The 106,465-nt window shown below is 33.0% G+C and overlaps 9 protein-coding genes across 15 annotated transcripts; 5 read left to right on the top strand and 4 right to left on the bottom strand.

Moving 5' to 3' along the window:
* Positions 1 to 6,179: 6,179 nt before the first annotated feature.
* On the bottom strand, positions 6,180 to 9,629 carry LOC114719735 (protein trichome birefringence-like 11). The gene is made up of 4 exons (XM_028905255.1): positions 9,087 to 9,629; positions 7,697 to 8,086; positions 7,438 to 7,596; positions 6,180 to 6,768 (listed from the first exon to the last, which is right to left on the bottom strand). The coding sequence occupies exons 1-4, from the start codon at positions 9,527 to 9,529 to the stop codon at positions 6,360 to 6,362; spliced, it is 1,401 nt and encodes a 466-aa protein (XP_028761088.1). The 5' UTR covers positions 9,530 to 9,629; the 3' UTR covers positions 6,180 to 6,359.
* Positions 9,630 to 17,844: 8,215 nt separating this feature from the next.
* LOC114719724 (nuclear transcription factor Y subunit C-3-like) lies at positions 17,845 to 20,063 on the bottom strand. 5 transcript variants are annotated; one of them, XM_028905237.1, is made up of 3 exons: positions 19,943 to 20,063; positions 19,598 to 19,753; positions 17,845 to 19,043 (listed from the first exon to the last, which is right to left on the bottom strand). In XM_028905237.1, exon 3 carries the CDS (start codon positions 19,023 to 19,025, stop codon positions 18,213 to 18,215), a length of 813 nt encoding a protein of 270 aa, XP_028761070.1. In that variant the 5' UTR covers positions 19,026 to 19,043; positions 19,598 to 19,753; positions 19,943 to 20,063; the 3' UTR covers positions 17,845 to 18,212. The 5 variants fall into 5 exon arrangements, with proteins under 5 accessions (XP_028761070.1, XP_028761073.1, XP_028761072.1 ...); XM_028905240.1 differs by having other exon boundaries at positions 19,629 to 19,753; XM_028905239.1 differs by having other exon boundaries at positions 19,598 to 19,662.
* Positions 20,064 to 26,395: 6,332 nt separating this feature from the next.
* On the bottom strand, positions 26,396 to 29,164 carry LOC114719723 (stem-specific protein TSJT1). Its single transcript, XM_028905236.1, has 5 exons — positions 28,860 to 29,164; positions 27,730 to 27,970; positions 27,227 to 27,347; positions 26,827 to 26,936; positions 26,396 to 26,693 (listed from the first exon to the last, which is right to left on the bottom strand). The coding sequence occupies exons 1-5, from the start codon at positions 29,060 to 29,062 to the stop codon at positions 26,658 to 26,660; spliced, it is 711 nt and encodes a 236-aa protein (XP_028761069.1). The 5' UTR covers positions 29,063 to 29,164; the 3' UTR covers positions 26,396 to 26,657.
* An 11,607-nt stretch (positions 29,165 to 40,771) lies between these two features.
* LOC114719736 (G-type lectin S-receptor-like serine/threonine-protein kinase LECRK3) lies at positions 40,772 to 43,421 on the top strand. Its single transcript, XM_028905256.1, has one exon. The coding sequence runs from the start codon at positions 40,803 to 40,805 to the stop codon at positions 43,182 to 43,184; it is 2,382 nt and encodes a 793-aa protein (XP_028761089.1). The 5' UTR covers positions 40,772 to 40,802; the 3' UTR covers positions 43,185 to 43,421.
* Positions 43,422 to 47,022: 3,601 nt separating this feature from the next.
* LOC114719749 (G-type lectin S-receptor-like serine/threonine-protein kinase LECRK2) lies at positions 47,023 to 83,227 on the top strand. 3 transcript variants are annotated; one of them, XR_003737931.1, is made up of 3 exons: positions 47,023 to 49,458; positions 49,663 to 49,712; positions 50,264 to 50,464. XR_003737931.1 is itself a non-coding variant. In XM_028905279.1 (2 exons), the coding sequence occupies exon 1, from the start codon at positions 47,066 to 47,068 to the stop codon at positions 49,454 to 49,456; it is 2,391 nt and encodes a 796-aa protein (XP_028761112.1). In that variant the 5' UTR covers positions 47,023 to 47,065; the 3' UTR covers positions 49,457 to 49,458; positions 83,178 to 83,227. The 3 variants fall into 3 exon arrangements, 2 of the variants coding, with proteins under 2 accessions (XP_028761112.1, XP_028761111.1); XM_028905279.1 differs by lacking the exons at positions 49,663 to 49,712; positions 50,264 to 50,464 and adding an exon at positions 83,178 to 83,227; XM_028905278.1 differs by lacking the exon at positions 49,663 to 49,712.
* LOC114719732 (G-type lectin S-receptor-like serine/threonine-protein kinase LECRK2) lies at positions 58,732 to 61,624 on the top strand. Its single transcript, XM_028905252.1, has 4 exons — positions 58,732 to 58,742; positions 58,929 to 59,020; positions 59,132 to 59,715; positions 59,869 to 61,624. Exons 1-4 carry the CDS (start codon positions 58,732 to 58,734, stop codon positions 61,456 to 61,458), a joined length of 2,277 nt encoding a protein of 758 aa, XP_028761085.1. The 3' UTR covers positions 61,459 to 61,624.
* LOC114719731 (G-type lectin S-receptor-like serine/threonine-protein kinase LECRK2) lies at positions 75,736 to 78,144 on the top strand. Its single transcript, XM_028905251.1, has one exon. The coding sequence runs from the start codon at positions 75,736 to 75,738 to the stop codon at positions 78,142 to 78,144; it is 2,409 nt and encodes an 802-aa protein (XP_028761084.1).
* An 8,940-nt stretch (positions 83,228 to 92,167) lies between the features above and the next one.
* On the top strand, positions 92,168 to 94,843 carry LOC114719730 (G-type lectin S-receptor-like serine/threonine-protein kinase LECRK2). Its single transcript, XM_028905250.1, has 2 exons — positions 92,168 to 94,613; positions 94,670 to 94,843. Exon 1 carries the CDS (start codon positions 92,168 to 92,170, stop codon positions 94,577 to 94,579), a length of 2,412 nt encoding a protein of 803 aa, XP_028761083.1. The 3' UTR covers positions 94,580 to 94,613; positions 94,670 to 94,843.
* A 1,641-nt stretch (positions 94,844 to 96,484) lies between these two features.
* Positions 96,485 to 98,102, bottom strand: LOC114719747 (gamma conglutin 1-like). Its single transcript, XM_028905276.1, has one exon. The coding sequence runs from the start codon at positions 97,973 to 97,975 to the stop codon at positions 96,758 to 96,760; it is 1,218 nt and encodes a 405-aa protein (XP_028761109.1). The 5' UTR covers positions 97,976 to 98,102; the 3' UTR covers positions 96,485 to 96,757.
* Positions 98,103 to 106,465: the final 8,363 nt, after the last annotated feature.

The following is a 106,465-nucleotide window of genomic DNA, read 5'->3' as shown; positions in this document are numbered from 1 at the left end:
AAACCATAGTTTGGGCAAAAACATTGCCAAACACTAGGAAAAAAAATAGAAACCATGGTTTTAGCCCAAAAACCGTGGTTTGGGGAGAAGCGAAAGTGATCTGTTTTTGGGGAGAAAATTGGAGAGTGTCAAAGTGGGTTTTGTGGAATTCCAACAGATATGTGCTTCTTTTTTTTTTTTTCCCAGACGGATATACCCCTCAATTATTCATTTCTTGGTCCTTTGCTCCTCAAAATCCATTCCTCCTTCGGTCCTCCTAAGACAAACACCTTGCCATCAGTGAAGTGGCCATCGAGTCGCGGTTTGAAGGCGCCGGTGAGAGAATTCTTTGCTCTATAGAAGAAGATCGCCCCTTGGGTTGTCTAATCCATCCATCGTTGGCTTGGGTTTGTCGCTATGAAGCATCCTTCACTGGTGGTTTGGTGAGGTCGTTGTCGGTGGTTCCCTAGCTCAAATCCAACGCTCAAGTAAGGTGTCTCCTCTTGAATAATCAATTCTTTCCTTATGCATTTTCTTCTTCCATTGCATCGAAATCCTGCCTTCAATTTCTTGTTACTCTCTGTTTCGATTGGTTCATGCCTGTTTTGCCAACATGTTGTGCATCGTCTGGTGCTCTTTTTTTTTCCCTTTTATTAGTTCATAGATCTGTTTCCTTCTCAGATTTCGTCCAACCTTAGTTAATTTTCATTTCAGTGCTGGCTTGAGGGGGTGTTTTCTTGGTGCATAGCTGCTTTTGCTTGGTTCATAGTTGTGGTTGATATTTTGCTTCACTAGTGGGTTGATTTTCATTTATGGGTTCATTTGTGTAGCTTGGCTTATTTCCTTCTCAGATTTATGGATTCATTTAATTTTGGTTTGCTTGCTCTGTTGAAATTGACACATCGTGCTACTCTATTCAGTTTCAGGGAATTGAGTTGCTTTCGGAGTTAGAGGACCTGTTTTTATCTCCATGTAGTTTACATTAGTTTTTCCAGATAGACATATTTATAATCCTTGTAATTATTTGTAATCCTGTTTTGAATGAAATTATCAGATGTTGGATTTCTGGTTTTTAAAATTAATTTCTTTTTTTTTTGGTCATGAAAGGAATAGGAACATAGTTTTATTTTATGTTGGGTTTAAAAAAATTAATTACATATTATAAATAAAAAGATAGAGTTTCTTTTTTTTTAAAATAATAATGAAGGAAAGAAAAATGTTAATATGGTATTGATAGCTTATTTGGATAAAATGACACTTGTTATTTTAATTGATTTTGGGTTGATTGAACTTGTGATGACTGAAGAGCTGTAATTGTTTTATAGCATAATGAGTAAGGATAAGGTGAAAGCTTCATGAGATTTAAGAACGATAAAGGTGTTTATTGACTTGTGCATTGAACTAGTGCAATAAGGGGGAAGAAAAGGTACAAGCTTAACAAAGAAAGCTTAGGAAATTTTTGCTGATAAGTTCACTACCAAAACTGGGAGAATCTACACAAAACCTCAATTTAAGAACAAATATGATTCCCTGTAAAAAGAGTGGCAAACATGGGATAGGTTGCTTTGCGAGACAGGTTTGGGATGAGATTGAAAAGAATATTGTTAATTGCAGCTGATGATTGGTGGGAGAAGAAACTAATGGTAATTATTTAACCTTTTGATCTTACATTTTCTCTTCCTGTTAATGTTTTTGGTATATTTATTGTTTTTTTAATATTTTATAATATTATTGGTATCTAATGTACAGGAAGTTTCAAACTACAAAAAATTCAAAGAAAGAGGACTTCAATTTCGGGATGAATTAACTCAACTATTTGGGAATGTGGCTGCAATTGGACCACAAGTATGAGTACCTTCTTCTATGACACTTCCAAGTAAAGGAGCACCTGATGATGATATAGAAGAAGGGTCTGGAGATAGAGATGAAATTTTAGATGTGTCAACTAGTATAAGTAGGAAATTTAACTCAGTGACCTTTAATGAGAATAGTGAAGGTGGTGGGGGCAACACTGGCATTAGGTAGGATAACAGTGGTGGGTGTACAAGTAAGGTAGGGCTCGACCTAGTAGCTCATTGGGGGTCAGAAGGAAGAGTGAAGTCATGAAGAAAAAAGCATTTCCCTCTATAAAAATAGCAGATGCACTTAGTAGGATAGCTGAAGCAAATACTTATGAGGCTTAGCGTGGAAATGAGGTCGTTTCACATGCACAAGCTAGAAAGTTGGAAGAAGCATGTGCGTATGAGACTTAAATTATGAGAGTCCTGTCTCACCTCAAAACAGTTAAGGAAGTTGTCAATGATGCTGATTTCTTTAGACGGTGCACACAACTCTTTATGAAACGGCCGGAGGCACGGGAAGTGTATGCAGCTCTGAAGGATTCAGAAGGAACAACTTCTGCCCATTTTGGAGCATTACACTAAGGATTTACAACTTTTTTATTATATTAAACAATTCCTTATGTGTATCATTTTATGTGACTTATGGATTGTTCTATGAATCAGACAACTCTGTTACTTTCTTAAATGTTTCGTAATTTCTGCGTAAGGATTTTAAACTTTATGTGTATGTGCATATGATAAAACAAAAATGGATGATGAAATTAAACTTTTGGAAGAGTATGCTAAGGGACAAAAAAAAGGGGTTAACGAAGTTGTAGCATTGGTCGGTGCATACACTGCTCTTTACACACCCCGACATACAAGTGCTCATACAGGCAGCTCATGGGTAAGGGACGTTTTAGATGGCAACCCCAATCATTGTTATAATATGTTTAGGATGAAACAGGGTGTGTTCTTAAGTCTGGTCGAAGAATTGCAACAACATGATCTAAAAGAAACTAAAAATATAGGGATATATGAATTAGTTGCAACGTTTTTACATACCATTGGCCACGCACTTAGTAGCAGAATGCAACAAGAAAGACGTCACGTTCAAGGGAGACAATTAGCAGACATTTTCATAATGTCTTAATGGCATGCTGTGGACTTTCATGTCTAATATCAAACCGAAAGATCCAACATTCTGGCATGCTCATACAAAAATACTGTTTGGTAAATACTGGCCTTTTTTTAAACATGCTATTGGAGCACTTGATGGCACACATGTTGACTGTGTTGTTAGTGCAACAGATCAAACTAAATTTATTTCTAGAAAAAGAACAGTGTCGTAAAATGTCATGGCGGTCTATGATTGGGACATGTGTTTTACTTTTGTCTTGACCGGATAGGAAGGTAGCGCACATGATGCTCGGATATTTAATTATGCCTTCACAACTCCTTCAATGAACTTTCCCCATCCACCTGAGGGTTTTTTTTATTTCCTACATTTTATTTATAGTTAGCTTAACAATAGAAACATTATTTACAATTATTTTATTTTTGATATAGGAAAATATTATTTGGTGGATGTTGGATACCCAACACCAAATGGATATCTCGGCCTAGATAGATCGGAGCATTACCATCTGCCTGATTTTTGAAGGACATCTACGCTTGAAAATGAAAATGAGATCTTTAATTATTTCCATTCAGGTTTAAGGAGTACAGTTGAAAGAACTTTCGGAGTTTGGAAAAATAAGTTTGCAATCTTACGAAACATGTCATCCTATGACTATGAAACACAAGTTAAAATCATTTGTGCAACAATGGCTATACATAATTTTATTAAAATGACATCTATTACTGATCTTGGATTCATTCAATTTGACGAAAAAGGTACTTATGCAGAAGAAGATGATAATGGAGTTGGATTTTCACATATACATTCATCAAGTCAATCTTCATCTTACATGGCTCGGGTTCATGACAACATAAGAGACAAACTTGTTAATTACATACAAGGATAGTAGTCATGTCTTATTTATTTCCTTTTATCATAGATTGTAATACGTAGTTAAAAAAAACTATTACAAATGCTCTGTATCGATGCAACATCTTGATTATTACGACACTTTTTATTTATATTCCTTTTATTAATGTTATACATTATATTCTCACGCCAATTATTACTTATTTTAATAATTAATAAATTGTTTTAATACATGTTTATTCAGTTGTATCAAAAAATATCATGCCATTTCATGTTTATAATCTTCACGAAAAATTAATAATCTTCTGTTCACAAAAAATTATTCATCTTCTCCAAAAATATTTTTACTGTTATAGTTTATAAATATATATACAAACACATAGTAACAATTAATTAATTAATTATATTAAAGATCGGAGGTAGTATGTTGTTACAAAAACTAGTCGTGAAAAAATATTATGGGATTTCATGTTTAAAATCTTTAAAGAAAATTAATATTTTTCTATTAGCAAAAAAAATGATCATTTTTCTATAAACATATTTAATCTTATGTTTTATAAATATATACACATATTAATTATTTATTAATTATATTTTTTTATATTATTAATTATGTTGGTAAAAAAATATTATCAACAAAGTTATTTCTTCAAATTCAGATATATTATAAAATTTTTCTTTTATGTAATTATTATATTAATTTATGCCTTTTTTAGTAATTTGTACATATAAAAAGTGCTTCTAATAACAACTATCCAAACACTCTCACTTTATCAAAATCACTTTTTAACAAAATCTATTCTTCCAAGAAACTATCTTTCAAAAGCTATTTTCCAAACTATAATCTGGTTTTATCCAAATATCCTCGTAGTCTTTCTTCCAAACTCGTTACAATGTTACTTTAAAGATGATGGAAAAAGGCTGGGTAGATTCCCCAAACCTTTCAACAGGTTTCTCTCATAATCTTAACAAAGAGCCCAGATTATGATAACTCGTATATGCAATGAAAAATAGTCTATACCTTGTAGGTTGAATAATGATAGTTCTATCTGCTGTCCCAGTTAGATTCTTCCTTTTGAAATGCAATCCATCTCCTCTAAATCATATTCTAATATGGATAAAGAGTACATGTAGTTAATTTTTTATTTACAAAAGACACTTCTTTGAGAGAGCATATTATTTTTTATAAGAGACGCTTTGAAGTGTGGAAATATTTAGATACTTAATACATTTTTTCATATTTATTTTTGATTAGTTATATATCTTTCTCATCTTTTTTCTCACTAATTATCTCTTATCCATTTTTCCACCTATTCTCTCTCCCACCCACATTTTCCATATATAAAGGTGTTCTTGCAAAATAAATTGTATTTTTATACATTTATTGCTTCTAACTAAATTTAATTAACTTTTTTATCAACTCGGCTAATCATATCTCATAAAAAACGAAGAGAGTAGTCAAAAGTATCATAAATTTAAATCATAATTTTAATATAAGCATCTCTTGCCTATTATAATTTTAATATAAGCATATTTCATTGGAAAAACATGAAAATAAATAGTATTCCTCCGGTTCTTAATATAGAACCTAATTGTTTAGTTAATTTTGATTCTAAATATAAGACCTATTTTTCATATTTATCAGTTTTTTCTAAATTACCCATATTGATATTCTATCAATTATAATCAAGTAAAAGAAGGACAGAAGATATTAAAAAAGATGATTATGATGTTTTAAGAAAAACATGTCATATCTCTTATAATTAACTAACTTACCTAATTTTTTTAATCTAATCAAATTAATTAAATAGGTCTTATACTAAGAATCAGAGAATATTAATTTTTTGTATTACAAAAAGTAAACAAAAACACGCTTCCTTCCCATAATATTTTGAAAAATGAGATAATATGTCTCTCTCTCCCCAATATTCTACTCTTACGTCTTCCATCTCCATATTCTTACCCCTCGCAATCGGTGCTTCTCCCTCGATGTTTCTCTCTCTGTTCAATCTTCTATCCTGGATTAGGCCGATGCGATATGTTTTTTTAAAAACTCTGATATGTTTCAATTTTTATCTGCCCCTTTTTCGTAATAAAAAAAAAATCAGATTCTTCTAAATTTTGCGATGGTTTCATCGAGATGACCCTGAGACCTGAGCTCTACTTATCCAGGGTAAAACTTTGAGTTTATGGATTATTCCCAGCATATGATCAAGAGATGTTCAAATTCTGCATCGTGCATTGCTTGTGTTACCCTCTTGGTTCATAAAGAGCTTCTGACAATTAGTCGTGGGCAATTGAGTTCATATCTCTGGTGAAGTAGAATAATCTTTGATGATTAATGATAATAACCAGTCACAGTCTGAATTTTCAATGTACAAGCAAAAACATTTTGACGAGAAAAATATTTTTCCTTTTACCAGTATTTCATCAAAATTGTGTCTAAATGTACGATTTACAAAAAGAATTGATAATTACCCCATCTCTGCTTTCCCACCACTATGCATTCTATCCCAAAATTGATGTGTATAAATAAAAATCTTCCGAGACCTTTGCCTCTGTTTTTAAAATCACTGTTTGCAATTTGAAGGCTCTCTCTGTGAATCATATACCTGTGAATGTTGAGAAGCTTCATGTTTAAGGAAAAGTGCATAGAGCAGCTCATTCCATGCATCAGGAACACCAGGGAGGCACCAATGGCTGCAATCTTGACGTCGACGAGGGGCGGGCCCTACACCATGGCCAAGATAATAGAGAGATGAATGCCCATCTTTTCTCTGGGCTGTCATGTGGGTTATATTCAATACCTTCAGATTCATAATTCCATTTCTCGTAGTGCTTGTGTTTGTAGATGATGATGATAACAAAGCATTGGCTATTCTGAATTGTGACCAGTTATCATTAGGCACCATTGAGGTGGATCCTAACGCTGGCAGTGTTTCAAGATGACAGTTTCCACCTTTCTTCCAATCCCCTCCTCTGCATCATAAATACTGGTATGCTTTAGCTTTTGAAGACTGATATACTGTAAATCTGTCATTTCTTTCAGAAAAAGCATAGTGAAAGATATCATTCTTTCAGGCAGACCAAATCTTCACATTCTACCCAGGGTCTAAGAGAGTGAGAAAAATCTTTGAATCTTAGAGACAAAAAAAGGGGTTGTGCAGCAATTACCGATAGGTTTGGACGTTTGGTAACTACAGAAGTAAACCTGAAATGATTGGGTTATCATAGAAGATATTATGGTATTCAAGACATTTCAATTAGGCATGTCAATAAAAAACGTCCAAAAAAGAAAACATAGGGCATTTTGAATGAGGCGGCATCTACTATTTCTTATAGTGGGCAAATACCGTCTAAGAAGGCATAAAATGTCCGCCCATAATTCAGAAAGGTACGTTCTATTAGAATCCAAAACAGCGTAGTAGCAAAGGAACAATCATGTTTTAGAATTCTTAGTTTAAAATTCTCAAGAGTTCATGAGGATGGAACAATTTTAGTAGTGTGTATAGGACCTAATTTCTCTGTTTTTTCTTTCCACTCAAATCTTATTCTCATCTTTCTTTGAACTTCACCATCAACAACTATAGGAGTTTCAGGCTCATTAGCAAAGTGTTGGAGATATGTCATTTGAACAGTCAAACAAACCTGAAATGTACAGGGGCATAGGTACGGAAGAACACCTGGGTCTTGTTCGGGTTTACTGCTTCTTGTACCCACTTCAACACAGTCTTGATGGACCTCTGAAACGCATCTTCTACTCTCATATCCCACTTAATTTCCGAACCTTGTTGGAAATGACAACCCCTGCAGAAATAAAATACAATGGACAAAACGTGAAGTTCACCAAATGCTGCTATTCTGATTTACTGTTGTCTACTACTTCAAAGCCCAGTATATAAATTACCCTCTGATGGTCTTATCATAATTCCACCAGTGCCCTGTGTTAAGAACCAGAACATCAGCATCTCTCCATCTCCATGAGTTCCAATCCATTGTATCTAATTTTAGTGTTGTCCTAATCATTTCAGGAGCTGCAGCAGGAGGGCGACTCTGCAGAACAAGAAATGGAGCTCTGTAGTATTCTACAGTGCAGTTATAGTCTTTGAATCTGAACACCAAGAACCCTTTGTGCTTTGTGATTGGATTGCCATTCACTTCATAGATTGATTCTTTGTTGGCTACTCCAGAAGACAGCATGCATAACAGTGACTCCCATTGGTTTCTCCCAATTGAATCCCCAGCAAACACTAGCCGTTTGTTTTTCAGTTTTTCCAACATCAATGTTGCATTAAATCTGGTTTTTGGTAAATGTTTCAAGTGAAAAGATAGTTAAAATGCCATGATCTAATTATCATCTTTGACATCATTGACAGGTACATGTTCATTGGCACCAACACAGTACTTATTCTAAATTTCTAATCATACTACTGTACCTGCTAGCATCCTTCTGTCAACAGAATTTTATTCTAGAATTCATACTTCTGAAAGTTCGTGCAGTCACTACTTTCTTTATTTTCTCCTCTTTCTATTAGAGATACACTAACAAGTTTTAAGGGGGGAAAAATGGGAAACATGTATTTTTATCCTTCAGCAAATAAAAAATTTCATCCCCATATGATCAAAGATGTCCAATCAAGGTGCAGCTAATATATATCTCTATATGATATTAAAAAAAAAAATTAATGAGTTGGACTTTTAATGAGTCATAATAAACCGTACTCCATAAACCACCTAAATTAATCATGAAAAATAGAATATCTTAAGAGTCAAGATTGAAGAAAGAAACAAAGGTTTGCTGTGCACAAAAGAAACTGGTAGAAAAATACTGAAAGTGATGTAGAAAGATACATCACAAGATCGACTTACGAATACTAGAATAAGTTGAAACGCAACCAAATTTTATATATATTATCTCATGGCCTCACTAAATGTTCATAATACGACGAATGGTTTATGGCCATTCAACCGTGGGGTCACTTTCAAGATGCCGGAGAAGAATGGGTCAGACAAATCCAAAACCATACACTGTTTCAAATCCCAAAGAGATAAGACAAACTTATAATTTTCCCCATTCAGATTAATAGACTACGACTCGTTCCTCTCATTTTCTCGTTTTCTCAGATTGCTGCCAATGCTGACAGTAAAAGGATAACACTAAACCCATAAGTTGCCGGAAAATAAGTCGGCCGGCGTTTTAAATTTGATTTCATCTTTATGAATCTCTAAACAAACATGATTACACAATACCAATATTATGACAGTAACAAGTTTTGAAATATGATTTTGATAGGTACCTGGGTAAGTTACAGTCTCTGGGTTGCCATCTCCATTTGGTGTAAAACAAATCGGGTCGTCCATTTTCAGAACAGCGGAATCCTTGATCGAGGAAGGTACAGTTATTTGACTGATACAAAGGATAGTTCTCGTCCCAGACCCAGCTTCCAGTAAATAAATCACAATCACCACCTTTTTCTCCAAGAAATTCAACTCTCTGTTCTTGTTCTGACTTATTCATCTGTACCCATGGAAGTCTCCTCTGGGACCGACCCGAAATCCCGAAGCGTCCAGTGAAATCTCCGTAATCCAAACAGAAGAATGAAAGAATAACAAAAGCAGCGACGGCGGAAAAACCCAAAACACCCAGAGACGGTTCGAACGGCCTGAAACGTTTGATCCTCCTGAAAGCTTCGAACACCGGCATGGCTTCAACGTCATGGAAGGAGAAGGTTTTAGACATTTGGGTGAAGAAGAAGATAAAAATTTTCAGAACTGAAGAATTTGGGTATTGTTGTAACCGTTGAAGGTGATCAGAGGAGAAGGAAAGACGGAAGCTTGTGAAGAGACGATAGTGATTCCGGGGTGTGGCATGCAAGCAACACGGCATTCATGGAAGCCCCAGTTGAATTGAAAGCCTTTTTTTTCTTTTGTGGGTTGGCTTACTTTGCTTGGTAGGTCAGCATCATGAATCATTAAATGAAGGAATGAATGAGAAGCTAGAAGAAAGAGGGAGAAGATGGGTGTGAAAGAAGCAAAGAAGCATTCATGGCAGCATTATATGCACACACACACACACACACACATATTTATATATTCGTTCGCATATTTTTTTCATTTGTTGAGTGAGAGAGGGATTCGGGATGCACGGGCAAAAGGCTTTTGTTTTTGTTTTTCTTGTAAAGAAAATATGGTATTGGTCAGCTAATCTGAGTCCTAATATTGTCTTAATCATTTCTCAGTCGAAAGATTTTGATTTTGACTTATTGGTCTGGTCGAAAAAGGGAAAAAAATTTAATTTATAGGAGATTCCGCATTGGAAAAAAAAAACTTGTGAGAGATTTGCAAAAAAAAAAAATACTAATCATATATTGATTTTGATAATATGCTCTTGCATGTTTAAATATCCTCAAAGTATCCATTAAAAAACAGCTATTACCCGAAAGCTTTTATTTTTTTTGTTATTATATGTCTTGAAAGTATAATTTCGTAACAAAATTATTCTAGTGTTAGTAGACATTAAATTTGACTGTTATCAACATAAGTAGGTCAAAAAGAAAAATTTAGTTTGTTAACAACAAAGCAATTTTGGCACTAAATTATGCTTCCAAGACATATAAAACTCAAAAATTTTCTAAGTACTAAATGCTCATTCGTAAATACTTTCAAAATATTTAAAGATCTTAACCCTTTAATTTATATAATTTGAATTTTTAATTTTATTTTAACTTAAAGACATCCAACTCACTTTATTCAATTTAATTATAATTGGTATGTTCATCTTTTTTTAAACGCATTCACTTCATTTCTATCTATGAATTATTATTAAATCCACCAACCAATATTTTACATATAAAATCATCAAATCAGATTAAGTAATCCTTACACGTAAGAACTATTTAATTAGTTTGAGTAGATAAAAAAATTAAAATAAATTTATTAATTATAAAAATGTAACGTAATACATCGTTTTATAAATTATATAAATTTTTTTTTAAAAAATAATATAAGAGATACTCCTCCGGTCCTAATTATAAGACCCATTGACTTATTTGAGGAGATTAAGGAAGTAAGTTAAGTTGGTTATTTATAATAAATAAGTGTTGTCATTCCTAAAATATCCTTGCTAATTAAGTATATTGGCTAAAACTATCATTATTAGAAGGATTATCTTGGAGAAAAATGCATAAATATAAGAAACAAAATGGATTGGGTCTTATAATTAGGACCAAATAAAAAGTTAAATTGGGTCTTATAATAAAGACCGGAGGAGTATATGATTTAAATCAATTTATTTTAAATAATTTTATGAAAGTAAAAGAAGGTGTACGTGTCAGCGATGTGGATGTATAAACGTGGAACAAGACGTGGCACGTGGGGAAGGTGGAGGGAGAGTGGATGGTGAGAGAGTGGGATGAAACGCGTGTTGTGATTGGGACGTGCGTAACCCGGTCGCAAGAAGTGCGTGAGAGAGTTTCTAATGACGATTCCTCCAACGCCCCTCCCGCGCCTACGCCTATTCCTTCGTCTCTCACACCCCTTTCCAACGCGCTCCGCTTCTCTGTTTTTTTAACTTTTTTTAATTTACAAAATATTTAGATAATTTAGGTCTATCAGAATTCAGAACATGCTTCAAACTTCGAGAGTAGTTACAAGGACACTTGCACATCATTTATCAACAAGACTCTTACAATAATAATAAGATTTGAACTCATAAACTTTTAATTTATTTAATCATTAATAATTAGTTTTATTAAATAGAAGTTATGGATTTTCTGGTTAAAAAAAAAAAGAAGTTATGGATCATATATCATAATTTTTTTTAAAAAAATAAACTAGAGTCCCATTCATTGAATACATAGATAATTAATACTCATCTAATCTTATTTATAAGTCATTTTCAACATATTTTATATGGATCAAGAAAAATCTTAAATTTCATTAACTTTCATTTAAAATTTAACAACCTTTGAACTTTATCCCTATTTAATATATATTGCATCTTATTTAAACAAAATCAATACAATAATAAACGAAGGATAAAACTGTACATCCATACAAAAAAATTTCTCAATGCTTTATAAATAGAACCAAAAAAATGTCTTCTCTCTACCATATAAATAGTACTAAAAGAGCATTCATCATGAATGTTAAGTCAATGAAAATGTGGCTCAAAAAAAAGTCACGCAAAAAATTCTATGAAAAGGAATACTACCTCCAGTCTTTAATATAAGACCCTATTTGACTTTTATTTTAGTCTTAAATATAAGATCCCAATCCACTTTATCTCTCATATTTATATATTTTTTTCCAAAGTAGTCTTTCTAACAATGATAGTTCTAGTCAATACACTTGATTAGCAATGATATTTTAAGAAAGACAACACCTATTTAGGACAAATAACTAACTCAACTTATTTTCTTAATCTCCTTAAATTAGTCAACTGGCTTTTATAATTAGGATCAGAGGTAATATGTTATATCACTGGCTTGTTTTTCATCCTAAATGTAAATACTCTATTTTTCACTTTATCTCTTTCTATTTATTATTTTTCTCCTAGTTAATTTAACAAACTCAAACTAATTTTATTATAAGTAACAATATTTGACTTTTTAATTTATCTAAATTTATTGAGTAGCTCTCGTACTAAATACTGGAAAAATTATTATATAAAATGCGGAATCATGCACCATAACGAAATCATCAATGTGAATTATTGATTTATCAGTACGTTACAGTCTTATAGAAAAGTCCCCGGTAAGATTCTTTTAACCCAATTATGTGGTTTATAAAAATAATTAAAATTAGTTTAAAATAATAAATATGTAAAAATTGGACTTTTTTCCTAAGTATGTCATTGTTGAATAAGGGAGCAAAGAAAGAGAGAAATACTAATAATAAGATAAAAGATGAAAGAGAATGCAGAATGAGAGGGGAAAAAAAGAGGGAAAAAATAGAAAATTAATTAAAGAAAAAATTAATAAAAACTCATTTAATATATATACCCCTAAGCAAAATCTTATAAAAATGACCAAACTAATTGAAAATTTGAGATCTTATAAAAAATTGGACCGAGTATTAATTAATAGAAGTTATTATTCTGCATTTTAGCTTCACCAGATAGTATCCGTCACAAACAAGCTAGCTATTTAATGACACATATCCATTGGAAACAGACACAGTAATTATGAGATCTTACTAAATAAGGAATATTTTTTTCCGGCCAATATAAATAAGGAATACTCTATATGGGTTCAAGCATTTTTTTTATTTTTTTTCCTTAATTTTCAGCTCGGCTGAAGAAAACAAAATGAAAAGAAAAAATTATTATAATTTGGGTTTATATAAATTCTATTATGTTAATGTATTAACTAGATTTCTTAGAGCTACGTGGCTGACTTCTTTAAGTAGAACATAATTTATGTAAATTTTAATGCATGAGAAGAAGATTGGGGAGATTAGTGAGCATTGTGTCGGTGGAGGAAGCATCTAAGTAATTAATGATTTGTAAGATGATAGATGCATCAAACCAATAAGAAAGAGTAAAAATAAAGATTGTCGAAGTTATGGAAAAGATAATTAATGAAACCAAAATAGATAGAAAAGTAATTGAATTAAGGAAATTAAAAAATTAATTAGAGATGATTAATATGTATAAAGTGTATTTATTTTTTTAAATATACTTTTATTTATGAAAAGGATGAGTGTCATTATGTGAGAAAGTATAAGTGGAAAAAAAGGAGATAATAGAGAATATGTGAACAAAAATATGAGATAGAATCTATTGAGAGATGGAAAATAAAATATAATTCCCGGTTAAGCTTATGCTAATTAATACAGAAATAATGAAATAAAAATGAAAAAATGACTTAAAGTTTTAGACACATAAAATATAAAGGTTAGTCTTGACTTTGATCCCATTTTATTCTCGATAACTAAAATTCGAAATCAATAATTTTAATATTTGATATTTGACTTTAATTTAGTATGCCTGCAGATTTTTTTTTTTAATTTCTAAAACAATGTTTTTGTTCATAAAATAACATTATCAAGACTAAAAACTACTAGTTCCAAATTTTACATACCAAAATTAAAATAATATCAAATTCGTATATCAACATTTTTGGGAACAATGAAGCATAATTTTTTAATATATCATGTCTCAGAATCTGATCAATGTACAAAGAACCCAGAGAATTGCACTCTGAAAGTCTGAATCCATCACACGGGTCTCACGAATATGAGTAGCTGGATCTCCATGCACCATGGCAAATTCTACGTTATCTATGCATTATTAAGGGGTGTTTGGATAGAAACCAAACCATAATTTTAGAAGTGTTTTTACGGATTACGAAGTAAATATGTGAAGAAGGTTATCTCGTTTTGCAGAAAAGTGTTTCTGAAACCACAGTTTTGAGAATGCCAAACACCCCCTAAATTGGGCCAAGGTGCCAATCCTGTACTATTTTTCTAATATTATTTATAAGTTATTTTTAATATGTTACATACAAATTAAGAAAAAATTTAAACTTTATTAACTTTTATTTAAAATTTAACAGCTTTTTAATATTATTCTTATTTAATTTATATTATACCTCACATAAACAAAGTTAATATAATAATAAATCAAGGATAAAATTACACATCTATACCAAAAAAAATTCACTTAATGCCCTATAAATAGAACCAAAAAATGTCTTATTTCTTTGTTTTATAAATAGGACCAAAGGAGTATTTACAAAATAGTACCAGTATCTGATAGTTTTTTTAGCTTTTATATGCTTTGACAGTTTATTTTCATAGCAAATATACCCTAACTGTTATCTATTGTTAAGTTTGACCGTTAAATTATGCGGTTTGACCCGTGTTTTTAATGTCCACTTAAAGGTAGATAACAATTCATGACAAAAATGCTACGAAATAAAATTTTTGAGGTATATTAAATCCAAAGGAAAATTCTAGGGGTTGGATACTCTTTTGTAGATACTTCTAGGATATTTAAGAACTTTAACCCTTATTAAATTTTAGAAGAAAAAAAAAAGTTTGTCCGGCCTTATAATTTTTTCTGATTTTTAATTATATTTCTATATTTTTACTAGGTTTTTATAGTTTTCTGAGTCATAACTATTAGGGCCCCTATCTCATACTCTGTTAATTAAGACTAATGTAGGTGCTGATCAATAGATATGTAAAATTTCCCAAAATATAAAATAAAAAGGAGTTTTCAAATATAAAATGACGGAATAAAATTAACAAAAAATCAGTTTGAAGGTCCTTACAGATTTATTTAGTTTTGAATCAAATCTCTAAGTTTTTTTTATCAAGTTCTTTAATTTTTTACCATGAGATCAGTTAGTCTCTACCGTTAAATAAGCATTACCAGTGTTAAAAATTTCCATTAATTGAAACCATCTTCTCTTTCCATCTCCTTTCACCATAGTCCCAAAACAGACCAGCTCTCCTCTCTCCTTCATTTATTCCTGGAAATATTCTTCTGCCCCACAATTAAATGCCCCAACTCCCTAACATATTCCCTAAACGGATCCCTATGTGGAAGAGGAAGGGTGCAACAACTCTGATTCACGATGGAGGTATAACCATGGTCAACGCCCAACAATGAGGGGGCCGTTGTTTGAGGATTTCAGGAGCTTGAGAATAGTGCACCTCCTAATGGCGGCGGCTGACGCTTTCAAACAGCTCCGCACATTTGGTTCCACACACATTTGTACATACTTCTTCAACTTTAGCTAATTTCAAACACCCTCCTCAAGTTTACAATGTAAGGTTTGACGATATATAGAAGTAGAGGTGGCATATGAAATTACTCCCTCCATTCCTTATTATAAGAGACAAATAACCGAAGTATGTTGATCAAAAAAACAGTTTAAATTAGTTAAAAACAATTAATGTGTAAAAAGTATAATTTTTTTTTCAAAAATGCCCTCATTAATAAGGAGAGAGAGCATGAGAGAGAACAATTAAATTATTAAAAGAAAGAGAAGTGGGAGGGAGAGAGAGTGTGAGTTGGAGATAATAAATATGGATAAAATAGTAAATCAACACAAAAAAGTAGAGACAACTTGTAAGTGTCTCTTATATATAGGAACATGCCATAAACATCAAATGTCTTTTATAATAAGGAACGGAGGGAGTACTATAATGAGTAATTGCCTTATCATTGAGTTGCAAGAATAATATGACAAGTTAACGGAAAATACAATTAAAATTTTGCAGAAGAGCGTATAAGGCAGTTGTTGTTTATTTGCTTCCATCTATCATCGTCTTCGTTTTGGCAGCATAACCAAATCCAAATGCAGAGTAGTGCCTAGAAACTAATCAAGGCTCTGCTGACAGAAGCAGGAAAGAAAAGATCAATGAGACTGACAGAGTTGAAAAAAGTTCAGAGAAATAAGCAGAGCTGTTGGGGATTGGAAAGGAGGTGAGGCATTTAAATTTTAATGGTGGGGAACAAGAATATCTCCAGTAATACATGAAGGAGAGAGAAAAGCTTTGTCAAACTTGGGGCTATGGTGGAAGGAGATGGAAGGAGAAGAGACAAACGAAATTTTTAACGTTATTAGTGCTTATTTAACAGTAGGGACTAACTAATCTAACTGTAAAAGATTAAAAGATATGATAAAAAGAGAAAAAAGTATAGGGACCTAATTCAAAACTAAGAAAATTGTAAGGATCTCCAAATTAGTTTTCTCTAAAATTAATTTATCATCAAGATAAAAGTAAAAGAGATGTTATGCTTATAATTGTACGTCTCCTTCTGTACATAATCTATAATTCGGCTAATTTTAATTTTAATTTTATTTAGATTCATGCACTAAAATTAATCCAGTTGTATTAAGAGAAAGAGCCATGACATACCAACCTTATAATGCATGAGAGTGGCATCACCTAGTTCTTGGTTTATTGTTTTGATTTTTGATTTTGTTTTATTTATCCTCTATTAAAAAAAAAAAGAGCCATGACATTAATCATTAATATTGTGTCTCTTATAAACTAACAATAAGGCCTATAAATGAGGCATGGAGAAACTATAAGAATCCAATAAAAAAAATACAAAAACCTAATTAAAAATTATGTGAAATTATAAGGATATGTAGATTAATTTTTGCTAAGTTTTACTCAATATTTTATTTTTGAGGTAAGATTATCTTTTTATAAAAAGACAAAAAAAATTAGGAGTTTGAATCTTATAAACATATAAATAATAAAAATTACTCCACCCGATCTTTTTACAATATCCAATAAATGGAATTCTGTGATTAAAAAATTTATTAAGATTAGTTAAAAGTAGTAAACACTTAAAAAAAATATTTTTTTCCTAAATACGCCGCTATTTATATGAGGATAAATGAGAAAGAGAAATATTTGTTAGAAGAAATAATGAGAAAAAATATGAAAGAAAATCATTTCCTTTTTGCCGGGGGTAAAAATCCTCTGTGCACACACGGACACCGACGTATATGAGAAGAGTTTAGAAGTCCTAAGTAAAGGCAATAACTAGATCCATAAAGCGACTTAACAGGGTCCAAAACTTTGGGTTATTAAAAGCGGCCCAACTTCATTCCTGGTATCCCAACGAAACTAGCTATTGTTTTACGCTCTCTTTCATCAAATGTTTAAATTTATTATTATATTAATTCATTTATATAAATATAAAGAAAATATGATCAATAAGAAAGGATTTCATGAGCTTTCGCTTCCCCTGGGCCCCTGCATTGTTTGGGGATAAATCTGAGGATGACATGGCTCTGTTCGACTTCATTGCCCTATTGTGTTTCTGATGTTACGTGCTACCAAATGTGTGTCACCCGGTTACTGATATACAAAGATCAATAATGGGATATACAATAAATAATTTCCCAATGTTTAGCTCAGTGATGGGATATGAATTAATGATGATTCTTAGATATTTCGGATATTTAGTAGTATTAGAACATATCTGGTTTTATTCATTTTTGGAATAATTGCATATTGCTTTTGCCTCTCCCTATTCTGCCCTTCCCCTTCCCCTTCCTGCATCCAATCGATGAACAAGATTAATAAGCAAACTAACGAAGTTACAAACCATAAGTAGATATTAGATGAACTTATTGTCACTTTCCCACCAGCAACAATACACGAGCAATGTTCCAGCTCACTATGAAACTGACTATCCTGACACCAAAAGAAAGGGGGAAAAAAAAGAAGCAAAAAAAGGGTAAAAGAAATACGAAAACGACTCTTGAATCTCAATAAACGCAGTCGGCTCTACATGATCTTGACGTCTAGTGACTTCCTCATTGCTGGTGGCTCTTTCTTTTGACATTTGGGCGACTCCATTAAAAGCAGAACATGCTCTGGTTTCCTGTTGGTCCTCCAACTATCTGCACTTTTGTATACCCAGAAAGTAATGATATTATCTTTTCTCCTCAAGAATCTGAATTGTTGTTTGATGGGGGGTTTTGGTGGTATGGCCAGACTTGTGCAGAGAAAGAAGGGTGTGGTGGCTGACCATAATCAGTTTGATCAACCACAGGCCTGCCCATGATCACTTTTGGAGCACCATATGGAGAATGAGGAGAATGCGGAGGAGGGGGACCCACAACTTGCTGAGGTGGCATGTAGTAGTAAGGAACATTCTCTGCTGCTGCTGGGACTCTAGGAACACCTGGGAGCATTTCATCCTTCAAGTCATCTCTTGGCACAATATCAACCAGAAAATCAAACACATCAGTCTTGGTGATCGCTGCAGCAATATCATTCTTCTGAAGTGTCCTCCTCTTGTTCTCTTCAGCATTGATCCAAGATCTGAGTGTCAGCTCCAGGATGAACATCTCACAGGCCCTGGCAAATATCACTGGAGCCTCAGCTGAAATCATCCTCACATCCTCATCAGCCTTCATGATCTTCTTGATCCGAGCTAAAGGCAGGCTATGATTCTTGAAATCAGCAATCTGCTCAATTTCATGGTATTGATTAGTCCAAAAGTTCTGCAGTTGTTGCCGCAGCTCTTGTTGCTGAAGCTGATGCATGTACTGGTGAGCATATTGTTGCTCTCTCAGGAAGGAAGAAGACGATGCAGGAAGACCTGATGCTGCCTGAGAAGGAGACTGGGACTGAGTCTGAGTCTGAGGAGCAGCCATCATTGGGTTAGGTTGATATTGGTTCATTCCATATGCCCCTTGAGCAGAAACACCAGACATTCCTCCTCCTGCAGCTAGCCCATGCTGGTTCTGATCCATTCTTGTTCAACTTTATATCTGTCATTCAAGTGGGTACACCATGAAACGAAAGGCAAAGCCAAAATTTTACCAGTCCAAACACCAAAACATAATATAATTTGTACTGAGATTATATCACGGTCCACTACAAGATATTCAGTCGGATGGTTCTTGAACTCAATCTTTAGATCTAGCCCTGAGGATGATAAGCTTTACCTTTTATTTCTTGAGGTACAAGTTCAATTAATCAGAGAAGGCTGCCAACATACAGATCATTCGGGTGGATTTATTATATTGAATTCAACAAAGAGCATATCAGTCATCGCGTGAATTATAAGAATGAAACCGAAGAGATTTGGGTTGCCAAAATGTTGCAGACCATTCTGCAGGCAACTTCAGGCTATTTGACGCCTCACAAACTCATTGATAAATCATAGATACATAAAAACCTTAACCGATTTCTCTCAACCAAACCAAGCCATATGCACAAAAGATCGAAAGGACTAAACAAAAAGAAAATAAAATAAAAATCTAATATGTCAATATTGAATTGACAATGGATGCTCTGTGGAATATATTCTCATATATCTTACATGCAGTGTTCTGCGCATAACAAATTCTCACCCAGAAGAGGAACACGATGACAAAGGCCAGCTCTCTGCCAAGATAACAAGATGAACAGTCCCCTTTAATAAGCTTTCCCCGTAAGAACCGGTGACGGCAATAAAGAGAGCCAAAAATTCATCTAACTATGGTCATCGATAACGCGTACACATTAAAAAAAGGAGGCAACATCAGTTAAACTCTGTGAATCAATCAACACTTTCGGATGGTAACAATCAAATCAACAGTAAAACAAGGAGAGGCCATGAAATTCATCGAATCTGATAAACATGCACACTCTAAGAAAGTGAAAACTAGCACAGAGAAGGACATACCTCGTTTCAGCTTCAAATGGTAGAGAGAATTCTGGAACCGAACTTGGCGTTCAATTCCAAAGCAGATAAGGAGGGAGGGGAGAGAGAGAGGCTTGGAGTGAAGGAAGAAGAAGGAAGAGGAGTTAAAGTGATGAGCACAACAAGGAAGCGCGGGTCTGGTTCGTTTTAATGCATTTGCTTTTCGTTGGAGTTTTGCGGTGGGACGATTTTGCCCTCGAAGGAACGAGTTAATGACAATATAACCAGAAGGAGACAAATTAGTGTGGCTAAGCAGGCACTGTTGGAATGGTAGCTTTCTTGACCAAATTGCAAACGAAATTTAATAAGGAAGAGTTCTGTAACTATCCCAAAGGAGGTCCCTATGTGTTTATGAAAGAGAATTATTTTTTTGCCAGAAATTTTAATGATATGTTTTAGAATTTTTCACCTTATCCCACAAAATATATAATTACATGTGAATTATAAAAAAAAATTTAAGAACCTTTGTGTGCTTTTACAAGAGAAACAAAAACATTATACATTACATATGTTCATCTAGAAGTGTTTAGGTGTCACTTCCCGACTATCGCATTTTAAAATTGGATAAGTTTTGATAACAAAATTGGCAAGTTTTTATAACATCTATTTTTAATTCTTTAGTGTGTCGTTGCGTGGGAAACAATAACGTTATACATTACATATGTTTACTTGGAAGTGTTTAAAGTGTCACCTCTCGGCTGTCCCATTTTAAAATTGGATACGTTTTAATGACAAAATTGGCAAGTTTTTATAACAGCTATTTTTAAATCTTTAGTGTGTTGATGCGCGGGAAACAAGAATGTTATACATTACACGTGTTTATCTAAATGTGTTCAAAATGTTCTGTCTCGGCTGTCCCACTCTAAAATTGGATACGTTTTGATGACAAAATTGACAAGTTTTTATAACAGCTATTTTTAAATCTTTAGTGTGTTGATGCGGGGAAACAAGAATGTTATACATTACATATGTTTATCTAAAGGTGTTCAAAGTGTTCTGTCTCGGCTATCTCACTTTAAAATTCGATACGTTTTGATGACAAAATTGACAAGTTTTTATAACAGCTATTTTTAAATCTTTAGTGTGTTGTTACGTGAGAAACAAGAACATTATATATTACACATGTTTATCTAAGGGTATTCAAAGTATCCTATTGCGATTGTCCCATTTTAAAATTGAATACATTTTGATAACAAAATTGACAAGTTTTCACAACTACAATTTTTAAAAACTTTAGCGTATTGTTGCGCGGGAAACAAAAACATTATATATTACATATATTTATCTAGGAATATTTACTTTGTCCTGATCATCCCATTTTAAAATTAGATACGTTTTGATGACAAAATTGACAAGTTTTCGTGACTTGGATTCTCTCCACTACCCTTCCCATCCTCTTCTCCTCCACTACTCTCCTTTTCCCTTCACAACCATTGAATCAAAACTCCAATAGTCCAGATTTAATATTTTATAACATTTTACAAATATTATTATAAAAAATAGATAAATAAATTTAAACTATTAAAATCTAATCTAAGCAGTTCATAGTTACAGACTGTTATTATAGAACAAATTTCTTTCAATTTTTTTTTACGAACTGTTGAGACTAGATTTTAACAGTTTAAATTTATTTATTTTTTTAATAACATTATTTTTATAAAATGTTAAACTTGAACTATTGGAATTTTAATCTAATAGTTGTGAAGGAAAAAAGAAAGTAGTGAAAAGGAAAGAGGATAGAAAGACTAGTGGAGATAATCCCAATCCGTTTTCGTAACTACAATTTGCGCCTTCTCAAATGCGCTCCGGATTATTAATGCACTTTCCAATCATGCCTCGTGACGTGTTAAAAAAAAAAAAAGAATTTCCTTTATAATATTATTATTTGAATAATGAGAACAAAAAGTATTAAACTGGAAGTCTTTATTTTGCTAGCGTATCGGAGACAATAATGTTATAGGATAAATATGTTTATTTGGCATAAAGTGACAGTGTAACTTGATGCTATCTCAAAATTATGTTCTGATAAAAAGATAAGCTGCCAAAATTGCAATTTGTGCCAACTTAAACACATCCGTGTGAACAAAAGGTAAGCATTTCCTTGATATTATTATTGTTTGAATATTTGAGAACAAAAAATATTAAACCAGAAATCTTTAGTTTGCTGTTGGTTGATAAATTGACATTTAGAATTGTTTAAGTTGTCAATAATAGTTATATAATAAATTTGAGCTTCACTACTGTGAAAAAAAATTGATTTTGAGAGTTGTTTGATGTTCAAAGTTATGAACTTGTTTAATTAATACTTTTTTTAATTCCAGTGGGTTTACTGATCGTATATTTTGAAATTAACTTGTGCCTACCAAATTTTAAATCAACCCTTAAAGCGATGTTTCGTTTTGTTCATTGTATACTCTAATAAAATAATTAGCTGCCATTTCTCCTTGTTTCTTTACTTTTTCACCATTTTTTACGTCAAAATACATTTTCCCAACAAAATAGGCTATAGATCAAAAGGGGTATCATTATAAAAATGAGAAAAAAATTAATCTTTCAGTCCTTCAAATTTTAACTCATTTGCAACTCAGTCCCTCAATTATGACTCGTTAACACTCAGTTCTTAAATTTTTAACTCAATTAAAATTCAATCCCTAATCTTTTTATATTTAATAAATAAACTATACATGGCAAAAGAGGTTGATGACTCTGATTTTAAAAAAAAATGCTATTGTGTCTTTTTTTTTTTTTTTAGTGAAGGAATATTTCATTAATGATGAAATCTGTACAAGTGATTGCAAGGGGCCATTACAAAAGAGCTGAGGGTCAGTCTAAGCAAATTGTATTGTAAATATCCTTTGCTCTAGCAGTATGTTCGCTAAGGGTTATCACTACACTCACCAGACGATAAGCTTGAGTGTCTTCATTGCAGAATAACTTGCGATTTCTTGCCCCCCAAAGTTTCCAACATAAAATCCCAAAAAAGGTGCACCACGAAGGGTCTGTGCTTCTGGATCGCAGGTTCATTTTTAACCAAATATCAAAGGGATAATTATAAAAGCAGCTTTGAAGGTGGCTTGGCACTATAAGATTCCAGCAGGAGGTGGCGAGTGTGCAGCATCTTAGGACATGATTGATGTCTTCCGTGACTTTGTTATAGATTTCACGCATCTCGCTGTCAATCATATGTCTTCTAACTCTAGCACTATCAGTGAGCAGTTTATTGCTCATTGCAAGCCATAAAAAAGTTCTCCTGGTCATTTCCAAACAAGGTCCCGATTCGGATTCTCATTATTCCATTTGCTCATCATAATCGACTCGTAGCCTGAGGAGACAGTGTAGTCTTGCTTAGCTGTGAAGTTCCAGACGCATTTGTCTTTTATATCAGCCATGCGTGACACTTGGATTTGTGCAATCTGTTGCAGAATGTCCTGTGGCAGTGAACACTCATTCCATTTCCAGATTCCATTTGCATCAGTGAATTCACTAACTGGCTTGTTGAGCTGATCTTCATGAATTGGGGTGTAGGAAAGATACTTCAAAGGTCCCAAGTCCCCCCACCCAATGTTCCTTCCAAAAACGAGCTTGCTTGCCATCACCTATTTCCTATTTTAGACCCATCTCCAAATCTTCCCATAGGTTCACAATGTTTTTCCAAAGATAAGATCCACTCTTGGTTTTGCTAATGTTTTGCTCCTGATGATTCCATCCATATTTGGCTTTCATAATCCGAACACATAGAAGATCAGGCTGCGAGAATAGTTTGTAAACTGGCTTCAATAAGAAAGCCGAATTTTGGTGTTCAGGATCTTTAATACCGCAGCCACCACATCTTTTCGGCTGGCACATATTTCCCCACTTGATCATATGGACCCCTTTATGCTCCTCATTAGTGCCCCAAATGAAGTTCTTGATGAGTATTTGAATTCTAGCGCAATAGGATTTTGGTAAGTGAGTAGTTTGCATGGCATACATCAGTATTGTGGATAGAACCGACTGTACTAGAGTAATTCATTCTGTCAGTGATATATAGAGTTTTATTTTTCCAGCTTGAGAGTTTACTTTGAATTTTCTTCTCAATATAGTGATAGGTATCCCGTGTTACTCTCTTATAAAGCAAGGGTACTCCAATATATTTACCTAGATCATCTGTTTTCTGAAACCCCAAAGCTGCACAAATTACATTCGTATCGTGGGGAGATACATTCTTTGAGAAGTAAATTCTGGTTTTTAGCTTGACTAACTCTTTGACCAGATGAAGCACAAAATTCATTAAGGATCTTGCTAATGATCTGAAGCTACGAAGCTTTAATTGTGCTGAAGAGGATAAGGTCATCAACAAAAAACAGATGAGAGAGGGGTAGGCCTTGTCTACCCAATCTTATGATTCGCCATCTACCTTCATATTCGTGCTTGCAGATAGCCTGTGTTAGTTGCTCCATACAGAGGACGAAAATGTAAAAGGAGAGTGGATCTCCTTGTTTGATGCCTCTCTATGGAGTAAGAGGATCCAATGGTTTTCTATTCCAAAGTACTTGCATGGAAGAAGTGGTAATGTATTCCATAATTAGATTAATAATTTGATTAGGCAAGTGAGCTTCCTTGAGAGTGTTAGCTATAAAGTCCCATCAGAGTCTATCAAAAGCCTTTTCAAGATCAACTTTGATGGCTTTCAATCTTCCTTTTCATGGCATATATAACGCCCTGAGCTATGATTATGTTGTTCATGAAATTGCGCCCTCGTATAAAACTTGATTGGAATGGTTGGGTTAAAAGAGGCATGACATGCTTGAGTTTGTTTGCTATAATCTTTGTGATGAGCCTATAAAAAGCGGTGCACAAGTTCTTAATTCCTTGACGGTTTAAGGCTGATCCACCTTAGGAGTGAGGGCAATCAACGTGCGATTGAAAAGAGGATTGATCTCACCTCATTCAAAAATAGCTTTCACCTCGTTATAAACAGAACCACCTATTCTTTCTTTGGGACTGAAAGAACAGAGCATGCAACCCATCCACTCCTGGAGATTTTAGGGGCTCCATGTCAAAAAGAGCTTGCTTAGTTTCAGATTTAGTCACTGGACAATTTATGGCAGTAATCATAGAATCTGAAAGTACAGGAAACAAACCTGAATAGTTGAATCCTGTTGAAGGTGTCTGATCAAGTGAGTAGAGATTCTTAAAATAATCTGTTGCCAGGCTTTTTAACAAGTTCTGATCTGAGGTCCAGTTACCCGTATCGTTCTTTAGCATTGAAACTCTGTTTTTACGTCACTAGACTAGCTCTTTAAGGTGATAGTAGTGAGTTTTCCTATCCCCATGATGAATCTATTGACTTCTAGATTTTTGCAACCACAGCAATTCCTCACTAATATAGAAATTCAAATCTCAATTTCTTTTGATGAATTTTGTAGGCAAACTTATATGTTTATCTATTTTTTGTTTGTTCAGACACTTTAGTGTGGGTTGGTTTTGTTTTTAGAAAGTATTTGAATGAAAACCAAATCATGATTTTAAATGTAACTTTAGATTTTACTGTACATGAAATAACTATGTGAAAATAATTTTTTCTCAACTTGTGTGAAAATAATTTTTAAAAACGCTTTTAGGTTGTGTTTGTAGTTTGTACCGTTCTCTTTGTATTGAGCTATTGTGCATTTTACTGTTTTTATGATATATTGGGCCAATATTTTTTATGTATCTTTTTATTTATGTTTAAATAAAATTGTTCTGTTATAAAACAAATAGACGAGGTAATAAAAAATACCTTGAAAAATGTTTGAGTGTTATATGCCTGGAGACTTGAAATTATTGAAATTATCTATTCATAAATCAACTTCTAACCAACCCGAAAAGCAGAGCAATTAAGGTTTGTTCCAAAACAAAACAGAGTCAGCTCAAAGTACGCGAAACTAAAGTGCAAGACTCGATTTGACGCTTCATGTTGTACACAAACATTATGTACAAAAATGTTTCATGATTATTAGTTTGGAATAAACTCTAAACTTCCAAATCAAAATAAATCGGAACAAGGAATTAATGCATCTTATAATACTACTACTTCTGATCCTTAATATAAGAGTTAATTTGACATTAATTTAGTTCTAAATATAAGACTTCAATCCATTTTATCTCTTATATTTATCTATTTCTTTTTTTTTAAATAATCATTGTAGCAGCTGCATATATTAAAAGTTCTATCATATGGTAATTCTAACCAATCCACATTATTAATAAGAATATTTTAAAAAAGATAACATTTATTTATTATAAATAACTAACTTAATAAATTTTCATAATTTACTTAAACCAGTTAAAGACCTCTTAAGGATCGGAGAGAGCATCAATTCCTCTCGGACAACAGAGAAAACCAATCACTTGTAGCCAGCTTAATTGCTGCAGGAATTTCATCGCCAGTATAATGAGACAAAGGAAGGAGTAGAGAATCACAGAGCAGATGCATAATTTATTTTATTAGAGTGAAAAGAGCAGCTGTACAATGATAGGAACAAGGCAAATCCGATCTAAATGAGGAACTTGTTTTTTCTTTTTCTTTTCTTTTTTTTGTCGTCATAATCTAAACAAAGGAACCAAAGGAGAATAATAAAGCCCCTAATATATTAAATACTTGTCCCACTTCTATCACCACAACCTCATTACATTCCACAGGATCATACAGTTCCTCATTTGAAAAATAGATCTTCTATTCTGTAGCTGCAACAACTGCTGACCCTTCCACCTGACGATAATATATTTCATCCCGCCAAGTTATTAATTATGCAAGTAATAATGGGTTACAAGATATTAGCCTATATATATAGAACGTGCTTCTGCAAGCAACTGATCTATTCAAAGTCGTCTAATTTTATTACCTTGAAGGTTGCCCCCCAGATTTCCTCGTCCTTTGCAAGCTCTGCAGTTATCTTGTTCTTAGGATTCTCATAGGATCTCAATCCTCCAATTGCTGTTGAGTAGAAACATCCTGCTCGATATCAAAAACGCGTCAATGACAAGAAGGAAACTCAACAGTTTTGGGCAGGGGGGAAAAAAAAAAAAAAGAACTTGAAGCAATCTCATTCTACAACCCTCAAAGAACAAGACATTTTTCTTCATGGTCCTTTTATTTTTCTCTCGGATCTCTGGTTTCAAAATAATATACCCATATGAGTCTGATCTTCTGAGAATTTATCATATCATCCCATTGGAAGAGTAACTTAACCCTTGGTGACACACCTATAACCAGCATTTTTTTTTTCCAAAAGGGCAACCCACCTTGAGGGAAAGAAGCAAGTGACTTGCCACAGGCACCTTTCAGCAATTCTGCGTCATCGGCAAATGCTACATATCCATCAGCTGTAATTCCCCAATACAGAGGAACCTTACCCAATCGGTCCTACAAAAAATTATAAGCAAATTGTTCTTAGCAACAGTACTCTAAGGCTATATAAGTGGGCCATTGGGGTGGAGCATCAACCAAAATCAATATGTGGAAAGTTATACATAAATGTGTGTATTACTTCAAGACTTTCAATTTGACTCTAAATATAAGATCCCAATCCATTTTGTCTCTCATAATTATCCATTTTTTTAAAATAGTCTTTTTAGTAGTTGCACATATTAAATGTTTGATCAAATTATGATTTTAGCAAATAGTAAGAGTATTTTAAGAAAGACAACACCTAATTATTATAAAAAAACAAACTCAATAAATTTTTTTAATTTATTTAAGTTAGTCAACCAACTCTTATATTAAAGTTGAAGGTAGTACTACTTACGGAAGCCACAAAGAGAGTTGAAGTGGACTTGTCAAAAACGATGAAAGCGAAGCTCCCACTGAGATGGGCTACAACATGATTGGCCGGGTAGGGCGCTCGATCACGTAACGCTTTGTAGGCCTCAATGACCAAAACCGCCTCATTGACAGACTTGCCCAGTCCATATTGTTGCTTTAAGCTGCCCAAGTTGTCCAGAGCTCCTTCAAATAAGCAGAATACCTCGTCCTTCACCGCAAATGACCTGTATTTTTTAACCCACTCTTCAGATCTCCATCATAGTTCTTCCTTTTCAAGTTTTTCTCACAATTAAAGATAATACAGGAAGTTGGTTGCAATAAAGCTCATCTCACACATATAAAGTAAAATCAATTTTTCGCAATTAATCCAAAAGCGGATCAGATCAGTAGCTCTTACACCACATCTTTTGGAAGAAGTTTGTTTGACTTCACAAGAAGCGTGTGAATTGCGATCACAGTCACAGCCGCTTCCAATTTGTGAATTTTAATTGTCATTCATTCATGGGGCGCCACGTGGTCATCATGCAAAAATGCTCCTCACCTCTGTATCATCGCGGAATCATGACCATTGGATCTCCCGCGAATCTTTATGCGTGTCAAAAGGTTACTGGTTAAACCCTAGTTTCCTGATCTATTATTCAATAACCACTGCTTTTACGGTTTTACCCCTTCCCAACCCCCTTTAGTTTTCTTTTTTTTGGGGCACCTATTTCCGGCCTATTCTCCTATTCTATTTACAATATCCGGCGCTTTATTGGACAATTCGTCCAAGCCTGTTTGGTAGCTGAGAAAATTAATCTAAGCCAGAAAATACATATAATACAGTTCAGGAAGATTAATACCACATCATAACGTCACCGATCGCAAGATTTTAAAGTTTATATCTCTTTGTATTCGTCGGAAATTTCTGAATGAATTTCTTTTTCCATATCTGGATGAAAATTCATTTATATTAGTTCGCTTCATTTATAATCCTACTACTTTATTTTATTCTCTTTCTTTCTTTTTGTTATTCGGTCAGCAACAAGCATCAAAAGATTTTCACCTGCCTCAAGCACCCATACTCGGAGAATCAACACAAAATTAGAGAAGGAACAACTGTTAATTAATTACCTGGGCTGCCATGGCGTCTCGTTGCTGTGAGTATAAGCGAGCTGCACGTGATCTCCGATCTGCAGTGAAACCGCGGACGCGTGGGTCTGGACGAAGCGGTTGATCAAAGCGGCCGCCGTGATCTTGGGCGACGGCGTGCGGTTGCCGGCGGTGACGAGCTCGTCCGGCGGCGAGACGATGGAGCTGCTGAAGATTCCCAACATTCTCGAACTGCTCAACCACAATTGAAGCAGAAACTTCCCCTGACGATCCCACCGAGGAGCTCACGCTTTACATAACACTGAACGGGAATGCAATGATAGCCGATGCATTTCCGGACTTTATAGACGGAAGGGACGAGGGTACTTTAGTCATTATGTAGGATAAGCGTAGTTTGGCAATATCTTTAAATCGGCCATGAATTAATTTTTAAGGAAGAATATTTACTTTTTAGGAATGGAAATAAGACGATACAAGATATTCCGAAGTTACATATATATGCACACACAAATAAAATTAATACGTATAGACTACTATTTCCTGTCACTAACGTAAAAACCAGTTGAATAACTTAAATAGATTAAAAAATTAATTAAGATAGTTATTTATAATAATATGTTTTTATTTTTCTTAAAATATCCTTACTAATTAAGTATATTAATTAAAATTACTATTATTATAAGGATTATCTTAAAAAAAATAAATAAATATAAAAAAATAAAATAAATTGTGATCTTATATTAGAATCAAAATAAAAATTAAATAAACTTTTATATAGTAGTATAAACTAATAATTCATGGCATTGACAAAGTGATAACAATAATAATAATTCAAGGGCAAATTAGGCTCCTCCAAGCATATGAATCCACCTGATCTAAAAATGCGAATGAGGAAAGACCGTGTATGGACGGTTAAGTTCTTCTAGTCGACTAGTACTTTTATTTTATTATTATTATCTCCGTTTTCTGTATTAATTTCAACTTTTTAATTCTTGCATAATTATATATACATTCATGATACAAATTATATATATGAGAATCTAAATTGCACATGGCATGTGCCACAAGTACGATGGATTTTGAAAAAAAATATTTATAAAATAAAAAATTAAATATAAGCTTTTAAATTTTTATTTAGAGACGTGTGACAATATTATTATAAGTTTTGATAATAATAATATAGGTTTTGATAACAATTCTCTAAATGGGTCTTTGTCTGCAATTTTTCAAATTTTATGATTTTTTGTGATTTTTTAGCATTAATAGATCTTAATAAATTAACATTTATAAATTTGACTTATAAGTGGCACAATTCAGGCTGTAAATATGAAAAATTGAATTATAAATATTAAATTTTGTTTGAATTTTTCTAACATTAATTAAATAAAATTTAAAGAACCTATCATGTCAATTTTCGTGAATTTTTGGTCCCCAGCCGACCACTGGGCTGAGATCGGGACCCACAATACGTCCCTCGCTTTTGGTTGCGTGCTGTATGAAGTCACCTCCAGCAATTTTACTTTATTTTAAAAAAAAGTTCACAAAAATAATTTGGGTTTTTATTTTATAGTTAAAGCAGATGAGAATTTTCATGAGTTGCACTATTCAAATATTAAAATGTTTTATAGTTTTTCATAAATTTTATATTATATGTAAAATATATTCTTTTGTATATTAATAATTTTAAAATTATATTATATAATTAATAGCTTATAAATAACTATAATAATTAGAGACATGTTTTAATATATATGCGCGCGTGCGTGTAAAGAGGCTCTAAATCTCGAGGCACCCCTCACTGGCTCACCATGTTTTTTGAGTAGGATGGTATCGCTGTTTCAGGATATCCCAACACAACCGGTCAGACTAATCCCAAGTGTACTCACAGGTATCGAGCCCATGACATGATAGGGAAGGCGCCTTGCGTTCCCGTTTGTGACCAGTCGGACCCGACCCTTGCAGCTCACCATGTTTTTACCACCTAAAAGTAATTACAAACTATAGCCTTATAAAAAATATAATCTATCAGCATATTAATTATTTATTTTTATTAACGTACCTCTAACCTCTTGTAATAAAAAGAAGAGATATATTACTAATAATTCACCAATATATATAATATTTAAAATTATAGTACGTTGTATGCGGTATCACAAATGATTAAAACTCTTATTTTAGGCTCCATCTTACATGAAAAATATGTTCTTATCTGTATGATTAATACTAGTATATTGATTAAATGTCACATATGTGATCTCCTACAAAGGAAGACTTAACGGCCAGCCATACGTATAGAGGACGCTAAAAAAGAAATCTCTTTTTATTAGCCAAATCAACGAAAAAGGTTTTTTAAAAAGGAAAAATAAAAAAATAATGTTAAAAAGACAAATAGATTTTAAAAAAAAATTCTCAAGGGTCGGGTGGTATCTGCTGAGAAAACCCCTAGCTATTCTTGCATGGGAGCCTTTTATTTGCTTGCCACGTCAGCAACCCACTTAGCTTCTGGGGATGACATTTTGTCGTATTCTTGTTATTATTTTTACCGTATTTATCGATTCAGATTCGTAAAAGCCAAAACACAAAAAAGAGAAAGAAAACAGGCGGTGGGGAGTCCACGTCAAGTCACAAGATAAATAAATTCAAGTCCAAAATTCAGTTTAATTAATATCTTCTAATAGAAAATAACAAAAAACACGCCACTATGCTTAAGTATCATACATTCTGTTGCTGGCCTAAAAAAGGAAAATCATGCATTCTGTTCAATTATCGGCAGATATTTGTTTAATTCTGCCCAAATATTAATATTATCCCTTCTGCTCTTAAATATAAAAATTAATTTGGAAATTAATTTTGATTCTAAATATAATATATTAATTTTTTATTTCTCATATTTATTATCATCTCGGTTTTTTAACATAAAATTTAGTTTTTAGTTTAAATTTGAATGACAAATTAAATATTATATTATAGACCTTAGTAGTATAAGATATATTAATGATGCTTTAATATAAATAAAATAATATATATAAATTAGAAAATCAGCATATTATTTTTACGAGTTAACTTATCTTTTTTTTTTAATTTGTAAAATTAGTTAACTAGTTTTTATATTTAAAATTAAAAAAATAATATATAAAATCATAAAAAAGGATATATTTGATTGTAGACAAATTTTCAATAGTGGGAGAATAATTAGACTAATAGAGATTTTACCATTAATTGATGTTGCGAGATTTTTTTATTTATTTCATCATTGCATCATATTGACGCCTTGTTTCAAAATCTAAATATTCCGATCCGCACCAGGGTTTTATAGTCCTAATGACACTAACTAATTTTTTAAAGTTTTTTTTTAAAAATTCTGAGTACAGGAATATAATAAATATATCAATTATGCCAAAAAAAAAAATTTGGGCCTACACCACACACAAAAATTCCATCTCCAATAGAGAGTGCCTAAAATAAAATAGACGAAATTCCGTGGGATACTCATGATGCATGGTTCAACAGACAAAATAAAAAATAAAAAACAATAAATGTCTGATGCGTGAATAAATTACTACCATGCCACAAAAGACCAGATCAATGGCAAAACTTATTTGCAAATAAATGTATTATTTTAATTTAAGACTTGTACGTAAATTTCGATTGATTTTATTGCGTCTTTCATCCCAAATAAGTATTAGGCCTTTCAATATATTTAAAAATTTTCAGTTAAAAAAACAACATATATTTTCCGCTGTAGTTAAGTGTAATAATTTTTCGAAAATACTTTTCTAATCACGTGCATTGTAATTGAAACATGATGAGAACTCTCTCACTATATGTAGTTAATAAGAATACTTTGAATAACAAATTAAAAGTTAATATCATCCATAGTTATTGAAGTTTAACTTCATTTTGATTTTTGCATCCGAAATTTAAAATGAGAGGTTTTGGTTACTAAATCCAAAATCAAAATGGGATTAGATTTCATAAATTAAAAATAATATTATCCCAAAAATTAATATTTTAGTAAACAAAGTTGATTTATGCCTTATGCTTAAAATCAAATCTTATCTAACTTATGGAAGATAAGAAGCTAGGCTGCTTTAAATGTATCCTTTGCCTGGTTATCAAGATCATCTACCCTAAAACTCCTATGCAAGAAGCTGATAATCTATGATCAGCTGAAGCATCAACATCTGATCTCATACAGCTAAAATGAGAGGACTTTTCAAATATTATATCTGTTCTTTAATATAAGAGTTAGTTGGCTAGTTTGAGCAGATTAAGAAAATTTATTAAGTTAGTTATTTGAAATAAATATGTGTTGTTTTCCTATAATACCCTTGCTAATAATATGTATTAGTTAGAACTACTATTTGACGGAACCTTTAATATGTACAATTACTATAATGATTACATTGAAGAAAAATTGGATGAATATAAGGAAAAAAATGAATTGTAATATTATTTAAGACCTAATTAGGGTGTGTTTGGGAAGCTGTAATAGTATTTCTTAGAAGCACTTTTCTATAAATTGAGACAAACTCCTCCACATATTTATTTTATATACCGTAAAATCACTTTTAAAATTATGATTTCGTTCTATCCAAACACTCCTAAATGTCAAACAGGTTCTACATGAAGGATCAGAAGTAGTATTTTTTTTCCTGGCACGATTCAAGCTCACTTCAGATTAATTAGGCCAAAATGACGTGCTTTTAGACAAGTTGGTATTAAAAATAAATAAATTCTCGGTTGCTTAATTTTATTTCGATTTGTGTTTCTTGATTTGGTACATATGCGTGCAATCGGATCCAAGAATTTGGCAGAGCGAAGGCTGTTTTCAACATTATGGTTGGTGAAAGACTAAAAGTAAGCCTCCCCCGGATAATACCAAAACTGTCCACTATTTTTAAACCTCACCTCGCTGCTTTTCATTTGTGTATTAATCTTCCTAAGATGCACGATCAGTTTCTTTAATTTTCTCCTTTTTCATTATATTAAGCCCTAACTACTACCGCATTCAATTTTAGTACACATCCTAAAATAACATTCTTTTCATTCTCTTATATAAAAACTAGATAATTAATTTGTATGTATTAAAAAAATTAATTAAAGTAATTATTTTTTTTTATAATTTGAATCTTGATTCATCACGTTGAATCTTGATTCATCACATTGGTAGTTAGGTTAGTTAAATGCGCATACCTCTTTTAAAGTAAATTCAAATATTGGTTCATCACGTTGTAACAAAATAGTTTCTTCCACTGAACCCAACTGTTTTTAGTAATTTAGTTATTTATTAAACATATGGATTGGTTTTTTTTAATTATTATCTTTAATCATTTGCATTAGAACTGTCCTTTGATAAAAACCCTATCCTTTTCTTAACATGTATAATCACTAAAGATTATCTAAATTAGGACGAAAATAAATACTCTAATTAAATCTTATATTTAGAACAAAAAAGAAAAATTCATTTCCTTGTATAAACTATCTTGCCGAAATTTGAAAAGTTCAAATAATATTATAGTTTTAATATATTTTTAAAGTTCAATTTGGGAATTTTTTTAGTAGGAATAAATGTTTCTTATGCTATAAGTCATTATATGGGGTCTTAATCACGTATCCTCAAGACAGGCTATATTAAAATTTTGTTATACCTTTTTTCCACCATGGCTCATCATAATGCAACTTATGGTTTTAACTTTTAAAGACGAGTGAATTAAATTAAAATTTTATAAATTTTGAAACAAAATTAATAACTTGACCACCTCTTTTTCATTTACGTGAGACAGACATATGTGATATGTGCCTTGTGATAAGGATTACAGGAATTAACATCTTTTTTTTTCCCTAAAAAAATAAAGGAATCTAAATTTAAATTAAGCACAATCTCACTATTCGTCTTCAATATTACGGTAATTACCTGCCAATAAACCTTGTGCAAATTTCCTACGTACTGCCTGTAACTCTTGAGAACTTCCAAAATGATTCTATTTTCTTTTTTTTTGGGTAATATTTTTATTTTACAGAATTAAGTGATAAATAAGCATCCAACGTGGAATTTACTCGATAATAGGACAAAAGAATCAATCAAACTTGGAAATCTAAAACTGTGGGCAGACCTTTGAGATCAATCTGTGGGTATTCATAGGCCCAAATATCATATAAATTATACATATAATTAATTTAATTAAAAACAAAAGGAGTCTAATTAATTCGATTTAATTTGTATTGAAGCGAAGACAAATGAACATAAATAAGCATTAAAGAAATGTGATTAAAGCAATAAAAGTACGTACACACACACGCTTATATTTATATGAAGGTGCTTGTGGGTTTCTGAGGTACCGTATATTAATTTGCAGAACTGTTTTAATTATATGATCAGAATCCAACGCAGCCTGAGGATGGGGACAAGAAGCGAACAGATTCTGCGACTTGGATTCCTCAACTAGTTAGAAAGGGAGATTCTTTGGAAGAAGATAAGATAGAAAATTCCTTTTTCTTTATTTGTTTTATAAATGAATGCATTTGTTTTTGTTGTTTCTTTTATTTATTATTTCTAAGAGAGGCATGCAAATTCAAGCTTTCAAGGTCAGGAGGAGGAAAAAAAGGGCCAGCAAGGAAGCAAAATCAAACTCTAAAACCTTGCACAATGTGGCATGATAATATGTTTTGTATCATTACAATTCTATCATATGTCCTCCTGAGAATAATACACACACATGTATGTGCGCGCGCCCACATAAATAACGAAAAAAGGATTCAATCTTTTTTTTTTTTTTTTACAAACAAAAGTTTAGATGAGTTGGGTTTGGGAACTCACTAGGGATAGAACATGTCTCTAGGCTTCGAAAACGCTTACAAAGGTATTGACAGGTTGCTTACCAATAATTAAGGTTCTCATATCGACAACAGGATTTGAACTCATAACTTTATAAGTGATAAGCTGACTCTTCATCAATTGTGCCAATTCTTGCTAGCAAAATGGACTCAATCTTTTTAAATTGTGCAAATTGGGAATTACTCTATATGATTTTTAATATAAAAGCTAAATATTTGATTGACATAGATTAAGAAAATTAGTTATTTGTTAAAAAGATGTATTGATTTTCTATAATACTCTCTTTCATCATTTCTTGGAACTACTCCTTGTTTGAAATTCCCTCACCATGCATAATCAATATGAACAATTTGAAAAAAAAAAACTACAAATTTAAAAGACAATAAATTGAATTAAGACTTTGTATTTAGAATTAAAATAATTTTTTAACTAATTTTTATATTTAGAATCTAATAAAGTATTATATTGGATATGGAGATTGCGAATTATACTACTGTTTCATTAGAAAGGCCACGATAAACTAAACGAAAATGTGTTTACTGTTTGAATATTACTCTTTACCACCGCATTGTCTTTTTTAATCCAACTTCTAGTAATTTAATGATCTATAATTTTTATTTAAAGAGATCTTAATTATAACATCACAATATTGTGAGACTGAATTTCTCAACCTCTCATGGAAAATGTAATTCTTACCAAACTTTATATAATTGATTTGTAACTTTAAAAAATACTACACGTGGTCCTAATTATAAGAGCTAGTTGACTAATTTGAGAAGATTAAAGAAAGAAGTTAAAGTAGTTATTTATAATAAATATGTGTTGTCTTTCCTAAAATATCCTTGCTAATCAAGTATGTTAACTAGAACTATTATTGTTAGAAGAACTACCTTAAAAAAATATATAAATATAAGAAACAAAATGGATTGGGGTCTTATATGTAGAACCAAAATAAAAGAAAAATAAGGTCTTATATTAAGGACTGAAAGTAGTATATTGATAGGTTCATAATTTAAACTTAACTGTAAAATAAAATTTAAAAAATCTGAAATATTATGTTGAATGAAAAGAAAGAAAGAAAGATTATATTAAAATTTGATATTAATTTATCAAAACTGTTGGCAAAAAAATTAATTTATTAAAACAGTCAAAATGTATATTCAAGTCGAGTTTGATAACATTTGAGTCACACCACCCAAACAAAAATTTTAGTTCTACTAATTATTTTATGATCTGCTATGATAATACAATATTATCTTAATACTAATTTTAAAATAAATTGAGAGCTAATATTTCAAAGGATGAAGCTCATGAAAGGACTCTGATTTGTCCGCAATTAATGGATTAAAATTGAACAATAATTGCAAACACATGTGTATATAAATATATATTCATTATTAGTCAAATTTTTTTTTTTTTATCAAAAGAGGTGTAAATGGCGTTTATTTTTTACTATAAGTTATTGTGCATAATATGTTAGGAGGAATACCCAAAAACCTATAATATGTGTGTGAATATATTAATTTAATACGCCGGCAGAAATATTAATTTAATGGGTTTCATGTATCTGTACGGAATTCAAAAATGAATTATATATTAATAATAATGCAATAATATATTGATTTTGTAATAAAAAAATGAGCAAGGGTATGGAATCTTTGGTGGTGTCCAAAGGCATAGGTAGGGAATCTTTGAAAAAGTGAAATAATAATGGAATAAAAAAAGCTGAGCTGACGTGGAAATTATTATTACCGGACAAGCACAGGCGACAGTTCACGCTTCTCTGTGACGCCCACAGTTTAAATTCACAGTTCACAGATCGGAACTAGGCTTAATAATTGTACGAGTATTATATAAATAATTAATAATTTATGAATAAATTTTTAAACGAAAATCCAGCAAATTGCCAAATTGAGTTGCAAACAGTAAAAAATTAGAAAGAGAGACATAAATAATAAAATAATAAAAATATGGCGCCCGGCAATTTATTTTGTTAATAATTGATTGGTAAATAGTAGTAGTTTAACACAGCCTCGTCTATTCATGTTAGAAACATCGAACTCGATTTTTTTTTATTGATTTATCGTTTTTATATTGATAGAATAATTCAAAAAAATAAATTATATGTTTGCATTGATAAGTTTTGGGATTAATTTAATTATATAATTGACAAAAATATAGAAACAACTTGAATTTAATTTGTAAAATTCTATAATTTACTTTAATAATAAGAAATAAACTTTTGAAAAATGTAAAAAAAAAATGTTTTGATAGTACAATGAGCTGGGTTGGGATTTAACTCGGCAGAAGGCAAGCTAATTTTAACTCATCTCATCAACCTGATGAATTAATTCCTATTACCACCTCACTATAGTGGTGGAATGTGATAATTTGGGAGGAGAAAAAGCTGAAAGAGAAATGTGGGGCAGACCAAATTGGAGCATTATAGCCAGCTCACTCCAAGTTGCATGGAACAAAAACATTGGGCTGTTCCTTTCTATTCTGCCCTTTGTTTGGTCAGGGAAAAAAGAAAAGAATCCAGAATATTCTTTTCCATTTTCCCTACTAGATACTCAGTACACTGTATATAATACTAACTCTGATTTTTTAATATAAAAGTTCGTTCAATTTTTATTTTAGTCTTAAATATAAGGCCTCACTTCACTTTGTCTCTTATATTTATTTATTTTTTTTCAAGGCAATCCTTGTAATAATAATAGTTTTAGCCAATATGCTTGATTAATAAAAATATTAGAGGAAAGACAACACTTATTTATTATAAACAACTAATTTAACTAGTTTTTTTAATCTACTCAAATTAGTCAACCAGCTCCTATATTAAGGACCATAGGTAGTAACTTTCATCTTTAATATAAGAGTTAGTTATAAATTAAATTTGGTCTTGAATGTAAGACTTTAATCCATTTTGTCATCAAATTTGTAATTCATTTTCTAATGTATTTTCATTAATCACACATGTCAAGAGGTTTCCATCTAAGGATAATCATGATTAAAAGGGGGTATTGTAGGAAAATCAATTCATGTATGTTACAAATGACTAACTTAGCTAATTTTTTCAATATGCTCAAATCAGATACGTAACTCTTATATTAAGTATCAGATATGATATAAAGCAATATACACTGCAGGACCATTGTATTCTTGTTTGTTTGTGTATTGCGAAAAGCTACCTGGTTCACATGTACTATAGCATGGCGAATGGTATTTGTAAGCTATAAAAAGATCAATATTCAAATTGATATAGGCGTAAATATTAATATGATATATAATATTTCCAATAAATTCTACTATTTTATGTTTACAAGTCTTTATAAAATTTGGCCAAAAACAAAGGCCCTGATAGAATAAATGAATTTACTCATTTCTTTGAGTTTTATAAAATATACAATAGTCCATCTAATTTTAAAATAATAGGCTATGTTTTGATGGAGGGAATGTGGGAGACAAATGAGGAGGAGGGAATATTAAGAAAGAAAAATTTCTAAAATCCCTGCTCTTCCCATGTGGGCCGATTTTCCATATCTTGTGTATTTTTCGTCGTGGGCCAAGCCCAAGTTTCCAAACTGTTCTTGACGTTGTTATTTTCTAATTTGAAGGAAAATAAATATTTGAATAAATTTTTTTTTCTTCTTTTTTCAATAAGTAAACGAGTCAAAATAAATATCACTTGAAAAGGTAAATTTAAAGTGAATTGATATATTAGATTAAAAAAATATTATGGAATGAAAATAAAAGTTTTGATAAAATTAATAAAATATTATAATAAATATAATTTAGAAAGTATAGGATAAAATTTCAAAAGTAAAACACATTTAACCACATGCTAACTGCTTTAGAAGTCTACTTGAGACTAACCTGTTCCCCCTTTTCAAGATCTTAATCAGATTCTTTTTTATTTCAGCCACTCCTATTTCCTATAGGTTTAATTATCTTCAAGCACAACTTTTTTATTATACTGGGTGCAATGCTTAATATAAAAGCTAGTAGGAGATCGAATTTAGTCTTAAATATAAGAACTTAATTTATTTTGTCTTTTTATTTATTTAAACTAATCTTATTGATTGCATATATTAAGAAAGTTTGCATCGAACAGTAGTGTCAACCCCAATAATTAAAGAGGGTATTTTAGAAAAATCAATACATATTTTTTACAAGTAAACTAATTTAACTACTTTCTTTAATCTACTCAAATTAGTAAAGTAGATCTTATATTAATGACTGGAGGTAGTACTTCCTTTGATCTCAAATTTGAGAGCTAAATAACTAATTTGTAGAGATTAAGAAAATTAGTTAAGTAGATTATTTATAAAAATATGTATTGATTTTTCTAAAATATCTTCTTCAACTATTGGCATTAGAAACTACTCATTTAATGAAAACATTTCTTAACATCCATGGATAGAGAGATGGGAAAAAATTTATAAATTTGTGAGAGAAAAGGTGAATAGAAGTTTTGTATTTAAAATTAAAACAAACCCTCCACTAGTTTTTACATTTAAATCCGAAGGAATATAATACTCGTGTTTTAGTGCATATTTTAAGTACAAAAAATTCTCGTAATGAATGGTGGCCATCATTTGAATGGTTGTTAGATGCTGTGCAATTCGTCTTCCAAATGAATGGTTGCCACATATCCATTGTACTTTTCAACACCCTTTGGTTAAAAAGATACAAACACATTATCTTGGAGTCTAGTATATTTTTCAACAATTCCTCAAAGTGCGTGTATGACTTTGGAAGGAAAATTCAAATTTTCTTGACTTCTAGCTCTTTTTTTGGCCAAATCTTGACTTCTAGCTCTGACCTGACAGGTTCTTCGCGCTATATTCTTCGGAAAACCCACAACTTTTGGAAAGCTTGACTCAGCAATATTCGAGATCCTGGCTGGTATTCTTTATAGTTAAGATGAGAAGCACTGCATAATTTTTCCACAAAGCTTATGTGTCACTTCCGAAGAAAAAATACAAATTTTTCTTGGCTCCTGCTTCTAGACCTGACCTGATAGGTTCTTCCAGATGCTGACTGGTATTCTTTATAATTAAGAAGAGAAGCACTACTTGTATATTCATGCTTCATCAAATCAAACGAAGTCCTTTCATCTAATAATGGCTTTTGTGCAGCTATCTCCAATCTTCTTGTCTCTCTTATTTGCCTTGCTTTCACTTTCTGTAGCTGCTCAAACTTCAAGGAATATCATCACTCCAGGTTCATCCCTAACGGCGGGGAAAGATAGATCATCATTCTGCACTTCAACATCTGATGAATTTGCATTTGGGTTCAAACAGATCGAGGAAGATGGATTCCTACTAGCCATCTGGTTCAACAAAATACCAGAAACCACAGTTGTTTGGTCAGCCAATGGACAAAAGCTTGCACCAAAGGGTTCTAAAGTTGAGCTCACCTCAAATGGTTGGTTCCATCTTGTTGATCCCGAAGGTAAGCAAATTTGGAATGCCAACCCTTTAGGTAAAATTGCTTATGCAGCCATGCTTGATTATGGTAACTTTGTGTTATTTGGTCATGACTTTCAAAAATTGTGGCAGAGCTTTGCTCGACCCACTGACACAATTTTACCAGGGCAAGTCTTGAAAGAACCTGCTAAACTTGTTTCACGCTATTTGGAAACCAACTATTCACCTGGAAGATTTCAGTTTAAACTACAGACTGATGGGAATCTTGTGCTTTACACAACCAATTTCCCAAAGGATGAAGTGAATTCTCCTTATTGGAGTACTCAAGTTTTAGATACTGCTCGCTTCTCTTTGAACTTCAACCTATCAGGCTATATATTTTTAAGTGCAGATAATGGAACTATAATTAGCATAATATCGTCAAATGCTCCATCCACACAAGATTTCTATCAAAGAGCTGTTCTTGATTATGATGGAGTCTTTAGGCACTATATATACCCCAAGAGTGATAGTTCTAGCACTGGAAAATGGTCAATTGTGTCTGTCACACCTTTAGATATATGTTTACAAGTTACTGAAAAGACAGGAAGCGGAGCTTGTGGTTGGAACAGTTATTGTACAGTTAATGAGGCGATTAAAAGTTGCCATTGTCCACGTGGTTATAGTTTTATTGATCCAAGGGATGTGATGAAAGGTTGCAAACAGGACTTTGTTTCGCAAAGTTGTGATCAAACTTCTTTAGAAACAGATCTGTTTGATTTCGACGAGATGCCCAGTACGGATTGGCCAGAGTCTGATTATGAACACTTCCAATCAGTGACTGAGGATTGGTGCAGACAAGAGTGTTTAGAAGATTGCTTTTGTTCCTCTATTTTCTTCAGAGACGGAGAATGCTGGAAGAAGAAGAAACCTCTCTCTAATGGAAGAAAGCATAATTCTATTGGAGGGAAAGCTTTGATCAAAATAAGAAAGGATTATTCTCCTTTAAGTCCTGATGATATTGATCAAAAGACTGATCAATCAACATTGATTATAATAGGTTCTACACTTTTAAGCGGTTCAGTTTTCTTGAACTTCTTGTTACTAATAGCAGCTTGTTTGGTTGCATATCGATTTGGCCAAAATAATTCCAAAGTTAATAAAAATGTCCAATTCATATCAAATATGAATCTCAGAAGTTTCAGCTACAAGGAGTTGAAGGAAGCAACACATGGGTTCACAGAAGAACTTGGCCGTGGTGCATTTTCCATTGTCTACAAAGGATTTCTACCTGACATACCAGGGAATCTCATTGCTGTGAAAAAACTACATATGTTCAATGGAAGCGATAAGGAATTTGAAGTAGAAGTAAGCGCCATTGGTCGAACTCATCACAGGAATCTGGTGCAACTACTGGGATTCTGCAATGAAGGAGAGCACAGGCTACTTGTCTATGAATTTATGAGCAGAGGAACTTTAGCTAATTTCCTTTTTGAAGATCAAAGGCCAACTTGGCATCAAAGAATGCAAATTGCAATAGGAATAGCTAAAGGACTTCTGTACTTACATGAAGAGTGCAATACCCGGATCATTCACTGTGATATCAAACCTCAAAATGTCCTGCTTGATGACTTTTACACAGCTAAAATTTCAGATTTTGGGATAGCAAAGCTATTGAAGATTGACCAATCTGTAACTACTACAGCAATAAGAGGAACTAAGGGGTATGTTGCAGCAGAGTGGTTCAAAAACCAGCCAATTACCTTGAAGGTGGATGTTTACAGCTTCGGAGTTTTGTTATTGGAGCTCGTTTGTTGCAGAAAGAACTTTGACATGAATGTTGAAGATGAGTATAAGATGGTACTAATAGATTGGGCATATGATTGCTTTCACTATAGGAGATTGGACCCATTAGTGGAAGATGATGAGGAAGCTCAAATTGACATGAAGAGGGTAGAAGAGTATGTGAAGATCAGCATATGGTGTATTCAAGAGAATCCATCTACAAGACCCACCATGAAGCAAGTTGTGCAAATGCTTGAAGGATTCATGGATGTATCAAATCCTCCTGACCTGCCATCCTTTACAAGTGAATGATAAGCCTTCCACCAAATAAATATCATACACTACCCTGATCCTAAATATAAGATCTATTTTGCAGTTACACTTCAAACTAGATTTTACATTTAGGACCAGATGTAGTATTGTTTAGTGTATCTTATAAGAATCCAAGTTTATTTTGTGGTTCTCGTTTATTTTAAGATTTTGTTGTGACTACATATAATCAAACTTGTTCTTCCACATTACTAGTAGTGGCAGCTGGGGTTGTGACGATCTACAACAGATAGATTTTTTTCACACAAAGATTGTTAGATCATTTCCTAAACAGGGTAATCTCAGAACTTCATAAGAATTAAACCATGTTGTGAGACTGTTTTGTCTTTTACTTATTTATGTGATTGTATCTTTCTCCCTAATTATATCAACCTGCCAACATACTTTTGAAGGGCCTAATTTGAAGGATCAAATATATATATGCGTATATATATTTTTGAATGAAGGAGACGAGCATTCAGTAAAATTTAATCTTGTATTTGCGATTTGTACTTTAAAAAATTTATATTTTGTCCATTAGGCCATTTCCTAGCTCTAACACTATAGGCGGTTGTCCTGCTTTCTAATTTAAATTTAAATTTGTCATATTACTAATTCACGTTTGATATGTCAAGTCCATTCCTAGTTGGTGCCTTGCACAAAACTAGTTTGTGAAGAACAAGCAAATAAATGATCCCTTTGAATCTACTCAAAAAAAAAATGATCCCTTTGAAAACCACCTAGAATCAAATTCTTCTTCCAAGTCCAAATTGGATGATCTGCAAGGCAGTGGTTGCAAACGATTTCAAATAAGAAATACTATTTTTAGTTCTAAATATAAGAGTTAGTTTGTAACATAAGTTACATTACAAACCAACTCTTATATTTTTGACCACAGGTAGTAATTAATTTTAGCTAAGTTCTTTAATTTATGTAAAGTTATTATTAGGTCCTTATAACGCCTATCAGCACAGAACCTCTCCATTACGCAACCTCTCCATTTAGCCTCCATTTAAATAAAACAGTGTCGTTTTACGATTTTTTTTGAAAAACTTTTACAGCTTTTTCCAATCCAACTGAGCGTTTATCGTTTCAGTCTCATGAGCTTTTTATTCCTCCGTGGTCGACTTCTCTTCTTTCCCACATCTCATTGTTGTTAGTGATAATTCCTGATTCTTTTCATCCATGATGCTCTTCTAAGTGTTCACCCATGGTCCTGTTCACCTTCACCCACCATCGCCCAGAGGTACCCTCTTATTTTATTTCTCACCCTTTAAAATGCTCTAATGCCCTCCTTTCCTTCACAAATTACACCCCTCTATGTCTGTTGCTTTATCTACAGTATTCCAAACTACAGTTTTATTTTTCAAAATGGTTGGGCGTTTCACAAATTGAACTGTCTTTGATGTTTCTTGCAACCATAGTAATGCCTGCACAGTTACCGTTGGCTGGTGATCAAAGAGGTGATATCTTATTGCCACAGGAGGCGGTATCTTTTAGTGCTCGCTATATGGCTGACACAAAAGCTGCTAAATAGTAGGGAGTAGAACTACTCCTGGCCATCTAAGAGAATGATTATGTGCTAAATTTTTGTCATGTCTTTGAATTTATTACACAGAACGTGAAAGCAATTTTCACCTCACTGTTTATTATGTTCTGTATGATTAATTTATTAGTGCTCTTCCCCTGCACAGAACATGTGCTAAAATCATTGGTGTTTCATTACTGCTTAAGTGCCCAGTTGGAGAACATAGCGTTTTATTTAAACGGACAAATGACACTGTTTTATCTAAATGGAGGCTAAATGGAGAGGTTGCGTAATGGAAAGATTCTGTCTAAGATACACACGTATTACTTTGATTCTTATTATAAGTCAGTTGTAACTTATTCTTACATGTTAAAGAATACATTAAATTGATAAAAAATTTTAAATTTATCTTTGTGAAAGTTTTCTCTCAGTGCATTTACCAATCATTCTTAATATTTTTTTTTCTTATTTTCTCTCTTTCCAAGTACAATTAAATACGGATAAAATTAAAAACTGATTACTAAATACCCATGATTTATATTTAGGATAAAATTTTTTCTTACAAATAACTTGTGATGTGATATATGCATGCATGTTGGCCCCACATAATAAAATGGTGACTGTCTCATGGTCAGTGTTTGCCAAGTCCTGCCATTAGCCCATTAATGTGAACAATTTCCATTGTTTTGCGTTGAGGAGGGGGCAATTTCCATTGTTTTGCGTTGAGGAGGGGGCAATTTTCCCAGTTTCAAGGGGCAGGAGGGAATTCATGGGATCACATTCAAAGTCAAATTATGCAGTAATATTTAAATTTCCACATTGAGTATGCATCTCAAAAATGAGGAGAAAGTGTTAGTCTTAAATTTGAACCTTCAAAGTAAAGTTATGATAATATTTTATAAATTTATTTGTTTTAATAGGAGAATAATATTGAATAAATCAAGAAAATAGAGAATGACCTCCATTTTTTGATTTCACAATGGAGGGAATATTGATTGGTCATTACTCATTTGGACCGGAAGCAGAGACGAACTTACCAATTGGTACCAGTTGTCCTATGGATAATAAAAACGCGTTTTCTTTCTTCCTGGACGTCTTTGTTTACCTAACAGAGTAAGTGGTCAATATATAAATAATCTCATTTGATTTAATAAAACAAAAAGATTATGATACTCATAAAGAATAATTGGAATCCTTTGAAAGGTAAGCAATCAGAACAGTTCCTTTTACTAATGGGGGAACTGGGGAAGGACCGGATAGAAAACGACGAAAGCACATACTGTAACTCACTAAGTGGTTTTTTTTTTTAAACCTTACGCTTGATTGGCCAATAAAGATCTCCTTTTATTCTTTCAATAATAAGAAATGAGAAAATTTCAAAAAAAAAACCTCTAAAATTTTAAAATTTTAAATCAAGAAGGATTACGAAAACGTGTTGTCATTTTCTTTTTAAATGTTACTAATTATTATTAAAGTGCAATGAACAAGATTGATTTATAATTTTAAAATTTAAAGATTTTTTTTTTGAAATTCTCTCATAAGAAATTAAGTATGTTTTTTGAATTAAATTCACGTTACTAGTGGGATTTAGTCTAATAAAAGGAGCCAGTCATGACATTACGAACTAAAGTTTGAATTTTTATTAAAACAAGTGTCCACATATATGAGATAATGTCCGACAATGCCTTGGGCCTAATAGAAGGATATCTATGTCAATTAAAAAAAAAATCACACCCAACAACAGAGTCCATGCTTTAATAATTTTAACAGTTTTTTTTTTTGGCCAAATCATTTTAACAGCTTTAAATACATTCAAATGCATTTAGGGTATAAGCTAACTAAAGCTCATATCTTATTTAATTAAATAAAAAAATTTACGATACTCGTAATGTATTGCATCTTATAAAAACGCCGAGGTTCTGACTGTGACTAGAACCATATTTTTTTCAAATAAATGATTCATGTGCGCTAGGAAGGAAAAGGGAGTCCGATGTTTAACTAATAAACAGTAGCTACCATTTGAATGGAAGCTATGGATATCCTGGACAATTTACTTAACAAACCAACAATTAAGATCTTTAAAGACTCAGCTAGCCTCCTTTCCAACAGTAGTACTTGAAAAACGAGGGAAGCACGAACTTTTCTAGTCATCGAACGATAAGATTTTTTTCCTCCCAAGTCTAAAAACGATTTAGATAATTAATATGCGGTTGTGAGGAAATACAAACTTTTCTTCACTTGGACTTTTACCTGGGAGGTTCTTCTCCATGGACTTATTTATCTGCTTCACTCTGCATCAAAGCTGACTGGTGCCTATATTAAGAAGAAACACTACTTCTTACTCAAGTTTCATCAAATGGCTTGTGAAAAGCCATACCCAATTTTGCTATCTCTCTTACTTGCTTTGCTTTCGCATTCTGTAGTCTCTCAAGCTTCCAAGAACATATCCTTGGGCAGTTCACTGACTGCAGTTGAAAAAGGCTCCTTCTGGCCTTCACCATCTGGTGATTTTGCATTTGGTTTCCAGAAAATTGAGAAAGATGGGTTCCTACTAGCCATCTGGTTCAACAAAATACCAGAAAAAACTGTTGTCTGGTCGGTCAATGGACAAAATCTTGCTCCAAAGGGTTCCAAAGTTGAGCTCACTTCAGATGGTTCTTTCCAACTCGTTGATCACATTGGTAAGCAAATTTGGAGTGCTAACCCTATAGGATTTGGAGTTTCTTATGCTGCTATGCTTGATACTGGTAACTTTGTGTTGGTTGGTCAAGGATCTCAAAATTGGTGGCAAACTTTTGATCAGCCTACTGACACAATTTTACCAGGACAGGTTTTGCATCAACCTGCTCAACTTGTTTCACACTTTTCGCCGAATAATTATTCAAAGGGGAGATTTATGTTTGCACTACAAGATGATGGGAATTTTGTGCTTTACACAACTGATTTCCCAACTGATTCTGTAAATTCTGCTTATTGGAGTACCCAGGTTTTTGGCAGTGACTTCTCAGTGGTCTTTAACCAATCTGGTTTTCTAGTCGTTCAAAGAAGTAATCAAAGTATAATCCAAACAATATCATCCCTGAAGGACATCTCTGCACAAAATCTTTACCAGAGAGCTGTTCTTGAATATGATGGAGTCTTTCGGCACTATATCTATCCCAAGGGTAGTAACTCCAGTACAAGAAATCTGCCTATGGCCTGGTCAATTCAATCTGTGACGCCTTCAAATATTTGTATGAGAATTAATGGACCAACAGGAGGTGGAGCTTGTGGATTCAACAGCTACTGTAACTTTGATGGTAAGAATAAAAGTTGTCATTGTCCAATTGGTTATAGCATCATTGATCCAAATGATGTGATGAAAGGATGCAAACAAAACTTTGTTCTACAAAGTTGTGATGAAACTTCTTCCGAAGCACACCTTTTTGATTTCATTGAGATGCCTCATATCAATTGGCCAAATTGTGACTACGAACACTTCAAACCAGTAAATGAAGATTGGTGTAGACAAGCTTGTTTAGAGGATTGCCTTTGTGTGGCTGCTTCTTTCAATGATGGGGCATGTTCCAAGAAGAACCTACCTCTCTTTAATGGAAGGTTTGATTCATCATTCCCAGGGAAATCTCTAGTCAAAATAAGAAAAGATAATTCCTCTACTCTGGTTCGTGGAGATATTAATCAAAAGAATGGCAAATCAAAGTTATTTGTTATTGGCTTGATACTTTTAGGCAGTTCAGTGTTCTTGATCTTGCTCTTGGTGGTGGCAGTTTGTGGGGTTTTATATTGGTTTCGCCATACTGATCAAAGGGTTACCAAAACAAGTCGATTTGTGTCAAACGTGAACCTTGTAAGTTTCACTTATGAAGAGTTACTAGAAGGCACAAATGGAGTCTCAGAAGAATTGGGTCATGGTGGATTTTCTGTTGTTTACAAAGGTGTTATGCCAAATCTTCAAAAGAACTTTGTTGCCGTTAAAAAATTAAAAATGGTGGATGAAAGTGAGAAGGAATTTGAAGCAGAAGTGAGTGCAATTGGTCAAACACACCATAGGAATTTGGTAAAACTTTTGGGATTCTGTAATGAAGGAGAGCATAGGCTACTTGTGTATGAGTTCATGAGTAAAGGGACTTTGGCAAACTTTCTTTTTGAAGGCAAAAGACCAACCCGGCATCAAAGGATGCAAATTGCAATAGGTACAGCTAAAGGACTCCTGTACTTGCATGAAGAATGTACCTCTCAAATTATCCATTGTGACATCAAACCTCAAAATGTCTTGATTGATGACTCTTGTACAGCTAAAATTTCAGACTTTGGTCTGGCAAAGCTATTGAAGATTGACCAAACTGTAACTACAACAGCAATTAGGGGAACTAGAGGGTATGTGGCATCTGAGTGGTTCAAACACAAGCCAATTACTACAAAAGTGGATGTTTATAGCTTTGGAGTTTTGTTATTAGAGATCATTTGTTGCAGAAAGAACTTTGATAGGAATGTTGAAGATGAGAATAAGATGGTACTGATAGATTGGGCATGGGATTGCTTTCACTCTGGTAGATTTGACTTGTTAGTGGAAGATGATGAGGAATTGCTTACTGACATGAAGAGGGTAGAGAAGTATGTGCTGATCAGTATTTGGTGCACTCTAGAGGATCCATTACTGAGACCCACCATGAAGCAAGTTGTACTTATGCTTGAAGGATTCATGGATGTGCCAGATCCTGATGTTTTGGAATCTATTGAAAGTTAAAGGTAAGCCTTCAACACCTTGAAAAAAAAAAGGATATCATGTTGATTTTACCATTTTAGGCTAGTTTCATCCGTTTTAAAATCCTTGGGCTCCTTCTATGTTTAGCAATCGTTTAAGTGTTGCTGTTCAATAAGGGGGAAAGCAGAGCTCTTTTATGCGTTTCAATAATGTTTACTACTCACTCTGTTTTCAAATTCAAATTGCAGCTCTTCTTACAGCGCATAGTGGGGCTCTTAATCTACAATTTAGCATTCATGTACTTCCATTTCCAAGAGTCATGTTAATTAATTAATTGTTCTTGGGATATACTTCTTTTATTTCCATATCATGTGCTACGTTGTCTTGCTTTTTATTTAAATTTAAATTTTTCCTATGATAGATTAATGACATTTAAGTTTCGTTTGGATAGGAAGGAAAGAATATATGAATGAAAGATTCTTTAAAAAAAGTAATTTTTTTGAAGAAATTTAATCTATTTGTCCTAATAGTTTTGACTCAATTATAATTGCACAATCTCTAAATTTTAATATAGTGCAATTTAGTCCCTATAATTTTGATTCGATTGTAATTTAATTTTCAAATTTTAACTCAATGTAGCTCAATCTTTATATATTATATATTGTGATATTTGCATCAAATTTGAAAAAAATTAATCTTTAAACTTTAATTTATTACAACTCAATTCCTATAACTTTCTGTTGTAATTTAATTTTTGAATTTTAACTTGATGTATCCCGTTCTTATATATCATACATACACTATGATATGTGTAAAATTAAATTTGAAAAAATAAATAAAATTTTGCAGGTTATATTGTTGGCTCATGCAATGTGTGGCTGTGGCGGATGATGGGTGTTTGTGTTTTGACTTGAATAAGAAGTAAGACGAAGGAGGTTGGAATACTGGGAGAGAGGATCATTGATCGCTGAACCTTTGCAAGCTCGCAATATGATGTTGGTCTTTTTCTTAAAAGGAAGCTCTTATTTTTCTTTTGTTGTGTTTTGGGCTTCTTTTGCTTTCTTCTTCCGTCAAGTTGCTTTTCTTTTTTGTAAATTTAATTTCTTCTTCCATCTTGTTTCTTGGTCGGGGTTTGAATCCATGACTTCTTAGTATATCAAAAGTAATGTGACTACCAAGCCATTTAGTCATATAATGCAAAGAAAGATATATGTAACAAAATAAATGCAAGTGTTCAAGTGTAAATAAACATGTGAAATTTAACAATTTACAAGTACAATTTAGTAATTCACAATAAAAATTCAATGATTTACATGTAATATAATGGAATTTACAACTCCAAATGCAAGTGTTTATGTGTAAATAAACAAGTGAAATTTGAATATTTACAACAAAAATTCATGGATTTATATTCCAAATTCGACGATTTACAAGAAACATAAGAGAATTTACAACTTCAAATATAAGTGTTTGAATGTGAATGAACAAGTGAAATTTAGTAATTTATAACAAAAATTCAACGATTTACAACTCAAATTTAGATATTCATAAGAAACATAAACATTACAAAACTTATAAAAGAATTCACAACTTCAAAAGTTTTGCTAATTATGGTACCGGAGCTTCTATTCAGGGAGGCTTCACTACTTTCGGCCACATTAAGTAAAGACCAGCATTTTTTTATTTTTGCTAATTGAGGCTTGGTCGAATAAAAAAAAAAATGTAACGTTGTATTAGAATTAATTACATATTGCCTATATTTAATTTCTGTTTCTTTATAATGCTAATGATCTCAAGTTAGCTTTTACCCATTTTGTGTTCATCATATACATTGTAATGTAATTATATTATAATTTTTCACAACAAATAAGATATTAAAATATGGTTGGTAATATAAATAAATGTTACGTGGACAACATATTGTTAATAATACAATTCTCCACATACAGTCTTCATTTCTTCTAGCTCCCCACGCACACACGTGTATGTCGAAGCCTTTGATAATTAACTCATAACTTCTATATATTTAACAGATCATAATAAATAAATTCACAAGTTAAAAAGAAATAAATCTAGATATTTGAAGCACAATTTAAATTAATGCACAATGCATCTAAGGAGCATAATGAAATTCACAACACAAATGAAGTCTCCCTGAACATAAGCTCCGGTGCCTTAATTAGCAAAACTTTTGAGATTGTGAATTCTCTTATAAGTTTGGTAATATTTATGTTTCCTGTGAATCTCTAAATTTGAGTTGTAAATCACGGAATTTGCAAATTTCTGAATTTTACTTATTCATTCACAAACATTTACACGAATTCTCTTATGTTTATTGTGAATCACCGAATTTAGGTTATAAATTCATGAATTTTTATTGTAAATCTTTGAATCTCACTTGCTTATTCACACATAAATACTTGTATTTGGGGTTGTGAATTCTATTATTTTACTTGTAAATCGCCGAATTTTTATTATGAATTGCTGAATTTCACTTTTTTGTTTACACTTCAACACTTGTATTTGTTTTGTTACATATATTTTTCTTTGTATCATGTAATTAAATTGTTTAGTTGGCTTGGTGGTCACATTAATTTTGGTGTGCCAAGGGTTCATGGGTTCAAACCCCCCTAGCTACTTAATTTTTTTAAGAAATCCTCCAACCATCGAAGTCTAGTAGCCGGTCACTGGAGCTTTGACCTATAGCATCGGTCACCTGAGCACCAGCAGCTAGAGCTCTGGCTATAGTTAATATTTATTTTTTTTAAAAAAAAGGGGGTAGTATTATAATTTTATCCTTAAATTTTAATTTCATTTTGGTCCAAGAGGGTTGACTGAAGTTTTCAAATATTTTGGGGGTTGACTGATATTAATTGGCTACAGTGGTTTTTAAATGAAATTTTTCCTTAAAAAATATCTAATTAAAAATTTTAAATTTACATCATTTAAATTAGATTTTAAATTGTCCAAATTTTCTCATAACGATAAACGAATGGTGTTCATTCGGTTATGATGAGTATCGAACCAGTACCGTACTTGGGCTACAGGCCCCAACTATATGATCCTTTAGGGTCTTTACCATGTTGGCCTTAATTTAAAAGACAATACTACAGCTTGTATAACCAGTTCTTAAGTCTAAACTCTAAAGTCCATATATTGTTTCAACAACATTTATTAAAAACAGAAAAAGAACAAGTTTCTTTCAAGAACTTTGGAGTAATTTCTCATAAGGCATCTTTTCTCAAAATAAAAAAGAAGATATTTTTCAACTTGAGTTGTTTCAAATTTTCATATCGTGACCCACATTTTCAGTTAGTTTGGAACCTCTTCTCTTCCCTCCTCTTTTTTTTTTTTTTAAAATGTTAGATTGACATATTTCAATAGTTTAGATTTTAGTTTTTTGTAAACTATTTATAAAAAATTTTTAAAAACATTTAGTGCACTTGCAAACCATTAGAATTAAATTTTAATATAGCTTGTAATTTATTATTTATTAGATTTTAATAATAATTTTAAAAAGAGTTAAATCTGAACCTATAAAATGTTAATCTAATGGTTAAAAAAGAAAGAAAAGGAAAGAGGATGAGAAGGAAAGATGAGAGGTTTCAAACCGTATTTTCAGTCCTTTATGACATCAAATATTTGATTTCTTACTAAAAAAAGTCCAAAGGTAACCTCCATCAAATAATGTATTGAATTTATTCTATTTTCTATATATAGGTTTTAGTTATCTTCAAGCTCATTTTGCCAATTACAGCTCATATATATTTGTATTAGATTTTTTTTTTTTAAAAATTGATACTCATAAAGTTGAAAAATCAAAGTCTGTTGTTGGATCTTGTACTACTATCATTTGTCTTACAAATGAATGGTCCTAAATTACTTTCCGACAACGAGTTGATTTTTTCCTCAACGTGTTCCACACTTTCAAAGATGCTTTTAAACAAGAGTATTTGACTTTAGAATGCTCCACATTTTCAGTCTTTATGACATCAAATATTTGTATCAGATTTTTTTTTTCAAAAAGAAATGATCCTCATAAAGTCATAATGTATTGCACCTTTTGAAAAATCAAAGTCTTCGGATAAGTACTACTACCTCCTGTCTTTAATATAAGACTCTGTTTGACTTTTATTTTGGTCCTAAATATAAGACCCCAATCCACTTTGTCTCTCTATTTATGTATTTTTTTCAAGGTAGTCCTTCTAATAATATAGTTCTAACCAATATAGTTGATTAGTAAGGATATTTTAGAAAAGACAACACCTATTTATTACAAATAACTAACTTAACTTCTTTCCTTAATTTTTTCAAATTAGTCAACTGGATCTTATAATTAGGACCGGAGGTAGTATTTGGCTAACAAATGAATGGTCGCTAAATTAATTTCGGACAGCGAGCTGATTTTTTCCTCAACGTGTTACCCACTTTTAAAGATGTTTTTAGGTAAGAGTATTTGACTGTAGAAGAAAATATAAATTTTAATTGGGAGAATTATTAAAAAGTACTGTCAAAAAAGAAATACACTGACTAAAAAATATACGTGTTTTTTTTTAAAGTAATCTTAAAATATACAAAGTAAATATATAATGAGAATTTTATTTCAATTTATGTGAAATCACATTTGTTAAGTACTTTTTGACAAACCAAACACTATCTAAATATCTTGTAATGACAAGTTTTAATATAATAAATAATGACAGCAGTTCAAATTGTTCATTTGTCATTAAATTTTTTTAATATTTAACTATTTATATTCCCTTCCTAGAATCTTGAAACCTCATATTTACTCACGTAATTATTATTATTATTATTATTATTAATACTTGCTATTGTTGTCGGGAACAATGATAATTGTATAGTCACCCAGTAGTCCGTCAGAGTGATGAGTTAAAATAGTGTTTATGTCTTTTATATAAGTAAAAAATTAGTTTATTTATTTATCTATAATTTTTTGAAACTTTATTAGTATTAATTTTTATGTGGGTATTTATTTATAATTTTTTGAGAGATTTTTTTCATAATTTTTCTGGGAAGCTAAGACCTGTTTGGTATGAGGCAGAAGGATTGGTATTGGACTACTGGTAACTTGGCATTGACGTTGTTAATTTAGGGGGGTTTGGAAAACTGTAAAAATACTTTTTAAAAGTACTTTTTCACCCATCGAGACAAATTCTTCTAAATCACTTTTGAAATTATAGTTTCATTTATACCCAGACACCCCTTAGTCTCTCTGTTTTTTTTTGACCTGAATTAATTTAGTCAAGTTTGGCACGAGTGCTTTAGCAGTCTTGGCATTGGAAAACCAGTCCTGGGATTGAACATTTTCAGACCAAATTACCCCTCAGCCCGTCCCTCTCGCTGTGCATTGCTCTCATGAATAAATTGAAGAGTGGGTGAAGGAAGAGATCAAAAAGAGAAACTGTGGGAGATGCTTCGAAGATGGAGGCCATGGATTGGGGGAGAGAGTTGCAAAGGGTCTCTTTCGTCAATCGCACATGTGTCTTCTTTTGGTCAGCGTAGTTGCTGGCTGCAATCACTCTGTAAACAGTGAGCCCGCAACCATAACTCGAGAGTAGCAGTTTAGGAGATATGGGTAATTTAGGTTTTTCATATTTTGAATTTTATTTTCTTTTCTTTTAGTTCATCAATCCCATGAGTAACCCAAAATATACCAGACGATAATTTTTTTTATTTGATTAACTTTTTCGAGGACTAGAGTGTTTGTCGGTATCAACAAGTGTTTTTCAGAATTTGAATTTGTATTCTTTTCCTTATAAGAATGCGATAACTTCTCATATTAATCAACATTCGACATTCAATAGCTTGAATGTAATTTTAAATCTCAATCCCCGTACCAATCTCAATCTGACTCCCATTCCCTTGAAATTCACTCTATCATACCAAAACGTGCCTATAGTCTAAATAAAATAGGAGGATCAATATTAGTTTAGGATAACTGGTGTTCATAAAAGAATAGTTTAAGAACTAAAATGTCCTAAACCCAATTAAAATGAAGTGACTGATGCAAAAATAGCTAACACCCAACATGCTTCTCACAATATAAAATACAAATTTAGTATTTTTGTTATTCTTTTCACTACTGACTAAATTCTAACTTGTGACAGAAGTCATATTTCAATCATGCATTTAGCCTATCATTGTCAAATACATTACTTAGATGAATTAAATAAAAAAAATCAAGATGCTCAATCCATTAATTGCAACTTTTTTTAATAACAATAACTATATGGTGTTTGTTTCGTTGTGAGGAGGATCAAAAGTCTAAACTCTTCATGATCCTTTATGGTTTTTACCATGTTGGCCTTAATGTAAAGGACAATACTGCAGCTAATGCACCCAGTTGGTCTAAAGCCTAAACTCTAAAGTCCATGTAATGTTTCAACAGCATTTATTGAAAGAAGAAAAAGAACAATTTTCCTTCACGAACTTTGGACTTTGGAGTAATTTCTCACAAGGCATCTTTTCTAAAAATTCAAAAAAAGAAGAAGATATTTTTCAACTTGAGTTGTTTCAAATTTTCACATCGTGCTCCACATTTTCAGTCCTTTATAACATCAACTATTTGATTTCTTACTTAAAAAAATTCAAAGGTAACTTCCATCAACTAATGTATTCAATTAATTATATTTTCTGTATACAGGTTTTAATTATCTTCAAGCTCATTTACCAATTATAGCGCATATATATTTGTATAAGATTTTTCTCAAAAAAGTGATCCTTATAAAGTCATAATGTATTGCACCTTTTGAAAAATCAAAGTCTTCGGATCTTGTGCTATTTGGCTAACAAATGAATGGTCGCTAAATTAATTTCCGACAGCGAGTTGATTTTTTTCCTCAACGTGTTCCCCACTTTGGAGATGTTCTTAGGTAAGAGTATTTGACTGTAGAAGAAAATATAAATTTAATTGAAAGAATTACTCTATAATGACTGGAAAATCTTACAATAACTAAAAATGGTTTTGGGAATTGAAACTCATGTTCTTCTCTAGACAAAAATAAGGTAAGGAGCTTCAACGTAATTTTAAATCGCAATTCCACTACCAATCTCAATCCCACTTTCCTCCTTTGAAATTCACTCCATCATACCAAACAATACCTAATGGTCCAAATAATTAATGAATATGTAAAGAAGGATCAACATTAGTTTGGGACAACTGGTGTTCATAGAAGAATAGTTTAAGGACTAGAATGTCCTAAACCCAATTAAAATAAAGTGACTGATGCAAAAATAGTTAATACGCAACATGCTTCTCACAATATAAAATACAAATTTAGTATTTCTGTTCTCCTTTTCACTCCTGACTAAAATTGTAACTTCTGACAGAAATGATGTTTTAATCATGCATTTAGCCTATCAAGTGTCAAATATAGTACTTAAATGAATTAAATATAAAAAAAGATGCTCAATGCATTAATTACATCTTTTTTAAAAAATTATAAGTTACAAATGGTACGTTGCATCTAGCGGAAGGAGTTAGTTCCCACAAAGCAGTAATTCAATGTTTGAATCTCTACTAAAAGAGGTACCCATATTTATTGGGGAGAAGAATGTTTCCACTAACTTCTCTCTCCACTTAATTTCTTCATAATTAGATTAACTTCTAATGATTGAGATTTAAAATTGAGTAAAAATATTATTATAATATTAAATATAATAAAAATTTATCATATTAAACTACTTATATATCAAATTTTAACACTTAGTAGTATAAATTTATTTATTTATTTTTTATTCTTTAATACTTAATATTTTAATAATATCTTTATAAAATAAACCTTAACCATTGAAATTTGATCTAATGATGAAAACATTAAGCAGAGAGGAAATGGAGAGAGGGGTTAGTGGAGTCATTCCTCTCCCCATTTAGTGCCGAAGAGTACTTGAAATATAATTACCTCTAATAGAAAAAAAGAAGAAGAAGAAGTTCATCCAATTAAGCTATCATTTGAAATGTTCCATGACAATTTGTCCAAGAAATAAATGGTTCGTAGACTGCAGCATGCAGATTAATTACTTTTCAACGCAATTTGAAAAATGAAAGATTTTTGAAAAACTCATTGTGCAATCTCACATGAAAAACCTTGAGTCCAAAAAAAAAATCTCACCTATAAAACCTTATCATAATTGGATTACAAGCCCCAGCTATATTATCTTTTATGGTTTTTACCACAGTGGCCTTAATTTAAAGGACAATGCTGCAGTTTGTATCCCCGGTTGGTCTAAAGTCTAAACTCTTAAGTCCATAAATGTGTCAACACATTTATTAAAAAAAAAAAAGAACAAGTTTTCTTCAAGAACTTTGGAGTAATTTCTCATAAGGCATCTTTTCTCAAAATAAAAAAAGATGTCTTTCAACTTGAATTTTTTTTTTTCAAATTTTCATTTCGTGCTCCACACATTTTCAGTCCTTTTATAGAATTTAGTTTGATTTGCAAGCTCTCAATATGATGTTGGTCCTTTTCTTAAAAGGAAGCTCTCATCGCAATTATTTGTCGCTGGACAAGTTTTCTTTCGTTCTGTTTTGAGCTCCTTTTGCTTTCTTCTTCCGTCATGTTCCTGTTGGGTTTTTCTTTTCTTTTCTTTCTTTTTCCCTCCCCAAAGCTTATGCACTGATAGGAGGGTTTGACCTTGTAACTTCATACTTAAAGAAGTCTTCATATGAAAGTTTTTGCATTCAGTTGGGATGGAGCACATTATATTGTGTGGTCATTAAATAGTTGAGTATGGAATGCTGATCTTAATTTAGATCATTTAGATCAATTTTCAATAGTTTATTATTTTTCTTTATGTTTTGAATTTTTTTTATTTTCATAGATATAAAATTTAAAGTAAAAAATTCTATAATTGTTACCTCTTTAAAAAAATTACCAACCACAGACTAAAAATTTTAAATTTAAATTGTTTAAATCAGATTTTAAATGGTTCATATTTTATCATAACAATAAATATATGGTGCTTAGAGGATCAAAAGTCTAAACTCTACATGATCCTTTATGATTTTTACCATGTTGGCCTAAAATTTTTAATTACATAGGATCTTGAGGGAACTAAAATTTCAGACGGAATTAGCCACGGAAAATATTTTGTCGGTAATTTCCGTGGCAAATCCGTGGCAAATTCCATCGGAATATTTGCGACGGAATTTCTCACGAAATTTGCCACGGAAATTACCGACGGAATATTTTTTGTGGCTAATTCCGTCGGAAAAAAATTTACCGACGGAATTGATTCCGTCAGTAACTTTCGTGGCAAATCTGTGCCAAATTATAGCGACCATTTGAATGGAAGCTATGGATATCCTGTACAATTTACTTAACAAACAAACGTTTAAGATCTTTAAAGACAGTTGGATGAGCTTAGCTGGCCTCCTTTTCAACAGTAGTGCTTGAAAAACTACTGAAGCATGAACAAGTGGAGTTATCGAACGATAAGATTTTTCTCCTCCCAAGTGTGAAAACGATTTTGATAATTAATATGCGGTTGTAAGAAAATACAAACTTTTCTTCGCTTGGATTTTTCCCTGGAAGGTTCTTCTCCATGGCCTTATTTATCTGCTTCACTCTGCATCAAAGCTGACTGGTGCCTATATTAAGAAGAAACACTACTTACTCAAGTTTCATCAAATGGCTTTCAAGAAGCCATACCCAATTTTGCTATCTCTCTTACTTGCTTTGCTTTGGCATTCTGTAGTCTCTCAAGCTTCCAAGAACATATCCTTGGGCAGTTCACTGACTGCAGTTGAAAATGGCTCCTTCTGGTCTTCACCATCTGGTGATTTTGCATTTGGCTTCCGGAAAATTGAGAAAGATGGGTTCCTACTAGCCATCTGGTTCAACAAAATACCAGAAAAAACTATTGTCTGGTCAGCCAATGGACAAAATCTTGCTCCAAAGGGTTCCAGAGTTGAGCTCACTTCAGATGGTTCTTTCCAGCTCATTGATCCCATTACTAAGGAAATTTGGAGTGTTAGCACTAGAGTTGAAGTTTCTTATGCTGCTATGCTTGATACTGGTAACTTTGCGTTGTTTACTGAAACATCTGAAAATTTGTGGCAAAGCTTTGACCATCCCACCGACACAATTTTACCAGGACAGGTTTTGCATCAACCTGCTCAACTTGTTTCACACTTATTGCCAAATAATCATTCAAAGGGGAGATTTCTGTTTGCACTACAATATGATGGGGATTTTGTGCTTTACGCAACTGATTTCCCAACTGATTCTGTAAATTCTGCTTATTGGAGTACCCGAGTTTTTGGCAGAGACATCTCAGTGGTCTTTAACCAATCTGGTTTTCTATTCGTTCAAAGAAGTAACCAAAGTATAATCCGAAGCCTATCAGCTCTGGAGGACATCCCTGCACAAAATCTTTACTAGAGAGCTGTTCTTGAATATGATGGAGTCTTTTGACACTATTTCTATCCCAAGGGTAGTAACTCCAGTACAAGAAATTTGCCTATGGCCTGGTCAATTCTATCTGTGATGCCTGCAAATATTTGTAACGGAATTAATGGACGAATAGGAGGTGGAGCTTGTGGATTCAACAGCTACTGCAACTTTAATGGTACGAATAAAAGTTGTCATTGTCCAATTGGTTATAGCATTATTGATCCAAATGATGTGATGAAAGGATGCAAACAAAACTTTGTTCTACAAAGTTGTGATGAAACTTCTTCTGAAGCACACCTTTTTGATTTCATTGAGATGCCTCATATCGATTGGTCAAATTGTGACTACGAATACTTCAAACCAGTAAGTGAAGATTGGTGTAGACAAGCTTGTTTAGAGGATTGCCTTTGTGTGGCTGCTTCTTTCAACGATGGGGCATGTTCCAAGAAGAACCTACCTCTCTTTAATGGAAGGTTTGATTCATCATTCCCAGGGAAATCTCTAGTCAAAATAAGAAAAGATAATTCCTCTACTCTGGTTCGTGGAGATATTAATCCAAAGAATGGCAAATCAAAGTTATTTGTTATTGGCTTGATACTTTTAGGCAGTTCAGTATTCTTGATCTTGCTCCTGGTGGTGGCAGTTTGTGGGGTTTTATATTGGTTTTGCTGTACTAATCAAAAGGTTCCCAAAACAAGTCGATTTGTGTCAAACATGACTCTTAGAAGTTTCACTTACGAAGAGTTAATGGAAGGAACAAATGGGTTCACAGAAGAATTGGGCCGTGGTGCATTTTCTACTGTTTACAAAGGTGTTTTGCCAGACATTCCAGGAAACCTTGTTGCTGTTAAAAAACTCAAAATGGTGAATGAAAGTGAGAAGGAATTTGAAGCAGAAGTCAGCGCAATTGGTCAAACACATCATAGGAATCTGATGCAACTTTTGGGATTTTGCAATGAAGGTGAGCACAGGCTGCTTGTCTATGAATTCATGAGTAAGGGAACTTTGGCAAGTTTTCTTTTTGAAGGCAAAAGGCCAAGCTGGTATCAAAGGGTGCAAATTGCAATAGGAACAGCTAAAGGACTCTTGTACTTGCATGAAGAGTGCAAATCTCAGATTATACATTGTGATATCAAACCTCAAAATGTATTGCTTGATGACTCTTACACGGCTAAAATTTCAGATCTCGGTTTGGCAAAGCTTTTAAAGATTGACCAGACTGTAACTACAACGGCAATTAGGGGAACTAAAGGGTATGTTGCGGCTGAGTGGTTCAAAAACAAGCCGATTACCATGAAGGTGGATGTTTATAGCTTTGGAGTTCTATTAGTAGAACTCATTTGTTGCAGAAAGAGCTTTGATGTGAATGTTGAAGATGAGAATAAGATGGTGCTAATAGATTGGGCATATGATTGCTTTCACCACAGGAGATTGGACCTATTAGTGGAAGAAGATAAGGAAGCTCAAATTGACATCAGGAGTGTTGAAGAGTATGTGAAAATCGGTATCTGGTGCGTTCAAGAGGATCCATCAGCAAGACCCTCGATGAAGCAAGTTGTACAAATGCTTGAAGGATTCATGGATGTGCCAAATCCTCCTAATCTAGCATCCTTTGCAAGTGAATGTTAGGCCTTCCAGCAAATAAATATCATTTACTTTCTCTATGTATCTTTTAGGAGTCCAAGTTCATCAATGATTTATGCTCTTGGTGCTTGATAAACTTGGGTATGTGAGTGACTATGCATTGCCCTCTTTGTTATGAGGAAGATGAGAATAATTATGAGAGTGTGAACTTTTTTTTCCAAAAAAAAAAAGAGAAGAAAAACTAAAATATTGTCATGTTTCTTAAATGACTTGATTTATTGTGTTTTGTTGCTTAAATGAAGAGACATGACTCTTGTTTAATCAACCTCTTAATGAAAGGACCAATATTACGAACACAAGGCAATAGGGAGAGTTCATCTCAAAAGACAAGATTATTGGGTGGTAAAACCTCTTGAACTTATAAATCTCACTTTTCTTAATATAGGCCTCATAACATGATGTGTTTGTGTAATGTTTGTTAACGTAGGCTTTAAGCCCAATGATATGCTTAAAATTGTTCTAGGGATGCCCATTGCGTTAGAACTTTCTTTATATTACAGATTGTCTAAGTTTACGTGTTTTATTGATAAGGTGTTACGCCTCCACTCATATGCTAGTTGCACACCCCATTAAAATGGATTTAGTGGCACATATGAGATGAACAAGCTTAATCACAGCAGAAACCATAGTCCATACACAGACACCCACTATTCATCACACATCTCTATCCCAATAAACCAAAAGCCCACAGACACTCAAGGCCTTGATCACGGGAAAAAACAGAGAAGCAAATTTTATAAAATGATTACTTCAAACCTAAAGGCTAGACTAATAATGGAGTGGTAATGAGATGGCTGAAACTTAGCTTTGAGGGAACGGATTGAGAGTAGAGAATGCATTGAGAGTCTAGTACAAGATGCAAGACATGGATGTGGAGAAGCGAGAGCTAACATTCAAGCCACACGGCATGGGCAGGTAGGTTCTATTCATTTTATCTTGAACATAGAACGAGATATGAGACTTGAGAGCTTCCTTTTCATGTTTAAAGTTGGACTCTTGCATGAAAAATGCAGCATTCAAATTATAGGCTGTGACATCGAGATTCAAAATCTCATGTTGATGACTCTTACTCCCTTTAACTACGTACAATAGCTATAACGGGAACTAAAGTATACATTGCATATGAATAGTTCAAAAATACGCCCAGTACCGTGGAAGTGAATGTTCACATCTCTTAAGAGTTTTGTTACTGAAACTCATTTGTTGAAGAAGGAACTTTGACATGAATGCTGAAAACGAGAAAGATGGCGCTGAAGATTTATTGCGCATGCAATTGCTTGCAAGATAGGGAACTTCATTTGTTTCTTGAAGGACTCATGTTTTTACCAAATGTCCCTGATCGACCATGCAATTTCCATGTCCAAAGCCTTCTTAATAAATTCATGTTTTCTAGTGATTATGTTCATCTAATTGGTCTCCAAAGCTTGCATTGTTGTCCCTGTGACCAAAACAAAACAAAAGTCATTTGTTTCAACAAACGGAGCCAAGTGAACTGAACTGGCGTATCAGTTTTTACTTGTCTTGAATTGAACTCAAACCTTGTTACAGAAATATTTCACAAATGTACCGGACTTTTCTGAGATCTCAGACGCTTTTACAATTAAATCTTCAATAAGATCTCTGATAGAAATGGAAGATGCAAAGAACATGCCTCCTTAGAAAAGTTAAAATCTTGCATTCCATGAGGCCAGCAATCAGGGGATACTAAAGTCATTTTTCCTTGGACATATTTGGCTTTAGTAAAACTAAAGGTTGATGAGACAGATTCTTCAGAGAAGCTTGCATGAAGCAATGATCAAACAAACAGAAATCCAAATCTGTTAACTGATTTTGTAACTGCATAATGTAGTCTCAGTTTTTGACATCATATAAGGGTCTGTTTGCCAGGGCTTTTGTGGGCTCAAAAGTAGCTTATTTCACTTATAAGCTCGATTGGAAAATTGTTTGGTATTTGGCTGGGCTTAAATAAAAAAGGAGCTTATGTATTTTAAGCTGGGAAATGTACGTTCTGGCTTAAGCTCTATTTTCTGGCTTATTGGATCACTTTAAGAGCTTATACGTTCTTCCTTTTTAAATATCTTCCATAATTTACAACCATTGGCAGTAATTTTTTTTATTTTTCTTGTATTTTCAATTTTAATTTGCTTATTAAAATTTACTTTTTTATATTAAATTAAATTAAATTTATTGTGTTATTTCAATTAATTTTTTTTATCATGTTTCACTTTATATTTAAAATATTTTTTATGATTTTTTTAAGTTTTAAAATTTAATTCACTCATTAAATTTGACTTCTTCATATTAAATTATTTTAATTTCATTGTATTATGTGAAATCATTTTTTCAAATCATGTTTCATTATTTATTAAAACTCAAACCTATTTTGGTTATTTTATAACCAAACTTACTTTTACTCAACCATAATCCAAACAACCTTTTACCAATCTCACTTTTGCAAACTAACTTCTCTAAATTCCAATCCAAACATAATTCAGCTCATCCAATTTAGCTTTTACCCATCTTCGTTTCTCTATAAGCTACTTTTTTAATAAGACATTTTTCTAATCACTGATACAAACGAACCCATAAATCAATTCTCTGGTCAATATAAGGAAAGCAAAAAGAAGGGATTTAACCCTTTGATGAACCTCATAATTGTTGTTCTTTACACATACTCGCCATGCAAATAAGCAGTTCTCGACCTCATATACAAAGGGTAACAAAATTTAGCAGAAAGCTTCATTATCTACAAAGACGAACTAAAGTAAAGTGTAAGTGATACTCAAATTGACTCTGTAGACATGAAACCAGATTTGAAGTGAGAACAACTAGAATGCTTTAACAATAGAGACGACCTAAATCCCACCATGGAAATATCCAAATCAAACAGCATAATGACATCTTCCAATTGGTATCCTCCCATCACAATGGGATATTCTGGGTTCAATCCTCCATCGACAAACCCCAAACACATCAATTTACGACTCAACTGCACCATTGAATTCCTACCATATGTCCTCCACTTTACTAGCTCACTCTGCAGCACAAGATCAATCACCGGCACATTATCAACCCCCTTGGAGCTAAAACAGATATTGGGTATATGATTGCTTTCACTATAGGAGATTGGACATATTAGTGGAAGATGATGAGGGAGCTCAAATTGACATGAAGAGGGTAGAAAAGTATGTGAAGATCGACAAATGGTTTATCCAAGAGAATCCATTAACAAGACCCACCATGAAGCAAGTTGTCCAAATGCTTGAAGGATTCATGGATGTGTCAAATCCTCCTGACCTGCCATCCTTTACAAGTTAATGATAAGCCTTCCAACAAATAAATATTCTATACTACCCCGATTCTAAATGTGAGATCTATTTTGTAGTTACATTATAAACTAGATCTTACATTTAGGATCAATAGTATTTTTTAGTGTATCTTATAAGAATCTAAGTTCATTTTATTGTACCAGTTTATTTTAAGATTTTGTTGTGGCTACATATAATCAAAATTGTTATTCCATATTACTAGTAGTGGCAGCTGGAGTTGTGGTGATTTGCGATAGATGGATTTTTTCACACAAATAAAAGTTAATTTCAGAAATTTCTGAAGAACTTCACAAGAATTAAGCCATTTTGTGAGACTATTTTGTCTTTTACTTATTTATGTGATCATATCTGTCTCCCTAATTATATCAAGCTACCAACATACTTTTGAACAGCCTAATTTGAAGGATCAAATATATAAGCAAAATTTAATCTCGTATTTGGAATTTGTATTTTAGAAAATTTATATTTTGTCCATTAGCTCCAAGACTATTGGTGGTTGTCCTGCTTCCCAATTTATATTTAAATGTTATATTACTCATTCACACCTAATGTAGTTTGTGAAGAACAAGCAAATAAATGATCCCTTTGAAAACTACTTAGAATCAAAATCTTCTTCCAAGTCCGAATTGGATGATCTTCAAGATGAGTGGTTGTAAACGAATTCAAATAAGAAATACTATTTTTAGTCCTAAATATAAAAGCTAGTTTTTAATATAAGTTACATTACAAATTAGCTGTTATATTTTGGACAAGAGGTAAAAATTAATTTTAACTAACTTCCTTAATTTATGTAAAATTATTAGTAGGTTCTCACAACACGTGTAAGAGGGAGCAAGATATACACACATATTACTTTGATCCTTACTATAAGTCACTAGTAACTCATTCTTACATGTTAAAGAATGCAACAAATTGATAAAAATTTTCAAATTTATCTTTATGAAAGTTTTCTCCTTGTACATTTACAAATCATTCTCATTACTTTTTTTCCCCCATTTTTCTCTCTTTTCAAGTACAATTAAAAATGAATAAAGTTGAAAACTGATTAGTAAATAATCTACAGGTAATTTATATTTAGGATTAAAAAAAATTTCTTTGTGCGGCTGCTTCTTTCAATGATGGGGCATGTTCCAAGAAGAACCTACCTCTCTTTAATGGAAGGTTTGATTCATCATTCCCAGGGAAAGCTCTAGGCAAAATAGGAAAAGATAATTCCTCTGCTCTGGTTCGTGGAGATATTAATCCGAAGAATGGTAAATCAAAGTTATTTATTATAGGCTCGATACTTTTAGGCAGTTCAGTGGTCTTGATCTTGCTCTTAGTGGTGGTAGTTTGTGGGTTTTTATATTGGTTTTGTACTAATCAAAAGGTGCCCAAAACGAGTCGATTTGGGTCAAATTCATCTTAGGATTTTTACATATGAAGAGTTACTAGAAGGCACGAATTGATCCTCAGAAAAATTGGGTCGTGGTGCATTTTCTATTGTTTACAAAAGTGTTATGCCAAACCTTCAAAAGAACTTTGTTGCTGTTAAAAAACTAAAAATGGTGGATGAAAGTGAGAAGGAATTTAAAGCAGAAGTGAGTGCAATTGGTCAAACACACCATAGGAATCTGGTGAAACTTTTGGGATTCTGCAATGAAGGAGAGCATAGGCTACTTGTATATGAGTTCATGAGTAAAGGACTTTAGCAAACTTTCTTTTTGAAGGCAAAAGGCCAATCGGGCATCAAAGGGTGCAAACTACAGTCGGAACAGCTAAAGGACCCCTGTACTTGTATGAAGAATGTACCACTCAAATTATCCATTGAGATACCAGACCTCAAAATGTGTTGATTAATGACTCTTGTACAGCTAAAATTTCAGACTTTGGTCCAGCAAAGCTAACGAAGATTGACCAAATTGTAACTACAATAGCAATTAGGGGAACTAAAGGGTATGCGGCATTTGAGTGGCTCAACCATAAGCCAATTACTACAAAAGTGGATATCTATAGCTTTGGAGTTTTGTTGTTGGAGATCATTTGTTGTAGAAAGAACTTGGATAGGAATGTTGAAGATGAGAATTAGATGGTACTAATAGATTGGGCATGGGATTGCTTTCAATGTGGTAGATTTGACTTGTTAATGGAAGATGATGAGGAATCTCTAATGGACATGGAGAGGGTAGAAAAGTATGTGCAGATCAGTATTTGGTACACTCAAGAGGATCCATCACTAAGACCTACCATGAAGCAAGTTGTGCTTATGCTTGAAGGATTCATGGATGTGCCAGGACCTGATGTTCTACAATCTGTTGCAAGTTAAAGGTAAGCCTGCAACACCCCAAAAAAAAAAAACAAACAAAACAAAGGATATCATGTTGATTTTATTTTTTTGGTATTGTTTCGTCCATTTTAAATCCTTAGGCTCCTTCAATGTTTAGCAATCATTTAGTGTTGTTGTTTAATAAGGGGGAAAGCAGAGCTCTTTTATTTGTTTCAATAATGTTTACTACTTACTCTGTTTTCACACTTCAAATTGCAACTTTTCTTACACGGCATAGTGGGGCTCTCAATTTACAAGCTGCATTCATGTACTTCCATTTCCAAGAGTCATGTTAATTAACTGGTCTTGGGATACACTTCTTTTATTTCCATATCATGTACTATGTTGTCCTGTTTCTTATTTAAATTTAAAATTTTCCTATTACAGATAGATTAATGATATTTAAGCTTCATTTGGATAGGAAGAAAAGATATATATATATATATAAATGAATTTTTTTAAAAAAAATAGTAATTTTTAATAGAATTTTAATTTTTTTGTCCCTATAGTTTTAACTCAATTATAACAGCTTATAATCTCTCAATTTTAATATAGTGCAACTTAATAATTTTGATTTGATTATAATTTAATTCCTAAATTTTGATTTGATGCAACTCAATCTCTACATATCATATATTGTGATATGTCCATTAAATTTGAAAAACTAGATACTCAACCAGAAACAATTTTTTTGAAAATTTTTATAATTTCAGTATAACGGTTAACAACTTTTGTAATGATATTAACAACTTCAGTATAACAATTAACAACAGGTTTTTTGGAGAAATTTAACAAATTCCGGCGACCGGAAACAATTTTTTTGAAAATTTTCACAACTTCAGTATAATAGTTAACAACTTTTGTAATGATATTAACAACTTCAATATAGCAATTAACAACAGTTTTCTGGGAAATTCAACAAACTCCGGTGACCAGAAACAATTTTTTTGAAAATTTTTACAACTTCAATATAACCGTTAACAACTTTTGTAACGTTATTAATAACTAGTTAATAACAGATTTTTTAGAAAATTCAACAATTGGTCGCCGGAGCTCCGGCGGAGGAAAACAATTTTTTTGAAAATTCTTACAACTTCAGTATAACGATTAACAACTTTTATAATGTTATTAACAACTTCAATATAGCAATTAACAATAGGTTTTCTGGAAAATTCAACAAGCTTCGGTGACCGAAAACAATTTTTTTGAAAATTTTTACAACTTCAGTATAACGGCTAACAACTTTTGTAATTATATTAATAATTTCAGTATAGCGGTTAACAACAGGTTTTTGAGTTTGTTAACGGCATTACTGAAGTTATAAAAATACCACTTTTTGTGAATTTTTTGAAAAACTTGTTGTTAACTACTATATCGAAGTTGTTAACCGTTATACTGAAGTTGTAGAAATTTTCAAAAAAACGTAATTGTTAACGTTATACTGAAGTTGAAAATTTTTACAACTTCAATATAACGGTTAAAACCTTTTATAATGCTATTAACAACTTCAATATAGCAATTAACAACAGGTTTTCTGGAAAATTCAACCAGCTCCGGTGACCGGAAACAATTTTTTTGAAAATTTTTACAACTTCAGTATAACGGTTAACAACTTTTGTAATTATATTAACAACTTCAATATAGCGGTTAACAACAGGTTTTTGAGTTTGTTAACGGCATTATTGAAGTTATAAAAATGCCACTTTTTGAATTTTTCAAAAAACTTGTTGTTCACTGCTATATCAAAATTGTTAACCGTTATACTAAAGTTGTAAAAATTTTCAAAAAAAACTTAATTGTTAACGTTATACTGAAGTTGAAAATTTTTACAACTTCAGTATAATGGTTAAAAACTTTTATAATGCTATTAACAACTTCAATATAGTAATTAACAACAGGTTTTTTAGAAAATTCAACAAGTTCCGGTGACCGGAAACAGTTTTTTTGAAAATTTTTACAACTTCAATATAAAGGTTAATAACTTTTGTAAATATATTAATAACTTCAGTATAGCGGTTAACAACAGGTTTTTGAGTTTGTTAACGACATTACTGAAGTTATAAAAATGCCACTTTTTGAATTTTTCGAAAAATTTGTTGTTAACTGCTATATCGAAATTGTTAACCGTTATACTGAAGTTGTAAAAATTTTCAAAAAAAATGTAATTGTTAACGTTATACTGAAGTTGAAAATTTTTACAACTTCAGTATAACGGTTAACAACTTTTATAATGCTATTAACAACTTTAATATAGCAATTAACAACAGGTTTTCTGGAAAATTCAATAAGCTTCGGCGACCGGAAATAATTTTTTTTGAAATTTTTTACAACTTCAGTATAACGGTTAATAACTTTTGTAATTCTATTAACAATTTCAGTAGAGCAGTTAACAATAGGTTTTTTGAAAAATTCAAAAAGTGACATTTTTATAACTTCAATAATGCCTTTAACAAACTCAAAAACCTGTTGTTAACCGATATACTAAAGTTGTTAATAAGGTCATAAAAGTTGTTAACGGTTATATTGAAGTTGTAAAAATTTTCAAAAAAATTGTTTCCAGTCGCCAGAGTTTGTTGAATTTCCCAGAAAACCTGTTGTTAATTGCTATACTGAAATTGTTAGTATTATTACAAAAGTTGCTAACCGTTATACTGAAGTTGTAAAAATGTTCAAAAAATTATTTCCGGTCGCTGGAGTTTGTTGAATTTCCCAGAAAACTTATTGTTAATTGCTATACTGAAGTTGTTAATATCATTACAAAAGTTGTTAACCATTATACTGAAGTTGTAAAAATTTTCAAAAAAAATTTTTCCCACCGACGAAACTCCTGTGATCAATTGTAGGCCAGTCATCAGAGCTCCGGTGACTACCGCTGCCGGAGCTCTGGTGAGCGGCCGGCCAGTGGGGCTGTGATATTTTAAAAATAATATTTAAAATCAAGGACAATTTGATCTTTTCCTTTCACATAATAATCCCAATTTGGTCTCTTGAGACCAAATTGGGATTTCTGAAATTTAACATACCATTTGGAGATTATTATATTTAAGTAGTATTTTTTCTGTCTTTTTCCCAAGTCTAAACTCTAAAGTCTGTGTAATGTTTCAATAGCATTTATTAAAAGAAGGAAAAGAACAAGTTTCCTTCACGAACTTTGGACTTTGAAGTAATTTCTCACAAGGCATCTTTTCTCAGAATGAGAAAAAAAGACGATATTTTTCAGCTGAATTGTTTCAAATTTTCATATGACGCTCCACATTTTCAGTCCTTTATAACAGCAAATATTTGATTTGTTACGCAAAAAAAAATTCAAAGGTAAACCTCCATCAAATAATGCATTCAATTAATTCTATTTTCTATATACAGGTTTTTATTATGTTCAAGTTCTTTGTATTAGATTTTTTTCAAAAAAGTGATCCTCATAAAGTCATAATGTATTGCACCTTTTGAAAAATCAAAGTCTTCGGATCTTGTACTATTTGGCTAACAAATGAATGGTCCCTAAATCATAATGCATTGCACCTTTTGAAAAATCAAAGTCTTCGGATCTTGTACTCTTTGGCCAACAAATGCATGGTCGCCAAATTAATTTCCGACAGCGAGTTGATTTTTTCCTCAACGTGCTACCCGCTTTTAAAGATGTTCTTAGGTAAGAGTATTTGACTTTACATGAAAATATAAATTTTAATTGAGAGAATTATTATAAAGTACTGTCAAAAAAGAAATACACTATGACAAAAAAAAATCGACTTGTTTTTTTAAAATAATCTTAAAATACACAAAGTAAATATATAATGAGAATTTTATTTCAATTTACATGAAATTATATTTTTAAAATGCTTTTTGGCAAACCAAATACTACCTCCGGTCCTAATTATAAGAGCTAGTTGACTAATTTGAGGAGATTAAGAAAAGAAGTTAAGTTAGTTATTGGAATAAATAAGTGTTGTCTTTCCTAAAATATCCTTGCTAATCAAGTATATTGGCTAGAACTACTCTTGCTAGAAGAACTACCTTGAAAAAAAGACATAAATATGAGAGATAAAATGGATTGGAGTCTTATATTTAGGACCAAAATAAAAGTCAAACAAGGTCTTATATTAAGGACCGGAGGGAGTACTATCTAAATTTGTAACAACAAGTTTTAATACAGTAAATAATGACAGCAGTTCAAATTGTTCAATTGTCATTAAAAATTTTCTGGTATTTAACTATTTATATTCCCTTCTTAGAATCTTGAAACCTCATATTTACTCACGTAAATAATAATAATAATAGTAGTCATGTTTGGTACGAGTGCTTTAGCAATCTCAGTATTGGAAAACCAGTCCAGGGATTGAACATTTTCGGACCCAATTGCCTCACCCCATCCCTCTCGTTGTGCATTGCTCTCATGAGTAAATTGAAGAGTGGGTCAAGGAAGAGATCGAAAAGAGAAACTGTGGGAGATGCTTCGAAGATGGAGGCCATGGATTGGGGGAGAGAGTTGCAAACGGTCTATTTTGTCAATCGCACATGTGTCTTCTTCTGGTCAGCATAGTTGCGAGCTGCAATCACTCTGTAAACTGTGAGCCCACTGCCATAATTCAAGAGGAGCAGTTTAGGAGATATGGGTATTTTAGGTTTTTCATATTTTGAATTTTATTTTATTTTATTTTAATTCATCAATCCTATGAGTAATCCCAAAACATACCAGACAATTTTTTTTATTTGATTAAGTTTTTCGAGGACTAGAGTGTTTGTCGGTATCAACAAATGTGTTTTTTAGAATTTAAATTTGTGTTCTTTTCCTTATAAGAATGAGACAACTTCTCATATTAATCAACATTCAACATTCAACAGCTTAAATGTAATTTTAAATCTCAATCCCCGTACCAATCTCAATCCGACTCCCATTCCGTTGAAATTCACTCCATCATACCAAAACGTGCCTAATGGTCTAAATCAAATATAGGAGGATCAGGATAACGGGTTTAGGATAACTAGTGTTCATAAAAGAATAGTTTAAGGACTAAAATGTTCTAAACACGATTAAAATGAAGTGACTGATGCAAAAATAGTTAACACCCAACATGCTTCTCACAATATAAAATACAAATTTAGTATTTTTGTTATCCTTTTCACTACTGTCCAAATTATAACTCTTGATAGAAGCGATCTTTCAATCATGCATTTAGCCTATTAGTTTCAAATATATTGCTTAAATGACTTAAATAAAAATTCAAGATGCTCAATGCATTAATTGCATCTTTTTTAAAAAATTATAAGTTACAAATAGTATGTTGCATCTAGCGAAAAGAGTTAATTTCCACAATGTAGTAATTCAATGTTTGAATCTCTGCTGGAAGAGGTATCCATATCTATTGGGGAGAAGAATGTCTCCACTAACTTCTCTTTCCACTTAATTCCTCCATCATTAGATTAACTTCTAATGGTTGAGATTTAAAATTGAGTAAAAATAATATTATAATATTAAATATAATAAAAAATTCTCATATTAAACTACTTATATATCAAATTTTAACACTTAATAGTATAAATTTATTTATATATTTTTTAACATTTAACATTTAATATTTTAATAATATTTTACAAAATAAATCTTAACTATTGAAATTTGATCTAATGATGAAAACACTAAGCGGAGAGGAAGTGGAGAGAGGGGTTAGTGGAGACATTCCTCTCCCCATTTAGAACCGAACAATGCTTCAAATATGATTACCTCTAATAAAAAAAAAGAAGAAGAAGAAGTTCAGCCAATTAAGCTATCATTTGAAATGTGCCACGACAATTTGTCCAAGAAATAAATGGTTTGTAGACGGCAGCATGCAGATTTATTACTTTTCAACACAATTTGAAAAATGAAAGATTTTTGAAAAACTCATTGTGCAATCTCACATGAAAAACCTTGAGTCCAAAAAAAAAATCTCACCTAAAAAACCTTATCATAATTGGATTACAAGCCCCAGCTACATGATCGTTCATGGTTTTCACCACATTGGCCTTAATTTAAAGGACAACGCTGCAGCTTGTATCGCCAGTTGGTCTAGAGTCTAAACTCTAAAGTCCATATAAATGTTTCAACAATATTTATTAAAAAAAAGAAAAAGAACAAGTTTTCTTTAAGAACTTTGGAGTAATTTCTCATTAGGCATCTTTTTTCAAAATAAAAAAGATGTTTTTCAACTTGAGTTTTTGTTTTCATATTTTCGTTTCGTGCTCCACACATTTTCAGTCCTTTATGACATCAAATATTTGATTTCTTACTAAAAAAAGTTCAAAGTTGACCCCATCAAATAATATAGAGGAATTCTACGTAACTTGTGCTTTGACAAATAGAAGTCCTCCAAATCATATGGGAGGACCCATATTTGTTGTTGGCTTTCATACGTCTCTTTTCTTTCCAAAACGCGCTCTCTCTCTCTTCTATCTCTCAACTCTCCCTCTATCATTTTGATTTAATTCTCTCTTTCTCCCTAATAAATCTTGTTCCTCTCACTTTAAGTTTTATCTTTCTATTTTATTTTCACATACACTCACTTTCTCTCTTCATTTTTAATTTATTTACTCCATAATTTAAGTAACAGCACTGTGTTTTAAGTTTTAACTGGAGTTAGAAAGTAGCATGACTAAAAACATTGAAATCGAGAAGGTATAACTATTTATCAATATATAATTGTTTCGCCAATTCACTTTTTTGGTACAAGGAGGATTACTTTTTTTGACTAAAATAATAATGCACTAGTGATCTCATAAAAAAATGAAGCAAAAAAAAATACTTTTATAAACACAAATTATTATAAGCAAATGTATGTCATTGAAGTTAAAAAAAGATCTAACTGGATATTTTATTTAGTTTGATTCCCTGTTTATAATTTTCACATGTCTTTTATTTGTCAAATAATTTTCACATGTCAACATAAAATAAACCATAAAAAAGAAAAGAATTTTAAAAAGTTGAGAAAAAATTTAAAGGTTGGGTTGTAAAATATAAATTATGTATCCAACATATTTTAAAATTTAATTTTATATAATTATTATAGAATTTTTGATTTGGAAAAGCAACCCTAGTATTTAAATGAGAGATTAAATAAAATTAAAAATGAAGAAATAGAGAGAGGGACGGAAGGGGAGTGTGTGAGCGCATGCGAAAATAAAATAGAGAAACAAAACTTAAAGCGGGTGGAAGAAGTTAAGTTTAACCAGGAAGAGTGAAAAAATTAAACAAAAAAAAAAAGAAGAAGAGGGACAGTTGAGAGACGAGTGAGAGAACGTGCAGAAAGAAAAGGATATACAAAAACCTGCAATATTTATTTGTCAGAACATAAATTATGAGATATTCCTCAATAATGTATTGAATTAAGTCTATTTTCTATATATAGGTTTTACTTATCTTCAAGCTCATTTACCAATTACAGCTCATGTATATTTGTATTAGATTTTTTTTTTCAAAAAATTGATGCTCATAACGTTTCTACTATTTGTCTTACAAATGAATGGTCCTAAATTACTTTCCGACAACGAGTTGATTTTTTCCTCAACGTGTTCTACACTTTCAAAGATGTTTTTAAATAAGAGCACTTGACTTTAGAAGAAAATATAAATTTTAATTGAAAGAATTACTCTCAAGTACTATAAGGACTAGAAAATCTTACAATAACTAAAAATGTTTTTGGATATTGAAACTTGTGTTCCTGACAAAGATAAGGTAAGGAGCTTCAACGTAATTTTAAATCACAATCTCACTACCGATCTCAATCTCACTCCCATTATCTTGAAATCACTCCATCATATCAAACAGTGCCTAATGGTCCAAATAATTAACGACTATGTAAAGGAGGATTAACATTAGCTTAAGGACTAAAATGTCCTAAACCCAATAAAAATAAAGTGACTGATGCAAAAATAGTTAACACGCAACATGCTTCTCACAATTAAAATACAAATTTAGTATTTTTGTTCTCCTTTTCACTTCTGACTAAAATTGTAACTTCCGACAGAAATGATGTTTCAATCATGCATTTAGCCAATCAGTTTTATTAAGTATATTAATTAAATGCATTAAATAAAAAAACAAGATGCTCAATGCATTACTTGCATTTTAAAAAAAAAAAAATCAAAAGTTCATCCAATGAAGCTGTCATTTGAAATGTGCCACGACAATTTGTCCCAAGAAAATAAATGCTTTGTAGACTGGAGAATGCAGATTAATTACTTTTCAACGCAATTGAAAAATGAAAGATTTTTAAAAACTTAGAAAATTTAATAATTAGAAAATCATGAGTGAGCATTTCATCTTATCCTACAGCTTTGTCATTGAATGTTGGAAAGGCACTAATTTTTCTGAGATTCTTCATTTCGGCACCGTTTAGGAAACGGTGAAGCATAGACTTTTGGAGTCGACGGACATAATGTTTTCCAGAAGGGATTTGATTTTTTCCTAAACGACAAACATATGAGTTTCTAGGAAAATTTCAAAATATACTTTGCTTGGCATATTTTGCAGAAAAGGGTCTACGTAGATCCTCATTATTCTCCGGTACTTATATGAAGAAACAATTGTTAGTTAATTATTACTCTTGAGGAAAAGCATTTGTTTTTCATAAAATCAAATTCCTGTGCTTTCATCAAATGGCTTTTGAGAAGCCATATCCAATCTTCTTGTCTCTCTTGCTTGCCTTGCTTTCGCATTCTGTAGCCGCTCAAGATTCCAAGATATCCTCGGGCAGTTTCCTCACTGCAGGGGAAGATGGCTCCTTCTGGCCTTCATCATCTGATGATTATGCATTTGGTTTCAAACAAATTGAGAAAACAAATGGGTTCTTAATAGCCATCTGGTTCAACAAAATTCCAGAGAACACTATCGTCTGGTCAGCCAAGCATGACACGAGTGATGCTGTTGTTGTGCCAAGGGGTTCCAAAGTTGAGATCAAACCAGATGGTTGGCTCCGATTACTTGATATCGAAGGTTCCCAGATTTGGAGTGGTGGCTATTCTGGAAGCAGTGAAGTTGCTTATGCAGAAATGCTCGATACTGGTAACTTTGTGTTGTTTGGTCAAGGATCTAAACGACTGTGGCAAAGCTTTGATCATCCCACCGATACAATTCTACCAGGACAGGTTTTAAACTCTGGTGGTGAAATTGTTTCGCAGTATTCACAAAATAATTTTTCAAGGGGGAACTTTCTGTTTAGACTCCAAGAAGATGGGGATCTTGTACTGTGGACAACCCATTATCCAACCATAGCTATAAATTTTCCCTATTGGGAGTCCAAGGTTCACGGTGATGGCTTCTCACTGGTCTTCAACCAAACAGGCTCTATATTTGTTCAGAGCAGTAATCAAAGTATAGTCGCAAATGTATCATTAAATGCTCCATCCATGCAAGATTTCTATCAAAGAGCTATTATTGATTATGATGGAGTTTTTAAGCACTATATCTATCCCAAGGGTAATAGTTCCAGTACGGGAAGTTGGCCCATGTCCTGGTCAATTCATTCCAACATACCAGAGGATATTTGCTCTGCAATTGCTGAATTTCCAGGAAGTGGAGCTTGTGGATTCAACAGCTACTGTACCTTTGAGGGTGGGATGAAAATTTGCCATTGTCCATATGGTTTTATCTTCACTGATCCAAACGATGTGATGAAAGGATGCAAACAAAACTTTGTTCAACAGAGTTGTGATGGAACTTCTTCGAAAGCACATCTCTTTAATTTGACTGAGATGCAAGATTCATGTTTTCCGCGTTCTAAATATGATTTCTTCAAACCAGTAAGTGAGGATTGGTGTAGACAATCTTGTTTAGATGATTGTCTTTGTGCACATGTTACTTTCATCGACGGGGCATGTTGGAAGGATAGCCTACCTCTCAGAAATGGAAAGATTGACTCGTCATTGGGAGGGAAATCTCTGCTTAAAATAAGAAAAGATAATTATTCTCCTTTGAATCCTGAAATTATTCATGTGAAGAATGATAGATCAAAATTGATTATTATTGGTTCAACGGTTTTAGGAAGTTCTGTATTCTTGAACTTGTTCTTGTTAGTGGCAGTTTGTGTGGTTGTATATTGCTTTGGTCACAATAATCATAGGGAGCCCAAAGTTAGTTCATTTACGTCAAGCATGAATCTTAGAAGTTTCACTTATGGAGAGTTAGTGGAAGGGACAAACGGGTTCACAGAAGAATTGGGTCGTGGTGCATTTTCTACTGTTTACAAAGGTGTTTTGCCAGACATTCCAGGAAACCTTGTTGCTGTTAAAAAACTCAAAACGGTGAATGAAAGTGAGAAGGAATTTGAAGCAGAAGTCAGCGCAATTGGTCAAACACATCATAGGAATCTGGTGCAACTTTTGGGATTTTGCAATGAAGGTGAGCACAGGCTGCTTGTCTATGAATTCATGAGTAAGGGAACTTTGGCAAGTTTTCTTTTTGAAGGCAAAAGGCCAAGCTGGTATCAAAGGGTGCAAATTGCAATAGGAACAGCTAAAGGACTCTTGTACTTGCATGAAGAGTGCAAATCTCAGATTATACATTGTGATATCAAACCTCAAAATGTATTGCTTGATGACTCTTACACGGCTAAAATTTCAGATCTCGGTTTGGCAAAGCTTTTAAAGATTGACCAGACTGTAACTACAACGGCAATTAGGGGAACTAAAGGGTATGTTGCGGCTGAGTGGTTCAAAAACAAGCCGATTACCATGAAGGTGGATGTTTATAGCTTTGGAGTTCTATTAGTAGAACTCATTTGTTGCAGAAAGAGCTTTGATGTGAATGTTGAAGATGAGAATAAGATGGTGCTAATAGATTGGGCATATGATTGCTTTCATCACAGGAGATTGGACCTATTAGTGGAAGAAGATAAGGAAGCTCAAATTGACATCAGGAGTGTTGAAGAGTATGTGAAAATCGGTATCTGGTGCGTTCAAGAGGATCCATCAGCAAGACCCTCGATGAAGCAAGTTGTACAAATGCTTGAAGGATTCATGGATGTGCCAAATCCTCCTAATCTAGCATCCTTTGCAAGTGAATGTTAGGCCTTCCAGCAAATAAATATCATCTACTTTCTCTATGTATCTTTTAGGAGTCCATGTTCATCTTGTGCTATAAGTTAAACTATCAATAATGCTTTATGTTCATGGTTCTTGATAAACTTGGCTATGTAAGTGTAGCGCCCTCCATGTTCATTTTGTAGGAAGATGAGATCAATTATGAGTGTGTGAACTTCTTTTTTTCAATAGAAGAATTGAAATATTGTCATGTTTCTTAGATGACTTGATTAACTATGTTTTTGTTGTTTGAATGAACAGATTTTATTGTTTAAATGAAGAGACATAACTCTTGTTTAATTAGCCTTTCGATGAAAATATTAATGTCAAGAACAAAAGTCAAAAGGAAGAGTTTATTCTAAAAGACTAGACTATTGCGTGGTAAAGTTTCTTAAACTTATAAATCTCGCTTCTTTTACTATAGACCTTATAATTTGATGTGCTTGCGTAATGTTTGTTAACTGGGCTTCAAGCCCAATGACATGCTTAAAGTTGTTTTGGGGATCCCAATTACTTTAGAACTTGCCTTACATTACAAATTGTCTGAGTTTACATGCTGTATTGATAGGGCGTTACACCTCCATTCATATGCTACTTCTAAACCCCGCTGAAATGGATTTAGTGGCATATATGAAATCAATAATCTTAATCACAGAAGAAACCATAGTCTAGACACAGACACCCACTATTCATTACAGCATCTCTGTCCCAATAAACCAAAAGCCCACAAATACTCAAGGTCTTGATCATAGGGGAATAGAAACACAGAGAAGCAAATTTTATAAAATGATTACTTCAAACCTAAGAGCTTGATTAATAATAGGGTGGCAATGAGATAGCTGAAACTCGTCAGCTTTGACGGAATGTATTAAGACTTAGGAGTAGAGAACGCATTGAGAGTCGAGTCCAAGACGGAAGACACAGATGTGGAGAAGCGAGAGCTAACATTCGTGCAGTGCGGCAGGGTAAGGTAGGTTCTATTCATTTGATCTTGAACAGAGAACGAGATATGAGACTTGAGAGCTTCCTTTTTATGTTTGAAGTTGGACTCTTGCATGAAAAATGCAGCATTCAATCATAGGAACTAAAGTGTATATTGCTTATGAATAGTTTAAAAAACATGCCCATTACCATCGAAGTGAATGTCTTCATCTTGAGAGTTTTGTTACTGAAACTCATTTGCTGTAGAAGGAACTTTGACATGAATGCTGAAAACGAGAAACATGGCACTAAAGATTTATTGGGTATGCTATTGCTTGCAAGATAGGAAACTTCATTTGTTGCTTGAAGGACTTACATTTAGGATCAGTAGTACTTTTTAGTGTATCTTATAAGAATCTAAGTTCATTTTGTGGTACCAGTTTATTTTAAGATTTTGTTGTGACTACATATAATCAAAATTGTTATTCCACATTACTAGTAGTGGCAGCTGGAGCTGTGATGATTTGAGATAGATGTATTTTTTCACACGAATATATGTCAATTAAGCCATTTTGTGAGATTGTTTTGTCTTTTACTTATTTATATGATCGTATCTTTCTCCCTAATTATATCAAGCTGCCAACATACTTTTGAACAGCCAAATTTGAAGGATCAAATATATAAGCAAAATTTAATCTTGTATTTGCAATTTGTATTTTAGAAAGTTTATATTTTGTCCATTAGTTCTAACACTATTCGCGGTTCTCCTGCTTCTCAATTTAAATTTAAATGTCATATTACTGATTCACACTTGATAGTTGATATAATTTGTGAAGAATAAGCAAATAAATGATCCCTTTGAAAACTACCTAGAATGAAAATCTTCTTCAAAGTTCGAATTGGATGATCTTCAAGATGAGTGGTTGCAAATGAATTCAAATAAGAAATACTACCTTTTGTCCTAAATATAAAAGCTAGTTTTTAATGTAAGTTACATTACAAATTAGCTGTTATATTTTGGACAAGAAGTAAAAATTAATTTTAACTAACTTCCTTAATTTATGTAAAATTATTATTAGGTTCTTATAACACGTATAAGAGGGAGCAAGATATACACACATATCACTTTGATCCTTATTATAAGTCACTTGTAACTCATTCTTATGTGTTAAGAAATGTAATAAATTGATAAAAATTTTCAAATTTGTCTTTATGAAAGTTTTCTCTTTATACATATACAAATCATTCTCATTATTCCCCCCCCCCTTTTTCTCTCTTTTCAAGTACAATTAAATAAGAATAAAGTTGAAAACTGATTAGTAAATACTCTACAAGTAATTTATATTGAGGATAAAAAAATTTTTCTTGCAAATAACTTATCATAACGAGGGCTTGATGTATGCATGCATGTTGCCCCACATAATATGGTGGTGACTGTCTCATGGTCTAGTGTTTGCCTAGCCCTTCCATTAGTCCATTAATGTGACCAATTTCCATTGTTTTGCATTGAGGAGGGGGCAATTTTCCCAATTTCAATGGGCAGAAGGGAATTCATGGGTTCCCATTCAAAGTCAAACTATGTAGTAATATTTAAATTTTATAAATATTCTCTTTTGATTTAATTAAATAAAAAGATTATGATACTCATAAAGAATAATTGGAATCCTTTGAAAAGTAAGCAACCGATACGGTTCTTTTTATTAATGGGGGAACTGGGAAGGACCTAATCAAAAATGACAGAAGCACGTATTATTGCCCGTTTGGTTCACGAAATAAATGGGAATGTAATACCTAGTAATGTAATATAATGCAATGATGATTATAAAGAAGTTGTTTGGTACAACATCAAGAATGGTAAAATTAAATTTATTATTAATATTTAATTAAAAAGAAACAAAATTGAAAGGACAAAAAAGGTCTTTAATAAAATCATTTATCCATGTAAGAAATAGGTATCTTCATCCCATAATCCAACGCTAGCAAAGAAAAAGCAATCATATGTGCCTTTCTTGTTTGTTCTTCAGTTTCCCTTCACGCCTTCATAGAATCGCAATAGGCAGTCTGTCAAGAGAAGGAGCAAGGGTTGGGTGACGTATGGAAAGGTCGTTAGTGGGGGCAAGAAAGAGGAAAGGTCATCGGTGAAGGAGCATTGGATGGAGAAAGATAATGGAGAAGGTAGGGGCAAATAATGTCTTTTTATTGATTCCCACATATTGTAATCCCAATTCTTAATTCATTCCTACATATTGTAATCCCAATTCTTAACTTTTAGAAGTGTAATCCCTATTACCTTATATGATGTAATTTCAATGCATCAGGATTACCTAAATAAACCAACCAAACACTTAGAAGAGGGCATTGCTTCTAAATTACAAGGAATCCAAATGTAATGCATCGAACCAAATGGGTAGTTTTTTTTTTTTTAATCTTACGCTTGATTGGCCAATAAAGATCTACTTCAATTCTTTCAACAATAAGAAATGAGAAAAATTTTAAAATGATACTTCTAAAATTTTAAAATTTCAAATTAGGAAGGATTACAAAAATATGTTGTTATTTTGCTTTCCAAATATTGTCAATTGTTATTAAAGTGAAATGAATAAAATTGATTTGAAATTTTAAAATTCAAAAGTATTTTTTTAAAATTCTCCCATAAGAAATTAAGTATGTTTATTTGAATTAAATTCACATTACTAGTGGGGTTTGGTCTAATAAAAAAAACTAGCCCTTCATGACATTACGAACTAAAGTTTGAATTTTTATCGAGAAAAGTGTCCACATATATGAAATAATGTACGACAATGCTTGGCATAGAAATATATCTATGTCAATTAAAAAAATTCACACTCAAGTCCAGAGTTGATGCTTTTAATCATTTTAACAGTTTTTTTTTTTGGCCAAAACCATTTTAACAGCTTTAAATACATTCAAATGCATTTAGGGTATAAGCTAACCAAAGCTCATATCTTATTTAATTAAATAAAAAAATTTTATGATACTCGTAATGTATTGCATCTCATAAAAACTCTGAAGTTCTAACAGGAACTAGAACCTGATTTTTTCAAATAAATGGTTCATGTGCACTAGGAAAGAAAAAGGACACCGATGTTCAACTAATAAACAGTAGCTACCATTTGAATGGAAGCTATGGATATCCTGTACAATTTACTTAACAAACCAACATTTAAGATCTTTAAAGACAGTTAAATGAGCTCAGCTGGCCTCCTTTTCAACAGCAGTGATTGAAAAACTACTGAAGCACGAACTTTTGGAGTCATCGAACGATAAGATTTTTTTCCTCCCAATTTAGGTGAGCCTGCAACACCCCAAAAAAAAAAAAACAAAGGATATCATGTTGATTTTATTTTTTTTAGGCTAGTTTCATCCGTTTTAAATCCTTGGGCTCCTTCCATGTTTATCAATCGTTTAAGTGTTTTTGTTCAATAAGGGGGAAAGCAGAGCTCTTTTATGTTTTTCAATCATGTTTACTACTTACTCTGTTTTCACAATTCAAATAGCAACTTTTCTTACACCGCATAGTGTGGCTCTCGGTTTACAAGCTGCATTCATGTACTTCCACCTCCAAGAGTCATGTTAATTAATTGGTCTTGGGGTATACTTCTTTTATTTCCATATCATGTGCTATGTTGTCTTGTTTCTTATTTAAATTTAAAGTTTTCCTATTACAGATTAGATTAATGATATTTAAATTTAAGAAGAAAAGAATATATAAATGAATTTTTTTAAAACATAGTAATTTTTTTAAAGAAATTTAATTTTTTTTGTCCCTATAGTTTTAACTGAATTATAACGGCTTATAAGCTCTAAATTTTAACATAGTGCAACTTAGTCCTTATAATTTTGATTCGATTATAATTTAATTCCTAAACTTTGATTTGATGTAACTCAATCTCTATATATATCATATTTTGTGATATGTACATTAAATTTGAAAAACTTAATCCTTAAAGTTTAATTTACTACAACCCTGTCCCTATAATTTTCTGTCATAATTTAATTTTTAAATGTTAACTCAAATCATACATACACTATGCTCTGTGTGAAATTAAATTTGAAAAAAAAAGATTAAATTTTTGCAGGTTATATTGTTGGCTCATGTAATGTGTGGCCGTGGCGGATGATGAGTGTTTGTGTTTTGATATGAATAAGAAGTAAGAAGAAGAAGAAGATTGGAATATGGGGAGAGAGGATCATTGATCGCTGAGCCTTTGCAAGCTCTCAATATGATGTTGGTCTTTTTCTTAAAAGGAAGCTCTCCTCTCAATTATTTGCTGTTGGACAAGTTTTCTTTCGTTGTGTTTTGGGCTCCTTTTGCTTTCTTCTTCCGTCATGTTCCTGTTGGGTTTTTCTTTTCTTTTCTTTTTAATTTAATTTCTTGGATGCATGCATGACATGTCTTTTTTTCCTTTCTTTTTCCCTCCCCAAAACTTATGCACTGACAGAGGGCTTGACCTTGTAACTTCATACTTAAAGAAGTCTTTATATGAAAGTTTTTGCATGCAGTTGGGATGGAGCACGTTACATTGTGTGCTCATTAAACAGATGAGTATGGAATGCTGATCTCAGTTTAGATCATTTATATCAATTTTTAATAGTTTATTATTATTTTTTATGTTTTGAATTTTTTTTATTTTAATAGATATAAAATTTAAAATAAAAAAATTCTATAATTGTTACCTCTTTAAAAAATTACCATTGAAAAATCGCAGACTAAAAATTTTAAATTTAAATTGTTTAAGTCAGATTTTAAACGGTTCAGATTTTATCATAACAATAAATATATTGTGCTTATTTCGTTGTGACGGGGATCAAAAGTCTAAACTCTACATGATCCTTTATGATTTTTACCATGTTGGCCTTAATCTAAAGGACAATAATGCAGCTTGTGCGCCCAGTTGGTCTAAAGTCTAAACTCTAAGGTTCATGTAAGGTTTCAATAGCATTTATTAAAAGAAGGAAAAGAACAAGTTTCCTTCATGAACTTTGAACTTTGAAGTAATTTCTCACAATGCGTATTTCATCAAAATGAGAAAAAGAGAAGAAGATATTCAACTTGAGTTGTTTCAAATTTTCATATTGTGCTCCACATTTTTAGTCCTTTATGACATCAAATATTTGATTTCTTACTAAAAAAAGTTCAAAGGTAACCTCCATCAAATAATGTATTGAATTTATTCTATTTTCTATATATAGGTTTTAGTTATCTTCAAGCTCATTTTGCCAATTACAGCTCATATATATATTTGTATTAGTTTTTTTTTTCCCCAAAAAAGTGATCCTCATAAAGCCATTATGCATTGCACCTTTGAAAAATCAAAGTCTTCGGATCTTGTACTGTTTGGCTAACAAATGAAGGGTCCCTAAATCATAATGCATTGCACCTTTTGAAAAATCAAGGTCTTCGGACCTTGTACCCTTTGGCCAACAAATGAATGGTCGCTAAATTAATTTCCGACAGCGAGTTGATTTTTTCCTCAACGTGTTACCCACTTTTAAAGATGTTCTTAGGTAAGAGTATTTGACTGTGTAGAAGAAAATATAAATTTAATTGAGAGAATTATAAAGTACTGTCTCAAAAGAAATACACTATGACTAAAAAATCTACGTGTTTTTTTTTAAAGTAATCTTTAAATATACAAAGTAAATGTATAATGAGAATTTTGTTTCAATTTATATGAAACCACATTTTTAAAGTACTTTTTGACAAACCAAACATTATCTAAATATCTTGTAATAACAAGTTTTAATATAGTAAATAATGATAGCAGTTCAAATTGTTCAATTGTCATTAAAATTTTTCTAGTATTTAAATATTTATATTCCCTTCTTAAAATCTTGAAAGCTCATATTTACTCGTGTAAATAATAATAATAATATCTATTTTTATTATTATTACAACTGACTATTGTTGTCAGGAACAATGATAATTGTATGGTCACCCAGTAGTCAGCCACAGTGACGAGTTAAAATAGCATTTATGTCTTTTATATAAGTAAAAAATTATTTGATTTATTTATCTATAATTTTTTGAAACTTTATTAGTATTAATTTTTATGTGGGTATTTATTTATAGTTTTCTTGGGGAGTTTTTACATAATTTTTCTGGGAAGCTAAGACCTGTATGGTGTGAGGGTATTGGACTATTGGTAACTTGGTATTGATGTTGTTAATTTAGTCCTCCCTTTTTTTTAACCGGAATTAATTTAGTCATGTTTGGTACGACTGCTTTAGCAGTCTTGGCATTGGAAAACCAGGCCTGGGATTGAACATTTAGAGGCCATGGATTGGGGGACAGAGTTGCAAAGGGTCTCTTTCGTCAATCGCACATGTGTCTTCTTCTGGTCAGCATAGTTGCTAGCTGCAATCACTCTGTAAACAGTGAGCCCGCAACCATAACTCGAGAGGAGCAGTTTAGGAGATATGGGTATTTTAGGTTTTTCATATTTTGAATTTTATTTTCTTTTCTTTTAATTCATCAATCCCATGAGTAACCCCAAAACATACCAAATGATATATATTTTTTATTTGATTAAGTTTTTCGAGGACTAGAGTGTTTGTCGGTATCAACAAGTGTGTTTTTCAAAATTTGAATTTGTATTCTTATTCTTATAAGAATGTGATAACTTCTCATATTAATCAACATTCAACATTCAATAGCTTGAATGTAATTTTAAATCTCAATCCCCGTACCAATCTCAATCTGACTCCCATTCCCTTGAAATTCACTCCATCATACCAAAACATGCCTAATGGTCTAAATAAAATAGGAGGATCAATATTAATTTAGGATAACTGGTGTTCATAAAAGAATAGTTTAGGAACTAAAATGTCCTAAACCCAATTAAAATGAAGTCACTGATGCAAAAATAGTTAACATCCAACATGCTTCTCACAATATAAAATACAAATTTAGTATTTCTGTTATTCTTTTCACTACTGACTAAATTCTAACTTGTCACAGAAGTCATATTTCAATCATACATTTAGCCTATCAGTGTCAAATACATTACTTAGATGAATTAAATAAAAAATCAAGATGCTCAATGCATTAATTGCATCTTTTTTAAAAAAATTATGAGTTACGAATGGTAGGTTGCATCCACCGGAAGAAGTTAGTTCCCACAACGTATAGAAGAGGTACCTATATTTATTAGGGAGAAGAATGTCTCTACTAACTTCTCTCTTCACTTCCTCTCCACTTAATGTCTCCATCATTAGATTAACTTCTAATGGTTGAGATTTAAAATTGAGTAAAAATATTATTATAATATTAAATATAATAAAAATTTATCATATTAAACTACTTATATATCAAATTTTAACACTTAATGGTATAAATTTATTTATATATTTTTTATTATTTAATATTTAATATTTTAATAATATTTTTATAAAATAAATCTTAACCATTGAAATTTAATCTAATGATGAAAATATTAAGCGAAGAGGAAGTGGAGAGAGGGGTTAGTGGAGACATTCCTCTCCCCATTTAGTACCGAATAATGTTTTAAATATGATTACTTCTAATAAAAAAAGAAGAAAAAGAAGAAGAAGTTCATCCAATTAAGCTATCATTTGAAATGTGCCACGACAATTTGTCTAAAAAAATAAATGGTTCGTACTTCGTAGTCTGCAACATGCAGATTAATTACTTTTCAACGCAGTTTGAAAAATGAAAGATTTTTGAAAAACTCATTGTGCAATCTCACATGAAAAACCTTGAGTCCAAAAAAAAAAAAATCTCACCTAAAAAACCTTATCATAATTGGATTACAAGCCCCAGCTATATGATCTTTTATGGTTTTTACCACATTAGCCTTAATTTAAAGGACAACGCTGCAGCTTGTATCCCCAGTTGGTCTAAAGTCTAAACTCTAAAGTCCATATAAATGTTTCAACAATATTTATTAAAAAAAGAAAAAGAACAAGTTTTCTTTAAGAACTTTGGAGTAATTTCTCATAAGGCATCTTTTTTCGAAATAAAAAAGATGTTTTTCAACTTGAGTTTTTGTTTTCAAATTTTCATTTCGTGCTCCACACATTTTCAGTCCTTTATGACATCAAATATTTGATTTCTTACTAAAAAAAAGTTTAAAAGTGACCCCGTCAAATAATGTAGAGGAATTCTACGTAACTTGTGCTTTGACAAATAGAAGTCCTCCAAATCACATGGTAGGACTCATATTTGTTGCTGGCTTTTATATATCTCTTTTCTTTCCAAACGCGCTCTCTCTCTTCCATCTCTCAACTCTCCCTCTTTCATTTTGATTTAATTTTCTCTTTCTCCCTAATAAATCTTCTTCCTCTCACTTTAAGTTTTATCTCTCTATTTTATTTTCACATACACTCACTTTCTCTCTTCATTTTTAATTTTATTTACTCTATAATTTAAGTAATAGCACTGTGTTTTAAGTTTTAACTGGAGCTAGAAAGTAGCATTATATTACTAAAAACATTGAAATGGAGAAGGTATACCTTTTTATCAAAATATAATTGTTTCGCCAATTTAATAAAAAAAAGAAAAAATAAAATATTTTTGTAAACAAAAGCTATATCATCCGTGAATATCAATAAAACTGCAAAACAGTTTTGAAAATTCACTTTTTTGGTTCAAGAAGAATTACTTTTTTTTGACTAAAATATTAATGCAACAGTGATCTCATAAAAAAATGAAGAAAAACAAAAATACTTTTATAAACACAAATTATTATAAGCAAATGTATGTCATTGAAGTTAAAAAAAAGACCTAACTGCATATTTTATTTAGTTTGATTCCCTGTTTATAATTTTCACATGTCAACATAAAATAAACCATAAAAGAGAAAAGAATTTTAAAAAGTTGAGAAAAAATTTAAAGGCTGGGTTGTAAAATATAAATTATGTATCCAAAATACTTTAAAATTTAATTTTTATATAATTATTATAGAATTTTTGATTTAGAAAAGCAACCCTAGTATTTAAATGAGAGATTAAATAAAATTAAAAATGAAGAAATAGAGAGAGGGACGGAGGGGGAGTGTGTGAGCGCGTGCGAAAATAAAATAGAAAAATAAAAATTAAAGCGGGTGGAAGAAGTTTTATTAGGGAGAGTGAAAAAATTAGGGAGAATCACAAATAAAGACCCTCGAATTAGAAAAATCACTCTATGGTCACCTGAATATGCCAAATTACCATGAGGGACCCGGTCTCAAATTGTAATTATGAAATCATGGTCAAATTACCAAAATACCCCTCTTTATTTTTTTTTTAAAAAAGAAAGCCACTGCCTCACCGGAATCCGGCCACCGGCGCCGGAGCTCCGGCGACCGCTTCCGGCCGGACACTGAGGTCCGGCCGCCGGAGCTCCGGCGTCGGCGGCCGCTTCCGGCGGCCTTCCTTTGTTTTTTTTTTTTGCAACTTTTTTTTTTTAAATAGTGGGGGAAGTGAGGTTGGGGGGATTTGATCCCCCAACCTAATGCTTCCCAAAATAAGGAATGACCATTGAGCCAACAAATTTTTGTTAACATTATGATGCAAAAAAATATATAAGTTAACTTATTTACTCTTGTTCTAGGTGATGACAACAATACATTTAAAAATAACAAGTTTTGATTATAAAATAACAAGTTTGGGATTAAATTTTAACAACACGTTTTTTTTTATAACAAAACACTTTGTTTCAAGTGATAACAACAATACATTTAAAAATAACAAGTTCTGATTATAAAATAACAAGTTTGGGATTAAAATTTAACAACACGTTTTTTTTTATAACAACACACTTTGTTTCAAGTGATAACAACAATACATTTAAAAATAACAAGTTCTGATTATAAGATAATAAGTCTGAGATTAAAATTTAACAACATGTTTTTTTATAATATAAAATTTATACTATGATTAATAGATTAAAAATGCCTTATTATAAATACTTTATAATTTATAAGAAGTAGTTTGATTTATAATGAGTTGTATAGATATACAGATTAAAAAGTATTTTTTAGAGAAATAAATATATTTAAAATATTTTTTATAAGTTATAAATAATTTATTTTTTAAAAGTATAAAATAATTAATTGTTATAAAAAAACGTGTTGTTAAATTTTAATCCCAGACTTATTATCTTATAATCAGAACTTGTTATTTTTAAATGTATTGTTGTTATCACTTGAAACAAAGTGTTTTGTTATAAAAAAAAACGTGTTGTTAAATTTTAATCCCAAACTTGTTATCTTATAATCAGAACTTGTTATTTTTAAATGTATTGTTGTTATCACTTGAAACAAAGTGTTTTGTTATAAAAAAAAACGTGTTGTTAAATTTTAATCCCAAACTTGTTATTTTATAATCAGAACTTGTTATTTTTAAATGTATTGTTGTTATCACTTGAAACAAAGTGTTTTGTTATAAAAAAAACGTGTTGTTAAATTTTAATCCCAAACTTGTTATTTTATAATCAGAACTTGTTATTTTTAAATGTATTGTGGTTATCACTTGAAACAAAGTGTTTTGTTATAAAAAAAAACGTGTTGTTAAAATTTAATCCCAAACTTGTTATTTTATAATCAGAACTTGTTATTTTTAAATGTATTGTTGTCATCACCTGGAACAAGAGTAAATGAGTTAACTTATATATTTTTTTGCATCATAATGTTAACAAAAATTTGTTGGCTCAATGGTCATTCCTTATTTTGGGAAGCATTAGGTTGGGGGATCAAATCCCCCCAACCTCACTTCCCTCACTATTTAAAAAAAAACAGTTACAAAAAAAAAAAACAAAGGAAGGCCGTCGGAAGTGGCCGCCGGTGCCGGAGCTCCGGTGGCCGGACGCCGGGGTCCGGCTGCCGACAGTGGCCGGAAGCGGCCGCCGGAGCTCCGGCGCCGGTGGCCGGATTCCGGTGAGGCAGTGGCTTTCTTTTTTTAAAAAAAAAATTAAAGAGGGGTATTTTGGTAATTTGGTCATGATTTCATAATTACAATTTGAGACCGGGTCCCTCATGGTAATTTGGCATATTCAGGTGACCATAGAGTGATTTTGCTAATTCAAGGGTCTTTATTTGTGATTTCCCCAAAAAATTAAACCAAAAAAAGAGGGATAGTTGAGAGATGAGAGAGAGAGCGTGCATGAGGAAAAGGATATATAAAAACCTGCAATAAATATGGGTCCCACCATTTGATTTGGAGGATTTTATTTGTCAAGAGCACAAATTACGATACACTCCTGATGCATGTAAGAATTCCTCAATAATATATTGAATTAATTCTATTTTCTATATATAGGTTTTAATTATCTTCAGGCTCATTTACCCATTACAGCTCATATATATTTGTATTAGATTTTTTTAAAAATAATTGATACTCAAAGTTGAAAAATCAAAGTCTACTGTTTGTCTTAAGGGGTGTTTGGATATAACCAAACCATGGTTTGGAGAATAGCTTCTAGAGAATAGATTCCGAGAAAAATAGATTTTGTGAAAAAATGATTCTGAGAAGTGAGAGTGTTTGGATAGTTGTTACCATAAACACTTTTTACATGTACAAATTACTAAAAAAGGCATAAGTTAATATGATACTTACAGAAAAAATATATTTTATGATATATTTTAATTTGAAGGAATAAAATTGTTAATAATATATTTTTTATTAACATAATTAATAATACATGAGATAATATAATTAATAATTAATTAATATGTATATATATTTATAAGATATAAGATTAAATATATTTATTAAAAAATGTTTATAAAAAAAACAATAAGATACATATCCTATAGGCTCTCATACTCTCTCTTTTTTTTCCAAAAGTAAAAAAAATTTTCTTTTCCCATTGGTTTTTATAAGGGTGTTTGGGAGATATTTTCCCAAACCATGATTTGGGTCCCCAAACCATGGTTTGGGTTGGAACCCAAACACCCCCTAGAAATGAATGGTCCTAAATTACTTTCCGACACCGAGTTGATTTTTTCCTCAAGGTGTTCGATACTTTCAAAGATGTTTTTAAATAGGAGTATTTGTCTTTAGAAGAAAATATAAATTTTAATTGAAAGAATTACTCTCAACTACTATAATGACAAGAAAATCTTACAACAATTAAAAATAATTTTGGGAATTGAAACTTGTGTTCTTCTCCGGACAAAAATAAGATAAGAAACTTCAACGTAATTTTAAATCGTAATCCCACTACTAATTTCAATCTCACTCCCATTCCCTAGAAATTCACTCCATCATACCAAACAGTGCCTAATGGTCCAAATAATTAACGAATATGGAAAGGAGGATTAACATTAGTTTAGAATAATTGGTATTCATAAAAGAATAGTTTAAGGACTAAAATGTCCTAAGCCCAATGAAAATGAAATGACTAATACAAAAATAGTTAACACGCAACATGCTTCTCACAATATAAAATACAAATTTAGTATTTCTGTTCTCCTTTTCACTTCTGACTAAATTTGTAACTTCTGACAGAATTGATGTTTCAATCATGCATTTAGCCAATCAGTTTTATTAAGTATATTAATTGAATGCATTAAATAAAAAATTAAGATGCTCAATGCATTAATTGCATCTTTTTGAAAAATCAGAAGTAAGCTATCATTTGAAATGTGCCACGATAATTTGCCCTAAGAAAATAAATGGTTCGTAGACTGCTGAATGCAGATTAATTGCTTTTCAACACAATTTGAAAAATGAAAGATTTTTTAAAAACTTAAACAATTTAATAATTAGAAAATCATAAGTGAGCATTTCATCTTATCCTAAAGCTTTGTCATTGCATGTTGGAAAGGCACTAATTTTTCTGAGATTCTTCATTTCGGCACCGTTTAGGAAACGGTGAAGCATAGACTTTTGGAGTCGACGGACATAATGTTTTCCAGAAGGGATTTGATTTTTTCCTAAATGACAAACATATGAGTTTCTAGGAAAATTTCAAACTATACTTTGCTTGGCATATTTTGCATAAAAGGGTCTACGTAGATCCTCATTATTCTCCGGTACTTATATGAAGAAACAATTGTTAGTTAATTATTACTCTTGAGGAAAAGCATTTGTTTTTGATAAAATCAAATTCCCGTGCTTTCATCAAATGGCTTTTGAGAAGCCATATCCAATCTTGTTGTCTCTCTTGCTTGCCTTGCTTTCGCATTCTGTAGCCGCTCAAGCTTCTAAGAATTTACCCTGGGGCAGTGTTCTCACTGCAGGGGAAAATGGCTCCTTCTGGCCTTCATCATCTGATGATTATGCATTTGGTTTCAAACAAATTGAGAAAACAAATGGTTTCTTACTAGCCATCTGGTTCAACAAAATTCCAGAGAACACTATCGTTTGGTCAGCCAAGAATGACATAGGTGATGCACTTGTTGTGTCAAAAGGTTCCAAAGTTGAGATCAAATCAGATGGTTGGCTCCAGTTACTTGATCCCAAAGGTTCCCAGATTTGGAGTGGTGGCAATTCTGGAAGTGGTGACGTTGGTTATGCACAAATGCTTGATACTGGTAACTTTGTGCTATTTGGTCAACGATCTCAACCATTGTGGCAAAGCTTTGATCATCCCACTGATACAATTCTACCAGGACAGGTTTTAAATTCTCCTAGTGAAATTGTTTCGCGCTATTCGCAAAATAATTTTTCGACAGGGAAATTTCAGCTTAGACTCCAAGAAGATGGGAATCTTGTGCTTCGAACAACCCATTCTCCATCGACAGCGGCAAATTTGCCCTATTGGAATTCCGCGGCTTTGGGTGATGGCTTCTCACTGGTCTTCAACCAAACAGGCTCTATATTTGTTCAGAGCAGTAATAAAAGTATAGCCGCAAAGTTATCATTAAATGCTCCATCCACACAAGATTTCTATCACAGAGCTATTATTGATTATGATGGAGTTTTTAAGCACTATATCTATCCCAAGGGTAATAGTACCAGTGCCGGAAGTTGGCCCATGTCCTGGTCAGTTTACTCCAACATACCAGAGGATATTTGCTCTAACATTACTGATAGACAAGGAAGCGGAGCTTGTGGATTCAACAGCTACTGTACCTTTGATAGTGGGATGAAAAGTTGCCTTTGTCCATATGGTTATATCTTCATTGATCCAAACGATGTGATGAAAGGATGCAAACAAAACTTTGCTCCACAGAGTTGTAATGGAACTTCTTCAGAAGCACATCTCTTTAATTTCACTGAGATGGAACAAATAAATTTTCCAGGTCCTGACTATGATTACTTCACACCAGTAGGTGAGGATTGGTGTAGACAAGCTTGTTTAGATGATTGTCATTGTGCACTTGTTGTTTTCAGAGATGGGGAATGTTGGAAGGTGAGCCTACCTCTCAGAAATGGAAAGAATGTGTCATCATTTGGAGGGAAGGCTCTGATTAAAATAAGAAAAGATAATTATTCTCCTTTGAATCCTGAAATTATTTATGTGAAGAATGATAGATCAAAATTGATTATTATTGGTTCAACACTTTTAGGAAGTTCTGTATTCTTGAACTTGCTCTTGTCAGTGGCAGTTTGTGTGGTTGTGTACTGGTTTGGTCACAGTAATCATAAGAAGCCCGAAGTTGGTTCAGTTAAGCCAAGGATGAATCTTAGAAATTTCACTTATAAAGAGCTAATGGAAGGAACAAATGGGTTCGCAGAAGAATTGGGTCGTGGTGCATTTTCTACTGTTTACAAAGGAGTTTTGCCAGACATTCCAGGAAACCTTGTTGCTGTTAAAAAACTAAAAATGGTGAATGAAAATGAGAAGGAATTTGAAGCAGAAGTGAGTGCAATTGGTCAAACACACCATAGGAATTTGGTGCAACTTTTGGGATTTTGCAATGAAGGTGAGCATAGGCTGCTTGTCTATGAGTTCATGAGTAAGGGAACTTTAGCAAGTTTTCTTTTTGAAGGAGAAAGGCCAAGTTGGTATCAAAGGGTGCAAATTGCAATAGGAACAGCTAAAGGACTTTTGTACTTGCATGAAGAGTGCAGATCTCAGATCATACATTGTGATATCAAACCTCAAAATGTATTGCTTGATGACTCTTACACAGCTAAAATTTCAGATTTCGGTTTAGCAAAGCTTTTGATGATTGACCAGACTGTAACTACAACGGCAATTAGGGGAACTAAAGGGTATGTTGCGGCTGAGTGGTTCAAAAACAAGCCGATTACCATGAAGGTGGATGTTTATAGCTTTGGAGTTCTATTAGTAGAACTCATTTGTTGCAGAAAGAGCTTTGATGTGAATGTTGAAGATGAGAATAAGATGGTACTAATAGATTGGGCATATGATTGCCTTCACCATTGGAGATTGGACCTATTAGTGGAAGAAGATAAGGAAGCTCAAATTGACATCAAGAGTTTTGGAGAGTATCTGAAGATCGGTATCTGGTGCGTTCAAGAGGATCCATCAGCAAGACCCACGATGAAGCAAGTTGTGCAAATGCTTGAAGGATTCATGGATGTGCCAAATCCTCCCGATCTACCATCCTTTGCCAATGAATGTTAGGCCTTCCAACAAATAATTATCATCTACTTTCTCTGTGCATCTTTTAGGAGTCCAAGTTCATCAATGATTTATGCTCTTGGTGCTTGATAAACATGGGTATGTGAGTGACTATGCATTGCCCTCTGTGTTTATTACGTAGGAAGATGAGAATAATTATGAGTGTGTTTTTTTAAATAGAACTAAAATATTGTCATGTTTCTTAAATGACTTGATTTATTGTGTTTTTGTTGCTTAAATGAGGAGACATGACTCTTTTTTAATCAACCTTTTAATGAAAGTACTAATATTATGAACACAAGTCAATAGGGAGAGCTCATCCCAAAAGACAAGATTATTCGGTGGTAAAACCTCTTGAACTTATAAATCTCACTTTTTGTAATATAGGCCTCATAACATGATGTTTTTGTGTAATGTTTGTTAACTTGGGCTTGAAGCCCAATGATATGCTCAAAATTGTTCTAGGGATGCCCATTGCGTTAGAACTTGCTTTATATTAGAGATTGTCTAAGTTTACGTGTTTTATTGATAAGGTGTTACGCCTCCACTCATATGCTAGTTCCACACCCCATTGAAATGGATTTAGTGGCTCATATGAGATCAACAAGCTTAATCACAGCAAAAACCATAGTCCATACACAGACACCCACTATTCATTACAGCATCTCTATCCCAATAAACCAAAAGCCCGCAGACACTCAAGGTCTTGATCACGGGGAAAAAACAGAGAAGCAAATTTTATAAAATGATTACTTCAAAGCTAAAAGCCAAACTAATAATGGAGTGGCAATGAGATAGCTGAAACTTAGCTTTGAGGGAATGGATTAAGAGTAGAGAACGCATTGAGAGTCGAGTCCAAGACACAAGACACAGATGTGGAGAAGCGAGAGCTAACATTCGAGTGGCACTGGTAGGTAGGTCCTATTCATTTGATCTTGAACATAGAACGAGATATGAGACCTGAGAGCTTCCTTTTCATGTTTGATGTGGAGAAGCGAGAGCTAACATTCGAGCGGCACGGGTAGGTAGGTTCTATTCATTTGATCTTGAACATAGAACGAGATGTGAGACCTGAGAGCTTCCTTTTCATGTTTAAAGTTGGACTCTTGCATGAAAAATGCAGCATTCAAATTATAGGCTATGACATGGAGATTCAAAATCTCATGTTGATGATTCTTACACCCTTTAACCACGTACAATAGCTATAAGGGGAACTAAAGTGTACATTGCATATGAATAGTTCAAAAATACGCCCATTTCTGTGGAAGTGAATGTTCACATATCTTGAAGAGTTTTGTTACTGAAACTCATTGGTTGAAGAAGGAACTTTGACCTGGATGCTGAAAACGAGAAAGATGGCGTTGAAGATTTATTGCACATGCAATTGCTTGTAAGATAGGGAACTTCATTTGTTGCTTGAAAGACTTATGGATGTACCAAATGTCCCTGATCCACCATGCAATTTCCATGTCCAAAACCTTCTCAATAAATTCATGTTTTCTAGTGATTATGTTCATCTAATTGGTCTCCAAAGTTCGTATTGTTGTCCCAGTTACCAAAACAAAATAAAAGCCACTTGCGTCAAGAAACGGAGCCAAGTGAACCGAACTGACGTATCAGTTTTTACTCGTTGTCTTCCTTGAATTGAACTCAAAACTTGTTACAGAAATATTTCACAAATGTACAGGACTTTTCTGAGATCTCAGACGCTTTTACAATTAAATCTTCAATAAGATCTCTGATAGAAATGAAAGATGCAAAGAACATGCCTCCTTAGAAAAGTTCAAGTCTTGCATTCCATGAGGCCAGCAATCAGGGAATACTAAAGTCATTTTTCTTTAGACATATTTGGCTTTAGTAAAAATAAAGGTTGATGAGAGATTCTTCAGAGAAGCTTCCATGAAGCAATGATCAAACAAACAGAAATCCGAATCTGTTAACTGATTTTGCAACTGCATCATGTAGTCTCAGTTTTTGACATCATATATATTAATTCTCTGGTCAATATAAGGAAAACAAAAAGAAGGGATTTAACCCTTTGAAGAACCTCATAACTGTTGTTCTTTACACATACTCGCCATGCAAATAAGCAGTTATCGACCTCATATACATAGGGTAACAAAATTTAGCAGAAAGCTTCATCATCTACAAAGAAGAACTAAACTAAAGTGTAAGTGACACTCAAATTGACTCTGCAGACGTGAAACCAGATTTGAAGTGAGAACAACTAGAATGCTTCAACAACAGAGAAGAGCTAAATCCCACCATGGAAGTATCCAAATCAAACTGCACAATGACATCTTCCAATTGGTATCCTCCTATCACGATGGGATATTCTGGGTTCAATCCTCCATCGACAAACCCCAAACACATCACTTCACTGCTCAACCGCACCATCGAATTCCTACCATATATCCTCCACTTTACTAGCTCACTCTGCAGCACAAGATCAATCATTGGCACATTATCAATCCCCTTGGAGCTAAAACAGAGCTCAAATGGTGCCACTGAAGTCACTCTGGTCATGTTCATAGCAGAAGCAGCTTTCATATAGGCTTTCTTGAAAGTGTCATAGATTGAGCTCTCCATGGTAGTGTAAGGCACAATCGAGCTCAGTTGAGTCGTTCCTCTGGTGTGTTGGTCCTTGGGCAGTGACAAAGACAATCTCCTACGATCGATTTTGATGGAGTTCACGATGATAAAGTATCCCTTTTGGTTGGTAAATAGGGGTGTGTATGTGAGAGATCTGAAAATTTCACCTTCGGGCTGAGATTCATACGAGTTTCTGCCGAATAACACAGCCCCAGATGAAGAAGAGAAGCAAAGAGTGATTTTTCTCTGGGCGGTGACTGAATCAAAAATCTGAGATGATAGTGAACTACGAGCCCCACCAAGCCCTGCCATACCTTTAGCTCCAATCGCCAAGCCGTTCAATTGCTGAGTGAGTGAACAAGTGAAGATAAGGGGCTGACCAGTTTCGACTGATTGGAGAGCCACGACGTCTCGTACAAGGTTTCCTTCTCTGGGTATCATCCCTGTGATGGTATTTTCCGGGAAACTTTGACACGGCTGGCGCTGATCGGGAAGCTGCGTCTGAGCCTCAAGGTTATGACTTTTCGCCATCAGGCATTGAATTGAACGGCTTGGAATGGTACGGAGAGAAGAGGAAGGCAGGTTTCTGGATGAACAATCGATCCAGAGAGAAGAACCACCCAGATCAAGCACAAGCTGGGCAGGCACAAGAGGAGTGCCATAAGAAAGAGAAGTCAAGTACTGGAGAGTAGAAGGGTCTTTCGTGACAGGAAGAACAAAAGAAAATGGAAGGTAAGAGGAGGCACAAGCATAAGAAAGGTTAAGGACGAAGAAGAAGAGAAGAAGATAACCAGGAAAGGAAGCCATGGAAATACAGGAGGAAAGATTGGCAGTTGAAGAAGTTATGAATTGCGATGAGGCGCCGCGTCTGGGCGCAAGCTTCGATTTTCTGCTTCTTGAACAATTAGGAGGGGAAAAGACGAAAAGTTGTGGATAAGGCCTTGTACCTTTTAAGCTTGTGCTGACTAGATAACACTTGGGACTTGGGAGTTGGGGGCTTATCTTCTCCCTTATTTGCTCGCCTTTGCCTTTATTGGGTGTAAATTTCTGGTTGGCCACTCAGCACACAGCTTTATCATTCATAGCTGTTTGATAAGTCATCGCTTTTCTCGTGGTCGTTAGGTTTACCAAAAATATCATTTTAAAATATCATCTATGCAGGCCAGCGTTTTGGGTTGGCATTTCAGGCCCAGTCAATGTGGGTATTGTCCGTCTCTTGCTTCAGCCTTTAAGCCCATAAATGTCCACTAATTTGAAAAAATTAAAAAAATTACTAAATTATTTTAAAATGTTTATATTTATTTTTTTTAAATAAATTTTCTCACTTATAAATTGACATATAATATAATAATACATATAAATATTTTAGAAAGATCATGTAATATATGCTTTTAACTAAGTAATTTAGTAACTTTTTTAATCTTATCAAATTAATAAACTAACTTTTATATTAAAGTATATATTAAAACAAGAATATGAGTGGATTATTTTTGGTTAAAATTTTTTAGTTAATTTTTTGTTCTCTTTTACCTTACATTTTCATTTTATCAAAATTTTACAGCCCTAGTTTTTCGATTCTTAAATTGAATTCATTAAAATTTTACTTTCCCTCCCTTCCATTTCTCTCATTCTTATAAAAAAAATATGATTTAATATAAAATATATAAAAAAAATACCATACAAATTAAATATAGCAATTGAGCTTTTTCTTCAAAAAAAATTCTTATTGATGTGCAATGAGATGGGATCTTTAATTTTTGTTTTGGTTTAATTTTTATGAGATTGAATATATATGCCTACAAGCTCTCTAACTTTTTCATCGGATGACTATTGAGTTGAAAATTGATTTACCTTATATAGAATACAAATCAAAGAGGTTAAACTGATAAGTGATAACTAATTAACTAAGTTCTAAAACACGCAGTTCAATTTTTCTTGTTAAAATCCTATTTAAACTCATTTTTCATCGTTGTATTTAAAGTGTGCCAAAGGAAAACCTACAAGCTCTCTTGTTTTTTTTTTTTGATAACTAAAAGACAGAAAACCGAATTACATTAACCCATGTCCCTGGACATAGCTACCCGTAGTTCTTCCGAAGCGTGAGTTATCATGTGAAAGCCGATCATAGTTGAGAGACCCTCCTTGGCGAGTATATCAGTTGCTACATTATACCATCTCCTCACGTGCCGCACATCAATCTGCCAGTCTCGACTTAGCATCCCTTGAGCTTCCTTGACTAGGACAGAGTCGTCGTGGTGTTCGCTAACCTCCCCAAGCAGCAGTGATATTGCTTTAGTGGAGTCCGATTCAAGAATGACATCTCGAAACCCCATATCCCACGCTATTTTTAGACCGTGCAGGCAGCCCCAAAGCTCTGCTGTGAGTGTGTCGCCCTCCTGGAATCTGAACATGAAGCCTCTTATGAACCTTCCTTCATTGTCGCGGATCAATCCTCCACATGCAGTAGCTCCAGTCTTGTGGGAATAGGCACCATCGACATTAACTTTGATTTGCCCTAGTTGAGGTGGACGCCATCGTTCCTCCTTGACCCCCGATAGTGACACTGCTGACCGTCCTCTATGGAATTTGGCATGCGCTTCACTTGCACTGTGAGTCATAGCTTTAATGCTTCCACAAAGCATGGCATTAGAGCTCTCCTTTCGCTCAAACAGCAAGCGGTTCCGTCTCCTCCAAATCCACCAGCACGCAATAGCGAAGGTTGCTCTCCATTCTTCCGCTTCTGTGCTACCAGTCATAGTAAGATTCCATCTAAACCATTCGTCAAATCCCAAAACGTTGAACCTTCTCCAAATTGCAGGGTGCACAAGCTCGCGCCACAACTTCTTCGTCAGATGACAATCACGAAGTACATGAAGAAGATCCTCAATGCAACTACTACAAACTAGACATACATCATTACTGCTGAGCCGACGCTTTCGTTTGGAGGCATTCGTCAGCAGGCATTTATGAGCAGCGGTCCAAAGAAACATGCGACACCTCTCCGAAATTTGTAGCTTCCAAAGCTTCCTCCAAAACGGGTCTTCAGTAGCTTCCAGTGGCCTTAAAGACTCATATGCTAACTTCACATAAAACTCACCACTTTTATTCCAACGCCAACGAATAGACCCTTTGTCCTCAAGCTCAAGTCCCTCGCTAACTTTTTTCCACGTATTTTTTATGCCTAACCAAATGTTCGAGCCCGATCTGTTGGATTCAATTTTTGGGATAAGGTCATTCCCACACTTATATTTGTCTCTCACCACCTTAACCCACAGGTCATCTTGACGCCTCACAAGATTCCAACCCAGTTTCATCATATAAGACTGATTCTGATGATTTGCATGGCGCAACCCTAAGCCACCTTGCTTCTTCGGCAGGCACACATCATCCCAGGCTACCAAGTGAATTTTCCTACGATCCTCTGAGCTGCCCCACAAAAAATTCCTATTCAGCCTATCGAGATTCTCGCAGGTAGAGGAAGGAAGAAAGGACGTTTGCATCATGTAACCAGGAATCGCCGACGACACTGAGGATATGAGCGTGTGTCGTCCAGCTAGTGACAACGCACTCGCTTTCCACTTAGATATGTGGGATTTAACTCGGTCAATAACATCGCTGTAGGTGTCCTTAGTGACCCTCGTATGGTGAAGCTTGACGCCAAGATATTTTCCAAGATCACCAGTTTGAGTAAACCCTAAGAGATCACCTATCTCCTTGCGTCTATTGTGATTGACATTCGCAAAGAAGAAGAGTCTCATTTTTGTAGCATTTACCTTCATGCCCGAACTAGTACAGAACGCATGTAAGCATTTATTTATCTCCACCGCTTGATTGATGGAAGCTTCCGAGAACAAGATGATGTCGTCAGCAAAAAAATAAGTGGGAAATAGGTGGGCCAGTTCTTGTAAGTCGAATGGGATGCCATTGCCTTTTCGCTATACTTTCCTGTATAAGATAGGCTAGTTTTTCGATGCATATAACAAAAAGGTAGGGAGGGATAGGATCGCCTTGTCTCAACCCCTGAGAAGGCAAAAAAATTTCTGCTTTGTCTCCATTCCAGAGAAGCTGCATATGTTCCGAAGCCACACAATTTGAAATGATGTCTCTAAAATGAGTCGGCAAGTTCAGTTCCTCAAGACAAGAAGAGAGGAACCCCTAATTCACTCGATCGTATGCTTTCTCCAAATCAATCTTGATTGCCATAAAGCCTTTTTTCCCCTTCATTGTGCGCATGGAGTGGATGACTTCTTGTGCCACAATAATATTCTCACTACTGTGTCTTCTAGGGACGAAGCTACACTGATTAGGAGATATGATTCGAGGGAGAACAGGTTTAATCCTATTAGAAAGAATCTTGGTTATTATCTTGTAGACTATGTTGCACAACCCAATTGGTCTGAGGTCTTTTAGTGTTTCTGGGGGTTCTTTCTTTGGTATAAGAGCGATCAGCGTGCCATTAATATCCCTGACCTTCTAGGGATTCACAAAGACCTATCGCACACAAGTGTGGATAGCGTTCCATACCGTCTGCCATTGGTTCTGGTAGAATAATGCATTAAAGCCATCTGGCCCTGGAGACTTCAAGGGACCCATACTGAACAAAGCAGTCTTGATTTCTTTCAAAGTCACATCCTTCCCGCATGCGTGCAGCTCATGATCCTCAATCTTCAGAAAAGAGACGGTACATTCTATCAAAGGCCTCTCTACTTGTTCCTCCATGAAAAGATGTGAGAAGTAGCTGGTTGCCATATTTTTAAGTAAGGTCGTGTCATACTGTAACACCCCGAATTTTCTGACTCAGGATGAGCAGAAAAGAGAAAGTTCATTAAAATTATTTAATAGCTCAATCAATTAGGAAAAATTATGGAATATTGATTTTTCAAGGTTTAGAAATATTTTGGAAAAGTTCATTCCCCGAAAAGTGGCTTAAATGATTTTAAAGCTATTTTCATAGCAAAATGGGTTATTTTCTTAGAAAATACTTAGAGGTTTCTAATTAACTAGAAAATTTTAGAGAAATTATTTTATGGTTCAAAGAAGCTAATGGATAAGAAAAATCCATTTATGATATTTTGGTTTAATTTCTGGACATATCTTATATTTCAGAAAAATAGGAGAAGGATAAGATTGGAGAAATAATTATTTTGGAGGGCAAAATGGTCCAGCAACTATGTAATACACGTGTTTCCTTCTCCATTAGCCACCTGATTCACTTCTTCATTACATAACTGATCACCGTGGCATTCTTTCATTTCCTTCCATCCGCGACAGTGAGAGAACTCGAGAGAGGGGAAGACCGAGAGGAAGAAGTTGGTGATCGGAGGTAGTGATCGGTGGCCAGATTCCTGCATGCAAACGGAGTTTCAGATTCAGGTGAGCCCCCTGATCATCATTCTACTCTTCGTTCTTTGGTTTGCTGTGTGTTTGAAGAGTTAATGATGAAAGAAGTTTGGGTTCTAGTGAGAGAAAGTGAGTAAAAGGATACAAGTTTCAGTGAGCTGGTGTTTTTATGGCCGATTGAAGTATATGGTGCTAGTTTTTGAGCTTGCATGTGCTATTTTTCTTCTCTGTTTATGTCAACCGAAAACAGAGGTTAAAGGGAGGAGAAGGACGCTTCTTTTATTTATATATATATATATATATATATAGATATATGCATGTGCTGCGGGATCATGAAGGTGTTTATATGTGATAGGTTGCTCTGTTTCTTGAATCCGAGACAGGGGAGTGGGTTTTGTGCTCGCATGTTGTTTTCGGTTGTGGTTCTTAGCTTCTAACACAGGAGCTAATAGCTTGAGATAATGATGTCTGGTTTTTGGTGGTTGGATGTTATATGAATGAGGTATATAGGTTTGTTCTGGGATTGCATGTCGTCTAGCTTTATTGTGCGTGAAGTTTCTAAGTTCATAACCCCTGATTCTGGTAAGCCGAGACAAGCTCTAAAGGTTGGAAAGTTTCTGGTTTTTGTTGGTTATGAGATAGGAAAGAAAATGATACACGTTTGTCTATGTGCGCCTCGGTCAAGTTTGTGGGAACTGAATTTACAGAGTTAAGTGGCGTTGGGTTCACTGGTTGAGAGGAGACCGAACTGACATATATGTATATAGTTTCGGTACATGTGTGTGTTTGTTGCTGTCGTGAGACTTGAATTCATGGAGCTAGGGGAAATAATCAATGGTTAGATGATGACTGGTTTGGAGAGGAGACTGAATTGATGTATATATATGTATATAGTCTCACAATATATAGTAATATATGACTTACGTGGGAATTTACAGTGGTTATATTTTATATATAAGGGCCGTGGGATTATAATGGAAGGAAAGGTAATTGAGGAGGAATGTTAAAGTTTGAAGGAATTAAATGGGTAGATGTTTGAAGTTAGAAATGAATTAATAAAATGTGAAGTGATTTTCATGAACTTAAGATATGGAGAAGTAAGGAAATAGACTAGTGGTAATAGAATAGATATAATGGGAAGTTTTAAAGATTGAAGGATTGAGTGAGAATTAAAGTTAATGGCTGTTTGGTCGCCGAATAATCTTAAAGTTAGATATTTGCTTGAGGAAGTTTAACTTGGGATCTAAGAGATTAGAATAATTAAGTGAAGGGAACTCATTATTTTGCCTTCAAATATAATAGATAAAAATAGTATATTTGACCAAGATGACCAGTTACTAAGAAAAGTAACTGTTTGGGCTGAGATAAAGAGAGAAACCCCCCACAGTAAATGTATTAAATAAGAAAATTGTCCAGAATGACCAACTACTAAGTAAGGGTAGAGATTGAAGAAGATCTAGGACGTTAAGTGAGCTATTTAATTTATGAATTTACAGTTGGATCAAGCGTTAATCTATCCTTACCAATATGATAGGTTTTGATATCTGCAAAAGCCCACCAAGAAGCAGAAAGAAAGGAGAACGGTAAGGTTTGATTTGGAGGGATGCGGACCAGGTAGTAGTTCTTTCCTACCTTACACTTATGTATGATTGCTGCATGTCTGTTTGTGCCATATTACTTTTCTAAAGCATGAGAACATGTAATCCTTAATTCCTTGCATGGATTTTTAGCCGTGACCACGTGCAGCTGATAAACATGGGGCAGTGATTGCCAATTATTTGCGCGGCAGTGATTGCCAATTATATGCGCGGCAGTGATTGCCAATTATTTGCGCGGCAGTGATTGCCAATTATATGCGCGGCAGTGATTGCCAATTATTTGCGCGGCAGTGATTGCCAATTATTTGCGCGGCAGTGATTGCCAATCATTTGCGCGGCAGTGATTGCCAATTATATGCGCGGCAGTGATTGCCAATTATTTGCGCGGCAGTGATTGCCAATTATATGCGCGGCAGTGATTGCCAATTATATGCGCGGCAGTGATTGCCAATTATTAGCGCATTATTTATCCTGCTTGTCTAATAGACATGGAGCAGTGATTGCCAGGTATTTGTGCATTATTTATTCAGCTTTTCTATCTGTCATTGCACATAAATGCTTATTTGCATTAGCTTGCAAGGTTATGTTCTACTTTGGCTTGTTTTGCATGCTTTATGTGATCTGCACATTTGTTTGATGGAAATTACTACTACGGGGATTCTTCGGAATCTCACCCTCCAATTTATGATGAACAGTGAAGGCTAGTAGCTAGAAGGACAAGGAGGTTATTTAAGAAGAAGATGGGCTAGTTGAAGATCAGAGATACCTGTTATAATTCTGTAAATTGTATAGCAAAATATATAGGCAAGTAACTTTACTTGCTCTATGGAAATATTATTTTGTATCCTCTAGAAGAAGGAAGTGAGCATTGTCAGGTGCACGTATATGCTGTCAACCAAGAGTGTTGCTTTATTTTTAATATAATATTATAAGATTGTATAGTATGAAATTATTTTAGATGATAATAGATTAAGTTGAAAGCAGGGTTGATATTGGATCACTCATTAGTTATCTGAAGCTTTGAAATATTTGATCAACGGATTCTAATGTTAACGGGAAAAAAAAAATTCCCTGTCTTTTCCCAGGACGGAAACCTGGCGTTAGTGATTCACAGACGTTAAAATGATTCTATTAGTATATAAAAGGGAGATGTTGCACATACACCCACTCTTTGTCATCTCCACGTAAAGCTTCAACTCGATTGGCTTTCCTTCTACTATTTGCACGTGCATGGAAATATCGCGAGTTCCGGTCTCCAAATGCCGTCCATTCCAAACGCGCTTTCTAGGCCTATAAAAGGGATTCTTGGTGCAGAACATCTTCTAAGCTCCTCCACAGCTGACATTGCACCTCCTCAAGATGAGGAGCTGACCCTTGACGGGCCAGAGCACTGTTGATTCCATCTAATCTCCTAAGTATGCTCTTCTTGCGTGTCTCAGTGTGCCCGAAGATCGTCTTATTCCAGTTTGAGCAAGCTTAAGCGAACCTTTCAATATTAGCTCCCCATTCCATCTCCTTATGCCATTCTTTCCTCACAAACTCATCGAACTTATCATGAAGAACCCATGAAGCAATAAAACGAAACGGTCTATTTGGTCGCCCCACATTGGTCACATGGTCAAGACGCAATAAGAGGGGTCGATGGTCAGACTTGACAAAAGGTAGATGAGTGACCACGGCATTCGGGAAGGCATGGTTCCACTCCTCATTTACAAGAAATTGGTCAAGACGAGTTTCAGAGCTCCCTCTCTTTCATGTAAACCTAGGGCCTGTGAAACCCAAGTCTAGCAAGCACTCCTTTTCCGTCCATGCTGTTAAGTCTCGATCAAAAGAGAGCCTGAAAGGTGCTGCAGACTTTCTCTCACCATCAAGGAGCGTAGCATTCAGATCGCCTGCTATCGCCCAAGCTTCTCGGGTGCGAGGTTTCAAACATGAGAGCGTATTCCAAAGGCCACGTCTAAGGACACAGTTCAAACTAGCATACACTATCGTTAACAGGCACGACATATCTGATGAGGTCCACAACTGAAAGTGATGAACTGAGCATTTCGTTCGACCACATGAATATTTTTAATATGAGAGTCCCACATGCACCAAATACCCCCACTATATCCCTCTGAGTCAACCACTACAAAAGAAGTGAAGCCGAACTGACGAATTCTATTAGCCGACAAATCCTTCAAGCAGCAGCAAGATAGCCATAAAGTTTAACTGGTAGTGTTTCTTGATTTCCCTTACTAGCGCCGAAAAACTTCGGGCTCCAGTTCCTCTTGAATTCCATACTAACCAATTCATAAAGAAACAAATGGTTGGTGCTGCATCTGGGCTACCCCTGTACCTACCTCCACAGAGTCATCCT

Source organism: Neltuma alba, unplaced genomic scaffold (assembly GCF_004799145.2).
Source record: "Neltuma alba isolate B1F8T4 unplaced genomic scaffold, ASM479914v2 tig00011941_pilon, whole genome shotgun sequence".
NCBI classification, from domain to species: domain Eukaryota; kingdom Viridiplantae; phylum Streptophyta; class Magnoliopsida; order Fabales; family Fabaceae; genus Neltuma; species Neltuma alba.
This window is presented reverse-complemented; position numbering and strand designations above follow the sequence as displayed.

What these genes read in the sequence shown, in the direction of transcription:
- LOC114719723 (XM_028905236.1), bottom strand. Translation starts at nt 29,062, where the DNA reads ATGTTGGGAATCTTCAGCAGCTCCATCGTCTCGCCGCCGGACGAGCTC. An exon ending in ACTTGCTTCTTTCCCTCAAG is followed by an intron (nt 26,937 to 27,226) that starts GTGGGTTGCCCT and finishes GATATCGAGCAG; the next exon opens with GATGTTTCTACTCAACAGCA. An exon ending in TCTGGGGGGCAACCTTCAAG is followed by an intron (nt 26,694 to 26,826) that starts GTAATAAAATTA and finishes TATTATCGTCAG; the next exon opens with GTGGAAGGGTCAGCAGTTGT.
- LOC114719735 (XM_028905255.1), bottom strand. Translation starts at nt 9,529, where the DNA reads ATGTCTAAAACCTTCTCCTTCCATGACGTTGAAGCCATGCCGGTGTTC. An exon ending in TATGATAAGACCATCAGAGG is followed by an intron (nt 7,597 to 7,696) that starts GTAATTTATATA and finishes TTATTTCTGCAG; the next exon opens with GGGTTGTCATTTCCAACAAG. An exon ending in TATGCCCCTGTACATTTCAG is followed by an intron (nt 6,769 to 7,437) that starts GTTTGTTTGACT and finishes TTTATGATGCAG; the next exon opens with AGGAGGGGATTGGAAGAAAG.
- LOC114719747 (XM_028905276.1), bottom strand. Translation starts at nt 97,975, where the DNA reads ATGGCTTCCTTTCCTGGTTATCTTCTTCTCTTCTTCTTCGTCCTTAAC.
- LOC114719732 (XM_028905252.1), top strand. An exon ending in CTCTGCATCAAAGCTGACTG is followed by an intron (nt 59,021 to 59,131) that starts GTGCCTATATTA and finishes GGCATTCTGTAG; the next exon opens with TCTCTCAAGCTTCCAAGAAC. An exon ending in TTGGCAGAGACATCTCAGTG is followed by an intron (nt 59,716 to 59,868) that starts GTCTTTAACCAA and finishes TTCTATCCCAAG; the next exon opens with GGTAGTAACTCCAGTACAAG.
- LOC114719724 (XM_028905237.1), bottom strand. Translation starts at nt 19,025, where the DNA reads ATGGATCAGAACCAGCATGGGCTAGCTGCAGGAGGAGGAATGTCTGGT.
- LOC114719749 (XM_028905279.1), top strand. Translation starts at nt 47,066, where the DNA reads ATGGCTTGTGAAAAGCCATACCCAATTTTGCTATCTCTCTTACTTGCT.
- LOC114719736 (XM_028905256.1), top strand. Translation starts at nt 40,803, where the DNA reads ATGGCTTTTGTGCAGCTATCTCCAATCTTCTTGTCTCTCTTATTTGCC.
- LOC114719730 (XM_028905250.1), top strand. Translation starts at nt 92,168, where the DNA reads ATGGCTTTTGAGAAGCCATATCCAATCTTGTTGTCTCTCTTGCTTGCC.
- LOC114719731 (XM_028905251.1), top strand. Translation starts at nt 75,736, where the DNA reads ATGGCTTTTGAGAAGCCATATCCAATCTTCTTGTCTCTCTTGCTTGCC.